Source organism: Tamandua tetradactyla, chromosome 21 (genome assembly GCF_023851605.1).
Source record: "Tamandua tetradactyla isolate mTamTet1 chromosome 21, mTamTet1.pri, whole genome shotgun sequence".
Lineage (NCBI taxonomy): Eukaryota > Metazoa > Chordata > Mammalia > Pilosa > Myrmecophagidae > Tamandua > Tamandua tetradactyla.
The window spans coordinates 47,763,119-47,907,297 of NC_135347.1; the positions used below are offsets into that span (position 1 = coordinate 47,763,119).

A 144,179-nucleotide genomic window follows, 5' to 3' on the forward strand; every position below is an offset into this window, starting at 1 on the left:
CTGTGTGCTTCTTGAGGACAGGTACTGGGCCAGCTTTGCTTATAACAGCGTCCTCACGTTCTAGCATAGCCCCTGACACATGGTTGGAGGCCGGTGTACATTACTGAGAGGACAGTGAGTTCAATCTGACTGATGGGCGTGGGTGAGGCGGATCTGACCCAGGGATTGGAGGAATTCAGAGGTCGCTCTACTCCATGTGATTCTCCCACCTAGACCTCTGTTAGGAATCACCACTGAATTGTTTTTAATGACAGCACACTTTCATAATTGTACTATTAACTATATGTTAAGCTAACCACCACCTACCCTCCCCCCCCACCATGAAATAACTGATCCTTAGTAAGCATTCCAGGAAAATTTCCCAACTCATGAATTCCAGGAGGCCCCTTTAGAAACCAAACTTGCCCCAGCCTACACTGAAGTGGAATGAGTGTCCTTGCATCCCCTCTGGCAGCTGCATTCCTGCTATAACTCCACTTATCCAACATCTGCCCTCTGGCAGCTGCAGCCCCCAGCAGCTACAATCTTGTGATAAGCTCCCCTTAGCCAACACCTGCCCTCCGGCAGATACAGCCCCAGCAGCTGCAAGCTTGGATGATAACTCCCCACTTAACCCACCCAACCCCACTTCTAAACTGACCAATGAACAGCTGCCAGTTTCCTGCACCCAGGCTAGAGGATGAAAATCCACCCTCCTCTCCCTGCTTTCCTGCCAATAAGCTGTACCCTTCCCCTGCTGCTGCCATCTCAAGCAACAGCCCGCCTGCACTCACAATGAAGCTCCCTTAATTGAGTTTTGGTCTTTTCTCCTCCCTCCTGGTAGAGAAACCTATCACTATAGTCAGTACATGGTTTAACTTAGGGCTCAGTGTGTTGTGCAGTTCCACAGATTTTTTCTTTTTTTTTTTTTTTTTATTCTTGTATCATTATAAAACCTAGTATTTACCCTTTTAATCACATTTTAACCACCGTTCAAATATATAACTTAGTGCTGCAGTCATCACTGAATTTGAAGTTCCTTTTCCTGATAGGCTCCTGCTGGGAAGTTATATCTTCTTTGCTTCTACACGTCATTTTTAAGATTCCTCTTAACTCATCCATTTCATACTTTAAGTTTTCATCTTTTAATAAATGACGATTTATTTATTTTTGGATAAATGATTATGTAGTTATTTTTAAATAAATGATTATTTAAAATCGTACTGCTTTATCCAATTTTCCCTGTAAAGAAAGTTTTCTCCACTTTTTTTCTTGTAAAACTAATAGCTTAGTCAGAGGTTTCAAAATAATCACCACCAAACTGATAGAACACATGGTCATATGTAAGGATAGATTATCCATTAAAAACCTGAAAGTACTTTAAGGACTGTGTATCTTAAATTAGTGGTCTCCCAATCAGGTTCAATTGCCCTGGGGCACCCCTTTACTCTCCTAGGGGTGCTTAAGCACACAATGGGAAGGAAATTCCAGAACTTTAACTTCCATATTTCCTCTTTCCTAAAACTAACACTGCCTAAGGTGTCTATGGTGGAAGTTGGTTTTACTCTCTCTTTTTTTTTTTATGCTGTATGGTGGAGTCACATTTCATTCTTTTTCCATATGGGTATCCCATTATTGCACACCATTTTGTTGAATTTCGTGTTGTTTTTGTTGATTTCTTTTGTTTGCTTTGTTTTGGGAAGTGCATGGGGCGGGAATCAAACCTGTGTTTCATGTGTTCCGTGGAGGTGAGAATTCTACCACTGAACCACCCTCACACCCCCTTTACATCTTCTCTATACCACTTCTCATAATCTTTAAAGTGCATCAGAATTATCTGAAGGGCATGTTAATATGATTGTTGGACCCACCCCACTTGCCAAATTTGCATTTCAGCATGATGAAGCCTGAGGATTTGCATTTCTTATGTGTTCCTAGATGATCTTAATATTGCTGGCCCAGAAACCAAAGTCTGCAAATCAAGGTTATAAACAATTGTCCTTTTTTCACTTCACAAAAACTACATCAAACACAGTTCTCATGCATCCTGAGTCTTTGGATGCATTGCCCTGGAATGTAAAACCTCTAAACAAACAAAAGACCAATTCAAAATGAATGATTCTAATGACAACATGACAAGTCCTTTCTCAAATTAAGAGCTTGCAAAAAAAATTTAGGGAGACTTCTTTGAGAGGCCATCTGAGAGATCATTGAAAATAACATTTTTTTTATAAATCACTGGGGAATTTCTGACATATAACTCATAAAGACCTCAACTAACTGAATAGCACTCCTATAATAAACTTTCACTTACATTTACTTTTATGTGAGCAAGTGAAGAGTGCTCAAATCTATAAAACAAACAAACAAAAGCCATAATTTAGTTTTAAATAATATTTACCCATGAAAACAGGAATTGGGAAAATAAGTCCTAATCGTCCCATTGAGATTATATTTACATAAGATTTTATAATTTATATAATGATTTTTCAAATTTTTTATCTTTATATTGTTTGATCTATTATATATCAATAAAGTGCAATGATAATCTACAAGATTTTTCACTTTTGTAACTTTATGTTCACAAGAAAACATTAACTTTCAATGTTTAAAAAAACTGATGTAAATGTTCTAGGAAATGATCATGGTGATGAAAATACAATGATCATGGTGATGAAAATACAATTATGTGATGATATTGTGAGCCACTGATTGTACAACATGTATGGAATGTTTGTATGTTAAGAATGTTTATGTTTGTTTGTTTTATATCAACAAAAACATCTGGAAAAAATTTGATGTGTACATGTTGATAGTGTAATCGATAAAAGACCTTTAAGCATATAAATACATGTCATTTGTATAAAATTCCATCAGGGTACCAAAATGAAAAAACAAGTCCACAGATAAGAAAGGAAAAATGTAAAATTTCTGACTCTAACGCTAATTTTCTTCAATTGTTTTCTAAAAGGATGATGGTGGGTATCAAACCACTGCGGTATTTGAATTCCTTTGAATATATTCAAAAGAGTGATGTAACATTTATTTTAGAATAACAATATTTAAAATATACCCCAAAGAACATCTTTTGCAATCGTTTATGATGAAAAATTCTAGTTGACAACTTAAAATGTGAAGGATACACAGTTTTTCAAATTTATTTTAGAGCAAACACTCTCAGAAATCATTTAAGACTACTGTTTTAAATCGTAAACTTTTAATCTTTGGAAGCGTTACCTGATGAACTCAGAACTCTGAATTAAATTACAGTGAAAACCCGGGTTTGGTTTACTCCATAAGTGAAAATCTTTATACCGGCATTTGCTTTTTTCTTGTCCAGTTGGGATACAAACATACGGAAATGAGTACTAATGAGAAAAGGTTATACAATCTTGAATTAATCATTCAAGGACCTTTATAACATTTCAGTTTAGACTTGTTTCAGAAAGTAATCATTTGGGTGAATTCTGGTTCATTTAGCAAATGCAAACCGCTGCACAGTGAAAAGAAGGATGAACAAACGTCTGTGCCAACACATCACTAACAGCCTTCTTCGAAAGCCATATAGCAGCACATGTAATTTTAGGGAACATAAAAAGAAACACATTAAAAATGTTGACTAATCATGGAGACTTTAGTCACTTCATAATAATATCTTTGGCTGTTAGAATCATTTTTCCTTTTGTAGATTATTTGGGACACAGCTATGTATAGGTGGTGCAAAAATCAACCCTAACTTTTTTCCAACCTATTTCTTTTGTTGTTGTGCTTGTTTCCAAACTCCTTAAGTTCACCGTACATGAAATGTGCTTTCTACACAAATAACTCATGGCTAATCAAATCCTACTCCCTGTCCTATATTGAAAATTCATTTAAGATCAGCAAAGTTCTCCTTACTATCAGATTCAAATGGCAAATCCCTCCCAACATAACCTCTCTTACCCCTTTTCCATTCCAGCCGCCCTAGACCACTGCTTCCACAGCCCTTTACGGGAGCGGCGCATCCCTTCCTCTGACAGGGCACATGGTTTGCACAAATGGATGAAAATCTGGCTCTCGCTGGCTTTGAGTAGTATGAGCCTCCTTAAGCTTTTCATTCTATTCCAGTGTTTTGGGTAATGAAACATCTAGATTTCATTATTAGAACCTAGCTCAGTAAATATTTATTTGATGGATTTATGAACATCTAATAAGGGTGCATATGGAGAAGCAATACAAATTCTTACTACCTTGGAGTCATTTTTGTTTAAAGTTCTGTATGAAGATAGGACAGACTGGACACTGAAAGGGAAAGCTCAGGAAGGGAAAGAACCTCTGGTTTTCTCTATCTATTCATGCCCAATTTCCAAAATATTTTTGACATTCCAAGAAAGAAACCCCAGAATAATTTTCAACTCATCTTTGTCTTTTAAGATATCTTCTATACCATTTAGACCATAGAATGGATTTGTTCTTCCAAACTTTCAACAAAGATACAGAATAGAATGGGCTTAAGATCAGTCCCAAGAATGAGCTGGGACTCAGCATCAAGGGGTTGAGAAAATCTTCTTGATCAAAAGGGGGACAAGAGAGGGTGGGCCGCGGTGGCTCAGCGGGCAAAGTGCTTGCCTGCCATGCCGGAGGACCTCGGTTCGATTCCCGGCCCCAGCCCATGTAAAAAACAAACAAACAAACAAAATACAATAAAACAAGAAAATGTTTAAAGATGTTTCCCTTTCTTCCTCCCATCCTTCCTTCCTTCTCTCTGTCTTTCCTCCCTCTCTCTTTAAAAAAAAAAAAAAAAAAAAGGGGGACGAGAGAAATGAGACAAAATGAAATGTCAGTGGCTGAGAGATTTCAAATAGAGTCGAGAGGTTATCCTGGAGGTTATTCTTATTCATTATCTAGATATCTCCTGTTTAGTTTAAAGTGTGTTAGAGAGGGTAGAGGGAAGTGCCTGAAACTGTAGAGCTGCAGAGCTTAAATGTTTCTTTAAGATGATTGTATAATGATACAGCTTTCGCAAAGTGACTGTGTGATTGTGAAAACCTCGTTCTGATGCTCCTTTTATCTATGGTATGGAAAGATGAGTAAAAAATATGGATTAAAAATAAATAAATAATCGGGGAACAAATGTTAAATATATTGGGTAGAGGGAAATACTAGTGGTCAATGAGAGGGAGGGGTAAAGGGTATGGTATGCATGAGTATTTTCTTTTTTCCTTTTATTTCTTTTTCTGGAGTGATACAAATGTTCTAAGGAATGATCATGATGATGAATATACAACTATGTTATGATATTGTGAGCCACTGACTGCACACCAACTAAGGAATGCTCATATGATAAGAATGCTCATGTTTGTATATGGTTTGGTTTTATGAATTTAAAAAATGCATAAAGATCAGTCCCATGAAATGCAGCCAGTATAAAAACTTTAGGTGGGGAGAGACCTGTCTGGCTCATTCACTGCCATATCCCAGGGTCTAGTGCCTGGCACATAGTAAGTACTTAATAAACAGTGAATTGGTGAAAATGAAGGAATGTATGGATATCTGGATGGATGGAGTTTTTTTTTAAACATAACAACATACAAACATGAACATTCTTAACATATGAGCATTCCATTCTTGGTATATAATAAAAAACTCACAATATCATCACCATGATCATTTCTTAGAATATTTGCATTAATCCAGAAAAAGAAATAAAAAGAAAAAAGGGAAAAAACTCAAACACACCATACCCCTTAGCCCTCCCTCTCATTGACTGCTAATATTTCCTGGATGGATGGAACTTGATGTTTTGATGTTTAATTTTCTGGTAAATATTTAGATATGATCTTCTAGCCAGTGATTCAACCTCCCAACTGCTTAACAGTCAAGAACATAATATTTTATATTTTTATTGAGCATATCAGGCAGGCTCTCGAGTCAGATTACCTGCATCAATCACACAGTAGCATGTGACCTCAGACAAATGACTTCAGTTCTCTACACCTGGTCCCTCACCTGCCAGATAGTGATAATATTTCTCTCACAAGCTTATTGTGAGATAATGCAGAATAAGCACCTGGCCTGGACACAGGAAGCTTCTGTATGTATCAGCTATCCCTTTGTCTATGCATGGTTCTTTTATATTTGAGATTAATGCGCAGATATGGAGACGAAAACATTATCGGAATTACTCTTCCAACGTAATTGGAACCACTAAATTTTCCACTCTACATTTGCAGATACAGTCACCTCTCTGCTATCCATGAAAGCATTTCACCCACGTCAGCAGCTTCTTCTCCAGGATGTAAAAATGTTGGTGTACATTAGAATTGAAAATTGTAAATAACCAGACCAGTCACAGTGTAGTAAAAGAAGGATTTTAGGTTTCTTTGGTGAAACAAAAGCAGATATAAAAGTTACAAAGATTTTAGGTTTTCATTCACACACACACACGAAAAAAAAACAGTCATTCACATTTTACACTATACAAGTTATATTATAAATACAGGAAAGTAGTATGTGCATTGTAATGGAAGAGAAAAAAATGAAAACCTAGTAGGTGGACACAGTGTGGTTCTGTGCTCTAGAACATTTAAGGGAGGATTACATTTAGTGCAGCAACCAAGAGAACGTATTTAAACACTTTATAGTTACTGCTACCATCATTCCTTACAAGTCAAAGAATTCTGAAAGAAGAAAATGCTGGGCTGGGCAGGCCACGGTGGCTTAGCAGGTAAGAATGCTTGCCTGCCATGCCCGAGGACCCGGGTTCGATTCCCGGTGCCTGCCCATGTGAAAAAAAATGCTGGGCCAACTCCTACCTGCCCTTTTTCATTTACATTTTGTTATTTACTCTTCTCAAGGTGGGTCTAATTTAAATTAGGGAAAGATTCCCAAATGCCTCTTTCCCTTACAGGTTTTGTAAGTGGATAATGATTCAAAGTCATTGTCAGTGGTCTCCTTATTCAAATAAAGGGGAGAAAACCGAGTGGAGGTAGGGAGAATGCTCAGCATGCACTCCACCTAACAGGAAGAAATGGTTGCACTATTTCTATATATATATCCTCCTCGCATAGATGGGCAAATACCGTTAGCTGAAAGCTAAACACTTTTCCATTCTTTTTATAATAAACACTTGATGCGTTCTATCCATCACATTATTTAATCAGGGACAAACTACCTATACTACATGGTTCCAAACCGTGGTAGGGCAGTATAAAGGCTAACACGGAAAACTAACTAGCATACTAGGTCAATTTTCAGATCTTGGGGAAAATAACATCCAATAAATTAAATCAGTATGGCTTACTTCATTTATTTATGTATGCTTCACAGCTGCAGCATTCATACATAAACATTCAAAAACTTTATAAAAGATTAAAATGGTTATATATACAAAATTTCTTTCTTGGCATGTATGTTGTTGCTGTTGGTTTAACAACCCCCCACCCTCCAGAGCCCAAGATCTGTATCCGTTTGAAATGCATTGATCTGTAACCTTGACAGTTAGTGTTGTGAAAGCCATTAAAAAATAGATCCGGTTGAGTTAATAATTAGCACTTTGACCCCTAAAAATATGCTCTTGGTCTTAGAAAAGTCCTCCATTCAGGCCTTTCTGGTAAGTGAAGAAAAAGGAACGCAGCAGAGAAGAGTTCCACATTGCAGCCTAGTTCTGCCATGCTTCAATATCACGTGGAAGCGACCTGCACCCATGGCTGAAATGGGTGCAGGGACCTACAAAACTGTGCTTGTTGTGTTTGTTAGTTGACCAGGAAAAGCCGCCCTCAGTCTTGCTGACATATGAAGGACAAGTAAAACCATTTCCAGCCTAAACAAACTACATAAAAGCAGCCAAACCAATGATTAAAGACCTTGCAGGCTCCATAATCATCATTAAATATGCCTGAACTCAGTGTGACTTTTTATTTTATATACAGGATTAAAATCAACATTAAATCATCTTATTTACATTGCCATTGGTACTGAAATTGAGTTTTTTAAATAGTACAGTAGGTTGGTGTACATTAGAAAATGTAGAAAATGGTCTGCACCAGAGACAAATAGAAAACCAAACAAATTAGGTAGGCTGGAAATGGTTATTTTCTGCCCTTATTTCCTTTCATTTTGCTTGCCTGCTTGTTGACAGTCAAAACTTTCATTTAAAATATTTTGGGAGCATGGCAACCCAAAAAAGATTGGATGGCGGTCCAAAAAGTTCAAACCAACTGATAATATTTCTTGAGGTGATAGGAAAGGCACAGGAAGTTAGGACTTTGGCTGAATGATGAAAACACATGTTCGCCATTTTAGGGATCAGCGCCTTGACTCCTGCCACCTCCGACTCCAACGATGATCGTGTTTTGACGGATTTATTGAATTGTCCTTTGCTGATGAGGAATTTTTAAAGTATTTCTTAGAATAAGTCCTTTGGTATGCAGATGCTACATGGAAGGAAAGAAAGAAAGAAGGAAAAAAAAACACAACAATATTACTTGCTCCATACCCTAAACTACCGATAACGATAGCCGTAAAATGAAGGTGTCTAGTGGTTGCTATAGCACGGTTGTCCATTCTTTCTAAAGTACCACTTACGGTTCATGCAGGTAATTTTAGGCATAGCCCATCTTCCATTTCCTAGGCAACGAATGGTTGGAAGGTGGCGTTGAATGAAACCATCTTTGCAGTGATATCTAATCAGGGAGTTGATTTCATAACGAGGTTTCATCTTTCCAAAGGTCTTGGCATTTTCTACAACAGGGGGCTGGCCACAAGCAACTAAAGAAAAGCAAATGGGTTATTTCCAAAAAATCTAATTATTTCAGTGTAGTATGAATCTTTCTCTTTATAGCACCAAACCAAGCGTCTTTGCTAAAGGCAATCATTCAGAACTAAGAAATAACATTTTTGAATTGAAAAACTCAATCTTGAGGCTTTGGGTTCAGGATCAACACCACTTTGCGTTATCTTAAGAAATCTTACTATTTTGAAATTCAAGATGTTGGGAAAACGGATTCAACTGAATTTGTGGTCACCTATAATTTTATTCAATATCTGTGTACTTAAGGGATGAATAAAACTTGTTTTAAAAATTAACTTTTATTAAGTTATTGACTTTTGCTACATATCTCTTATAAAAACTTAATTTAACTTGAATATAATTTCCCTAAATGGCATTTCTTAATCATACTTCGCTCTAAGAATTCCGGCACACCAGGTCACAAGACCATGCTATATTCTGTACAAAATAAAGCAACTCTTCAATGGGAGAATGATTAGCAGAAACCTGGGTATCAAAAAATTTGGATGCTAACATCCTAATATAAAAGTTTGTAATTATTTAGATTTGTTTTATTGTCAGAAGGTTGTTTACAGCTATAATCTTTTGTTGGGTTTAAACATTCAGTTCCTCTAATTTGATTCTGCTTGACAAAACACCTTGGAAGGTACTGGGCCCATTGCAGACAAAGCTGTCTTTAATGAAACCCAAACCACACATATCTTTTCATTCATATACGAAATTACCATCTAGATAGATATAACTTAAAACATAGACCCATAAAGTCATGCTATCTATAACTGAGAAGTTAGAAATACTTATGCATGTAAATGATCTTCACAAATCCTACAAGATAAACTGATTGCTACAGTAATATTTCAGCATCAACCATTAAGCTACTCAATGCATATAGTTCACTGATAACCCCAAACTGGACACCTGGCACAATCCTGTCATTTCATATTAAAAGACCACAGGCAAGATACTGATACCAGCCAGTATGAGAATGAGGTGATAGGAGGTTAAAAATCATCTATTAGATAATTCACTATACTTGGTTCTGTGCTACGCTGACCCAATTAGAAGCTGTTTTTGTAACTGTGAGGAAAGCAATGTATAGGTTTCTTTTAAAACTATTCAGTTACGAAGACTCATTCATTATAAAGCTGTAATAATTCAGTGAGTGTGGTATTGGCAGGGACAGGCAAATAGAGCAGAAATAGATTCACACATGCTTAGTACATGACATATGCTTGATACTTGACAGAAGCGACATGGCAGAGAGTGGGGGAAAACAGTCTTCTCACTTGGACAATTGGGTATTTCATACAGCAAAAAATACTTGGTTTCCTACCTCGAGAAAACATGGAAAGTCAATTTCAGATGATTTAAATATATATATGAAAGGTACAACTATAAAAGACTTAGAAATCAACATAGAATATCTTTATGACCTTAGGGTAGGTAAAGATTTCTTAAGAGACAGGAAAGTTTAAAACATAAAGGAAAATTCAATTACATCAAAATTAAGAATTCTGTTCACTGGAAAACACTATAGTGCAAATGTAGAGACAAGCTATGAACTGAAGATATTTGCAACACATGTCATCATCAAGGGATTAGTAAACAGAATATATAAAGATCTCCTACAAATCAATATGTAAAAGTTAAGCAACTAATTAAAAAAATAAACAAAAGACATGAAAAAGTTTTAGAAAAGAAGAACTATAAACGAGCTATAAGCCTATGAAAAGATATTCAGGGAAAAGCATACAAGCAAATGCAAATTAAATCATGAGATAACATTTTATACCCACCAGACTGGCAAAAATGTCAAAGTCCGATAATATCAAATGCTGCAGAAGATGTGGAGCAAGTGGACCTCTCACACATTGCTGGTGGAAGTGCAAATTAGTACAACTTTGGAAAACAATTTGGGATTTTCTAGTAAATCTGATGGTACATGCATCTTATGACTCGGCAACTTCACTCCTAGAAATATACCCTACAGAAATTCGTACAAATGTACCAGGAACAAGTGCAAGAAGGTTCACAGAAATGTTATTTGTAATACGAAAAACATTAGAAATAACCCAAATGTCCACTGACAGGAGAGCTGGTAAACAAAATGTTATAAAGGCATAAAACGAAATACTATACAGCAGCAAAAATATACCAACATGGATAAATATCACAAACACAAGGCTCAACAAAAAAAAAGCAAGGCACACAATACATACAATTCCACTTATATAATAAAGGTCAAAACATGCAAAACAAAACAATTCTAATAAAGACAAGCAGTTAATTAATATCTTCTTACACAAGACAGGGAAAACAGCAAATATTTGATTTGCCATTTTTACAAGTTCCATCGCAGAGGGTGCTGAAGTTATGCACGCAGTCAGGAAAGCTTCTCACAGAGAGATTTTCAGAATATGTTCTATTTCACATGGGGGAATGGCAGAGGAAAGTGAGTACTGATAGCAGCTGGCTTTCATCTGAGAATAGGCTTTGTGTATCAGTTTTTTCTTTCTTCTAGTATAATTTCTCATGGATGTTTAAGACTTTCTTAAAATATTTACAATGTGTGTGTAGTTTTTTTTTTTTCACTTACATATTCAAAGTCAAATAAATCAAATGTGTTTTATGCATTGTACTTGTGTTTTGAACTTTTCCTTGAAGTATGTAAAAATTCTGCACCTAAGGACTAAACATCATTCATGTCAGAACATTATTATCAATTGCAAGTAGGTTAAAAATTTTTTTTGTAGATTTCTTGCTATTTTAAGAAAGAAGGCTGTACAGTGTATCTCAGAGAAATGAAAGATTTTCACAATTCACTTTTAAAAATCAGCTTTCTTAATGTTATCTTTTAAAGGTCTACTAGGCAATTCTCATTGTGGAATTTACAGAAGAGTATTTTTCTTTTAGTATTTTGAAGGTATTCAACAAGAGATACAGGGATGGAATTTTTGATCAATGATTTATAAGCATAGAGGAAGCTTGTCAGGGAATGATTCAAACTTTCAAATGCCTACAAAATCAGGGGCTTAATAAAATCCAGGGAAGGACTGAATGAGGACCGCAGTCCCGCACCAGCAAGGGGTGTGGTTGGTGGCACCAAAACTTCAAATCACTGACAAATCTGACAAAGTAGGCCAGATGATGCAGGCCTTCATATTTCTCTCAAAGCGAAAAATCTAGATTATTTTATGATGTATCCCCATTTTTAAATGTTGGCAACTGGTTCAAATTTTTGATGCTCCCCTCAGCAAATTAAAAACAGCTACAGACCCTTGGGCTGGCTGTTATTCTGAAAAATACTGCCAGTAGTTTTGCTATATAATTTCCATGTTGTCATCTCAGCCCCTTGACTCTACGGTGAGACTGTTGCTGAGAACAAACCTTTCAACTGTATTGGAAGAGTGAGACATTCTTTCAAAGTAACAAGAGAAGATGTGACACACCCACTTTGCATCTCAAAGAATGAGGTATGTTCTTATTTCATTCTCTTCATAACTGAAATGCAGATTAATTTAAAGACACATTACTAATGAGGTGATCATTACCTGTTCCTTTCTTGCAGGTATAGGTGAGATGGTAATTGCAGGGAACATCATTCCATTGGCCATTCTCGTGCCAAATGATTACAACACAATCTTCTCCAGCAGAAAAGAAGCTGTCTGGCTGGTTGGGCCTCCAGTTCTCATATTGCTGTAAGAATGAAGGAGAAGGTAACTAATGACAGTTAAGGAGTAACCAATTCAATTAGAATAGACTCAGTTTCTGCTGGGCCACCTAGCAGACATGATTGCAGTGGTAGAGAGTTTTAACCCGTGAGTGGAACATGTATATAGGATTTTTCAAAGACTTTCTTCAACCAATGTCTATTTTTTCTCTTTGATAACGAGATATAGCTGAGAAATTTTGGTTTAGTTATCCCGGATTTCTAAAAGCATACTCAACTCCCAATTTAATAACCTCAATGTTATTTTTATTAAGTATAACACATTAAAGGAGCTAAAGAAGAAAACATAAGCTTACCATTCTAGTCCATTATGTTTCCTTTCAGCCCTTGTGTGTACATGTAAGTTTATATAGTTGTGGTCATGTTGCAATAGAATTTTAACCTTTCCTTTCTTATCTTTAATGCTATAGTGGGCCTTTCTTTGCCTTATTTAAGGTCAAGGAGATTTTTCTGGTAATAAAATTGAGATTTTCCCATATAATATTTTTTGTATTTACCTGGTATACCTATGCCCATCATTCTATATTCAATTTTTCTGAGTTATTTCGTTTCAGATGTGATTCTTATGTGTACTGTACAGCTGGAAATGGTTTTATTTTAGTATGTTTACTGATATAAAGGATATGGTTTTAAAAGTATATTTTGCCATAAATATATGGTTGCTTTTCTTTGTGTGATGTGTGTTCAGAGAAATGAAAAAGATTTTATTGGTTTGACGTTTTTCTACTGGTCACCTTTATACCTAAATCTTTTAGATGCTGTCCTATTGTTTCCCCACACTAAGTGATGATATGTAACCTGAACTATCTTTCGCCTTCAATTATAATAATACATATCATTTGTTTAGCACCAACAATGGACGACACCCTCTGCCAGGTACTTAATAGGCATTATCTCTTATAACAATCCAGGGTGGCTTGGAGTAATTTGGAATTTAGAGATTTTACACACCCAGGACTCTAGTTTAAGTCCATTTCTTTGTTACTTCAAAATGTTGTCTCCATGTCAACTGAAAATTACACGAAAAATGCACTCCTTATGCCTGTTCAAGAATAACAAACTTTGGAGAGATGAAAATAATATTGGACCATGAGTAACAGCCCAGTTCCTAAGCCTTGGGGTTGCCTGTAAAATAGAATATGATGTGGGAATTTGTTTGTTCAGTGACAAACTTCCTTAAAATGGCAGAAATACTGATTCAGATGTTCTGATGGTAGCTAATATAGCTATTTTTTTTTTTGCATCCATCAATACATCAGTCTTTCTTTGAATTAAAGTAAGTTTGTGGTTTAAAACAATGAGTTAAGGGATTTTAATTGGGAAAGATACAGCCAGGCAAGAAAGAACTATATAGGAGAGTTAAGTGAATTGTTCCCAGTTCAGAGGATGCAAAACAGTGGTCCTCCTATTTACTCCCAAAAGTTCCATTACTTTTTGGTCCTTAAAAAATGTATAAAATATATTAGAGAATGTCTGTATTTTAATTTTTTTTAATGTGGTAAAAACCTAGCTTTTCGATAAAATTTTGTGAGAAGATGACCTAAAGGTCGAAAACTTTGGGATTAACCAATCTTCTGCTTTTCCTTCAATCCCTTCTCTTAGCTGTACTTGAAAGCCCACCTAAATTACACCAAAGTTAAAACAGGCTACAAGAGATACCTGCTAAAAAAGAAGTCTCTTACAAGCAAAAAAGTTGCAAAGAATCAAGAGAAGTTTAATCAAGATGCTTTCTTTTCCAAAGCCTAGAAAGAAGGGCGTTTTTTTGTTTTGCATTATTTTTTCATTTTTCTGGTGGAAAAAACTTAATCCAAGAATGAAAAGGATTTAAAACAAACTCTAGCAGGCCGAGTGATAGCAAGGATGCTGGGAAGGGCATGTCTCCTTGCACTGGGACCATCCTAATTATTTCTATATTTTCCTTTTCTTTGTGAACTTCCCTCCCCTTCATGCTCTACCCACCAAGACATTTCTTTCTTTTTTGCTGCTCTCCTTTAGTAGATACTAGACAAGGAAATGGAGCAATAAAACACAGGTATAAAAGTCATATTCAGGGCGGGCCACCGTGGCTCAGCAGGCAGAGTTCTCACCTGCCATGCCAGAGGCCCGGGTTCGATTCCCAGTGCTTGCCCATGCAAAAAACACCCCCAAAATACCAATACCAACCAACCAAACAAAGGTCATATTCACCTTTTCCTGCTGCGTAACTTAAGTTGACTTTAACAGACAAATTTAAAGCAGGATAAAAATTAAAAGCAAAAGAGCAGGAATTCATTAAAACAAACAAAAACCTAAATTTAATACCTTCTACAGTCAAAAATTCCAGAGTTCCCCAAATATTTAATTTGAATTTTGGTGCTCATACTTTCTAACTTACTTTCTAAGTAACCATTTACAGTAAATGTCCTTAACAGTGGAAAATTTTTCAACACCCCAATAAGATGTGTAAACACATCTATAACTACACTATTCTCTCTTTTCTTGTCCCTGGCCACACTGCCTATCCCCTTTCCTTGCTTTATTTTTCTTCGTAATTGCTTATTCCTTTTCACATACTATAATTTAGTTACTTACTAATTATTATTGTACAATATTAATTCAGTACATTCTCCCTAGTAGAATGCAAGTCCAATGAGGACAAGATTATTTGTTTGTTTTGTTTACCACTGTATCCTCAGTTCCAGCAACTATGCCTGGCATACAGTAGCTATTGTTTAATAGTTTTTTGTTTAGAAATAATGAATCCTAGAGGGTATGACATTCTTCCCCATCCATACATATCTAATCAAAGATGTTACTTGTGGCTAGCAAATATCGGTGCAACAGGCAATCACAGATACAGTCTGTAGAAGGAGGTAACCTTTCTGGAAAACAGCTGCAATACATACCAAGAATATCACAAATTTCCTTCACTTGAACCCAGTAATTCCTATTCTCCTAAAACTTTATCCTTAGAAATAATCATAGATATGGGCAATGTTTTTTGTAATGTAATATTTACACTAACAGTATACACGGATATGTACTAACAGTACATACGTATGTACATATTTAGGACATATGTTAAACATATTGTGGTGTAGTCAAATAGAATAGTGTATAACGATAATGAAATATTTTATCTGTGAAGAATATTTAAGGAAATGGAAAATACTCAAAAGTGGTATAAAATTAAAATTAAAAATCAAGATAATAAAAATAAATAATGATCTAAACTTTAAACCTATTCTCAAATGCATCTGTGAATGTGTGTATATGTGTATATACCAAAAAGAAATGCAGCAAATGTTATAAAGTTTATTTCTGAGTAATATGTGACTACGAGACAATATATTTCTATATATTCTTAAATATTATCCAAATTTTCAAGAGTGAGCACAAATTGCCTTTTTTATTTTTTGCATGTGCAGGCTCCAGGAATTGAACCTGGGTCCCATGAATTGCTTTCATAATTAGCAAAAAATGAACCTTATAAAAAGTGTTCTGTGCAATTATCAGAAAGGTCCATAGATTTCTTAGCTAACCCCTTTTTAATTTAATCTCAATAAAGATCACTTCAAGTGACCTAAGTCAACTGCCTGCCAGGTATTTGCAGCCGACTTCTCCCCCTGACCTGAACACTGCAAGCAGCTCATTTTCACTCTGAAATGAGATGAGGATTCCAGGCCACTGAAGTGAAGGCCGCTTAAGCTGCCCAGACTCAGACCTCTGGTAAATGGTTTAATTGTCTTTGGTGGGAATTCCATTTGGCTTGCAGTGATGATTTAAAACGTGTGTTCTGTGTTATTGCTTGGCAGAGCTGTGGCTTGACGGTGCAAGAACCAAATTTTAGCTCTGTGGCTTTTACAAGGGTGTCTGATACCCACAGGCTTGTCACATTATCGAATCATATCTGATAGCTCCATTGTGCAGATTTATCTTGGCTAAGATGCTTTGATTTTGCTCCATGCTACTGCCAAACTGACTTAGCAAAGGAAACTCTAATTTTCTGAACAGCTTTCTTTGTTTCCTCCTGAATTCTTTATAGCCTTATTCAAAATCACTTACAGGGAGAAAGAGTATAAAAGATAAATCTTTGACTTTGGGTTTACTAATTTTTTTTTCAATAAAATTAAAGGTTAGGAAGAAATACCTCCTCTGGAAATCAATTCTGAGTTCTGAGAATGCAATAGATGCTCTCTCATATAGACAGTGTTTCATAAATACAGAAATGTAGATTTATGGAATGAGCAGAGAAAAATTCATCCTTTCTTATCTGGCTATTTTTTTGCTTTCCTGGGCTCATGAACAAACACCCTGGAGAGCCACCCTGCATTGACCCTCTTGGAGGGTTGGATGAGAAAACCAAGAATAATCCCCAAAACCACATGGCTTGGAGAGAAATCATTCTAATCTCTTTAATGCATGTTTGTCTGCATCACAGGGACACAAGTTTCCCACCCCAGGCCTTGAGCTCTGTAGCTTTCCCCAGTGACAAGAATTAGAAATAACTGCTACACCTGAAAAGATAACCCTAAAATCACATTGTGTTTTCATTCCCTTCTGATAGCAGAGAAAATTACGATCTAAAACGCAAAATATTGGGTGTAGAGGAAAGCAAGCTCGTATTTAAAATTTCTACATTATTGACAAAGTAACCAACAAATTTGCATTTTATTAAGAAATCATTATTTTTCAGCTAGCATGAAACTGCTTAATGTTATACATTATACGAGAGTTTCAATGAAATGACTAGCTCTCTATTTTTTTTCAAGGTGCCAAAAAAGACAACCATTTCAATTAAATTGGATTCAGTCACTTTTCAGTTATTGTTTTCTCTTTCTTTTTCCCCAACTGGAGTCAAGTAACTCAGCTGTCAAAATTATGAAATGACTCAAAAAACCCTGGCTGAAACCCAGGAGCTCATAAGTACAGTTCTCTTCACACACGAGAGAACTTGCTGCGAACCAATCCTAATACTGAGGGTTTTCTGAGCAGACTGAAGTTATTCATCAAAGTCTGTCAAATTTTATAAATGCTTGGAGTATTTTGTTTTAAATAATCTGGGCTTTGTTCTTTCTTTCATTCTTTTCTTTTCTTTCTTTCTTTTTTTTTTTCAAGTATTTCTTTCTCACATTAATTATCTTGCTGGTTTTGCAGCAAACATGACTTCCCTGCCTGCCAACATGGCCAAATCTCAGAGAGTGGCCTCAATTTCACAGGTCTAAGGGTGATTTGACTAATTTTATTTCTCAGTCGGGGGGCTGAAGAACTGTACCTTTTCTTCTTAGCTCTTTGCTAGTCTCCAACTTGATTCCATCAACACTGAAAAAAATGGTCTGTGCTTTTTTTTTTTTTTTTTTACAGGGGCAGGCACCGGGAATTGAACCCGGGTCCTCTGGCGTGGCAGGCGAGCATTCTTGCCTGCTGAGCCACCGTGGCCTGCCCATGGTCTGTGCTTTTGAAAGTAATCAGTAATGTATAACTTACAGACAAGGTTTGCATCCTATCAAGGTGAATATCTGATTCCATTGTGTCTAGCAGGTAACAGCTCTCATTCAAAGATACCAGAAGATCTTCAATCTTTAAAATACATACCACCATGGCCATGATCAATGGCTGGTCCCAAAAAACTCCAGCAGATAACCAGCACCACAAACAAGAACCAAACAAACTGCTGGTAAAAATGTCAGATAATTAACCTACCCTTTCCTGGTATAGAGATAGATCACTGCTTTTTTTTGCTATGGTTACAAAAGCATTCTTTCAGAAATATCTGAATCAGATGAGGAGTTTTTATTTCTTGTCTTTAAAAAAGGAGTTTGCTTGGGTTCAACTTTGAGGATTGCCTTCAGTTAAAGAAAAGGAAAAGCCCACCCGGTATTAATAAGTCAGTGACTGCTGTGATGAGCCCATCTCCACTGATCCTTCGCAAGGAATCAGATCTATGAGGAAATATGCATGCAGCCGAGTAGCAAAAATGACAGGCTGGAGCAAAGAAGGATCTTGAATCATTCATGCAACATTCCAAAATATGATTTGTTTTTCCATACCAAGATGTTTAAAGACGTCTCTAAAATTGAACATCACTCAAAGTTAGGCTTCAACCTCTTCTAGAGGGAGAATCCCCAGAGTTAAGTAGAGTTTTGTTTTTAAATCCCTTTCATCATCATCTTCTGACTAAGAAGTTTTCAGAGCAGCTGTTCTTATCAAAACAATTGATAACTAGCCCCTCTCTATAGTACTCTACCTCTTCAAATGTTTTTCATTGAGATATTACTAGTTCTTTAACTTGGTCAAATAACTACAAATAATTATCAGTAGGCACTGGTTCTCCTAAGGAGTCAGAAATGCTATTTGGAATCACTTGGTTCTTCCCCTTTCTACTAGTTTCTAAAACTATCATATCAATGAAGAGAAAACGGAATTTTCACAGACACTAGATGAAATTAATTAATGTTCATCTTCTCATGAGTCATAAATTTGAGACTTACCGCCATCTCCGTCTCTCTCCACTCCACACACACACACACACACACACACACACACACACACACACACACACACACACATACACACACACACACCCTTACATATACACTAGCTTTTGGCATTAGGGAAGGATATGTCTAAGACCTTGAGAATACCCTTATTTCCTTATTTGAACAAAGCTATATAGAAGATAAGCTCCCACCACATATGTAGTAGAGAAGAACCAAAACGGTTAGCAGGAAAAGAGATGGAAATCCTGAGCTGCCTAAGACTGACTCAAGACCTAACCAAGCAGTTCCCACACATTAGCAAGCCACTGGTACAGTTTTAATTTGCACCTGGGTAAAAAGTACAAATTATTTCATATCATGGATCCTCAGGGCCTCTTACAGATAGCTGAAACTGCAACTGCCAAGGATCCTACTCCCAGGTAGGATCTCCATCTACCTAACAACATACTTAGCTATGATTTTTCAGCTTAGAAACAGTCACTCTTTATTCTTTTCTATTTATTCACATAGTTTAGATAGTCTTGAATAGCCAATCAAGTACTCAGTGTTTGGAACTATTAAGAATTTTGCCAAGCACATTTAAACAAATTATCACACACATTCCATTGATAAACTCATTCTTCACATCCATCCAGAGAGGCTATTCTATGACACAATATATTATTATTACTGTTGGGATAATTTACTAAAGCTTCAAACTATAATTTGGATTTTCTTTTCATTTAACAGTCTAGTTACTGCGTTCCACCCACCTTCTCTCCCCGCAAACACTGCCAATTTAATTCACCAAAAAAATCTTTCATAAGAAAACCACCAAGGTCCTACAGATTTACCTAGCCAAGGAACCTAGCCAAGAAAAACTTTCTGCTGAATCCTATTACTGTGAATAAGGTGAAGACATAGGAAAGATTGGTCCTAAAATTTGTCTTAGTTGAAAGGGTTTTATTAAACATGTGACTCACGTGTTAACTTTACGTTGCATTTCAAAAATTTATTTCATTTCACACTCAAAATTAGAGGTTAACAATATGAAACATTTCATATTGGAATTTTCAAACTCAAAGCTACAGGAACTTAATTTGAAGAAAATATTATTCCTGCACAGACCTAGGTGGAATGATGAGACTGTGTCACTTTGAAACGTAAAATGTAACTTGACCACTAGGTGGTGATATCCACCCATCATTACAGTACTAACAAGTCGCTGTTAAAACAGAGCTTAGAATACCCAGAAAAGACGTTTATTAACAACATGTGACCAAAAAAAAAGATTAAAAGAGGATCTGTGATATATTTTGTGAAGGAAAACATGAAGAGAACATTGCCTACAAGACAGACCTCAGCTAAAACAGCATTTATCAATCTGACCGCTTTCGGTTCTGTGGCAGGCCATTAAGCTATCATCTAAAGTTTCTGACTACGATGGTTTACTTTGCTCCATTCCATCTTTTAAAGTTATCAGAACTTAATTTACATCAATGGCGAAACTGTTATCAGAAGCAAAGCCAAATCTATAATTCCTCAGAAGATCATAATTAAATACCTACGTACACAAACAAAATACCTGCAGTGTGTTTCACATTAGTCTGTTTTTTGGTAAAAACTTATCTGGAATAAGCTATAAAACATGGCACCTGAACTGAAAGTTAACTTCTCTCTGTGTGCAAACTTCCTTTATCACCTGGGATGGATTCTGCCACTGCCGTACTCCTAAAGCTAGAAATTAAACCCAAATAAAGTTGATGCCAAGGGTAGGCAGATAACCACCACAGAATAAAAGCAAACTCCACATAGGAAACTTTCCCAAGATGACAGTTTACCTGTTTGACATATACACTGATAAGAAAGCATCCTCTCACTAAATAAAGAATTCTAGACTACCTGCTCTGAGCTACTCCTGGACTTTCATAAGGCAGGTCAAACGGGTATCAGAAAGAAGGCTATGAGGGCTACTTACTACAGAAATCAAAATCTTTGGTAACTTTAAGAGGTGGGTTTCCTTCCCGCCCCCACCCCCTCCCACTATCCCCCCCCAAGGCTGTGGTACACAATAGTCATTTGTTTGTCCTCCACGCAGGGTACATTTCAGTTTATTTTAACTCATATGGGACATCTGACCATCCTGCGAGGTAGAGTCCTACCCTCTTCTGATCCTTGTACTTGCTTAACGTTCTCTGGTTTGGGTCTTTGTGTTTTAAGGGAAGTTATGGTTTTGCTGATGTCTTTTGGTTGAACAGGGTAATTCGCTGATCAATGACTCAAAGGAAAAGAGCAGCTTTGTTTTAAGGAGAAAGAGACGTTTGTTTTGGTGTCACTACCCTATGCTGGCAGCCTGGAGTCCAATCCTCAAAACATGAATATGCTGAAGGGAAGAAAAACTAACTTAGGGTCTCCTGACAGTTGTTAAATGGCAACGTGCCCATTATTTTCCTAGCTGGCAACCTCTGCATGGGAGAGATGATTTGGCCAGCTTTTGAGTGCAGCACTAATCTTCTGTAATAGAGTGAGCTCACTGCCCTACAAAGCAGTAATTATCAACAGCATTTTTGAAGGATGTAAGTTATTCCCCCTGTGGGCTGGGGGCCTCGGGCAGAGCTCCATGGAACTGCTTGCATCTGATCCATTACACCAATGTTGCCAGTGGGCTCTTTTGCCCCAAGCTTGTTTGCACAGGTCTTCAATCATAAAGTGATAACAGTCCAAATACAATGAGAAACTGCCAAAATCCATATATATATATATATATATATATATATATATATATGTATATTTTGCTTTCTCCATGGTTATGGATTGCCTTGCACTAATTAGCAATTAAATGTAAATGCTTCTACATGATTACAGTTTCATAGAGTGATGTTGGAAATCAGTCTGTGAGAAGAAACTATTGTATTGATGACAATTTTTTTTCAAACAATTTTATCGATTATAAAATTATTTTCAAGTGGTGGGTAAACCTTATCTTTACAGCTTCCTGACCTGCCGCTGGCTTTCTGCACTCAAGTGAAGGCAAGGCCAAGAAGTTTTGACACTTTTTGTATGTTTTAGAATTACTCTATGAGTTGTAATATTTTGCATGCAAAATCATAAGAACCTGTTCTTGATTATTAGTCAAATTAAACTATAGCTACAAATGAAAATTCTCATGAAGCGCTTACTGGTCTTTTGCAGAAAAGAATCTGAATATTCTTTCATTCACGTGTAATATATTAAAAGATGATGAAAAAGCATGTTCTTCCTTGGCTTTTAGGTTAATAAAACCTTGTGAGGTTTACCATAATTAAATTATTCTTCACATGCCACGTAAGTTGTTTGCAGAGAAGTGGCATCTAACTTGTAGCTAAAACCACATGCCAGCCGGACACACATCTGTCAGCAACTATTTTATGGAAAGGCGTCTAAGATTTTCAGGTAGAAAAGTTAAATAAATTTTTGGTTTGGGGCTTTGTGTTTTGCATTGTTTTCCGCCGAATCATGTACAATCTTTTCAAAAGAGCAGAAACCTACAAACAAGCTTAGAAAGCGCCAAGAATTAGTACTACTAATTCTCTTTTCAATGTCCAAGACATCTGGAAGAGGGAAGAGAAATAGGAAGCTTTGTTTTTATCAAAGGGGAATAATGATACATTCCTGTAGAAAAAAAATAGTGATTTATGGCCTGCGATTTGTTACTCCTTTTCTCAGCTCCCTTTAAGTGTCTATTCTTGGAGTTATGGGCTATTTCTCTATTGTTTCTACTTTCCTTGACAGACTGATGTGTTTATTTATGAAAGAAGATAAGTAGCCATTGGATTTAAAGTTAAACCCGCAAGGAATCTGGCCATTTTCATGCAAGACTCTTATCAACTGGGGTAGGAGGGTGAGTAGTTGTCCCAAATTCTAGGTGTGCCGGCTTGCCAATGTTGGACCACACTCATTCAAATGAAAAAAGAAAAAAGAAAAATTCAGTTATCTTCCAGAAACATATTTTTTAAAGAGGAAGCTTCATCAATTAGCCTTTTATAACCTATAACATAACTGTCAAGGAACAAAATGAGTTGGTCAGAGCTAGAAAATGAGACTTTTATTGACCTGCAACTTGTTTAGTTACCTGTTTGAGAACTTCCTGACTAGATTCAGGCAAGCACAGATGAGAGGAAGTCTGTCCGTTTCCTCCCAACATCAGACTAGAGATAAAAGGTGGCCATGACTACTTAGAAGGGAGCTGGGAAGCCAGTAGCCTTTCAGGGGCCCTCACTGAACTGAACATTAACAAAACAGAGGTGAGTGAAGCAAAACTGTGACAGGCCTGTCAAAAACGTTTTGTTTTTTTTTTTTAATCTGGAAGAATAAAGTTGGGGTTTTGTTTTTATTTTAACCAAACAAACCAAAAACCTCCCAAAAGCTCCTCAACATTTTAAAAAGAGAAGTGGACTGTCAATTCTATTCAATCTTCAGCCTCTGGACATTGCTACTTAAAGCAAGATTTCTTTTGAAGTAGCTGCATCCGAGGCACTGAAGCCTCTGATGCCCCCTGGTGAAGGATGAGCTTTGAGGGAAGAGAGAAAGGAGCAATAGGTCACAAAGAGAATTTCCCTTGGGAGAACCTATTCCTGGGGTTAGAGAGAAAAGGGAACAAGATGGTAACAGCCTTAAATCTCTGAGATCCAGGGGTTGATTTCAGTCCACTTGTTGGAAGGTGTGTTACACAAAGTAATGTGTGTAACAGGTGATCAAGACACCTGGCAGTTTTGAATATCTCCCTAATTGTGCTGTCTCATGGACAGTCTAGTCTTTAAAAGAAAGCTTTGAAAATGATTTTGCCAGAGAGTATAAACATAAAGTGAAATCAAGGGGTCTCATGGCGTCTTCCAAAATCTGAATCTCTGTGCTTGAAACAACAGATCCAGGCAGTAAATGGATAAATGAAGCCCTATTTAACTGCAGGCCACAAAATCATCCTTGGCCAAACAGTCTACTAAAAATTTAAAAAGCTGATGACATTCAGGAAGTATATTTCCTTTTGCTTATTTCACTATGTTTTGGGTAATAAGGTTTCTTATTCTGAAAGTAGACAGAATTGGGGCCTACCTTGAAAAACAAAATCCTCCTTCAAAGTTCTGAGTAAATTACTGGTTTCCTAGAGCTTCATGGAAAATCTGCCCGGTTATAGCTCAAACATGCAGGAGCAACAAAGGCTGAAAAGTTTGCTTTCCATTTATTCTTTCCAATAATTATTATAAAACTGTTCCTGGGACAACCATGGACAAGACTGTCATAATTTCCAGCAGAAATGCCTGTTTTCCTTTGGGTGTTTTCCTTAACTTTGGTAAGAGGCATTAATCGTCAGCTATATAATTCTGTTATTGAGGGACATATATTTTCTTTCCTTCTCACCATATTGGAAAATCCACCTATTTTTCAGTAATGTCAAGGACACACACACACACACACACACACACACACAAATATCTTTCATTTAATCAAACAAGGGACATCACAAACAGATTCAGCCACTAGACTTAATGTGATCATTTCAGGATTCAAAAGATAGAATGCATTGGCTGGGCAATATATGGTTACTGATTAACATCTGTTCATTCAACAAACATTTACTAAGTATCCATTTTATGTGAACTATTAGGGTAGGCATTAAAGAAGTAGAGATGAAAGTTAATCCCTATTTCAGAAAGCTTGGCTGTCAAGAAGTCAACCCCGCAGGGCTCAATGCTAGGATGGGAAGAAGGCACAAAGGGCTGTGGAAGGAAAAGGCAAGAGCTCTTGAATCATACTCAGCCAAGAAGGCTTCCTGGAGGAAGGAGACTCTTGGCTAAGCAAGTATTTGAACATTTGTTAATTGAATTTAGGACAAAAGGGGAGACCATTCTAAGCACTACTGCAAGTGCACACAAAGATCGAGATCATGGCTTATTCTAGGAACTGTGAGTATTCTAAGATGATATTGCTTAGGAAGTGGCAGGAGGTAGAGTTGGTGGGCAGGAACCAGCTCACACAGGGCTATGAATGTCATGCTATTAACTAGAAATTTATACTGAAGGCAATGCGAAGGCATTGAAACATTTAAGGAAGGGAGCAATGAGAGTTCATAGCAAGGGGAGGGGGAGGTCACTGGCACTTCAGACTAGTCATTCTTTTAACAATAGGTTAAAGAAAGAACTTTAAAAACAGCTAATTATATATAAGCTAGATAAGAAAAGTTTGCTTAAGTTTAGCAGCTTTAATGTGTGTTTAACTTGGATGGTTTTAACTTAGGGTCTTTGAAGACGCTCCTTGGGTGACAAGTAGAACAATTCCTTATTGAAGTTACTTGCTAGGGTTTCTAATAAAGCACTAGGTGTCTTTCACTGTTGGAGATCAATATAGTCAAGTTAAAGAATAACTAACTGGTTAGTAGAAAACCAAATGCCTAAGTGAAAACTGAAATGTGTTAAGAGAAAATAACCTTAACGTAAATCACAAGGGGAAGGCTACAGCCAATTTTATCCAAGAGCTTTTCCATGAAATTTACTGGGCGAATATGCCAAATAAGTAATGAAAAAAGTTAAATATAACAAAGATAAGAATTTGGCATTTTATTAATGATATCAACATCCTAAAACAGAGGCCAAGAAAATGGAATGAATCAATGAGAGTATGAAGCATAAGGTCAATTTAGAAACTTGGCCAAACAACATCAGTAATTGAATATATGTTTATATGATTGAATTAGCCTAGATATAAAGCATATTTATATTAAATATGATACAATTATACTGCAAGCTTATTGGAAACAAAGCTTAATTATTTCAATAAAGGAAATTATTGAAATTCAGTCCTACTATAAACGTGTTTGTTTTCATTGGGTTGTCAGGCTGAATCTCCCAAAAAAGTCTAAGGTAAATATCAAAGGCTCTTTTTGTTTTAATGCCATTTTACCTCCCAAGAAGGATAAGCTCTAATAAATCTTTCAAACAAAAGATGGGGTTGGGGAGTGGAGGAAGAGAGGAGAAATTACGCTAAAGAATAAACAATGTCCTTAATATCACACACTGTCCAGCGAGCTCCCTTTCCAAGTGTAAGCGAATCCTGCTATCGTGGGTGATGAGTTTACTATTAGGGATATTTTCAAAAGCACGAAACTTGGAGTAAACAGTGAAACAAAGGAGAACTATGTTATTCAAAGGCCAGCACACATATGGAACCTGTTAGGGGGATGGTGGTGGTAGAAAGAACTACAAAAGAGTTGAAGGGACACCTAGACTGTCTCAGAAAGGAATGAGATAGAGGAAAGGGTGGTTCCAAAAGCAGGAAAATGGGATGGAGATCAGTCAAGTGGGAGGGCGGACAGGCTGTTGGGCAGATGGCCTTTTCTGTTCCAAAATGTTCAAAGTTAAGGGACACTCCTTAGCATACTTTTATTTGACACAAAGAGTGAATTAAGAAGAAAGCAAGGGTCTGTCTGAGTTCTGTCTGGATTTAGTGGATGCTGCTCATTGCTTATGTATGTATTTCATATATGTTTCATTTTGCTGCCCTTCTTCAAACCCATGCCCTCATCTAGCAGTCACTTCATAATTGGTAGATTTTGATGAAAAATGAGAATTCATTAAGAGTAATGTTCTTGTTTATGTTGTATAGTTGGCTATGCTATATGTTAACTTTCCTTTGAAAATTTCACAGAAAGATTAGTATTTCTCTTTTGACCAAGTACAATGTTCACTTGTTTACCAAGTATAGGGCCAGTCTAGAGGATTGAGATGGTCATTAAATTATGTTCTTAACAGCATTTTTGTGTCTCTAATAAAAATTAATGGGCATAGACAAAAAAAAAATAGCTGAATTGGCATTGCTTCAGCATAGCACAATAATGACAATTGATGAGTCAAACTCACCTGTATGGTGAGGAAAGATAAATTCCCTAAGGTATTTTATAGATTTCATGTAGCTGCCAGATATGAGCCAATATTCAGCCTCCTTAACCAAGTTCACAGGGAATAGAAGGTTTTATCCTGGACACCGTGAGAAATAAAAGGCATGGGAAAAAACGAATTCTTTGAAAAGCTTAATGGATAATGGGGAAGCAGAATAAACATCTAGTAATGCACATAAACTCTAAGAAGGAAAACATACAAATCAATTTTCTATAACAGATTGGAAGCAGACCAGGACTTGGCCCAATCAGGTCACTATGTAGCAAATGGGAAACTTTTCATACACGCCACCTGGCCAAATGCAGCTGCTCTAGGTTCAGGGATGGAACGTACAGGAACCCAGCCTGTATGCATACTTTGAGAAAAACTGTGGTCCAAATCTGCAAGACACAGGTGAGTACCAACCTGAATTGGCCCCCTGAGTGCTGGGCATTCCTATTGCTTCCCTAATGTACTGTGGGTCTCCAAAGGATCTGTCCTTTTCACTGGACTATTTATGAAAGAAAGTTCATGGAATGGAGACTTAATAGTGGGCCTCTGGGCATCCTGGAAACCCGATTTATCCCACAGGAATGAATTATGCATCCAACAAGACAGAACTCATTAAATCCCTAGACTATATAATACACATTAACAAAAATATAAAACTATTTTTGACTATCTGTAATATACAGAAAAGTCTTTTTATGTTCACTTGAAAATTAAATTAAAAAACAAACAAAACTATCTATACTCAATTAAAATTAATAGATAAGGACCCATGCCCTACTAACCACTATTAATCTAATAACCAAAATGATCCCCCTTAGGTAAACAAACTGAAAACATACAGATGCAATGACTCCAGACACATCTTCCAGCCAGGACAATTCTCAGATGAGACTACCGATCCAGGGATTGTGGTTCATGGACCAGACTGAGAGCATATTTTAAGGGTCATTGACTTTCCCTATTTTTTTCTGTATCTTGCCAAAGAACTTACTCATGAACTTGAATGACAAACAGTGTTGATCAAACATAAAGAGTAATAACACAGAGAGTCAGGCTTTATTTTAGGTTGCTTAAAGCAAAATGCAATCAGGAGTACTGTTTTCAAATACAAGGAGTTACCGACCAGAAGAAACTGAGCTTTGGACACAGGCCTGAATTCAAGTATTGGCCTCACCATTCAGCAGCTTCATGACTTGGAATGTATGTGTTGCTATCTGTCTTCCTTCTTTCCCTATAAAACCAAACACCTAATCCTTCTCTTAAAGGTCCACCATGTGAAACAAAGACAAATGCTTAGTATAGTGACTGGCACATAGGCCCTCAACAAATATTTTCAACAAAATCGGCGCCACCAAAGAAGATCATCATGAGACCATGCAAATGGAGTGATACCAGTCACAAGAGCAGAGATGAGGTCCCCTGAACAGGCAAGAACTTCCAAAAGGGGGGATGACTTTAGCATCTATTCTAGCATGAAATTCATCTTTTGCCAGACTCATGAAATTCAAATGGATGGCAGGAAATGAACGAAATTTAAGCACCTAAGTAATTCACCCCCACACACAAAAAAGGACATAAAATGATTTTGAATTTTTACTCTCTTTTGTCTAATTAGAACTAAATTTACTCTTACTGTAGAGCCATGTGGATCCCAACATTTTCTGCATTTTAGATTCAGCTGAGGAATACTTAGAAAATAGAGCTGCCCGGGTCCCACCTCCCAGAGCTGTTGCTTTAGTGAATCTGGGCAGAAGCCCAGGCACTTGTGTTTAAATTAAGCTCCCCAGGTGATTCTATTGAACAGACAATTCCAAGAACCACTTAACCTGTTTCTAAAGAATTAGATTCATTTGCATGTAATATTAATGATTAAAAACAGATTCATGGCTCCTGACTTCAGGACCTTAATTCAGCCTACTGAAGGCTGTAGCCAGCATTATAAAGCACTACCTGGCCACTCTTTCTTTATGTAGAATATATATATATATATATTCTATATAGAAGTAGAATATATGCATATATATGCATATATTAGTCAGCATACATGGAAGGAAGGAGATTCACATCATAATCAGCAAAACAAATTTTTTAAAGATGAAAAATGAACATTTTTGCATAGATAAAAGAGAGATCATGCCTTACAGCAGATGTGGGGCATAATCATTTAAGAAAGAAGAAAGGTTAAAGCAAACCAAAAAAGAGCTTCCTACATTTATTCTTTTCCTTTTTTTGCTTTGAAGAACTAAAAAGCAAAGAAAACCATCTGAAAGCCAGACCTGGGCAATTCTGCTAATCATCTGGTTCTCCAATCCATTGGAACTGGGATACACTGTTTTTTTAAGAGATTAAAGGGACTAGAGCCCTGGAAGTTGTGTCAGTGAACCTGGGACTCTATTCCTAACTCTCCCCCATTTCATGTGGTGTCCCAAACGACATCCCTTGTCTCCAGTCTAAAGCACCCATCTGCAATGTGCCGTCAGCAACCAGTTCCAAGTTACAAGAATTGGTGCCGTTTCACCAGCATCTTACCAGCGTGCTGCCGTCAGTCCAGCGGAAATCGTGCTCAAACATTTTGTCATTGAGGCCGATCCACTGATAATCATGGCCCACACCTACAAGATGGGAAGCAACACAGATATTTTACTACTTTGTCCATACGTGGACGGAAATGTGTCGAAGAAAAGTATCTGCGGTGAATTATGCTTCCTTTTCTCTGACTGGATTTTGATGAAGTGGCTCATAAAAAGCTCTCATGGTCAGACTGTCTTTTGCTCTTCTCTACTAGGTGCTTTGAAGAAATTTTGCTAATTTGCAAGCATGTTACGAAACATTAAAATACCAAACACTTCCCTAGCGGTTGACTATAATTAAAGAAGCACTTTTTTTTTTTCCCATCTTAAATCGGGACAGAAATTTTCCATTTACTATTTAGTTGAGCTCTGCTATAGGCAGAAATTCAGCGACCCAATAGAATGTGCCAGATTTAAACGTGCTAGCCTGAGTCTGGAAGGCACAAATTTCATCTCAAAGCATTTTGACAGTGATCGCCTAGACCAGATAGCTGTGTAAAATTATCCTCAAAATATTTTCCTTTACAAGGAGATGAGACACTGGTGAGAATACCATGCAAGAATATTAAGTGAACCTCTATCCAGGTTACAAAATAACCATCAAATCTTAATAGATAAATCAATATATTTAAGAGAGCATCAAATAGTGCTTCCTGAGCTAAAATTTTTTACATATTTGCTATATAAACACGAGCTGTTTTCCTCTTTGTTAGAGTTTAGTTTACTGATTTCATCTTTTTCTTTTTCCCCTGGAGAATCTAAATCTGAAAGTTATGAAACAGTTCTGGTAGCACATTTCATTAGCTTTCAATTTCTATCTATTCACGTTCTTAACATGAAGCCCACTTTCTGTGGTTTAAAATAATTAGAAACTTGGATGAGAACCAATATTTGCAGAGGACAGGATTAGGGTGCTTTAAGAATTAAATTTTAATCAGTGGGATTAAAAGCACTCAAAGGTCGAGCCATATGAAATAGCCATTTCTGTAAGTTAAAAAGTGATCAAATAAAAGCAATTTCCTGTGACTCAACCTATTGGATGCCGTTTCACAGATGACTGCTGGCGGGACAAGCGAGGCCCTCTGATGTGACAGCTGAACGTTTCCCAAACCGTGAGGCTCCCATAACTGAGATGATTCTCATCTGTTCACAGATGAGGGATTTAATAATTCGGATCACAACTGAGAAAGCCATCTCCTTTCAGTTGGATACAGAAGAAACCTCAGAAGGTGGTGAGAACGGGTGAAGTTTCGGGAAACGTGTGTCTCTTTGGTACGTACGGTTCACAAACATTTGTTCTTCATGAGACAGGATGCTCGTGAGGTGGGCACCCTGCAGGCGGCACTCCCGCTCAGCCGCGTCCCACGTGCGCCGATGAGCAAAGTACTTATAGCACTGCCCTTGGAATTTGTGCCAGCCGTAGTCACATGTCTCCGTGTCTGGGAAGAAAACAAGGCAGGGGCTTATTCAGCACATTTAAAATTGGCTCATCAATCCAAGCGCCCATAGATTGGCTCACCAATCCAAGCACTCATCCAAGCCAACATCCATGCGATGTCCCTGAAGCAACTGATTATAAAAATATGGTCACACTCTACACAATGGCAAGGAGAAAAAATTATCGTAGAGGGAGCCCGACTGATTCCTGAGAAGGAAGTGACCACACTTCTTTGGGCTGAAAAGACAGTATCTTTCCAAAAGGCAATATCCTTCAATATCCTTAAAGCCAGTTTGCACAGCAGGAGAGAAAAGTTGAACAAGAACCAGCCAAAACCTGCTAGGCCCCGGCGTCTGCAGACTTACTTGCCAAGCAAGCAAAGGTAATTCTCTACCAACACAACTTTTCTAAATAGAGTCATTCAAGTGATAAGATAGGAATTCCAGGCTAGTAGGATTATGAATGTTCTATTTGCATAAGGACTTCAAAGGTTTCAGAAGCTGTCCTTTCCCACTTCCCAGAGAGGCACCTGGCGGAAGGGAAGACACACAGGCCTTTGTCAAGGAAGATTTACAAAGAGAAAAAGTCCTTCATGAGTAGGCAGCTTCTGGGATTTGGTTAGGGCTGCATGCCTTCTTGCAAAAAGAGATGGAAAATACATAACTTCCTGTGCAAATGCATCAGGATTTGAATAAAAGGAGGACTTGCTTTCTTTTAAGTTTATTAAGAATGAAATGACCTAAGTTAAAATATCACCCTTCCACCAAGCCATATACATACATGCGTATGTCTCTGGATCCATGTATGTAATTATTCTCCCTCTTTTGCAATAAGTGCACTATTGCCAGTGATTCGTGGGATGAAGGCATTTTTCAAATATATATGTTTCCTACCAGCAGTAAACTTCATCTATACTTTCTAGATTACCAATTTTAGGTATTTTCACAAAAAAGCAGCCTAGCTCAGAGCGCTATATTCTCACTGGCCACCTTTCCTCAGCCCCACCCACCACAGGTGGGGTTAAACGATATATATTCAATACAATCAGTAGGAAATTTTTGACTTGCACAAGGTCTGTTAGCATTCAATTTCTTTCTTCAGTAAACCTAAATCCACTGAATTAATTACATGTTAAAATGAACAAAACAGCAACCCTCATAGAGTGTTATAAAGAAAACCTTCCAGACTATCTAATAATCACCCTCACCCCCCAAATTTTATTGATCAATAAAGAAAATCAAACTCCACTAGATCATATAAATTCGTGCCTTCTACGTCAACTTGCTGGCCAAACTGAAACTAAGATGCTTTCCCAACCCTCCCTCCGTTCACTGCTCTTTCTATAATTGTGGGAAAGTATGAATTCTCAGGGATTTAATTTTTTCCTGGCTTCCATGATTTAGACCATAATCTTACAACAGATGCAGCTTATCTCTGAAGCAGTCTTTATTGCAGTTTAGTCTATCAGGCCTGTTGTTTAGTTCCTGCTGGCTGACTATTTGTTTTGAATAATGTGCACTGGAAGTTTTGAGTTTTATTAAAGTGATGTTGGGAGAGCACCAAATCTCCTAGGAAAGGATTCAAGACACAGCTAGATGGTTTGGTATAAGAGTAACACTAAGTGCTCAGGAATGAAACCAATTTTGGCTACTTGGATGTAGTAATTTTCCTTTTAGGGAGTTCACATGGAAGAATTTAGAGGTGAGGTGGCAGGGGTGGGGAGGAAATAGAGCTTCATATGTGAGAGGGTTAGTTAACAGGGAAGGAGAATTGGGAAAATTTTTAGAACACTCTTACTGCCAAAGACAATAATGTGATAACGCAATAACCTAGCTTCCCTTAACCTTGAGATTATCATTATTTTAAGACAGTTTACAATTCTAGAGGATCTCTAACTTATCAAATAATACATCAGAAAAAATTCTTCCGTGCACCTTTTCTTATCCTCAATTAACCCAAGTGGTTTTAGTCTGGTTCTTGTTCTTTATTTGTTGCCATAGAAATGGATTATGTCCTCTTACACAAACAATCCCAGTGGATCAGAAAATTTCAGTGCATGCCCACATCATTGCTACAATGCCATCCTCAGTTAGCAGGTGCATATGTTCCTATCAGAACACAGGTCCAAAAACTAGGAGAGAGTTTCTGTTAAAACTGAGCTGGGAAAGTTAATTTATTTATCTGTGCTATCTACATCATAGCTGCCCAATGATTATAAGTGTAAGTGCAAATATCACTTAACAGAGTGGCTTTTTATTCTTAAAAAAAAAAAAAGCCAAATATCCAGGCAGATTCGATTAATTTTAATTATCTATAAATCCAACAAATATAAATCAAAGGACTAAGTGTAAGTATAAAGCAGCATCTCCCAGGATATTATTCTGGTGAGAGATATCATGAACAGTCTCTTTGATTCCCAATCTTTCCTAAAAATAATTGGATACATATATCATTTGTTAAAATTCCACAATTCTGGACGAAATTTTCTTAAAAATCATTTGAAATGTGGAGATGCATTTCAGGTTTAAAAGAAATGTGGAGATGCGTTTCAGGTTTTAAACCCACATAGCACCTAGGTTACAAAAGAAAACCCCACAATTGGTTTTAGAAGTGAGAGGAGGTGTATGCATAGACACTCCTGTTCAGGACTGTTTAAGTTGAAATGATCAGTCTTTGAGAATTTCACCAGAAAAGTCTATTTTATTTATGCTATACAGGTAATGATTTCAACACCTGTGGTGGACAGCTGTCAAGCCTTAATTTGTCAATGCCTTGACACTTCTTGTTGGCAAGCTGTGTCATGGATATTGGCTGGAGACCATCTGTGAGTTCAGAATGGTCTTTCTTGACCCAAGATCCTTTTCTAGATTTTATATCTGTTTTCATTCTGCCAAAATGTGTCCCCTTTTCCCGGGTTTCTTGGGAGTTGGGAAGTTACTAATGCAGAGAACAGAAAAGGTCAGCTGAAGAAACAATGACACAGTCATCACCGAAATTTGGATAGAAAACTGTTTAGAAAACACTGCTGCTGTTAATGGAGAAAACATTTGTTCTTAGGCAACCTGAAAAGAGGAGGAAAAAGTCTTTCAGAATCTTGGCAGTAAATCACAGGAGCACAGCTGCATCTGGTAAACAGACTGCGATAGCTGCGCCTCAGCAAATAATGTGATGAAGGTTAAAGAGATAAATAGAATACAATCTACCTGAAGCTAGCTGGCACCAGAAATGAAAGAAAAAATTAAATTTTTTTCTTTTTAATATTCTTTTTTAAAGTGAGGGAAACTGTTACTGACCTCCAAAATCCCTTCCCAGAATCTGTTACCTCTCTCTTAATCTATCAGATATATATATATAAATAAAACGTTTATTTTTAAGAGTTCCTTTAAAAGTATGGAGATAGTGAGAAAACCTGGACTTTAGGTTTAGGTGGCTTTAGGTCCACTTTTCCCACTCTATAATTTACTAGTGGCATGATCTTGAACTTGTCACTTTCCATCTCTGAATCTCAATTTCTGGTCTACTTAACTCATAGAACCGCTATGTTAACCAAGTGAAATAACATATGCAGGAGTAGTTGGTTATCTACAAAATATCAAACAAATAGAACCCTTTTAATGTCTGTCAAGAATTTTGCTGGATCACCAAAATGCCAGTTCCATAAGAACAGGGATTTTTTTTGTCTGCTTTGTTCAGAGCTCTATCTTGCCTGGAAGACAGTGGGTGCTCCGCAAATGCTTGTTGGACAGATGATTTTATGGATCACTCCTTCTATTTCAAACCAAGGGAAGCCAGAATCATTTTTAATATTCAAATGTCTCATACACCTCCTCCTATGTTCCTCAACAAATGACATCTTCCTAACTGCTTTTCCGCTAAGAGGATCCAGTTTGGTCTACTTTCATGATTATCATCAAAAATTCTAGGACAAACAGACTGAACCTATGCAATTAAAAAATTATCCCAAGCCTAAAAACGCAGCAATTACACATCCACTTCAAAAGGCAATTCAATGCACACTCCTTTTAGTCTTGCTTTAATTTTGGTGACATTCAGATGAGCACTGCAAAGCAGAAACACCGGGCCAGACTAATGCGTCTGAGTGTCTAATAAATTTTCATTTTGTCTGGTGGGATGGAAGTTTGGCTCTGGGCATGTTTATCAAAGCCAAATCACTGTAGGATTTTAAATAGAGGAAGCCCTACATTCCGAAGCTGAGTATGCTGAGCATGCAATCTATTTCTAATTGATTGACTATGAAACGTTTCCATTAACTACCTCCCAAAAATGTTAGGTTGGTCATAAAATGCAAATAACAGAGATTATGAGAGGCATGCCATCATGAATATAAGACTTTCTTTCATTCAGAAAAAGTAGATGCTTCTTCAGTAGGAAAATATCCTGGTAAGCAGATTCACAGTATCTTTTACGTAGTGTTTGCCAGGTCAAGGCCAATATATTCTAACAACAGTATCAATTCATTCTCCAGAGATGTCTGCCTTTGAAAAATAAATCCATTAAGCCCCATGAGCTGAGGCAGAGAAAATAAAAGTAACTAACATCAAACTCAATACTCCCTGGCACACAAGCCACACATGTGGATGAAGATGGGTGCCTCGTTTGTTCCCAGGAAGAACAGCCTACAACGCTCCTTCTGTTGGCTACATGTCCTTAAATTCAGTTCGGTGTGTGTGCCTGCAATCCCTGTCCATCCGTAAAATGGTGAGCAACAACTCAACACTATTATTCGGTTGTTGAGACCTATGGACTCATAAGGGAATTTAATACGTTCAGGTAACCTGTGAGTTTCCTCTGCAGGAAAGAAAATGCAGTAAGGCCGAAATTGCTAACAATATCCAATTCATTATGAACAAATGCTGCTTAAAAGTAATGTTTGAAATGAACTATCAATAACGTTCATCTCACAAAAGTTGCAATAGCTCTTACCTTGTTCACAAAGTGCACCAACGTAGCTTGGAAGGCAGAGGCACCGGAACGTATTAAAACCGTCAACACATGTGGCTCCATTCCGGCATGGGTTAGAGTGACACTCATCAAAATCTGAAATAAAATCATAAAAGTACACAAAAATGCTTTCAGAAAGGGTCAAAAATTTTACTTAGTGCTGCTGCCAGATAAGATATAGGAAACCCAGGGAAATTTGAATTTCAAATAAAAAAATAATTGCTTAATAGAAGTATGTCCCAAGCAATATTTAGAGCATACTTATACTAAAAACATTACTCTTTCTTCACCTGAGATTCAAATTAATGGGCATCATGTATTTTTTATTTGCTAAATCTGCAACCCTAAGAAAATTTCAAAGATATTCCAAGTAGAGGCATTGTCTCCATTGTTATTACGTGAGTTATATGAGCCCTACAGCTTATAAAGAATCCTTCTAGCCTTCTCACCACCACTTCCAGCTCATACCTTGTTAACTTCACCTTTGGAAAACTGAAAATACCTAAGAGGCCTCTCTGCCTCCGGGCTCTTCTCTCCAAACTAGCCTTCGCTTCACTGACCATCATCTTCTTCAGTTACACTCATAATCGTTTTACTCTGTTGCTTCCAAACATTCCATGGCTCCCAATTGCCTAGGGCAGTGGTTCTCAGTGGAACAGCAGTCTCAGCACCATCCAAGAATGTTAGAAATGCACATTCTCAGGCTCCACCCCTGACCCACTGAATCAGAAACTCTGAGACTGGAGAAAACAATCTATGTCTTACCAAGCCTTCCAGGTGATTCTGCTACATGTTAAAGTCTAAGAATCGCAGGAGTTAATACAAAGCAGAACTCTTCAGCACGTTGGATTTAGGACCTCCTCAGACTTATCTAGACCCAACCTACTTTCTAGCATTCTCTCTCAATGTATTTCGCTCCTTCAAACCCATACATGGGCGTTCCAGAATACACATGCCCAAACGCATTCCGCAGTGTCTGGTCTCTGAGTTCTTACTTGCTGTGTCCATGTCTCCCTCCCCCATCTATTAAAATCCTCCTAACTTTAAGATCTTTCTTATATAGGTTCCCATGATCTCTCCTGATGAAATCAGTGACTGTTCCCATTGAACTTTGCAATTCCACTAAAAATTTAATTCATATTTTTATTGAATGAAAAGAATATTTTCAAAAATGAATGAACGTATGAAACAAGTTAAATTCCCAAGAGGTATATAATATATTCTCACCTAAAGAAATGGCCTTAGTGATGATGACTAAACCATTCTATGACTTGCTAGGGGCCAGACACTATTCAGGGAGCTTTGCATACATTAACTCATGAAGTTATTTTTAATTGATTAATAACATAAAACATAAAAGAGGACCAGACAGATGCTTTTATAGGTGTAAGTTTTATATTTAAGATATAATTATTTCTTAAATGTTATTGACTATGATCTCTAAATCCTCATTAATTAGCACATAAAAAAAGTACAATAACTGCCGTTTTTTTTTTTATGAGAAGAACACTTTTAATATGGATATTGGGGATTTTATCCCAACTTATAATCTCAAGTGCTCTCAGTGGGTCATCCTTACTCAATCAGTGTAAGCAAACCCTCATGGCACTTCTAAAAGAAGCACGTGGCTAATATATTCCATCATTTCTTTTCTCAGAGATAAGCTCTGTACTTAGCCAAATCAAAATCGGGGCTTCATTATTTTTTTTAAAGAGATGGAAGCCTAAATAAGAATATGGGAGTAAAAGAAACTGATTTGTTAAATAGTTAATTCCCTGGGAACCCAAAACAGAGGAGGGGGACAACAATCCCCAAACTCTCTGAGGTAGAGATGGGTGCAGCTGGTCACTGAGGAAAACCAGAGACACAATTTCCCCCCCATTCTGCCATTCTGCATCAGAGAAGTTATTCCAAACACGAGAACTAAATGTCCTAATTTGTATGTACAACATTCTGAAAGTTTTTATTTTAGTTGATTATTTATTGACATGCAAATGTTGTGGCTAGACTAAATGTTTGGGGTTAATATTTATGCATCTTTCCATCTGTAAAGCTCATCTGTGAAAACCACCAGGAAGAAATGGCTGAGCTCAGTAAGTCTCACTGAGTCTTGGGTCTATTAGAAGTCAGTAAGCATCTGTCCCCATTTCTTGGATCTTAAATGAAGTATTCTCAGATCTTAGGGTGCACGGACCATGCACCCAAAAAAAAAAAAAAAGTATTCTCAGATCTTAACATCATTTGTGAATAAATAATTCATCAACACATGAGTTTCTCTGAGATCCTCTGATTGATCTGCACAAATTAATGTAATCTGGAGAAGAACGATACCCTTTCGGCCACAAGTATCTTACCAAGTTCACACTGGTCCCCGCTGTAGCCAGGCACACAGGTGCACACGTAGGAAGTTTCAGTAGGATAGCAGGTGCCTCCATTAAGGCACGGGTTTGTTTTGCAACGATCAGGTCCTATGATGTTCAGGAAAGTAAGAAAAGCAATTTAGGCTCATCTCTATGGTTTCCATGTATTTTTGCATAAAATGTCACTGATTGCTACTATAATATATGCTTCACCATAGCTATTTAAAGATACTACACACAAAAATTAACAAAAACTTCACTTTCTGGAGTGTTTCTTGGCATTGGAACTAACAGTTACAAACAACATCTAATCATTTCTGGAATCCAATTATCAATTATTTTTAGCAGTATTTTGTACTGTATCTGGCAACTAATACATTCTACTGCAGATTTAGTTGGCATGATAATGGCAATTGAGTTTAGTCAATAATGATTACACATATGTGTACACAGAGAATGGAAAATGTGTTCTTTTTAAATGGGGTTAGTTCATGTGAAATGGCTGGATACACAGAACATGCATTCTTTTTAGCAGATTGGCTTGTTACCATCATTTGAATTATATTGCCTTTTACCACTTAATGCTCAGAAACTGTTTTTCTTCGAAAGTTTGCACTGAAGTCTCTTCTGCTATATTAACATGCTTTTTCCAAAAACACGTTCCAAATGTACTCCTTTAAACTACACTTGAAGAAAAGCAACACATGGATTAAACTCTACTATATAAAAACAAATCCAAATACAAAACCTCACCTAAAATGAAACCCAAATTTCTATTACAATTTTCTCATTAAAACACACACAAAATCAACAATTCTAACAGATCAATGTAAAAACTGAAGACCTACATTTAGGAGGAAAAACAGGCTAAAATATAGTTTCTAAAGGCAAAGTTTCATACTGATTGAAGCATATATTTTATTCTATAATATTGCTTGGATAGTTGTATTTATTTGAATAGTCTTATTTATTGTTTGACTTTTTCAGAATTGTTGAAATTTCAAAACAGTCAAGAATCCAAAGGAGAACTAAAAGTTTCACAAAAAACAATTGAAACAAAGTAGATCATATATGGGCTACAACCATATTTTCAAGAATTTCAAGTTCTGAAGCCATTACAGATGAAAGGAAGATGACTAACTAATGATGAAACATAATTAAAAATAATATTAAGACAAACAGGGTATTGCTGTAAAAGATAATAAAGACTTTTCTGCACAGAAAAAGTCAAACCCAAACTTTCTGAGTATTAAGTAAATTCTTAACTATTAGAAAGACTTGATGATGCACATCCACACATTTCGGGGTTTTCGTTAAAGTTAGGGCGCTTCAAATGCTTACAATTACTTCCCCCAAAACTACCCCACCTTTTCTAAGACTCTTCAATAGCTGCAAAAATATTTAAAATCTCCCTAGAGGTTTTATCTTTCTCTATCTGAAACTATACTCTAGATGGCAAGCTGCAGTCAACTGTATTTCCAAATCGCCTTTTTGCAAAATCAAGATGACACGTGTGGAAATGCTTCATAAAACTGTCATGTGTCACACAAATGTGAAGAACTGCCATTATCCACTGCTCCACCCCTCGAGAAGCTAAACAACATGCCAAGGCTATGTGACAAGGCAGAAAGTGGGTCTTTCTATGATTTTGAAGTCATTCCAATTAGGAGAAAATTCTATTCTTGCCTTAACAGTTTATATTAACCTCTGACTGGAGGGTACATCTGCAAAAGACAGTCTGGCAATCCAATATTGGCTGCTGTTTACTGAATTAATGCAAAGTGAGGTGCTTTTTTCCTTGTTTGTTTGCAATTAACACACAAGGTCAAATTCGTGGTAAACACTGTGCATGGTGGACTGAATAACTGGTGCACATTTCTTGCTCATTTACCAAACTGAATTCTCTATACATGTGTATATAGTTATTACCAATTATTTCTATTTTACAACTGATTGATATTTCAGTGAAATTACAGAATAGATATTGGCCAGAATACTAAATTATTATTTACAGATTAAATACAGAGCAACAAGAAAAACCCAGTGTGAACCACCTTCGATCAACTTTATTCACAAAATACCTCAAGACTATTATATAAACTGCATTTTACAATTATTTTCCTCTCTCTGAAGCACATCAAAATGAAACAGTGGCACAACAGATAATGTTGATATGATCAGAAGAATAATTCTAACTAGAGTCATGCCATAAAATACAATCATTCAAATAAAAGAGCATATTTTCAAACTCACTACCCTTCAATTACTGATTCTTCTCCTTTTTCTTTTCATCTTTTCTTGGTAGCAGGTAATAGTGATGTCTACTTGCTGATTCCACTGACCTTGGTATTTAAATAATAACATTCTTGGGAAACATGGGTAAAGCCAACTTCTCGATACTCTCAGTTTAGATTAAGAGGAAAATAAATTCTACCAAGTAAATGTCTCAGCAAATATCAATTGATTGTTTTCAGACTCTATCAGAAAGCAACAACATGCAGTGAAAAGAAAAACAAAACCCTGGACTTGGGTGCTGGGCTGATTGGATTAAAATGCCACTTTTTTTGCTGTACGGTCGATAAGTTTCTGAACCTCTGAATTTCAATGTCCTAGCTTTTTAAGTGGAGATAATAATATGTACCTGATAGATTTTTATGAAGAACAAAATGGAATAGTCTAGATGAAGCAGTTTCAAATTTGTGTTTTCTATAAATTCCGTAAATAAACAGAAATCCTCTCTCAGGGAGAACATGAACACATACTGAAAATGATACCCAATATTGCTAGATACTCTATTAGAAGCATGTTGTAGACCCTCTGAAGCAAGGAAACGAGATAAAAGTATAAACTGATAGCTGATGTTGCATAAATTATGTAGGATATTAATTACAGCTATTTACTACTCTCAAATTTTAAAGGCCAGACACATTTTGATATTGCCACAATAGCACCATCAATGGGAGATCAGAAAAGAAAAACACAGAATTTTTTGTGTGTTTTTAAAACTAAGATCATAATTACAGGACATATGACACAGAAATATCATAGTTGTAACTAAAAACAAATTGAATTTTTACAGCATTAACAATTTCACTTTTTCTTTGCTGCAATTATATCTTGTTCCCAAAACACAGAACATTATAAAGCATATTTTTAAGGCTCAGAAATAACCTATACTTACTGTCAGTGCATCTCATTATGGACTCGGTACTGTGGCCTGGCCAACTGTTATGTGAACAACATAAAAATCTACATTGATTTAACAACACAATAAAAAATATATGCATGTATATGTTAGGACCCAGTGGCTGTTTCCAGGTTCGGAAACAGATTTGTAAGTGTTCAGGCCTTACCTGGTAAATAGATAGCTGTGCCTTCCACTGACTCTTCTTCATGAATGCCAATCAGGAAATCGGTTTCATTAGAAGTTTCCAGAAGGGAAAATGGTGGCGTTGTAGGTTCAGTATTTAACTCCACGGTGCTTACTATGGCCTGATTATTGAAATCAAGAATTCTCGTTGCCGCTTGATATTCTGGTGCTGCTACTGTGGAATCCTCTTCTCTGATCAAAGGCGTCTGTGATTCAGGGTTTATTTCCAGATAAGAAGGAATGGTGGGTCCCTCAGAGGTCTGGGGGTCAGCCTGAGGCACCACACTGGCCTCAACCCCATGAGTCACAGAAGCAGAGGTAGAATGTGGCTGCTGTGAAGCACCTTTTAACTTATTTTCACCTGCAGCTGTGACAACCATTTCAGCTTCAGGTGTTCCAATATAGATAAACTCTTCGCTTGTTTCTCCAGAGAGTTGAACATTGGTTTTGTTTTGGGAATCTTGAGGGATCTCAGTCCCTTCCTCAGAAATGAATTCTGTGGCAGAAGATTCCATTTCTTCAAATATTTTAGGCTTACTTTCATCTTCTGAAAGCTCTAATTCCGCCTCAGGAGAGGTTGGAGGTACAGTTATGTGAAAGTATTCTTCACTTACTGATTTAAAAGTTGCTTCAATATTTGCATGAGTTGCCTTAAAAGAATCCTCTGGGGATCTGTGAGATATGTCCACATCTGTACCTGGCAGAACAACCGGTTCGAGGGCCTCTGTGGGTTCAGAGGCTCCACTGCCTGATTGGATAGTGACTGGAGATGATGGCATCTGTGAAGACAACTTCACAAATGCTGAAACTGCTGGTGTCATTTCAGTGTAAACTGGGGTGTTGGATCTTTCCATCACATTAGGTGCCTCTGTTAAACTCCGAGCCATAGGGTGAATTGTACCAATACTTACATAGGGTGTATGATCTATCAATGCCTCCTCAGTTCCTGAAGAGAATTCGGGCTGAAAAGAAGGACCTACAAATTTCTTTTCTTCATCCCCCTCCTGTGTCCTTCCCAAATAGCCCACTGTTGATATCATTTCACTCTGGTCTGCAATAGCTTGACCATCAGACAAAGTACTTGATTCAAAGATGTCATCCATGACTTTTGCATTAATTTTTGGCTCTTCAGTCTCTGGATTAACTGTGGCAGATTTACTAGGAATGGACAGGGATGCTGCTGTGGGAAGTGAAGTATCTAATTCTTTTTCTAAACTAGGGAAAGGGAGCCCAGGTGTGATTGTGATAAAGCCCATGTGATCTAATTGGCTTCCATCTTCAGAGATCATTGATTCATTGCGTGTTGCCTGAGTGTAGCTAGACAAAAGTGCATCACCAGAGCCTTCAAAATTTTCTTCAGTTAAAGAAAGGTTAACAGCTGCCTCATACTTCTCTTGAACTTGGGAGATTTCTTCATTACTACCATGGGGTTCTAATGGTGCTTCTAAGTCTGGGTCTGTTTGCATTCCAAGGATGTCTTCATACACAGGCTTAGTGTGATCAATATCTATGATAGTATTTTTATCTGTCAGCTCAGATAGAATTCCTAGGCTGGTACTCTCTGTAATTGTCAATATTAAGTCTTTGTCTTCTTTGTCCAGATCTATAATAATAGTTTCGGTGGCTTTTCTTCTGTCAGGTTTTAAGGTGGAATCCTCAATTCTCCTGAAACTATCTTGGAAACGACCTGGAGCACCCTCTTTGGACATCTCATATGACATTGTACTTGACACTGTATTGATTGGATAAGGGGAGCTCTCATTCTGCTCTGAGTGAAGAGGCAGCCCCATTGAAACTGTTGGGAATCCTTCAGCACTAATGGCTTTAGTACTCAGAGCCTCAGGAAGTTTTTCCAGGGATCTATCAGCAACAAATGTGGTGCTTCCTTGCCTGGTTGTCTGAGTAGTTCCAGAAGTATGGACTAAATCAACAATATCTAATTCCCCAGATCCTTCTCCAGAATGTTCATAATACAAATCAGATGGTTTTGGGGTTGATGTAACAAATCCTTTGGCCATTTCAAGACCATAAGTTCTAGCCAGAAAAACAGTAGGAGAGGTAGCTGTTTCTTTAGTTTCTGCTGTTGAAGAATTCTTGCGAGAGTCTTGTTCCATTATAGTTTGTGGTCTACTGGTCTGGATTTCTTCTGCCCAATTCAGAGTCTGCTTTTGAGGATATTCGTAGTTTGCAGAGAAAGTGAGAGGGACCATAGTTTGTGTTTCTGCTCCTGTGCCACTTAAAATTTTCATTAAGGTTGTGCTGGATGCTGTCTGGCTACCTTCAGAGATGCCAGCTGTTTTGGAAGTAAGTGGTCTAGCTTCATATGCTACATTTTCCATTCCCTTATAGTCTTCAGTTTTATGACTTAAGACCCTTGTTTCTAAACTTCCAGCTGGGGAAGTCTGGGGAAGTAACGTGCTAAGGATTTGCTCCATTTCAGTAAAATTCACTGTAACTGTCGGTAGAGTAGGCAAAACTTCTCCTGAACCCAGGCCGGAGAATAAGAGGTCAGCATCGGGTTCTGTAACTACTGGTCTCATACTTTTAAAGAAGGGTTTTACACTTTCTTCCTCTTTGATTGATGAACCTGTAACTACACTATCAAGTGGTATAGATTCAGTCACTGAGGGAGTGGCTAATAAAAAGTGTGGTATTTTAGTAGCTTCAGGGACAGTAGTATATGGCTCCAAACCCTTTGTATCCATATCTGGAGTTGATATGTTAACTAAGATAATGCCTTCCTCTTCCATATCCTTATCAGTATCATCAGTTTTCTTTGTTGTTAGTATAGGATAACCTGTTGTTAGGAGCTCAGTTTCAATAAATAATTGTGAATCTAAAGTTGTTTGTTCTGGTGCAATAGAACTTTGTGGGGATTCAGAAAACATTTGCTCTTTAATATTTTCTTCTGATGCTGTTTTAGTTTCCATCTCTTCTCTTACAAGGCTAAAGTCTTGCCTGGACCATAAGTTTGTTGGCTCCATAGTTTGGGGAAAGTCCACTGGAACTGTGCCATCAACCTTTACTTCCCCCTCTTCTATTGGCGCTTCTGTACCTTGAGCTTCTGACATTGGTAAAATGGTGGATCGCTTATCAGCTTCTTTGATGGTAACCACTTCCCCCAACCCTTGGTCAATAAAAGGGTTATCTATACCAGAAACTTTTCCCATTGCACTGGGAAGCACTTGGTCAACAGAGCTGCTGATTGATACCAGTTGTTCACCTGAGCCCTCAGCTGAGGCTGTGAAGTCTTCCCAAAGGAAGGCTGAAGTGCTGACCTGGGTGCTACTAGGTCCTTCTGAGTCAAGTGTAGGATTGATGTGATCTGATGTAGGAATTGCAGAGGTTGAAATCTGGGTATCCATAAATGTTGAGCCTCCAGAGCCTTCCATCATTACTATTTCATCTTTTCTTATGGGATGAGATACTGTTGAATAGTCTCCAAATTCACCACTGAAATCTTCCTCCACGGGAAAATCGGTAGAAAAGACCCTTATCTCTACCCCATGATTTGGCTTTCCTGGTACCTCTGAAACCAAATTTTCTTTGGACGTCTGACTTATTATTTCAGCAACCTGTCTATCCATTACAGTACTCAAAACTAATCCTGTGGGCTCAAAAGGGGATGAATTTTCCACATGGGAAGACAAAATATCAACTGGTTCCTTTTGGGTTTGAACTCCAGACTCCAAATTTAATGAAAATGAGGAAAGAGTGGTGGTTTCTGGGTCAGTAGAAGCTACACCAGAGCCTTGCTCCATAAAGGGAGAGAGAGAACTCCCTGGGGCAGGCATCAGTGCTTCCTGAACTCTAGGTTGACTGCTAGTGCTCTGCTCAGGGGTCTGCCCTCCAATATTGTCTAAAGCATTTGATTCTGTCAAGACAACAGAAGAACTAGTCATTTCTCTTTCAGACTGTGTGGATGTTGTTGAGGATGTAACACTTTTCCTAGTAGCATATACTAAATCACTAGATGAAGATTCGTTTAAACTTTCTAATTCGGAAAGTAAAATCAATTGATCTGATCTCTGCGTTGGTGAGTATCTCTCATCTGTAGCAGCAGTTCCTGTAGTTTTCTCCTCAACATCATTCCTTTTCTTTCCCTCAAGTAATGTACTGAAAACCCATTCAGAGGTGTCTGTTTCACTTACAAATGTGGTAGGGAATACTTTTGCAGAAGGTTGTTCAGAGACTGAATAAATGGTGGTTGCAGAAAAATCCGAAATGCTTTCTGTGGTCATTCTTTTGCTAGTGTCTAAAGAAACTAGTGTATCCATAGCATTCCTTTGTGATGAATCAGTTGCCACAGTGAACATATCATTTTTGTCTTCTTCTTCTCCAGAACCTTCTGGACTTGGAATTGAAGGACTCCCTATGGGCTCTTCAATTTGTCTAGGGGTTATTTCTACCCAGGTTTCTATGGTGGACAACTGATTATCAGGCTGTGGATTTCCTATCAGAGTAGTTGACCCTTCTTCGGAAATAGCTGCTGACCCAGAACTTGGGACTATGCTTGGAGCATCTGTAATAGAAGTACTTGTTTCCACTTCTTCATGAAATGTTACTTCTGTAACCCCTGAAAACACAGTTTTCTGAGATTCTTGGTCCATGGCAGCATCTCCTGAAGATTCTTCAGGAAACAGAGGTATAGCTTCAGTGTCTCTATGTCCCAGATTATCAAGCTCAGGACCTCTCTCAGTGCCTGATTCTGCTCCTTCTGTTGCTTCTTCCTCTAGAAGTTGGACTGTGGGGAGAACATCAGGCTCACCACTCGAAAAATGTTCTGGTGCCTCAGCGTAAGTCCCAGGCTTCCACGTAATTTCAAGTGATTCAGTTGTTTCTTTAGATTCATTTGGTTGCACTGCAGTAGACAATTCAGCTTCGGCTATTACAAAAGGGTGAGTATCGCTTTCACTGCTGTCTGAAAAATTCTGAGAAGGTGCAACACTTTCAAACTGGCCACGCCTGGCTTCTGCAGCTTCTGGGTCCTTGGGAACCGTGGTCACCAGATGCTTCCCATTTATGTACTGCACTGATGGCGTGGTCGTGACGTCGGTACCATTTGCACAATCCTCATCTTCCTCTTCCTCCTCTTCACTGTGGTATATACCTATTTCAATTAGCTCAGGCAATCCAGGTAAAATGTCAGCAATTAGATCGTGCTGTGCATCTGTCTCTTCACTACAAGGCTCGTCTTCTTTAGATTCTGAATCTATTGGATGACCAATTACACTGAAATCACTCATTCGACCTGAAAAAAACAAAGAGTTTTCACAATACTTAAATAGAGGATTTGGCAGTGTACCACAGAAGAAATTGCTAGCAAGGCTGTTCACACTCAGAAACACAAAGAAGGACTCAAATCTTTTCGCATTAAGTGCAGTCACCATTTTATACATGGCTCTCAGTCTTCAAATTTGCCGTTTTATACTGACAATAAGAAAAATAAAACCAATTTAAGGTTATGGAATCAGGTTATGGAAACTCTTCACCATGTTTAACAAAAGTGGCAAAGCCCTACAAAAGAACTGGGGAGTCACTTATACAGTGTAATCCTGACATGGGGGAGCTCGTCTTTATGGGAACTGGAAAAAAATTAAAAATGATGAGCATTTCACTGGATCATACAGGAAAAGTGACTGATCATTTTCTCTGAATGAAAGGGAAGGGTCAGATATTCTATAAGGAAATGAGAAGAAATTTCTCCTGACCTCCCGTTACATCTGTCCTAGATAAGATTGTTTTTAGAAAAGAAAAACTTGTAATAAGCAGGAGAGATTTCTTTGAAACCCTTTCACTGTGCAATGGCAAACCCCACCCTCCGCAGGGGCCACAGCTGCAGCCACATCCCCTACATAAGAGGAAGTCCCGGATGGAGTGGCTCTGGGTGGGGACAGATGACAAATGGACCAGGAGGGAAGTGCCATCCACACCTTCATGGGAGCTGACCTAGATTGGGTCAATAATAGTTCTTGTTATGAACATTTTCTCCAAAGGAAATTCAGGAGTCACATCTAAATATTTGAATTAGCATACTTCAATTATCATGTACTACCAGAACCTCCTCTAGACTGCAAACTGCCATTGGGCACAACCACTAAAGCCCATCGACTCTTCAGCCAGCAGAACTGCACCAGCAAAGTTTGTCTTGGACACGAGGAAGGAGGGAAAGCTGGTGTCTCTTGCTCATCCTAGAGGCAGTCAGCTGTCTTCGGAGGGGGTCCCGCCATGATAGCTGCCCCCCTCCCGCTGTCACAACAGTGCACAGTGGCACTCGTGGACAGACAGAGAAGCAGGGCGACTCACACAGTGTCTCCCCTCCCACAGTGTCTCCCCTCCCACACCCAGAATGTTGTGGCAGAATTCATTTGCCACCCGGCAAAGACCCACGTCACACCCACTCAGGCTGAACCCGATTCGCTTGTAGGATGAATTATGACGGAGCCACCCTCCCAATCTGTAGAGTGAAAAGCAGTTGTTTTCTCCAGGACTGTTCCTGTTGCAGGAAGCAGCTCCCTTCTATGAGGAAGAGATCAACACATGGCATTTACTGATAAATCAACAACCACAAAATAACCCTATTGATGAGGAGCCAGTATTGCTGGCAGTCTAGTCGATTATGCCTCAACCCACACACAGACGTATATAAGCCTTCCACGCACACTCTGTAGAAGCTTCTTCTATGTTTTCAACTTTAGAAACCAAAGACCACAAGACTTCTATGGTAAGAAAAAGACATAGACTCCATTCACATTTATCCTTTTCACTCTAGCGAAAACAAAACAAAGCGAAAAGATCCTCTGCTCTATATCCCAGCACATCACTGTTTTTATCATCTCCATGAAATCCTGTTTGCATAGGGAGAGTTACCTTTGCCCTCGTTATATGTCCTTTCTACTTAACTTTCTATATGTTACAGTTCATTTCCTCTATCTCCATCATCCCAAACCACGCATACACAGTCACGGTCAACCACGTAAACAAAAGCCTCTGGATATTCACGTGAACGAAAAGTAATTCTACCACTCAGAGAAGTGAGATCAACGCATATAGCACTAGTATATTAAAGATATAGAAAATGAATCCAGATCATTTCTGCCACAGATGTTGCAACTATTCCTAATCGCCAAATTCAGGAAAATGACTAAATGTTCAGTTTACACCACTCTCTTACTGTGATGCTATAGGGCCCCAAGGGGCAATCACTATAAACGTGGATGAAATGAAATCTTCAATTAAATCTTTTTTAATATGTGTTGGGTTGAAGTCTACCTTTGTACTATAAAAGAGAATGTGAAAAAAAAATGTTTAACCTATATCAGAGAATACATTTTAAATGTCTTGAGCATTAATGAATCTCTTGAAATATATCAATAATTTTATCTAATCACCAGATCGAGTAGTCTCTCACTACTAATATTATTAGAATATAGTTTAATTAAGCCAGACTCAGTCACACTATACTGTACAACTTCCTGAGACTTAAATGGGTATTTCAAAAAGGTGCATAAATTAAATTGTTTATATTATTTTATACACAATTCTTGTATTTCATTTTTTTTAGGTACAACTAAAACTAGAATTCACTATTGAGAGGCCTCACACACAGATACATGAAATTCACACCTATGTCTGTTTGAACACCTCTGTCTGTGTCACACCTCTGTCTGTTTAGTGTCATACACCTATGTTTATTTAAATGCAGAATGAATTATAAATAAGAAACATGGGCAGTGCTAAGCGTATACTGAATCCCCACCACATTTTGTGCCTCCTTTAAAATAATGGAAGTAAAACTAGACATTCAGCCAGGCTTCTCCAGTCAAACACAAAGATAAATAAGGAAATAACTGTTTGATATTGTATATTTATGAACTCTCATGCCAAAAATAGGATGAAAACACTCATTACTAGTATAGGTTTATCTGGCTTTCAAAATAAATTCTTTTCATTAAAAAAATGAAACTGATAAAAGATATGTCCCATGATCTTTTCAGTGAATAATTACACGTAAACTTCTGTCAAGTATCGTATTAGTGCATCCAAAAAGGTGGTACAGAAAAGGAGAGGGAGAAAAGATGCTAAGGTAGGGCCATGTGGCAAAGGAACTGATGGACGGTGAAGATGTGCACTTAAGTATTTTACAGGGTAATGAGTAATTTACAATAATTTTTCCTGGGAAAGAAAACAAAGGGATAACTCTGACTGTAAATCAACAATGTATTATGGCAATTTCGTTAACTTTATCTAATCTTATTGTGTCTAGTTAATACTTCTAATGAGAGACCCTGGCATCCACTTTATAGTATCTCCTTTTAGCTTCAATGAACAAAGTACAACATCCTTTTTTCCAGTTTCTACTTCTAAAATAAAGAACGTAAGCATTTCCTATTTACTCATGAATCTGTGAGGATTTTCTTACCATTTTAGACCATTATATACAAACATTTCACCAAAAAATTAAACTATTAGATACAGTATATTCCATTTTCTAACCTAAGTAAATATCACAATATTTCGATTACAGGAGGTGAACATGACAGAAATATGACCTTTACACGCATTTCCCCATACAGCTCTACTTCATCCTGGTTTTTGCTCGCCAAAAATTTACTTCCCAAGCCATGCATGCTACTCTAAACTTGCTATCTCTCCCACAGCCCACAGATTCCACAAAATTTACAGGGTACCTATTATGTTTCAAACCTATGGCAGACACTTCTTTACCAACTTTATAGAGACCCAAGGCTTTCAGATATCTCTACCATGTCTCCCTCTCCCTCTCTCTCTCTCTCTCCCCATCCCCGCCCCTCCGCTATCCCTACCTCTCTCAGAAACAAATGTTGTTGCCAACAGTTTAGAGAATTGGCCTTGTCAGACACTTTCCTTATTTTAAAGAAAAAAGTTCTGAGAGTACATATTACAAAGGTACCAATCATCACATTTTAGATTAGTGTCTTCTACCCACTTCTCAAGTATCTAATCTGACATGTCTTCAGAAGCCATTTTATCTTATGCTTCCCATTTGACTATGAAGCTGGCAATGACCAAGAACTATCGGCACATCATAATATACAGTGGTTGAAAAGAAAACATTTTTGAAAATGTGCTCATTTGATAAATATTACACAAAGTCTCTACCAAAAGGGAATTCTTAAATGAAACAAAGATACAAAACAAGAATTGAAATCATGTTGTTGCCCCTTTCTAAAGGAATATTCTGAGAATGAGGCAACTTATTCATTGTTTAAACAGGTTGTGTTAACTTCCAAATGATTTGACTGGATTAACATCAGTTGGGGTGGGGGGGGGGAAGGATGTAGAGCTTTGAAGTTAAATTTTTTCTACATATTACCATGACTGAGTTTGTCACCCAACTATAAGAATTACATGGGCGTGTGGGGGGTGGGGGGGTGGTATGAAGTTTCTCACTAAAGGTAGGTGAATTCTTCCCTGACACTCCTTTTCCTACCTCCTGTCTCGCTCATATTCCCACGTGCTCCTCTTTGTTTACACAGCCTCTGAAATTACCACCCCATTGCTCTTTCCAGTCACCACCGCCTCCCACCCCACTTGTAATATTAGAGACCTGCAACAGTTATAATTATCGCAAACCAGAAAAAGTTCCTCCGCGGAGTGTGCCGGGGCGACACGTGCGCTATTGTGAAAACAGAGATCTCATTCCAAAATTATGATCTGTTCTATATTGTAACGTGCAGGGAAACCATTAGCATTCCTGCACTTAGATGAACAAGTCCTTATAAAAGCCTTCTATTTTCGAATTTCATTCTTAGGGCAATATAACTTTCATTTGGATTTCAAGAGTCAACTCTACATCGTGTATGTATAATCTTTTCTGTGTTTATATGAATGTATTTTAACAGCTTGACTGAGTATACTGGTACCGTGGTTAATAGGTTTTTTTAATGGCATTTCACACAACACTTTATTGCTAGTTGACCTCAAATTATTCATCAAGTATTTTTAAGTACTTCATGGCAGAGTTTTGTAGACATAGCACAAATCTTCCAGTCATACTGTTAGCAGATGCAAAACATAGTTGCTAAGATGCATAGGCAGCTGGTTTAGGTTCATGTTCTCTTTAGGGAATTTTTACAATTTAAGTTTAAGGGTTTTTAATTAAATGTAAGTGTATACCAATCTACTCAGCTGAGATATATTAGGATCACGTTTTTTTGTTGCTGTTTTTTTTTTTTTACCAAAGTATATTTCACTTTAATGTGTAACAAAAGAAAGTTTTGTTTCCAATGTTAAAGATACAATACATTGCCCTTCTGAAATGTTTGAGAAATATGTGTTAAATTTAAATAGAGAAAGCATGAGGTTCTTGAAGAGTATAATTTTTTTTTAACACAGACATATAGATACAATAACCAGACAGAAACAAATGCTTCCATTTTGCTCACCTTAAAAATGTCTCTAATTAAAACAAACGCTAACTGGCACTCTCCGAGGCAAAGAAAACCACCTAAAATGAATTTCAATTTGATTTCTAAAATCCCCAACATTTTCAAAACTTGAGAAATTAAAAAGTGTCAAGTCTTTGATCATATGCAGTCAGTATGTTAAAAGAATATCCTGTCAGTAATCAAGATGCAAACACCCATTCCAAACCCTGTCAGATGTTTTTGTAGCCTTAATCAACTGAATGATTGAAAAACGTGATATTTTATATCAATACTCAAGCTGCCCAGAGATGAGAGAGACAGTAGGCCAAGGATCAATATTAGGACCCGAGACCCACATTTTCCTGTGTGCTGTGCTAGCCAAGGGGCAACTAGTGCAGCACTCAAGCGCGGTGTGTTACCCTGACCTTCTCATGTCAAGCAAGGAGTGCAGTGTCTCGCAACTCGTGAATTTTATACTCAGAAAGAGGAAGATACGTGTATAAACAATATAAACACTTCAGACAGACCTGTATTATCACTGGGACACATCCCTTTCCCCAACTTTAGATGATCCTCTAATAATGCTGTTGCTTCGAGTGTTAAGATAGAGTCATCAGGTGTTACTGCATGTAAGGAGACATCACTGGGGGCGGGGCTCTCCTATGGAAAATGTTCAGGGACATCATAATGTCCCATTTCAAGAGAAAGGGCCCTCCTAGAAAGCATAATTGAGGCATTTCAGGAACTTTGAGTCTATCTGAACAATAAGATAAAGGACTATATGAAAGAGGTCAGCCAGGTTGTTTAGTTTTCTAAATGTTTCCTTAAAAGATAAAAAGCTGAGCAAATCAACAAAAAGCAACCATGGGGCAGTACGTCTATTATCTTTTCCATTTTGATTCTCCAACATCATCAAGGTTTTTTTAAAAATGTAGATATGACCAGATAATTAACACTCAGAGAAATGCTTTGGACATTTGGGGGGGGTGGGCAGAATCAAGGGGATTTAACCAGAAGTGAAGGGGTGCACAGATGGTTCGGTGGTAGAATGCTCACTTTCCATGCAGGAGAGCCAGGTTCCATTCCTGGACCATGCGTATCCCCACCCCACCCCCCAAAAAAATGAAAACTTTGATTAAAGTAAAACAAATGCTCCTTATAAATAAGTATATATAGTTCTTTTCTATGCCCCTAAAACTATAGCTGCTCAGCTGAACTGTATCAAACATTGTTTTATTTTTATTTATTTAATTTTATTTTATTTAATCTTGCCACTTCTTTGTTTACTAGTTGGTAGTGACTTCCTGTCACCTTTGCAACCTGCCTTCATACATTTCCATTAACTGGCCCCACCTTCAATCCCTCCTTCAATTCTCTGTTGTTCTCTCTTCATCAGAACCCAGAAGCTCTATGTCCCTATCTCAGTATCTTCCTCATCCTTGCCTCATACTTTTGCTCAAGAAAAACCTCCCCTTTTCCCCCACCTTAAAATGTCTCACAATCCTCCTTTGATACACCTCCCACCCATTTATGAATGGCACAGCTGAAGACTTCAGCACTCCTACGCTTTTCTAAAACTCCTCACTCCAAATGGATCATATCTTTGGTTTGTATGCCACAGGGATTATGCCAGATCATTTCTTCTTTGTAAATTCTCTGTGGTTTTTGTATTTTTGCCTTATCTTCCTCACTAAATTTTAAGTTCCATAATAAAGTGAAGAGACCCTTAAAGCATATAATGCTTCTCATACACGGGACCCTTAGCCCCTGCTTGGGGGATTTACTTTAAAGAATGTCTACATAGTTATTTATTAAGAATGAAAAATGTTTACATTATACAGTATTGATACTTCCTTCCAAAGATTTGTATTTTGGACTGAAGAAATCACTGTTCATTGGCTGCAATTACAGCTCAAAGTCTGAGATACAATTAAAGAATCCTATATAACTCAAACACTAAAAGCTTTACTATTTTACAAAAAACCCCGACAATTTAAATGTGCAAACCTTGTCTGAATATTTTTTTATCATTCATTTTCTTTCCAAATCCAACAATCTATATAGGACCATATGAGGGTGGCAATCACTGCCTTTCTCAGATGTAAATGTATAATGAACAAATTCGCTTTGGCATAATAGCCAAAAGAATTCTGAAGCCATAAGCATATTTCCTTTTAATTTCGATGTTGACAGATGGAACATAGTATCAGCAAGCAAAGTGAAGAACACAGTTCTGGAAAATTTAAAGATGTATACACCATCCTCCAAGAGTATTTTTGTTTCACCCATACATAGTTACTCGTGAAATTTTTAATACATATTTCAATAATATTTAATGCCATTTTCTTCCTTCTCTGCATATACCAATGTTCACATACAACATTCGTGAAAAAAGCTTACTCCCAAAAATAAGATCAAAGACTACCATTTCACTCTGCATTGCTTAATGGCAGAGGCACAGCAGGGGAGCCTGAGTTAAACACATTCTTTTTTCCTCCTTGGAACTGGTAGAGTGCAGCCTCAACTGACAGAGGCTTTGAGTGCTCCCTCCCCAGGAGTCTCTGCATTTCAGCAGGATCCTCTGAAGTTTAGAAAGCCTTTAGCTCACCATTAGTGCTGAAAGCTCACTATGCATCAGAATCACATAAAAAATACAGATGCATAGTTAGACAAATAATAATAAAGCAAGTTTTAAAAAAAGACACCAGCAAACAAAAAATACAGATGCTTGAGCCCCATGACCCAGAAATTCAGATTCAAGTCATCGGGGTGGGCGATAGGGACGTGGATAGTTTTATTCGGAGACTGATGTGTAACCAGGGTTAAGAAGTGGAAGGAGCAATTTTAAGACACTGGGCGATTTCCTGGTGCTCCTCAAACTACCTCCTGGCCAGGCTGGCACCTGGCCATGCAGCTCTGGGCCTCCCAGGGTCGATGGGGTGGTTGCTCAGTGAGGTGATAAGGGGCCAGAGTTCCTCTGGGACTCACCTTGCTAAAGATGCTTTTTCTTATGCTAACTTCTTTCATATTAGCATCTATTTTTCCTTTTACTAATGCAAACAATTAGTTCTCCCTTGCTTACTAATTATTTCTAGTTGACAGTTTTCTCCCCCTCCCCACCCCTGCCCTACCCAGCTGCACAGTAGCTTGATTGAATGACTGCATTTCAAAAATACCCTAAAACATTTCCTGGGGGTGAGGGTGAGGACATAGACAAGGAATGTTTAATCTACAGATAGTAAGATGGGCGCCTTTATTTATAAAATAGAGTAAAACTATAATTATATTAGATTCCTTCATACCAGAAACATACATTAGCAGATGCCTTTTCCTTTTCTCTCTTACTCAGAAAAACCAAAACCTTTAGAAATCTACCATACACAGCATGCAACCAACAAATTAAAAAGCCTCCTTGTGATGTGCCAGGAATGCTGGGCCATAAACCAACCAGAAAGATGAAATCACTAGAACCCAGTCAAGGCGCACACGCAAACACACGTGTGGGAGCAAACTGGAATATACAGGGTGATGCCAATATTTCAAAGTAATTTTCATAGATGTGGATGCTGAAATACACTTACATTTTTCCTCCCACCCCAGAGATTCTTTGTTTTCAGTTCGAAATCTCTTATTTAGACATTAAATTACTTTTGGAGAAACATTTAACACATTAGTCCAATAATTCTCCCAAATATTTAGAGGGTCACCATAATTTATTTTCCTCCAAGGAGCCAAATCACTCTTTTAAGGATAATTGCATCATTCTTTTCGCCAAGAGATGGTTATTTCCCTTCTCATTTCACACTCAGAAACCCTAAATACTGGCCACTATCTCTATAAGGATCACGATTATTTAATTCAATAAAATCAATGCCCCAGGACAAAAGAATAGTTAACATTTTCTGTTGCTTCCATTATTATGATGTGGTTTAAAATTCAAAGTACTTTGATACAAATAAAAAAAAACATACTGCAGTTGCACTAAAGCACATCTTCTCTCCCTCCCACCTTCAACCAGGGCTCCGCTCTTGGAATGGTTCTATCAATGAAGCCACTTAATAAGCAACTCTTCCATTTGTACATCACAAACAACTAGTCTCTCTATGGCTTAATGCTATGAATTATCTAAACTGGCAAAAAGTAGACTACTAGTCCTCAAAAATATAAAATTTCACAACCTGATGCCATTAAAATGAAACTTCAGAGAGCATCTCTGTTCCCTTTTCTTTTACCTCCACTGCTCCCCTCACCATCCCCCCTCCCTCCCAAAAAGCTCTAAAGACTGTCTGGACCCATGAATACATTTTTTATTCATTGCACAAATGAATGATCTAAGAGCTATTAAGAGAGAAGAATGTAATCCCTGTGTAGAGAACTGGGGGGTTTCCTTGACAACAACAAAAAGACAACCCAGAATGCTCATGCATTCTATGAATATGCAAGAAGAGGCTAGGCACAGTGTTTGGGGTAAATTTATAAAAAAATTGTAAAAAAAAAAATCTTTTTTTTTTCAAAAAAAATTAAATCGGGAACTATCAAAATCATAAGCCCGCTGTTCACACACATCAGAAAGTAAAGAGTTTCACACTTAGGTCAATAGAAGCAACACCATATTTACATGTAAAACAAGGGCTGCAGCTGCTTCTGATTTGCACCCCAAAAGGCCTTACCCTGGGTAAACACAACCCACAGAGGATTCACACTTGAACAAGCTCTTGCATTCAAGCAAATGCTTCCATATAATTGTTTTGGCTCCCTATAGCATAGTTCATCTTGGATCTTAAGATAATTCAACTTTTGCTTATTGAGTACAAAACAATCTTAAGTTTCCTGCATTTAGAAGTTCAGCAGGAAATCATTCCTAAAGCAGACAGAGGACCCATCTGTACCAAGTGGTTACATGTACCAGACACCAGGCCTGCTGCTTTATAGACACTTAGGGAGTATGAAATATGTGACGTGCCACCTACTCCGGTCAGTGTCACATGGTAAGCACCCGAGGACATTCCCTTGTGCTTCCTTAAGCAATCTGGTGAGTTTGTAGCATTATTATAACTTTTTAATGTTATAACAACTGAGGCGTGTAGAGAAAAGGACTATAGCCAAGACCAAATATCATCTAAGGAACAATGTTGAGAAGGAATCTAGGCCTAATTCCAAAAGCTCTTGCCACCACCTTGTCTGCCCTCTGTGTATCTATGGGGTGAACTGATCGCCTTTCCATGATTATTCGAGAGATCACAGATGAGAAATGTACATCAAAAATCCAGTTCCACCGCGGAGCATGGAAATAATTTTACTGTTTATTGAATAAATGATTAACAATATATGTGAACATATGTGTACATATTTCACCAGATATCTCTGTGTGTGTATATGTATATGTGTGTGTGAAAATCTTCCTAGTTTTATCATCTCTACGATTAGGAGAAAGAGAATGGGTCAAACTTTAGAAATATTGTTCTTTCTCTATAATAATAGCCATCACATTCATTTTGCTGACACAAAATTCTGACAGGGAAATTAAGAAATTCCTGGGTCCACATTGCAGATAAGCAAAGGAAAGGATGGACTGCAGATTCCCCGATGTATAAAACCCGCTTCTGCAACCCTACTGATTCCATTTTCACATGAATTAAGATGTTGTAAATCTTCAAATCACCTTTTAGAATGTGCAGGTACTCTTTTAAAAATACTTGTATGCTATTTAACTCTACACGTTTGTCATTCTGAACCACGACACTTCATAGGTATACATACATATACATATATATATGTATGTTTATGTATGTATACCAAAAAAAAATATATATATATATATATATATATATATATATTTTTTTTTTTTTTTTTGCATGGGCAGGCTCCAGGAATTAAACCCGGGTCTCCCGCATGGCACTGAGCCACCATTGCCCACCTGGGAATATATTTTTAAAAGTTAAACATACCTAGCCTACAGAGGACAGAGGTGCTCTTTTTTGTCACAAAGTATGAATGACTGAAGCCCAGAAAAGTGTTGAAAACACTCTCTTGAGGAACTGGCTGAGTATCTCTGGCTTCCATGAGCCTGTGTAGGTTTCCGGGACTCAGCCTCTGAAGCTCGCCATACCCTCTCTGACTCCAGACCCAGTTAGAAAAATGGCTGCTTATATACTCAGGGGGCCTGAAGCCCACTGGTGAGCTTAGGTTGGAATACGCTAAAAACCGGTTTTTTTGGTAGTGGGTTTTCTTTCTTTTTTTTTGCATGGGCAGGCACAGGGAATCGAACCCGGGTCTCAGGCACAGCAGGCAAGAACTCTGGCGCTGAGCCACCGCTGCCTACCCTTCAGTAGTGGGTTTTTAATCTACTCCTCCAACAAGCACTAGCTCAGGAAACATTCTCTCACATTCGTGCTTCATTAATTCCTTCTTTTGCTGAGCTCATCTGTTATTCACAGTCAGAACCACATTACCTAGCACGTAACAATGTTTTTATGTGGCAACCACATTAGATTGTCCACAAAATACATTGAAAGTCTGTGGAACGAGGACCTATGGCTTATGCTTCTTTGTGTTCCCCTCCAGTATCTGTCAAAGGACTAGCATGCTATAGCTTTGCCTGAAGATAATTCTTAATCGGCTCTACTCTGCTGGAAGAAAGCATGTACGAGTCTCCTGAGGGGATTGCCAGTAGTTGTTAAGTGATATTCGTCACTGAATAATGCCTCTACGTCAGTAATAGATTTGATAATGGCAGGTTGCAATTGCAAGGGCCATTTTCAGAAAGAGAAGGCATTGGTTTGTTTTAGGAAGAAAAGAATGGTTTCTTTTAGCGATGTAAGGAATTTCTCTTTTATCATCAAATCTCAATCTTTGAAGAAAACAATCTAAAATTCGAAGTCTACACGTGTGGTGTGGTGTGTGTATGTATGTTACACGGTCAAAGCATTTCACTTAGCAGGACTTTTGAACAAAAAGTGACCCTTCGGCCTTCAGTGCAGTAACAAGCGTACTAATAATGTAGAGATACTTAGCTCAATTCCTTTCCTCCTACTATGAAAGTGAAGAGAGGATAGACTATTTCAGTGAAGAGCGGATAGACTCTCTTTTCCCTTTTCCTTATTTGACTAATAGAAGAGGAACTCAATCCTTTTCTAGACCTTGGGACACCAGTGAGGGATGGAAGCAGCCACCCTAATTCCCTGTAGAAAACTGTGCTTCCCTGGCAGAGAGCCACAGTTGGGGCACAGCAAAAGGAGTCACCCATGTGTGCAGGCACCGGTCCGACCCATTTTCTGGGATGACCTCCAAAATTCTGCAGGAAAGAAGAATCTGCCCAGAACGAGAGCTTTAGATTTCAGCATACTGGTCTACTGCCATGGCAGGTATCTGAGCAGTATTCACAGTCTCTCGTTTTTAGTAGGAAACCAAATCTAAGCTATCTACTCTTAACAGAACAATAGAACACCAGTGAGAAACCAGTTTTTCCAAAGTCTATACTTTTTCAGGAATTGATGGGCAGGGCAGACCCTGAACTATCAGAATCCCACTTTTCCTCTGAACTCAACAGGGGAGAGAATCACCTCCCTGCAAAAATGCTCCCAAGAGTACTAAAAGAGTGTTTGACTCAGTGTGCCTCCATTCTCCCATCTGCAGTAATTTCCCTAGCGGTAAAGGAAATAATCAATATAAGTAAAAAATGGTTGGAAAGTATTGAGCCATAAGTGTGAGGTGATGATGACTGAACTCTGCATATATATCTGATATTCTGAAATCTAACTGTACATTATCTTGATGTACGACACTGTGGACAACTATAAGATTGAAACATCTGCTTAATTTGCTTTATATGGTACCGTGAATAGAGTTACACAGTTATTCCAAGCTAAACTGTTAATAAATGTTTATCACTTCAGTGAGCAAAAGGTATTGATATCAGATCAAACTTTAAAATACTTAAAACAATCAATTCATTTGGGGATGATGGCTTTTGCTTTATTTTCAGTTATCTAGATGATTTCATTGTCTTCTTAGCTGTGTTCTGAGGTATATGATATTTTAGAAACCATCACAAGAGGTGAGAGAGAGGCCCTGACAAAGTGGAGCTCCTGCCTTCTCTCTTCATATATCAACCAATACATCTGCTCTCTCACTTGTTCAAAATATGGATAGCCTGGAAAAGGTTTTGTTTAAAGATAGAAATTTTATGTGGTAACAAAAAAATCTGAAAATAATTGTTCTACATAACTGAGAAATTTCATTGTCAGAAATTCTGTGAGATTTTTTGACAATGAAAAATGTGATTTTAAATTTTAAATTTTATGAGATTCTCTCATGTAAACATTGCCTTTTATAAGTGACTATACAATAAATCATATAAATACTGATATATACCCAGATACTTCCTGTTTTCAGAACTGATGCTCCTTATTCCTTACCCTCTTCTTAAAGCCATAATATCCAGAAAATAAACCTTTAGCTCTACGTACATTTATTTCTAGGATGAACAAATAAAAGTATAAAAGGTATTAATTACATGGAAGTTATTTCTGAATGATGTGAGCAATAAGGTGCAATAATTCTGAGTAAGGAATCCTAGCAAAATGTTCAACATGTAGGTTTTTTTTGAGCAAAATGCACTCTAATTTAGAGGTCAAAATTATCTTTCTTGAGCTGTCATTAATCTTTAATATCATTACACTGACAATTTTATCAGTATCTTAAACTTTAAATTATTTTAGTTTAATATTTGCTTTGTATCTGCCTTACACTTAGATTTAGGTAGGTATAAATTGTCAAGGCAACAAAAGAGAACACCTAATAAGGCAGTGAATTCATAGCAACTATTTGTATTTCAATAACTAAATCATCCACTCACCTATTCATGTATTTAACAAACATATATGGATTGCTTACTCTGTATCCGGCATTGTGCTAGGTGTTGGGAATTCAAAAATTAATAATTTCAACCCTCTTTAATAGCAATTTCATGACCTATTTTGGAAAATGGACATATATTATTAGTAGACCATTCATTCAAGATTGTTGAATAATAAATAATTCCAAACAATACGTTAAATGAAAATGCACAGATGATTTTAAAGAGCAGAGTAAACTGTCCAGCCTCCGTGTATTTTCAAGTCATCTAATAATTTTGACTGAACTGACAAATTACTACTCAGTATCTAATGACCAAATTATTAGACAGCAAATCAGTCTGGCGGCTCTCAGGGTAGTAAGTCATTCAACCAGAAAGATGCACACACCCCTTCCACTAGCCTTACAACCTCACAAATGCTATCATCCCCAATAAAAGTTGTTCCTCATACTAATGGAATTTGCAAAGGAAGTGCAAGAGAGAAGGGAGAATAGGAGAAAAATGAGAAGAGATCAGCTGTGTGGCTTCCCAGAAAGAGCCAGTCCTTGCCTTATTTAGTCTCAAGTGCATGGGTTTTGCGGTTGTTAGGAGTTATTTATTTTATTCCACTTTTTTTTTTCAATGGAGAAGACGGATACATATGTAATGGAGTCAGAGGGAAAAGACACTGGTCTCACGAATCACTTTGGGGATTAACCCAGTAACACCTCCCAGCCAGGCCACCTTCATATTCAAGAACATCATGAGAAGACTAGGGTTCAAATCCTGACTTTGAAAGAATGCTACTAAATCTAACATCCTCGAGACTAAGTATTCTCATCTGTAAAATAGGCGTGGTCATTACTGTGCTCCCTATTTACTTGAGGGATGGGGGTATAAAATAAGGAAAATGGCTAAACATCATACATCATAAGAAATGCTTAACGCTGACCAGCAATCGAGAGTAAGAGAGCCCATTCTTAGAATCCCCATTGGAAGGCAGCATGGCATCATAGATGGACTTGGACTCAGGAGCCGACTGCTGAGGCTTGGGTCTAGCTTTCCTACTCCTAGCCATGTGATCTTGTGGAAGTTTATCTTTATGTGCCTCAGTTTTCTTATTTGTAAAGCGAATATATCAAGTGTACCTGTCACAAAGGTTACTATGAAGATTAAACGAGTTAATGTTTATACATGTGCTTATGTAATAGGCTACCTTGTTTAAGGTTACAGCTTTGAACATTTGTGTAACAATGTTTGCATTTAATATCTATACATTTCCAAGTTCTTCTTTGATTTAAAGACATCAGTACAACAGTTTTTAAAAACATCCACAATTTCTGTTACACTCATTTCACGATTTAGAGGTGTACTACAACAAGAAAAAAATCCCGAAATGAAGTTTGTTTGTTTGTCTGTTTTCTGGCATGGGCAGGCACTGAGAATCGAACCTGGGTCCCTGGCATGGCAGGCGAGACCTCTGCCTGCTGGGTCACCGTGGCCCGCCCTCTCCCTATGCTTTTAAGCCCTGTAACGTTCATGCACGTTCACAAAGGAAACTTTTCAATAATTTTTCAAAATGCAGGTGTGCAAATTACTCCTGAAAGAGACAGTCATGTTTTCAGTAGTATCCCCTGAACCACTGTTAAACACACCCCGTAGCATTTTTTTCAGCTCATAAAAGTTTTATGAGCTGAAACGTTCCTTCAGATTTTTTTAACTAATATAACTATAGTTGCCCCCCAGCAACAATGCCCTGATCTTACTATTAAGATCTATTTGAGCAAATATAACATAAACGTATCCTGAGTAGCATGTTTTGTTTCACAGCAGTAAAAAATAGTCAAGATTTATATGATTTGCTGAGTGCAGCAAAAAAAATTATGAAAGTCTTGGTTTAGCGTAGCATGGGTGGTATTTTTGTTTATTTGGATACACAGTACATGTAATGGTCGATTTTATGCTCGTGAATAGATTTATACAAATTCATACTTGTACCAAGGATTCTTCACTCTGGAAAAATGTGCCGTGATACATAAAAATATTGATTTTCCAGACAAAGATGCATTTTTCCTTTTTAGTGTGTACACCTGCTTTAGAACTCATTAATTTAACATATGCTTTAGGGTTTTTCCCTTGCCAAAGTTCAAAATGCTTGAAAATTAAATTTGTCATAAAAGACAATTAAAATTAGTATAAATAAGCAGTTGGATCTAAATAAATCTCATTGTTTTCTCAAGACAGTAAACTCCACTTTTAGATTTAAGGAAAATGGCATATTTAAGCACCCAAAAAGATAAATGATATGATAGATGACAGAGAGAGAGAGAGAGAGAGAGAGAGAGAGAGAGAGAGATCCCCATCCCACTTCTCAACAGACTCACACACTGAAATCCTACCATAAGTTACACAGGTTACCTATTATACAGGTAACAAAGTACTCCCTTTCCATAGAGTTTTGGGATATATTTTTTAATGAATGCTGGAACAAAAATTAGTTTGAAGGCAGATCATGGTTCAAAGTGGAAGAAAGAAGAGGAAATGCCTATTTATTCACTGTCAAAGACAAATTAATTCCACGACTCAAATAGAAATTTGCAGGGTAACGTTTGCTCAGACACTCCATTTTCAGCAATCATTTCTAACTTAGATTTTTTTTTTTTCTGATGGCTACCAATTCTTCCAGGAAGACTGCGGTTCACTTTTTCCATTTTGTAATCTGATTATCCTACTTTAGCACATGGTTCCCCATTAAGAACAGTTATAAAATGCAGGACATTTTTACTATTTTTCTCTTATTTGCTTCAACTTAGTATCTACACCACGAAGAGATTGTGAAAAACTTCTGCGTGATCAGTTGTTCAAGTATTTAAAAAAAATTTCAAGTTAAATGCAGTAGTATTTTTCTTTTTGCCTCTTTTTATTTCTCTTCCTGCTTTTTCAAGGTTATTTCTGTCCTTTTTTCCATCCCTACTAATAGCAATTCTCATTACCCCTTGCATGGCGACTTTTCATCCTCCAACTCCAGTTCCAAGAGGCAGAAAAGGAAGGTAGGGGAGAGGAAATGGATTATAGATTCCAAGAAACAGCACCGTTACTAGGAAAGTAATGTCCAGATCCAGATTTCTTTAAATTGTATTTGGAAGTGGGGATCAGCACTAATACTCTGGGGAACTATATTACCTTCTCTACTAGTCACTGCCCTGTAAGAGCTTTTGCACAAAAAAATTCTGGTCAGTGGAAGCCTATAGAAGGCACAAAGTTTCCACCTACAGCACTGAAAGCCAGCTGTCTTGACAAAAGAGCTACCTGTTTATTTCCAACAGATCCACTTTTTTTTTTCTTTTTCTTTTGCATGGACAAGCACTGGGAATTGAACTCAGGTCTCTGGCATGGCAGGCGAGAACTCTGCCTGCTGAGCCACCGTGGCCTGCCCCCAACAGAAATCACTTTTGAGCAATCTAATAAGGAAGAGCATTACACTTAATAAAAATAACACACTGAAAGGAATATCACAGCCATAAGCCGAGAAACCCTGATAAAAAGACATTCTTCTAGGCCGGTATTTCAGAGCCAATGGAAAAAATTAATATTAATTCATTTAATTCTCATATTAAACTAGCATATAGCAACTTACTAAAATCAGTGAGTTTAACCTCTAAATAAAAAAAGACAAAATCTGAAACGATCTATTAAACAGTACGTGCTATGTATCACAACTTGGCTTGCCAAATTTAGAAGACGGTGTGGTCTCACCTTTGAGCAGGAAGAAGTCATGTTTGGTAATATAAAATGCAAGTATTAATAAAAAGAAACACATTTTAAGAATTTGGCCAGAGAGTTAATATTCCTAGAGATAAAACAATTAAATCAAAATAAACAATGTCACAGCCTGTTTTTTCGAAGCAAAGGTAAAGCAGTGATATCTACCTTCTGAAATGACATCTGACATCATGAAATAATAACCTTGCCTACAAATGGGCTAAACTGTACTTGTTCTAAATATATAAAGCTGCATTAAAAAACCCAAGGGCAACAGTTCCAGAAATACACTGAATTTGCAATAAAATAACAGTTAGATTACAGCATCTAGAACCCACCCCACAAGAGATTTAATAAACCTACCAAATCCTGGAAGAGAAAGCAAATGTTACTCTTTGTATCAAGCCTAGAGGTATGTAATGCCATTTTAGCTGTCCACATTGTAAGTGCTGAAGGTTAATAGTTAAAAGACCATGGAATGTTAACACAGTGTAGTGCTACACTTGAGTAGTAATGCATGGAAAGACACAAATTAAAACGCTTTTTTCTGCATGTTCTGAAGTGATGTAACAGTGATGATTTGGTTATATTAGATGACAAAGCAGGCCTTCTTATGACTTTTAAGATAAAAACTGTATCTAACATTCTTCCAAATTGTTTAACATATTCTTCCAATTCTTGTACAAATAAATGAAGCTAAAAATACAGAATTTTTTCACACTCCAGTTATCTTCTAATAGCAGCATTTGATATGTTGATTTTTTTTTTCCAAAAGTAACTTTCAAGATAAAATGCTGATTGCCTTGATTTGTATGTCTAGAAAGTCTAGGAAGACTTACCTGTCTTGTTTTCTCTGACCTCAATAATATAAACATTTATGTCAGGGTGGAATTTTGTTCTCCTTGGGGGTTCTGGAGTGGAAACTGTCTGAGGTCCTAAAGCCTCTTTGCCTTCCACAGTGGATGGTCTTGCTGGCTGTGTAGCAGGAGTACTTGAAGTTGTGAAATACTCTCTATCAATATCGGTTTCCGTTTCCTTAGCTACAATATCATCAAGGATAGTGAGAGGAACCCGAGATGTTGATTCTCCAATGATTACCATGTCACTGGTAACTTCCTCACCAGGTTTCCTGCCAATCAGAGGTGGTTTCTCAGTGGATGCCGAAGATGGCTTGGTTGCTGGAGTTGTGTGAAGTTTGTCTACTGAGCTGAAGACAGTAGAGCTATCACTTGGAACTGTGGCTTTAATGGTTGAAAATTCTGGGAGTTCTGTGACTTTGGGCTTTTCAAATAATCCTGAGCCTAAATCAATATAATCTACAGAAGTTTTCTCTCTTTTCTCAGTAGTGGTTTCTTCTGTTAGCAGAGATTCACGAGTGCTGAAGGGACTCAAAGGTGATACAAATTCCCTTGGACTGCCACCTTCTGTTTCAAATTCTTGTTCAGGCCCTGGACCTAAAGATACTTTTGGCCCCAGTGTTGTTGGGAGTGTCACCATTTCATCTGTTTTCACTTTGTGCTCAGTTACAGCATCAGGTGGATAAGACATACTTGGTTCAATTTTTCCAACTGGAGTTGTTTCCAAAATTGAAACTCTCTCAGAACCTGTCACCAAGCTCTCTTCAGAGAATGGATATGCTGATCCGTTACTTTCTTGTTCATCCAATAGTGTTGTTGCTTTCATGGGTATGCCATCTGTAGAACTGGGAGCAGGAACTGGTTCTTCCCAAGGGAATCCCTCCTTAGCTCTTCGCTGTGTGATATCGGTGGTTGTTATGGCTTTAGTAGAAATAGCTGCTTCAAGCTGAGTCTGATCAATGATACGTATGTCTTCAGATGGTTCACCTAGAACTTCACCTTCTGATGGAGCAGAAGGTATCCAAACTCCCCACTCTTTCTTAGGAATTAAAGAAAAAGGAACAGTATGGGAAGTTTCTACATAAGTAGTAGGCTCCTGGGCGCCACTATAATTAACAAATGCCAATCCTTCGACTTCTGAAGTGCGTGCAAATTGGGGGACAACAGATACTGACTTAGAGATGTCCACCTCTGGTCCTTCGCCTGAAGCACTTCCTTCCGTGGTTGCATAAACAACTTGGTCTTCAGTGCTTGTGACTGATAGAACTCTTTCTTCAGTTGTAGAATCTCTCAAAGTTGACTCTTCTGCAATACCAGTTGATGTAGTTGGTTGATATCCAACTGTGAATTCCCCATGGCCTGTTAAGTAATACTCAGTAAATTCTTCAAATGGCTTTTGAGTACTATCTAGGACGAGAGTATATTCATCTTTTCCAGGTTCAGTGAAGCTGGGGCTTTCTTCATCCTTCCCATTCACTTCTACAGTGGTGAGTAAGGCAGGAGGCAATTCTAGAGAGCCTTCATGTTCTGTGGACCCTAAAGGCACCGACGTTATCTTATCTTTATCCCATGACCATTCTGATACAGTGACTACCTCCCCACTTAAAGTACTGTGGGTCAAATGCACCGGTGTAATACCCTCCTCATATTTTGTAGTCTCTTGATAGCCATCTGTAATGTCTTCCTCCACATCTCCTGCTTCTGTTGGCTCCACACTTAGCTCAGTTGTTGTCAGTGCTGGGGAATCCAAAGATTTGGTCGTTTCCAAAGAGGGTTCTACAGAATGAATTTGCTCTGAGGAAGCTGTAGAGAGCTTCGTTCCAGAAAAGGCTTCTTCCTCTGGTTTACCTATGAACAGACCTTTGGTTATCTTTACCTGTACTTCATCATCGGTAAAGGGGTCTGTTCTTACCTCTGGCCTTAGTGTTTCTATTCTCTCTCTTTCTTGTGGCATTTCTGTGAGTGGAGAGGGATAAATAACTGTAGATATTCTCTCTGTTAATCTTTCATCATCAGAATAATGAACAATTTCTACTTCAGTATGGCGCTGTGATGGAAAAGGTGTGGTGAATACATACTGGCCAAAAATATCCTCAGTTATCCTCCCATTAGTTTGTTTCTCTTCCCATCTGTCCCTGGATAATCCATCATTGTCAGGCATAGTTACCGATGACACAACTGTGGATTCTGAAACTGCTAGCCGGGTGTGGGTGGTGTCTTCTGCCGTTTTTGACACTGTAATGACCTCTGGTATTTGGCTAAAGACCAAGCTGCTCTGATCAGGTCTACCTGTAAGTGTTCTGTCTCCACTATCTTCTCCTGAGGTGAATCTGTAGTGGCTTGTGGTCACTGATTCAGAAATAGAGCTTACTGTTTTCTTTTCAGTTTTGGATTCCATGGTCATTCTTGTGACTACAAATGGTGTCTTGGTTACACTGAATTCCTTGTAAGGAGTGTGCTTTGCAATTTCCATAGAGGTTACCAAGGGACCTACTTCTATTTGTTCACTTTGTGTAACTGATTCTGGTGTTTGCGTATCTTCCAAGACACCATGCCATGAATCAGTAGCATGGGAGGAGATGACAGCTGTACTTGGGGGCACTTCTTCCTTAATTTCAGAGAAGCCTGGCTCCCCAAGTGGTTCTAAAGCAGAAGGCAGGTAGTCCATATCCCAAGGCTTCTTGCTGCTGCGGGAAGGTGCGGGGGATGCAGTGACTAATCTGTCTGGGACATCCTGAGGCTGAACTGTGGCTTTCTGTTCAAAATCGACTATGTTTGCCACGGGAGGGAATTTTGTCGTAATGACAGGGAATTCTGTGATTAAGGAGATTATTGGAGAAGTTCCATCAGGCAACATTGGTGGTTCCTTGGATAAACTGGGTGCTGCAGTTCCTGTGAGGATATTCAATTCGATGGTTGTAGCCTCTGATATATTCTGTTTAGCTAGAAAAATAATTTCAAAGAGTTGATTAGACAAGGCACTTACAGAAAGTTGCACGTCCGGTGTTTGTAAACTGCTGCTGTGGATTTTGGGCATGTCTCCAAAGTATTTTGTGGTGGAGAGAGTCTAAAAACTGTATTTAAATTAATCCCAAGATTAGTTTAAATTAATCCCTTAATAGTGAAAAATTAGCCCGTTGTTTTATATTGTAAGGGCTATACTTTTACCCACAGGAATGAATGGCTGTTCACAGTTAAGGAGCATAAATAGTATGTAATTTTAAGATAAGTCTAAAAAATATAAATGCAGGCTTTGGATACAGCAGATAGGTTTGCTTATCAAAAACCACAGCAGCAACTTGATACCTACTAGGAGAACTTAATACTAGTATTTGGGGGTTCCTGCACCCTGCCTCTAGCTTGCTCCATGCACTTCTTCCTTTTCAAGCTGCAATGTGTCTCGAGGGAAAAGGAGTGTCCCAGATTGCAAAACAACAACAACAAAAAAAGCCACATCAAACGTAACAGAGCTGCATATACACCACGGCATTGTACATAATGTGGAGACTTTCATAAAAACAGGATATTAAACTTTTAATACCGTTCTTCATTTGCTTCCAGGTGTTTGGACTTCTGTCTTCATCTTCCTTTCAACTCTGCAGTGTGGTCTCCTTTCTAATACATTAGAAAATGTTTCTGGCCGAGGTGGCTTGGCACTTTGTAGTTCTACATTTTGTTCTATGTTTTACACACTATGTTTGTGACTCTTAAGGACTCAGTTCCAGGCTTTCTTTAGTATGAAACACAAACATAGGATAGGAAGTCAAGTACCCACATGATATATTTTAGGCCTGTAATTACAAATCACTGGAAACAACCCTGAGCATCAGAATGAATGGGCTCAGGCAATATAAAGTAACATGTCATCATAAAATGCTACGTTATATTGCATCCAGATTTTCAGGGCATGGCCTGATCTGTTTACAGAAATTTAAATTATGAGTAAATGTGACAGTGACAAGTATATGAGATTCCTTCTTAATATGGGAAAAGCAACAGCCTAGCACATAAAACTCATTTTAAAAAAATGAGTATTTGCAAAAATAAAAAACTAGTTACCACTAAATTGAAGATGAACTATTCTGAGGAAACATATGGTTGTGTTGCTACATCCTATAAGATTTAAAGCTTGTTACATTGCATGATGCCAGTTTTCCCTGATGAGAGTCATAATATCTGGAGTATTGATAATATCTTGTCTTACTTTTAATAATCCCCAGACTAGAGTTCTAGGAAAACAGGACTGGGTACCGTTTAGCTTCATCTGCTCTTTCAAAACTTAATGATCAAATGATGTGATTTTTGCTGTAAATCAGACTAAGGCTGTAATGAGTTCCTTATCTCTTTTGTCTAGCATGATCCGTTATTAACTGCGGTCAAACCTCCAGACCACTTTAAGCAGCAGATGCCTCATTTTTATGATGAAATCTTGGTGGTCATATACACTAGGATAACTATTCTGGAAGCTTGCCACTTCCTGCCCCTTTATATTGCAACAGAACTAAACAAACAAACCAAAAGCTTGGGGCTCTCAAACACTTGAATGAATAATAACCTCTCTTTCCTGAGAAAAACTTTTTACATTCGTCTTCGGGAAGGAGCTTTCCGTCTACTTTGACTGACATGAGCAACTTAAGGACCCAAAGCATGATTGACAATTTTTCTCTTAATTCAATTCTCTAGCCTCAGAAATTTCTTAACTGTTACCATGTTTAACTGCCAATTTTCATGTTTGTCTTTTGGGGGGAGATAATAAAATACACGTACAGAGAAAGTTCTCATGGAAACATAACATAAACATTTATAGAAAAGTTAATCATATCATTATTATTAATATAAAAAGAAATTCAATTTTACTCTTTCTTCTGAGTATTGCCATGGCTGATGAAATTAACTTAAAAGGTGGTGCTATTGCAATAAGGCCAAACAGAGTCTGTGAATCAGGTCCTCCAATATTCTAACCGAAGTTCTTGGTATCAACTCTCTCCGGTGCTATAAAAAACATTCTTAACGGTGTTTTCAAAGGGTTCATCTTTTAAAAACTAAATAATAATATGTACAGTTTGGTGTTGCCTTCCTTTAGTCCTGTAGCATAGTAAAGTGACAGCAGTATGTTTCAGCAAATCTCCTTGACAAAGTCAGGATTTATGCAGATTTATTTTAAAAAAAACAGGGGTTCTCAATAATTTTAGGGGCCTATTAAAAAGTCTGCTTTGGATTGGGAAACCTTAGATTTCCTTTTGGGTTTGGGTGGCTTTTTCATCAACTTAACGGCTGATTTCCATCATAACTCAGAAAATCTGATCATCCGTGCCATTCACTTCAGCCATTCCAAAGAGGAAATAACTTCAAAAAAAATGCACAAATACCCACGAAGCAATATCTTTAAGAGGAATACCATCACATTAATGATGACAATTACAGAGATGGAAACACAACTCCCAAAAGTGACACCCCAAAAGGTGCATTCACGTGAAGTTTTTACCTTGGAAAACTACCAGTGTTTCTTCAACTTCCTTACTGGGAAAGCCAACAAAAATCAGCTTGCTTCATTCCCCACAAAAGCCCCTTTCCAAACCTTTGCAGCTGTCTGCCGCACAGATGTTTCACATCACTGGACTTAGGGAATTTTATGCTCTATGGACTATCTTCTTTGTGCTTTTGTTGTGAGACATGAGACAGATTTTCTCATAAAATATAGAAACCCGGTTAGCAGAATGATAGCGGACTTAGCTCACACTCATTCTGGCTACATTAAGGACAAATAACTAATTTTAAATGGATTCTTTTGTGTTAAATTTTCTACAAGTAAATAGGTTTGGGAAGTCCTAAATTGAGTGGGTATTCAAGAGGTTGAGTCTCAGCTGCTCACATCTGAGGAAAGGGTGAAGGCTGGAACAATGGGACCAAAATTCACACTATCTTTTTTTTCCCCCATGGGGCAGGCACCGGGAATCAACCGGGGTCTCCCTCATGGCAGGCAAGAACTCTGCCTGCTGAGCCACTGTGCCCCACTCCACACTATCTTTTAAAAGTTTTATGACTGATTGACTGCTAACAGATTCTAATTCAGTGAAAAAACATTTTGAGGTGTCTAGTTAGGGAAGGACTCATTTTGGCACCTCCAAAACGATTATGAACTAGGGAACAAAAAAGGTAATAACCTGACCATAAATTAAAAGGGCAGACTGTTTTTAAAAGTGAACAAGTACATAAATAAGATAGCATATGCAGTAGTGCGCACTAATTTAATCTTCCCTAGAACACTATTTCTAGTTCCAAACTTATTGAAACAGTGGGTACAAAATATATATATATAGCAAGGGTCCAAAGCAAGATCACAGGAGGACTAAAGGCTTAGAAATTGAATATTCAAAACAAGGGAATCATTTTAGTTAAAGACACTGAGGGATAACTGAACAATTGTGTTCAATAATAGAAATGACTGTTATCTAGATTTTGGTCTCCAACTTAAAAGATGAAAACTAGGTCACACTCCAATGCAATGAACTTAAATAATTAGGAAAACTCTCTGACAGTAATTGCCATAGAATATTAGAATGGATTGCCCAGGAAACATGCCCTATCTTCTTTTATGGCGATCACAAATAACAATGAGAAATGAGCATGAACTTTGAATGGTTTTGATTCACCTAAATTTGGGGGATTACCTGATCACCTTTCTTCTTCTCTCTCTCTCTTTTTTTTTTGCATGGGCAGGTACCCGGAATCGAACCCAGGTCTTGGACATGGCAGGAGAGAACTCTGCCACTGAGCCACGGTGGCCCACCGCAATGATCTTTCCAAGCCCATTTCCCATAACTTGCTTAACTTTGAGGTCAAAGAAAAACATGTGCACAATTTAGTTTAATTTTGAAGGGAACCTAACACAGGTAAACTTTATTTTATAAAAATACTAATTTACTAATTTAAATAAAATTGTTTTTTCAAATCTATTTCATCATGCTAGGAAAGAATAAACTTTCACTGTATCTATTATCAGTCATTTTTAATGTTCTATTCAATGATTTTGTACGGAAAAGGCAATTATGGAAAAATGAGATTTGGCACTGTTCGATTACCAATGAGTGGTATAAAAATCACTTTCTACATTTGGTAAAAGTAAACAAGAAAGATACGGTTATATTTCTAAATTCCTTTACTCAACTAGCCAGCGGTAAATTTCTGAAATCACTTTTGGAACTGTAACTAAAGCCACAATACTCAAATATTTGATTCTACAGACTCCGGTCACTCTTTGAACATGCGGAACAGTCGAGAACGGTCAACTGATTTTGAGAATAGCTTTAAAGTTTCGTAGAAAATATACTTTCAAAATCTTTAAAAAAAAATGAATTAGAAATTGGGGTGAAGCTATTGGCATCATACGTGGTTTAAGGAAGGTATTTATGCTATGGCCAAATTTCCTTAACCTTTTATATGTAGAGTAAATCTCTAATATTATAGGATCTTAGGTAAGAAGAACCTAACTTCCAAAATACGAAGCCATTATATTTCCAAGATTCAAATGAATTACGGAAAAGTTGGACCTAAACTACCAAACTTTTTTGGGGATTTTACGGTAGATTTTTAGTTGACAATAATACTGTTTGAACCTAAGCACCTCGTGGTTTTATACATGCATGTGATTTCCTCATTTAAATTAAAATGCATCAGATTGAATTTTTTTAACAGTACTTTTCTTGCAGCTATATACAGGCTTTGATTTAAATCTTAACCTCAGGGAGAAAAAAGTACTGTTTACAAGTTGTTTTAAGCTGGTTTAATAAAACACAAAAGAATATACTCTAACAGGGTAGAGTCAGGCTGGATAATTCTACCGCTTCCCTAATTTAACCATTCCAACCCTTTCCTCCCACATACCAATTTAATTTTGTTCTTTAATCACATCAGTCATTAATGTAAAACTACTTTTAGAGTCTTAACTACTTGGCCTAAAGGAATATATGTTTCTCTACTTTGAGGGGTAAGGTTTTTGTTATGGTTGTTCTTTGTGTGTTTTCCTGGAAATGATTAAAGAAGACTCCTTTTGGTGATTCAGGGACTAGGGAAAAAAAGTTAATTTTCTCAGTGGCCTCCTATGGATCAGCCAGCTTGTATCAACCTAAATACACAACATGTGGCTTTAACAATCAGAACAGCGAGTCTAAGGGAGGAGATCCAAGCAGAGGCATCTTAGCTGGAAGACAGCAGCACATGAGATCACCTCTTTTTGTGGCCCTAACATCTATTCTGCTAACTACTCACACATCACAGCTCGGTGTCTTGTTCGATGATGAAATATGCCTGTGTACTTCACATTAGAACCAATTACATAATACGGTGTTATGTTACATGTTTTAGTTCCTACAACAAGATCTGTTGGAAACTTACTCAAAATATTTTACTCTACTTCAATATAACACGGCTCCATCTCGGACATACCCAAAGTCCCTGAAACGTCTGGGAGATTTTTGTTAGCATAATACAGATCTGATGGTAAATATTACAGTGAGTCTCTAGATTATTCACTTGTTCAATCAAGCATTCTGCACTCATGATACCATATCATGAGACTACTATTATCAAAAGATTTAGGGGCATCTGAAAAATTAAAATAGAAAGTTATGCTGAGAAGTTGAAACCAATGTTAAATTATAAGTCTTACTAAAGATATTTATATAAGACCTTGCAAAGAACATATATCATACTTGCATATGACTAATCATCAGAAGGCATATACTTTCATTTCCTGAAATAAAATGAAAATGGAGATTTTTATTCATAATACGGTGCGTTGTTATCTCTGAGTTGAACACACCATGATTCTCTGTCAGCTCCAAGTACTCACCTGTAATTACTGATACTTGATTTCTCCGCCATTTCAGGGAAAGAATGGGATACCAAACAAGGACAAGAAAAACAGAATTCAAGGATTTAACTCAGCCCCCATCGACCTCAGCCTTACAGCACCACCATTAACGCAGCTGAGGGCTGCAGTTAATATGAAATAACTCCCCCGGAGCAGGCACTGTGATTCTAGGCACAACAGGGCACAGTGAAGACCTTAACCTGACAATTCCTCATCCCCTCTTGAAACCCCCTTGTCAAACTTCCCGTTGGCTGAACCCCAGGGCTGCCGCTCAGCTTGCTTGCTTCAGAAAGTCACCCAACTGTTTCCACTCCAAGCACACACACCGCAAGACGCGGGATCCGTTCCACGGTCAGATGAGCATCAATGCACGCCCTCGGGGCATTTAAAAAAAAATCTGTAATTTTTAGAAAGGTATCAAACACTTACGTTTAAAGCAGTAGGCATCAAATCTGCTATCGGGGGTAGGGAAGCCTGTCTGGTTCTCAAAACGATACAGGGTTCTCACCCCAAGCAAACCACCTCCACACTGGGCCCTGGCCACAGTCACGGGGTGGCGCACGCTGGCATCGGCCAGCCAGCCGTAGTCGCACTGGTCGTAGCCCGTCCTCCACGCCGCGTGCAGCTCTCCCACCGTGGCCAGGCGGCCAGCCGTGGCCGCGCACGCTTCCTCCGCCTCCTCGAAGGTGAGCTTATTGGGAGCAGTGACGTGGAACACGATACCTGGAGTAAGGGGAGCAAACGCAGAAACAGTCCTAAGTCTGCACTCCTCGTTCCTCTCCTATTCTGATAAACATAAAGGGGGCAGGGGGTGGGCGACGCTGCTTTCACCGCAAGGAAGCAGCGTCTGATACTTGAAAGCAGAAAACTTAACGATTACGTTATTTTGTGTATTAAAACTTAATTGTTGCTATTGATTTATTTATAATTAATATTATGAAGTATATGTTTATAAATAATTAATAAATATAAATATTAACAAAATTAATATTTTATTATTAATGTGTAAGAAATCACACATACTGCAAACATTTCGTTCACTAATATATATATTCCCATAGGCCATGGAAGCAGGCATTTGAGAATAACGTGACGATAACTTCTTTCAAATGCAAAAACTATGCCAAGCCATCCCCTGGATCACTGTCTAGGAAGCGGATTTTCTCGGTAACGAAAGGGCCTGTAATGCCTGATCAACACGGCATGCCCAAGGGGAAAGCTGGATTGCACAGCCATAAAGGTTACCTTGCTTTGCTTATTTTAAAACCAAATAATTATTCCTTAATACCCCTTCTTGTATTAATTTAATACCTAAATTAATCAACATCCATGAAATCGGCTACAATGCAAAACAGTAAAACATCCAGGGGCTGGGAGGGGTGGAAGCAGCATGGAATACCATCGCCCACCTCCCACTGCCGCAGGGGCTCAGGCGGCCAGGAGGGGCGTGCAGGCCGTGCCCTCTGCAGGAGCTGGGGGCTCCCGGCTGGGTGGGGACAGCAGCAGCTCCTGCTCAGCCAGCCAAAGGGATCAAGTCAGCTTCTTCCCTACCTTTTGGAATCCATCTGCCCAGAGGGGCCGGCCACCTTTTGTAATTCCCACAGAGACACCCTATGTCCTGGCAGGGGCTCTAACTAGGGACTTGCATATTGGAGGATTAATCAGGAGGCTGGGCATTTACTTTGTTGGTCACTAGAACCAATTAGCAGAGAGCATATCCATTAACACTTAACATGTCACAATAAATATTCCGGAAATTCCATACAGTTTGTTATATTGGAATTTCACTTGTGTAGCCAAAAAAGAATTCAAATTAAATAATGCTTTTCACATATGCATGTAAGTGGCCAAAAGACAGAGACAGAATTAGAGAACACCTAAGTGAATATAGCAGGCAGGAGGGAGTATAAAGTGAGATCGAAAGGAAGCAAAAATATTGACAGCCCATTATATAGCAGCTGCAGGTCTCGTTTCCATCTCACTGAAGCTGTTCTCTAATTCCATGATATGTTACACAGCCTGGACGTGAAGAGCTCCTATAATTTGCATCTTCACCTGAGTAAATCCAGCCGTAGCAAGCAATTGTTTAAAATGAATAGAGCCATTACTCTCTCTCTGAGTGTATGAGACCTTCACAAAACAAGAAAAATTAGTACGGGAAAGTCAGCAAAAGCACACATAGTTTTTCTCACTATGTATTTAAAATTGCTACTGAGGAAACTAGTCAAATTTCAATAAGAATCCTTTGAAGGGGAGAAAGAAAAATGACTTTTACCTGAATAAAAAAAGTAAGGTACGGAAAACAGTAAGTTTTTGGTCTTTATCTAGTCTGGCAAAGGACAATAAGCTCAAATCCAAAAATATACCATAAGAACAAGTTCTTCACTCATGCAATGTCTCCATGCTAAGAAAACTATAATCATTTTTAAAAGCATAAGGGCCACAGTGCCAGTTTTATAGTATGTATTCAACAATATTTGTTGAATGAGTGACATTTCAAGTTCTCATTAAGAAATGAGGTGCTCTATTTCTTCCATCCTTCCCAAGCAGCGCACTAAAGAGAACGCTCTGCAGGGGTTTGGGTGGCCACATCTAGGACAGCATGTCCGTGGGTGACTGTCTCACCAACAGGTTTGACTTGCAGCAACATGGCCCAAGGCAAGCATGTGACGGTTAGGTTCATGGGGCAACTTGGCCAGGTAACGGTGCCCAGTAGTCTGGTCAAGTAAGCACTGGCCTGTTACTTCGGGGACATTTCATGGACTTAAATCATCAGTAAGTGGATTGCATTTATGGCTGATTACATCTACAATTAACTGAGGAGTTTCTTCAGCAATGAGAGATGTTTCATCTCTCAGTTGAAGGCTTGAAAAGAAGTGATGACTTCAACAGTCAGAAGAGAGAATTCGCATCTCTACTTCAGCCAGCCAGCTTCTCTTGGAGAATTCACTGAATACCTTCGTCAGCATTGCCAGCTTGCAGACTGCCCTGTGAAATTTGGACTGATGCATCCCCACAGTTGCGTGAGACACTTTTATAAAATCTCACAGTATTTACAGATATCACCTGTTGTTTCTGTTTCCCTAGAAAACCCTGACTAATGCACTGTATCATCCCGAGCAGCCTTATTCACCTCAGTATTACACTTGCATTAGACATGAAAGGAATGCAAGTGTGAATGAGGGCAACTTACCAGTGCTTTTCCTTCCAAGGTTGAACACTTGGACTTGTTATTATACTGGAACACCAATTTTTTCTGCCTTAGTTTCCTTCACTGTGAGGTATTTCTACTTGGATGCAAAACTACTGTTCTTAAGTAACAAGAGTGATCAGCCAAACAGAGAGCAAAGAAATCTAATTGAGTAAAACCTGGCTTCTCCAAACAGCACTGCTAGTCTATATGCCGAGAGGAAATCAATGTCTTCAACTATAGCCAGACCAAACGGTTAATGAAGAAAAATGACTGCATGATTTCATGGGTCCTGGCTTCCCAGTTTTAAACAGCAAATATGTTTGGGATGTTAAAGAAAAAAAGGTTTCAGGAGGTACTGCCGGGTTAAAAAGGAATTTGCTTATTAGTATTAAATGGATATAGATCTACTTATGGGAATTTTCACATAAAACCTTATTAGATATGACAATATCAAAATATCAATTACTTAATTCACTCATTTGGAGGATATAATTTCTATTTATCTATTCAATACCCATATAATAATGATTCAAATTATTTGATTCAATTTCATTTTCCCCAAGGTCATCTATTCTCCTTTCCACTTATATGTAGGAACTTTTTAAGCATTGCAAATAAAATGGAGGGGGAGGGGACACATTGAAAAAGACATCACCACTGGGTTTCATGGAGTTCAAATGGAATAAGGAGGACTCAACCAGTAACAACTGAGTTTACTTTAAGGTTACGATGGAAAGAATTTATCTCTAAAGTTAATGTATGGCCAGTCGTCATGTATGATATCATTGTTGTATTTCAAAATAATAAGAAAAATAATTCAATTTAACTCTACTCCAAAAAATCAATGGCTAAGCCTTCCTAAATCAGTGATTGTTTAAAACAAACATGACCTTGCAAAACTCACAAAAACTAATTATACAATGAAGCATCTGCATTACTGAATTATCTTGCTAGCTATATTTTTAAGTTCTTATAATTAACACTCAATCTATACCAAAAGGAATAAGTTAAATGTCCAAACTTCTCCCCTCCCTTTGTATTCACCTACAAAACATTAAGTCCAGAATATCTTATAATTTTCTAGTTTATGCCAGAATATCCTGGCATTAGTTTCATACTAAAACCCAAACTAGAAACAAAGGTAATAGGTAATGGCATTAATCAGATTAGTTCACAATACTGTGTGTCCTTGATTTCTAAGACATTATTTTTACATTTTATTGACAAAACTAAAGCAATCTTAAGCCTCTTTGGGGGTCATTAGATGCCGAGTTTTTAATGAGATAATCTTTCCACACTATATATTTTTATCCAATATAATGAACATGTTGATGATCTGATGTTCAAATCTGAATTAACCTACTAAAAGTTTATTGTTAAACAGTGAAATGTACAAGGTACAATTTTTAAAATGTTTTTGCATGAGGAAGAACAAAGGAATGTCATTATTGCAGGGTACTGAAAATAGATGGTAATTAATAGTTTAAAATGTCACTTCTGTGTGAGACTAAAGCAAAAAATGTTTATCTGTTACAAAATTAATATTTTGACTAGTGCATTTCCTAATATAACTTATGTAGATAGTTTGATTGAACACCATAAGTACTTGGAATCTCAGGTAGGACATGAGATTTTGTTGGTTTGTCCAGAGTGATGCCCTGATGAATCCCAGAGTGATTCGATCAGTGAGTGGAAAAGTATCTGCAAAGCCCCCTTTGGGGAGTGGTGAGAACGGGGAGAAATTCAACTTCCCCAAGTTGAATTCTTGATATTCTCACAAATAGTGTGGACAACCAAAGCTATAGGCAGAGCCCCCAGTCTTGGGGTTTGTTCATATGAAACTTAATCCCGCAAAGGATAGGTCAAGTCTACTTAAAATTTAGGCCTAAGAGTCACCCCCAAGAGAGCCTCTTTTGTTGCTCAGATGTGGCCCCTCTCTCCAGCCAACACATTGAGCAGTCTCACCACCCTACCCCTCTCTACGTGGGACATGACTCCCAGGGGTGTGGACCTTCCTGGCAATATGGGACAGAGATCTTGGAATGAGCGGAGACTCAGCATCAAGGGATTGAGAAAACCTTCTCGACCAAAAGGGGGAAGAGGGAAATGAGACAAAGTGTCAATGGCTGAGAGATTCCAAACAGAGTCGAGAGGTTATCCTGGAGGTTATTCTTATGCATCAAGTAGATATCATCTTGTTATTCAAGATGTAGTGGAGAGGCTGGAGGGAACTGCCTGAAAATGTAGAGCTGTGTTCCAGTAGCCATGTTTCTTGATGATGATTATATAATGATATAGCTTTCACAATGTGACTGTGTGATTGTGAAAACCTTGTGTCTGATGCTCCTTTAATCTACCTTGTCAACAGATGAGTAGAATATATGGAATAAAAATAAATAATAGGGGGAACAAATGTTAAAATAGATTTAGTTTGAAATGCTAGTGATCAATGAAAGCAAGGGGTAAGGGGTATGGTATGTAAAATTTTTTTTCCTGTTTTTGTTTTATTTTTCGATTGTCTTTTTATGTCTTTTTCTGAATTGATGCAAATGTGTGGGAAATGATCATGATGATGAATATGCAACTATGTGATGATATTGTGAATTGCTGAGCGTATGTGTTAGGAATGTTTGTGCTTCTTGTAATTTTTTTTTAATTAATAAAAAATTTAAAAAAAAGTTTATTGTTAAAGATGTGAGGGAAGATTGCTAATTCATGATCTGTAGTGGTTTGAAGTTGTGTGTACCCCATAAATTCAATCCATTCCTGTGGGTGTGAACCCATTGTGAGTAGGCCCTTTGGATGAGATGACTTCAGTTAAGGTGTGGCCCAACTCATTCAGGATGGATCTTAATCCTATTCCTGGGGTCCTTTATGAAAGCATGAAATTCAGACAGAGGGAGAGAAAGCCATGAAAGCACGAAGCCAAAATCAATGAAACCTGGAAGAGAAGGAAGAGATCAGCAGATGTTGCCATGAACCTTGACATGTGACAAAAGAGCCAAGGACCTGTGGGAGCCAGTCTTCAGGCAGAAAGCCTCACCCTGATGATGCTTGGATTTGGACATTTTCCCAGCCTCAAAACCATGAGCGAGAGTTAGAGCTCTAAAGCTATGAAAGTCAGCAGTCCCCCACACAGGCACTCTTTAAAAAGTTGAAAAAGTGACCAGACTTTGACTAGAGATATGAGTGAAGCTGATCTGGATAGGAGTAAGGTTCATCAGAGTACAGGGTAAAGGATGACATCATCCATATTTAAAAACTTCAACTTCTGTGTGAGGTCAAAGGGAAAAACATTTACTTGTTGCCAAATTTATATTTTGGGTAGTACATTACCTAACTTAACTCATATGGTCAGTTTAGCTGAACACCATAAGTAGATGTAATCTTGAATAGGGTGTGAGATTTTGTTGGTTTGTCCAAGTTAGTATGATTTTTGGATATAGCTCAGAGTAATCTGGGCAAGGAATAAAGAAGTATTTGTAAAGTCCCCTTGGGGGAATGCAGAGAAAGGAGGAAATATTCAACTTCCCCATTTGGAGAATTTCTGATATTCTCATAAGCAGTGGGGACAACCAAATCAATAGGTTGATCTTGGGGTTCATCCCCATGAAACTTATTTTTGCAAAGGATATCTAAGCTTACTTATAATTATGCCTAAGAGTCACCCCCAGAAAACCTCTTTTGTTGCTCAGATGTGGCCTCTCTCTCTCTCTCTAAACCAACTCAGCAGCTGAACTCACTCCCCTCCCTCCTACAAGGGACATGACTCCCACGGGTGAAAATCTCCCTGTCACCCTGGCACAGAACTTCGGGATGAGGCAGGACCTGGTAGCAAAATATTGAGAAACCCTTCTTGACAAAAAGGGGGAAGAGAGAAATGAGACAAAATAAAGCTTCAGTGGCTGAGAGATTTCAAACAAAGTTGACAGGTTATCCTAGAGGTAATTATGCATTATACAGATATCCCTTTTAAGTTCATGGTGTATTGGAGTGGCTGGAGGGAAGTACCTGAAACTGTTGCACTGTATTCCAATAGCCTTGATTCTTGAAGACAATTGTACAAAGATATAACTTTTACAATGTGACTGTGTGATTGTGAAAACCTTGTATCTGATGTTCCTTTTATACAGGGTATGTACAGATGAATTTAAAAAATAGATAAAAAATAAATAAATAATAGAGGAAACAAAGGGTAAAATAAATTGGGCAGATGGAAATACTAATGGTCAATGAGAGGGAGGGGTATGGGGTTTGGTATATATATGAGTTTTTTTCTTTACTCTTTTTATTTCTTTTCCTGGAGTGATGCAAGTGTTCTAAAAAAATGATCATATTGATAAACATACAACTATGTGATGATACTGTGAGCCATTGATTGCACACCATGTATGGAATGCATGTGCGTGAAGATTTGTCAATAAAATATTAAAAACAGAACAAAACATGAGTGAATAAATTTCCATTGTTTAACCCAACCCATTTTATCATATTTGCTTTGAGTAGCCTAGGAAACTAAAACATGTCCAAGTTCTAAGGACATAATTTCCAAAATGGTCTTCTACAGAAAACTGGTGATCCTGGAGCTATGAATAGGTATTACAAAGAATAGTGGTTCCATGGATAAATGCATTTTGAAAACAAATACTGGTCGTTAAACCCAATCTTACAGCTTTCCTTTCGACAAAACTTCTCAGTGTCTTTAATACTATAATATACATTGTGAGTATTCACAAGGAAATTATGGTTTACTAAATCATTTGCCCAGAAAACTCCCCCTTTCTCACAGAACACTAATTAATAGTTCATGGATCTGCTTCTTGGAATAGTTTGGAAAACACTGCTCTAGAAAAACGTGTATTTCAATTAAGTTCTGAAAGTAGCCTCATTAAAGCAGCTTCATTTACAGGACAAGAAGCAGGATGAATCTTGGTTTGTTTGTAAGAAACGCAACTGAGTAGTAAGTTTATGGTAGCCTGTGTGTCAGCCTGCTCAAGTGAAAAGCAGAGAGAGTGGACAAAGTCACCAGACAGAATCAAAGCAGGACCTCCAGACTGAAGAGAGTACAAAGCAAAGTGAGTTTGAAGCCAATTCACTCCCAGGTTGTGTCAAAGATTGCAGGTGGGGCAGGGGCAGGGTCAGGCTGGGTAGAAAGGGGGAGGGAGGCTGGGAAGGTGGAGCACCCTGATGAAGTGTCTAAGAAAGCAATTTAAGCAGAACATAGAAGAAGCTCCTATTTCCTAAAAGAAGTTCATTCCTTAAAAACGTAAACCAAGGTACTGCAGATAAAAGCAGCACAGCAGGCTTTTTCCTCAATTAAAAAAAAAAAACAAAAAGAAAATTTGTAGGTGCAAGTCTTTCAATCTATATCCCATAGAAGCAGGTAGATTTTAGGCTAAACACTGATCACTTTTACACTGAGAAAGGATGTTAAGATTTTCCAAGGTTCTATTGATATACATTCAGCCTTCAAATTCAGCCAAGGCTTATTCACAGGTCAAATGATATGTTCTGAGCCACAACCCAGTGGAGTGAAATTGGGCAGAAATTAAATCTGGGGCAGTAAAAGTAATGTAATGCCAGGCTTGGTCCAAAAATGAATGGTCAAGGATGCACCTTGAGGCAAAGCCAAATCAGGAACTAAAATTTAAAAAAAGAGAGTGAGCAAACAAGAAAGCCATTGAGCATAGGGAAAGTAGGAAACGAAGCAAGGCAGCTCAGTGCACTTGCTCAGCTGTTCTCTCTTAACATGATTTAATCGGCCCAGCTGTGTAAGCTCCTACCCTGAAGGTTTCTTAAAGGCATCTTTTTGCCTCTGATGTGAGTAAAAAAGTTCCTTCCTAGTTTTTATCACAGTACTACCTTTGGAGTTAGATAGGGGGAAGCAAGGACTTCATGAGAAAAAAATGCTCATTTCATTAGTACAGGTCAAGGTTGTGTTCTAACTCCGTTACTGTCTATTTGAACCTGAACAATTTACTATCTTTTTGGATTTACTGGATAGTTGCCGTACTGCAAGACAAACCTTCTATATGTAAGGTTGATAAGTTTACTGTTAAGTTCTGGAAGTAGCCTCATTAAAACAGCTCCATTTATAGGACAATTACTAAAAAATTGGTAACTAGAACATAAATCTGGAACATGTTTCTAATGTTATTTACTATGAAATGTTTCATTTCTGTCTAAAGAGAGTAAAATAAAATATCAGAAAAGAACTATGCAGACTATAATTTACAACCATAAAATCATAACTTAAGATAAAGTATACAGTTAATTCAAGTGATAAAAGCAAGAATTCATGAAAAGGAAAACAATTCATGGAGGTGTATATAGATACACATTCCCATTAGTGTGCACAAACACACAAAATGTAGTGCAGAAAAAAGGATTTTATGCACATCATAATTTCCATATTTCTGTGGAGCCCATATATTCATTCCTTAAGTCGTATTTACTGAAATTACAAAGAAAATACTTGTGGCTTTGAATTATTCCTATGATTCTGACTTTCCAGGAAAATACTAGAAGAAACTGGCATACATTTCTGGTGAGACTTTAATATTTGGGATCATCCCAAAACTTAACTCATCCTAATTATGGGGATTAACATCATCAGGAATATTAAGAAAAAAAATACTTTGACAGCTAGCTGCTGTGGATCCCTGGAAAGTGGACCATGTATGTCCTTTTTCCACTTTTCAGATTGCTAACTGGAAAAGATGCTTCTTGGCAAATCCAAAAATGATATATCCTGAAATGGCAAGGAATGATAAAAGCAAATCTAAACACTAAAAATGATCCACAGCGTTCAAAAGCTGGAGTTTATACCCAGGAGTAACTCAGCAAAATTATTAAGAGCCTGGTTCTAGAGGAAAGCTAAGAAAGGTTCATTCTCTCCCAGACAATTCCCTGCAATCATCAGAGTGAAAAGAATTGGCATGAGCAGCTCACAGATGATTATGCAATTCTTTCCAAGACTTCTTTCAAAGCTGAGCTCTCGCCACAGTTTTCTAGCTGGGCATATTTTCTGGGTGGCGTGATAAGTAGTTAATGTTTCTTCTGTTCATTTCTGCTCATAATCCTATTATCCCGAATAGTCTGGTCTGAAAACTAGGTCTCGTAAACTAATTATGACCCCCCTTTCCACTTGGGAATAGAACTCCCTGGTTTTTCTGACTATGAAGAAATTCAAGATTTTTTTTTTATTATTAATTAAAAAAAATTAACTAACACAACATTTAGAAATCATTCCATTCTACATATGCAATCAGTAATTCTTAATATCAGCACATAGATGTATGATCGTCATTTCTTAGTACATTTGCATAGATTTAGAAAAAGAAATCGCAAGACAACAGAAAAAGAAATAAAATGATAATATAGAGAAAAAAATAAAAATAAAAAATACAAAAAATATATTAAAAAACACAAAAACTATAGCTCAGATGCAGCTTCATTCAGTGTTTTAACATAATTGCAATACAATTAGGTCGTATTGTGCTGTCCATTTTTGAGTTTTTGTAAGATTTGTGTTTTTATATTTCCTTGCTATTTTGGTCAAAATGGTAAATAAGTAATAAGTGTGTGCAAATGTAAATGTGTGTGCGACCTTGAAGTACTCCATGAAATGAGCTTCTAAATACCCATACCATGAATTTCCTAGGGTATACTGCATATGTTAAGGTGATAAACATTATTAGCTTCAAAAGTTTGGGACCTTTAAGTTTTTTCAAAGGTATTCTTTTTGCTTCCTTTTTTTTCCCTTTGTTTCTTTCTTTTGTTCTTTTTGCCTGTATGTACCCAGGATCAAACCAGTGAAGACTTATGCTCATTATATTTGGACCACAGAATCCATGAGCTATACATGTTCAATTAACTATATAACCTTTTAAGGGTCAATGTTTGCTGATAACTCAAGAGCATGTCAATTCCCCTACGATTTGATCCTTTGACCTGTGCAGCAGGCAACCTTCTATTAACAGTGACAGAGGAACACTAGTGTTGCCAAGGTAACCCGACTGTTTCAGAACTCAAAGCTAAGATTAAGCTGGTGATGTTTCCAATTCAGAGTGTAATGAGATTGCAGAGTCAGTCTCCACCTTTCCAATTTCTCACCTTTCTTTGGCTGAAGTAGAAGCATGATGTGACTTATAACTTAGACTTTAGGTTTTGAAAACATTAACCTCTATTTATTAGAGTAGTATCATCAGCCTACTGTGACAGTCAATTAACACTCACTAAGTCAGATGACATTCATGGGCAAAGGAATCTGCATAGTTTAGAATATGTTATTCAAAGCTTCTGCATATGCCAATTCAAAGGGTTCAAAACCTGAGGAAGCCCTCACTAAAAGTTAAATATACTTAAATGGTTTTCTGAATATCTTGACTTTCTTTTCCATAGACAGAGCAGTAAGATTTCAGTTAGAGTGAGGAGAGATTCTAAAACATTTCTGAGTCTTCAAAATAAATAAGAGATTGAATGTGATATTTGGTTTGTTAAGCATAGTTTGGCATCAGATAAACTGAAGGTAGACTACAGACGTTCAGCGTAGTTTTTTTTTTTTTTTTCTGTTTGTTTTTTGACTTTTCACAGCTAAGAGGCAAATGATCACTTATTTCCAAAGAAGCTCTTTGGATTTAGAACTCCAGGAGACCTTGACATTGAAACCTTAAAGCAAATGACTGTCACATGCTTCAAAGGGTTTATACCAAGACATTTCTACTTATCTAAGGTAAGATTATATAATGAAAGAGATCACATATAGAAAATCCTAGTGGATCCACTGAAAAACTGTCACAAGCAATAAACGAGTTCAGGAAGGTTGCAGGATACAAGATGGGTGTACAACAATCAACTACATTCCTATATACTTGCAATGAACAATCAGAGATTAAGAAAATTCCATTTACAGTAGCATCAAAAAGAATAAAATACTTTGGAGTAAGTTTAATGAAAGAAGTACAAAACTTATATTCTGAAAACTGCAAAATTTTGTTGAATGAAACTAAATATCTAAATAAATGGAAAGATCTTATGTTCATGGATCAGAATATTTAATATTGTTAAAATGGCAACTGTCTCTGAATCGATCTAGAGTGTCAATATAATTCCCATCAGAATCCAATCTGGCTTCCTTGTAGAAATCAACAAGTCAGTCCTAAACTTCATGTTGTAACTCAATGCACCTAAATTAGCCAAAACAATCTTGAAAAAGAACAAAGTTGGAAGACACACACTTCCTGATATCAAAACTTACTGCAAAGCAACAGTAATCAAGAAGGTGTGGTACTGGCATAAGTAAAACATAAGATCAATGGAATAGAATTGAAAGTCCAGAAATAAACCTTTATATCTATGGTCAATTGATTGTTGACAAGGGCCCAGACCATTCATTGGGGTCTTTTCAACAAAGGTGCTGGGACAACAGAACATTTACATGCAGAAGAATGGATTTACACCTCTACCTCACACCATATATAGAAATTAACTCAATAATGAAAATGTTCTAAAATTGATTATGGTGATGAAAACACAGCTATATGATGGCATTCTGAGCCACTGATTATATACTTTAGATGAAAGCACAGCTATATGATGGCATTCTGAGCTACTGATTATATACTTTAGATGATTAAATGGTACATGTATCTATCTGAATACAATTACATAAAAAATTAACTCAAAATGGATCAAAGACCTAGATATGAGCTAAAACTACAAAACCCTTAGAAGAAAACATACAGATAAATCTTTATGATCTGTGTTTTGGCAATGTTTTCTTAAATATGACACCAAAATGCACAAACAACCAGAGAAAAATTAGATAAACCGGACTTCATCACAATCAAAAATTTGCAATTGGGGGAGGTAAGAGGTAGGAGGTGTAGAAGAGATCCATGCCCTTACCTCTATCAGGAGCTTAGGATAGTTTTGCAGAAATAAAACTAACACACGACACTTTGTATTTGATGAATATAAAGCATCTAAATAAAATGAAACACCAAAACGTGTGGAACTAACTCTAAGAAAAGTTCAGAGCCAAGAAATAACCAAAGATGGGAGCTAGAATAACCAAAGATGAGCTCCTGTAAGCCGTAAGTTTTCAGGCACAGAAAAAATAAAAATGATGAGAAAATGAAGGGTGTGTGTTTTATGTGACAGCTAAAACAAATTTGCAAACAGACACAAGAGCAGGGTCTGGACAGAGGCAGGTGTATGTGTACCTGCTGGAGAGCGGGGGAAATGCGGTTAACATTTACCCCAGAGCCAGATTTTAGAGGCTCTGGAGACCAGGCAGAGTTTGTTCTTGAGGCAGAAGGCAACAGAAAAAATACTGCACAAGATTGACAGAGCGATGGCATTTAAGTGCTTTGATGGTCATAAAATAGGTCCTGTGAAGAACGGTGAAATGCATGGGGATTATTTGTGAGCATCAAATCAGAAAAAATAAAAGCCTATAATTTAAAAAAATAACGAAATGTAAAGAATGCTACCTCCTTTGTCAGGAAGGTGTATTTCTTATCGTGAATAATAAAATAAGAGTCACAGAAGTGAAAAAGAACAGAGAAGAGACACAAAAATGATTCACAGTCTAGAAATATGGGTATGGAGTTCAGAAGACAGTTTAGTGCTAGAGAGACAAACCATAAAATTAACTTTGTTTCTCATCATTTGTTCTTGTGGTGTCCTTCTGGGCCCTACTGCTTCCACAGAGCATATGATAGGACAACAGTTAGGTGCAAGAGGACAAAAGTGACATGTAAAAAACTAACAAGGTATTTGGAGCAAAGTAAAATACGGACGCAAGTAGAATACTGACGAGCCCTTGAGAGATGCACATCCACGAGGCAAATGCAAAGAAGGTGGACTGGCAACCTAACATCTGTACACGACGGAAAGTGGAATAATGTGAAGAAACTAATTTCCCAGTGTAAACCCCGGCAATTGTGTAAGGAGAAAACAGGTGTTTTGTGTGTTAAAAAAAACCCGGCATTTTCAAAACAGCTTTTGTCTATATATAAATTATGCTGCTATTACATATTTAACATTTTCTGTAAAAATCTGCATTTTCTGCCTGTTCTGAACTTCTTAATCGCTATTTATTCTTGAGTGTATTTACTTTATGTTTTTTATAAAGTTTTCCTTAAAACTGAAGATATTTACAAATGAACATGATTAACCTTTCTAAATAAAAAAAAATATGCTTCCTTATGGTAAAAAAAAAAAAAGGACAGTGGATAAAGTGATAAGGACTGGCTGGTGGACCTTTCTAATTTGGTGGTTAATTCATTAATTCAATAGTAGTTCTTCTTTGGTTATTCTAGCTCCCATTGGTGTTTCTTGGTTCTGAACTTTTCTTCGAGTTAGTTCCACACATTTTGGTGTTTCATTTTATTTAGATGCTTTGTATTCATCAAATACAAAGTGTCATGTGTTAGTTTTATTTCTGCAAGACTATTCTAAGCTCCTGATAGAGGGAAGGGCATGGATCTCTTCTATACCTCCTACCTCTTACCTCCCCCAATTGAAAATTTTTAATTGTGATGAAGTCCAGTTTATCTAACTGATTCACCTCCATTTATGGGGCACCTACTAGGAGCTGGGGGTCTATTAGGGATATACAGGCAAATTCACATGCTTCCATCTCTCCCAAAACCTATGGTCTAGTAGAGGAGGGGAGGTGTAAGCAAGCAATTTCAGGGGGGAATGATTAACATCATAAATTCAAGGTTCAGAAATGGTAAAGATAAAAGGTTAACTAGGTCTTAGGGATGGGATATGATATTTAAAAAGCCCAAATACAGACACTTTACAGTGCTCGGAAGCTTGTATGAAAGCCAGGGAATTGGAGTTGTAGGGTTATAGCTCAGCAAGCAAAAGACAGAAGGTAGGGCTACACTTGGAAAAAATAGGCTGTAGGAGGATAGAATATAGGTCCCCAAGGGTGTCCATGTCAGAGGGGCGAGGAGCCCTTGGATTGATCATTTCATAGGTCTGCAGACAGGTCTGGGAGTGCTGACTCAGTGGCAAAAGAACCAAGTGGGTCAACCATGTAAGTAGTAGTCTCACTTCCTTTTCCACCCACTGCTTTGCCTACAGGGAGGATTAACTCCTTTAAAGAGGTAACTGCTTTGTTACAAGCATTTGCTGTCATAAAGAAGCCACACAATCAGTAGTAAATCTATTAATTTCACTAAAATAACTCCAAGTTCTTTAAAAGTTTGAGGGTTTTTTAAAAAGTTGGAACATTTGCCTTCTTTCCAGAGCTCTTGTATTTATTTTATCTAGGGATTATTATTTGGTATAGATATAACTGGACTCACTTCCTACTGAACTGCCAGTTTTCAGTACAACAAAACACTTTTAGAAGTGTTTAAATCCTCCAATGACAAAGGGGGCCCATTTGTGCACCCATGATCTTCAGCTGGATGTGGGATTATTCCTGAACATTGTGATTCAAGAAGATATACTGTTCTAATCAGAATATAAGCTCGTTTCAAGCAATTTAGAAGGAATGATCTAGGAATCCTTATTTTGCCACAATGTTCTTTTTAATTGTTCGATAATGTTTATGAGGTAAATATTTGAAGTGCCTTGACATAGAAGAATTCACCCCTCTTCATAGAGCAGCTCATTTTGTTATTCTCTGAATCCTTCAAGGGCATGACTGAAGAAGGCTTTGATCCAGCATTGCGCTTATAACAGCTCAGATTAAGTCTAACTTGAAGAGACCTCCAGAGAAGAAATTTTACAGACTTTGGGTTCTTTCAACATTTAACAACATTCACAGTTATAAAAGTCTTCATTATATTGAATCTAATTCACAGTGTTGGAATTTTAACTCATTAATACTTACTATGAGTTCAATGGGAAAAAAGAAGCTTCCATTTTCCCATAAACTATAATAACAGCTGTTACTTATTGAACACTTACTTTGTGTCATGCACAGTACTAAATGCTTTACATCTTATCTCACTGAATCTTCATGCTACGATTAGAAAGGAAATATAGTTATCGCTTCCAATTTACAGAGGCCGACACTGAAGCTTAGAGAGGTAAAGCCTTGCCCAGGATCTCACAACCAGTAAGTGGCAGAGCTGGGACCCAAAAGATGCCATTCCTGTCTTAACTAGGAGGAATCTAACTGCTTCCCAAGAATCCTCTCTCAGCATTGTCTTTACCACTTCTAAGTAATCCCAACCCCTCTATCAAGTTTTTTGAACTGTGTAATCACCTCAATTATATTTAGAAATCTTTCAAAGCTTTCCAAATCTACCTTACCAAGAAATGCATATTAGACTTCCTAGTACAGATCATTTTATGGCTCCTTACTTCTGGATTCCCCCTTTAGATTCCCAGTTCTATTACTGCCTTAATAACAGTGACCCATTACTGGATCAGGGCTAATAAGCCACAATAACTTCTAGATCATTCCTAGAACACAGGCTAAATTGAAATGCTTGCTAGTAGCTGATGTAATTGCTCTTTTACATGGATTATGGTTTTTTTTAAAAAATAGAGTTGAACATTAGGTTCATAAGCACGATGTGTTATAATCGCCATCTTAGAAAAAGAAATCAGATTAGTTTTTTCCCCTCAAAGTAGCTGGATTTAATGTAGTGCAATTATTTGAATTTTGAGGAGAAATACATGTGTCAGGATGGACATGCCATTATAAAACAAGAAAAGAGAAAAAAATAAACCGGAAAGTTGACATTCTGTCAACTAAATATCTTTCACAATTAATTACTAAATCAAAGCAGAAAATTAACTGTATCTTTGAACTATGTTTCATTTTCCTCTTAATTGAATTTCTCACAAGACCATCTGGAATAATATGGTTTCTGATCTAAAGTAACTGCACCTTGGTGGCTAACTGGAGGTATAAATGTTCCATCAGGTGCATTCTGAGTACATTAACATCTCTGATGTCTACTTCCCTTGTCTCTCGCTCATAAACACGCACGCACACACACACACACACAGCTCCCACAAATACCATAAAATACGTGGGTATTATTGAATCCATGTATAAGATGATACATTTTTTTGAGGAATTTTGGCTTACCTTCAAAGTAATTTTTTATGGATGTAGCAATTGAAATACTAACTGTAATTTTATATAGTCAATTTTCCACAAGCGTTTTTCCAATACAGTTTGCAAATGGTCTTTATTTCAAAGAGAGGGCACACATTTCAGAATATGGAATGAAAGGTACCTTATAAGTGTGATTTTATGACCTTGCTTTTGCACTATCAGTCTCAGAAGGTCTCTACAACCCCCGGCACTCTTCAAATTCATATCAAAAGAGAAAAGACCAGTTTCCAAATATTTCTTAGATTCCCAGGGTCAACAAACAAAGGCTGAAAATTGTCCAGAGTAATGTCCTCTAGAGTTGTCTATAGAACAAATAAAGACCTTGTCATTCTATTGACACAAATTTCAGTCAATGCTTGAAATGATTTTTTATCTTCCTCCTCCATCACTTACATGCTAAACCAAAAGGGTTTGAATCCTGTCGATTTGGTATAAATACTCAAACTAAAGCTATGCTGTATTCCACATTACCAGTTCTCATACAACAAATATGTGAAACATATATTCTAAGTAACTATATAAAGTGCGTGTGGGTTATTCTAGGGGAGACTGGTGTTAGAAGTTGCCTTAGAAGTGTTTTAGAGGTTTATGGAGGAGGGGAAGGGTTTCCATAAGACTAGTACATCTTTCCCAATTGCGGACAACATGTACATCTTCAGATCTACTCTTCTGAAAGAGCCCAGTTCTCCGGACACTGGCAGTGATAAGTAGATTGCATGGGGCAAGTGCTCAATAGCTGGGGGTGGGGGGTGGGGGAGGGGGAGGGGTTGCGTGTGGCTGGGAGATACCTGCATGACTAGACCTCTGAATAAAAGTATTTTAAACAGTACTTGCAGAGGCCATGGAGTTTCTGACATTTCTGCAGAAACTGAGAGCCCAGAGAATCCTTCTCCCTCTGTCAGAGTTGGGAAACCTGTGGCTCACGACTCCTACAGCTCCATCAGGATAAGACTGACGGACAGACAGGTTGAAGGGCCACCGATGCTCTCCCGCTGGGGGCATCCTAAGCCTGTCTTTACATCAAGGAGGCTGTCTTGGGGTGCTTATTTCTTTGGGTCACACCATGCACCTGAAAGCCACCATTGCTACTGTTTTTTGTAAGGAACTTTAGGCAATGAGATTTTATGTATGATTTCTCAAAAAACACCTCTGGTTTAGTTTCAGTTTTAGCAGCATCCCAGAACTGTTTCTGTCACCATTGGATATTATTCTAAATTAAAACAATAATGATAGATCCAAGTTTCCACCTTTACTGAAATAGCAGTAGCCGAAATTTTCCCTGGAACCAGATTCTTCTATAAACCATCTCCTATTCTATTAAAAAAAATCATTTAAACTTAGTGCACACACACACACACACACCATAGCTTAGATTTTACATAGGTTTTCCCTTTGACCCTCTACAAAGGATTAAAATTGCCAGCATCTCAAGTTTTGGTTAAAAAAATGCACTAACTAGTTCTCAATGAGAAGTGATGAGAATGTTAAGATACTTCCTATTCAAATTTACTCAGAGCTTATTTTCTTGCTCTCAGACTCTAAAGTTGTTTCATTCCATTCAAAGAATCATAGAACCACAGAATTTTAACATTGGAAAAAATCACAGAAATTATCTAGCCTAACCTCCTCATTTTATATGTAAGAAAACTGAGGTCACTTTTTTTAATGCATACCCAACCAAAATTAAAAGCATGTCAACACAGAACTTCTACTTTTATATTGAGGCTTCTAAGATATCTGTTAATACAAATGAAACCTCATTTCAAAAGTCACAGAAATGTGTACTACATGCAACTTTTTAATAAAAACTTATCATGCTCTTTAGATAATGTTGGCACTACTGAAGTTAAACCCCTGACTTTTAGAATCCATAACTCATGCTGAATGAAAAATGACAGTTCCAAAAATCAATTCTATTGTAAGTATCTTTAAAACAATGGCTATGATATCTTACATGGCTTCTTATCCCTAGCAACTAGCACTGTACCTATCACATAGTAAATATTTTTTTTAGTGTGTTGATTGGTTGAGGGAATGTGTGATCACTCTGAATATTAGTGTAACAAAGTAAATGCAAGGAGAAGTGAATCATGAAAATTTCTCCTGGGCTTGTTTACAGGATGTTTTAGTTGAGTTTTGGAGAGTTTAATTTTTTACTGCAGATATCAGTACTTGGCTTCGCAGTGGTCTGTCATCACGATTTTTACCTGAAGTTCTCACCAGAATAGATACCACCTTCCCAGTTTTCTATTCTTAACGCTGTAAATGTGTACTGGAAATAGTCCAACAGCAGCATGACTGTAAGGAAACCTGCCATTAACTAAAGACATTTCTAACCTGCATAACCATTTTCACACTCTTCCTTCTTTTCCTGCTTTAATTTAAGCCTGTTTCACCACAAAACCATATGGTCATTTAGACAAAGTGCTGTTGCTTAGAATCCAAGCAAACATGAAGACTCTCTTCATTCCAAGATGTTCCTAGTCTTTCCTCAAGTTTCCCAGTTTGAATGACGTTATATAAATGTGAACATCTTACCATCCAGAAAGTCCACGTAACAGTACACATCATAAGTCTCAAGAGGAGAACGCAATCCATAGGTCCTGACTCCTTCCTTCCCCATCATATCTCCGTAACAACCCACTCGGGGTGTCCGGATCGGGTATCTGAGGAAATAAAAGGATAAAGGGTAGTAAGTGACATTTTCCTCTCACTTCCAGTGGATGAAATAAAGCCCATGGCCCCCCGATTTCTCACCGAACAGTCTGATCAGACAGCCAGCCTGCATCACACTGCTCAAATCCATCTTCATAGGCGGCAAAGAGCTGCTCTGGGCTGGCTATGACAGCACCATTGTCCAAACAAGTCTTTTGTGCAGTCTCAAAATTCAGAGTGTACCTGCTGGTCGCAGCTCTATAGTGAAACACAACCCCTGGAAAACAGCAGTAGGCAATTAGGGCCACATTCAAATCTCTCACCGTATTGTGCCCAACCTCTCATCTGTAGCAATGTACCAAATTAATTGGTAACACAGCCATAACATCATGACAATTCTTCGTTTACTTTATGTAGCCCTTATTTAGTCAACAAAGCCAGCACTATGCAAAATTACCCTCATGGGGATTGGAGGAGCCCCAAACTGCCTCTCACCCTGATGTCCCACTGCACACAGTTACAAAGCTTCCTGGTCAGGATTCTCTGTTAACATGTAAAGAATCCAAGAAGGGTATTGAAGTCACTAAAGAGTTATTAGCGATAGTGGTCCTAAATACAGGAGATACTTTTCATGGGAGCACTGGGTGCCAAGAAAGAGTTGGCGCTGCAGGAGATACAAAGAGTTAAGGAGGCTAAAAATCAACTTCTTGTACTTCACAATTTTGCCCAGGGCCAGCTCAGCAGAAACACATAATATATTCACCTGTCCCATGAAAACATTCATTAACACCACTTCCTCTAAACAGAAAACCTTGAGATATTTATTTCCATGGACAAGTGGAAAAGACACTGGACTGTTTATGAGTCAGAAGGCTTGCTCAACCCCTACTTTGCTTCTTAATTATATACAATCTCTCTGAGCCTTAATTTCCTACCTTACAAAGTGTAACTAATATTGCTTATGTTATTTGATTGACATAAAGGTCAAATTGGAAGATGCAACAAATGTTGGGTAGGCTGTTATATACTACCCAAATGTTCATCATATTCACTACTAGAGCAGCATAATTTAGGGTCTTTGCTATGACAGATAAAATGTATGATATTTTCTCCCAAGAAGGCCTGAAATAAAGTTCTTCAGTGTCCCCAGTGCTCAAGCCAGACCTCCCAGGTAGTTGCTTCAACAAAAATCATTGTGCTATATTCTAGGGGCTGCCTAAGCCGGTCATTCTCGAACTGTGCTCTAGTCTCCATGACTTGTCAAGGCGGTGAGGGAAATGAAACAGGATGTGGAACGTCCAGTCCTCTCCTCCTGTTTCAGCAGAGGCTTCTCCCTTTTTAGCTGGAATGAAAATGGTGACTCATTTCCGCAAAACTGCAAACTCAGCCCAGCAAATGTGCCTGGGAAGTCTAGGCACACTGGGCCAACTAGTTTTACAAATGAAATTTTATTAATATCATTTATTTAAAACTAATTTTTTGCTGTTTGGAATGAATTATGGTTTCCAAAATATCTTCCTCTCTCCTCTTATTCCTAGTAATTTCCTGGGGCTGACAACAATCCATCACCCCCGCAGTTGGGCATCTAGCTACAAGATTGTCTCTTGCCATGTCTTTGTTTGATTGTCTCTTTCTTTCTTTTAAGAAAGGTGTGCACCAGCAAAGTAGCTATGGGGGACTACCCATGTCACGGACAAGCAACTCTGATCAGTATCAACAGAAAAAGACCAGCTCAGGCAACAAGTAGATGCAGAGACTACTAACATTCATTTTCCCATTTCTGATCTTAGATGCCTTGCAAAAAAATGCATCAAAACTCTCAGAAAATGTTTACATTTAGAGAATCTTTCTAAAATTGTCAGAAAGTGAATATGCTGCCATCTGGTAAGCATGAGAGAGACGATAGTGATCTTTAAGACCTAAGCAAGAATTTGGATGATTCTAAATTAGCCTTATGTTGAACAAACCTTCAAACAGTCTTCCTGGTAATTACAATTGTCCATGTGCACAGATGACTATCGATAGGCAGTTCCCAAAGGTGTCTCCCTGGTCAGGGCAGGGAACATCAGCAGGTACAAGTATCTGCAATTGCTGGAATCATTTAAATACCCCATGGGGCTAAGGAGATTAACTAGGGAATTTTCATTGTTTCAGAGGGGTGAGGGCAAACTCATTGCTCACTCTTTAATGGTGAAAAATTGTAAGTTGCTAAGCTCCTCTCTGGGATTTTTAAAAAAGTGATAGAGAAAGAGATTACAGGAGAACAATGCTTACCTAACTAGAATAAATGACAAAATGATTAGAAGAGCCCAGGTTATTTTGTGGATGCCTCCATAACTTAGAAAAAGATTTATAGAAGACAGCAATAGATTATTAATATATAATGACGTTCAGAAAGTTAATTTGTTGCATCGGAAGTTCAAAGTATTTCCTTTTGGCTACACAAAAAGAGTTTTAATAAATCATTTTGTATATATTTCTGAAAGGTAAATATTTTATAGGAAAATGGAGAGTCAGAAGGAGATCTGTCCCATCATGTCTGGGTATTTGAATTTTGCTTAATAACTTGCCAAAACATTATGCTTCCAAGAGCTAAGGCATTATGTGTGTGCCCAATTAGAGCAATTTTGCTTTGCTTTGTTTCTGACCTTCAATTCAAATGACATAAGCACCACTGAGAAAGGGCTAAAACTACAATGTCTCATAGCAAGACCTAATGAATAACAACTAGCACAACAGTGTTTAAAAACATTTCCCTCGGTTCTTATTTTGATCTAATTCAAGTACTTATTGAATACTGCCTTTTTGTAGGCAATGTGCTATGCACCACAGTACTTATTTCTTTAATAGAAGTTCAGAGAGAATTTACATGTCTCCAAAGCAAACTCAAAGATTTTAATAATATTAAGAGAATAAAGGGAAAAAAGAAGTTTGTGTGTGTGTGTGTGTGTGTGTGTATAAAGACTGAAACAAAATGTAGATCTGTCTTTAAAATCTTTATAATAATACTGATATGTTTCAACACTTAAGTAATGATTATTGAACTGTTGACCCTCTCTCCCAGGATTCATTATTTCCAGTAAACTTTACCCTTTACTATATTTAATCAATGAAATTCCTGCACACAAAGTCAACTGCCTTGACCCCCAGAACGATTAAGAGTTCATTTTTGGTGAAAGATATGGATGGTTGGATTGATTGATGGTTTTTTCCCACTTATCCAAACCCTGGATAACCAAGTGCTCGTGAGTGCCCTTTCTTCTCCATCAGGTGTCATGTTCCACTGCCGCGGTACCGCTCCCAAAGCCTTACCATCCACAGCCAGCGACACGCTCTTCTGTGTGTCCTCAATTCCGTACATGACGTCGCAGCGGTAGAGGCCCGCGTCACTGGCCCGCAGCTGGACCACTGAGAGTGAGGCGTCACCCACCGCCTCGGGGTGTGTGGGCACCGACACCCGCCCGTTGTAGCCCTGCCCAATCTTGGTACTCCCGTTATGGGCCACTAGAACAATCGTCTCTTTCAAATCTTTTCCATTTTTGTCCACTTCAATCTTGGACCATTTGATTCGGGGCAATTCACTGGTGGCGTTGTAACTGGGTGGTAGCGTAGGCATGGTCGAAAAATGACAAGGTAAGTGGACTTTTCCAGAGAGCGAACCCTTCACAGGAGGGCTTTTCTCCACTTTGACTAGAGGAAAGAGAAAGGACCACATTAACCATCATGAAAAAACCAAACGGAGGTCATTAAGTACGTGAATGGGCAAGAAGCTTCTAGAGTGATTGGGTTGATGGTTTCAACATGCGAAATGATTCGAACGATTTTAGATACAGAGACTAAAATTACCATCTCAGTGTGCTTGTATAACAGAGATGGGGATCAATAACGCTCGTTTTTATACATTGGATTTGAAGTATTTGTGACTTAGGGCTTAACACGAACACAATAAATGCTAAAATAAAGCAGATAGAAGAAGGCAATCGGGGCCAAAGGAGGAGGGCAGACTGAGATCCACAGGGCAGGTTTAAAAGCCTGAACCAACGTGAGGACAGGCTTTTGAGAGTTGAAAATTATGTGTACCTGTCACAAGATGGAAACCGTTTAAGATAATTGCCACAGTTACTTCACAGTTAATGGAAATGAAATTCAAAGAAGGAAGTGAGAATTAAAAAAAAGAAGAAAGAAAAAAGAAAGAAATTACTCCAGTAGATGGGGGCAGGGGAAGTCTACAACTCTAATGACTCTCGCTAGCCCTGTGTTTGAACCACAGTCTTACATCATATTGACCAGTCCAGCCTCAATCACGTTGCTGTGAAACACTGCCACTCAATTATCTCCTAAGGGGAAAGTTGGCTCCTGTTTTTAAAATATTTATCTGCAGAACGTCCTTCTGTTTAAGCCCTTGCACTTTTAGTGATCAGGAATACATTCAACACAATTCAACACCAAGACCTGCGAAAGAAAATGTTCTTTCACTCTGTAGTAATCAATTCCCCTTCCCTTTGGGATCTACTAATTCAGATAGAAAATGTGTTCACAATAAAAACAGAAGTTGTGGTCAGGGCACAAGCAAATCCATTTCAGGAAAAAATGGTCAACAAGTCAACAGTAGCCTTTAGGTGGGGGAGAAATAATGATTTTTAATGTATTGAATTATATGTATTTAACACAATGAGGTCTGCAGGTCAAAAGCATTGGAAACATGCATCTCAGCATGGACAGACATAAAAAATGATACAGCTTTCAATGTAGCCCCATGACTCCAGTTGCGAATAAGTCTTTTGAAAATTGTGGGAAGAGATACTGGAGATGGTAAGCTCTTCAAGAAAAATAAATACCCTCTGTTGCTAAACATTGAAATTTAACTTCAGAAAAAAAAAAGATCATCTTATAAAATCCTTCATATGATGCAAATAAATCTAAAGTAAATCAATACAGTATTCTATTTAGCATTTTTATGATAAATCACTAATTTATTTTAAAATTTATAATGGTCATAGCTGCCATGCATTTTAAAAAAACATTTTATTAATCTGTATATAGCTTGCCCAAAAGAATATTTGTAGCACTTAGCAAGAGTAAATAATAATAAAGTTGTGTCCTATTAGCTGTACTAAGTTATCTTTAAAACTTTACTGAGATTATTATCATTCTGGAATAAGGGGAATAATTCAGTTTTTAAAAATAATTTTAATTGTGGTGAATTATACCTAATTTATATATTTATACATAAAATATAATTTTACATAACTTACAATATCATTTTAACTATTTTAAGTGGACAATTGTTCGACACTAAGCACACTGACTAGACTGTGTAATTTTCACCACTATCTATTTCCAGGCTATTCTCATCCCAGACCAAAATTCATATTCATTTCCTCTAACTGCCCCACCCCATAAACACTATTCTGCTTTCTGTCTCTCTGAATTTGTTTATTCTAATATTTTCATATAAGATAAATCATACAATATTTGTCCTTTTGTGTGTGGCTTATTTCACTCAACATGCTATCTTCAAAGGCCCGTCCACACTGTAGCATCTCCTAGCCCTTCACTTCTTTCCATGGCTGAGTAACAGTCCAGTGTATGGATATATCGCATTTTGTTTATCCACTCATCAGTTGATGGGCACTTGGATCGCATCCACGTTTTGATCACTGTGAATAATGCTGCGATGAATACTGGTGTACAAATACCTGTCTGAGTTCTTGTTTTCGATTCCTTTGGCTATGCACTTAAGAGTGGATTTGCTGGACCATATCACAATTCTATGTTTTCCTTTCTGAGGAAATGTCAAACTATTTTCCACAGAGGCTGCACCATTGTATATTCCAACCAACAATGTACAAGGTTTTGTATTTCTCTATATCCTCTCCAACACTTATTTTCAGTGTCTAAAATAGTCATTCTAGTGGGCATGAAGTGGTATCTCATTGTAGTTTAAATTTGCATTTCTCTAATGGTTAATGATTTTGAGCATATTTTCATATACTTGTTAGCTATTTGAATATTTTCTTTGGAGAAACATCTATTCAAATCTTTGGCCCATTTTTTATTTGGGTTATTTATTTTTTTGGTGTTGAGTTGTAGGAGTTCTTTAAGTATTCTGGATATGAAACTATTATCAGATATATATTGCCAAATATTTTCTCACATTCCATCTTTTTACTTTCTCGATAATATCCTTTAATGCACAAAGTTTTTTATTTTGATAAAGTCCATTTTATCTACTTTTTCTTTTGTTCCTTGTGCTTTTGGCGTAAAATTTAAAAATCCATTACCTACTACATGTTTCTGAAGATACTTCCTTAAGTCTTCTTGTAAGGGTTTAATAGTATTAGCTTTTATATTTAGGTCATTGATTTTTTTGGAATTAATTTTCATAGAAGGTGAGAGGTAAGAGTTCACATTCATTTTTTTGCAAGTAGATTTCCAGTTATCCCAGCACCATTTGTTGAAGAGACTGTCCTTTCCCCATTGGATGGGCCTAGCACCCTTGTTGAATTTCAACTGGCTATAGTTATGTGGATTTGGAGTCTCAATTCTATTTCATTGGTTCTTTTTTTTTTTTTTTTAGTCTTATTCTTGTTTTAATGATGAACTTTTTTTAAAGCAAACAAATACAGTTTTGTTCAGGTATGTAATGTACACAAAATGTACTTTATTAAAGGGAAGTGTGGGGTTTTATCCTCGGGAATGCATAGGACAAAGCCTGGGTGAATATGGGAAGTTGTAGAAGGTTTGATTTCATGTGTCCAAATCAATAGAGTTGAAATAGGAGGTAGGTGCATTCTTAAAATTCCTCTTAAAAAGTAGTCTAACTAGAAGGGTTGCATTAACAGAGCGGTGTACCTGGGAATGATTCTATTTACATAAAATATAGTAAGAATGAAGATATGATGATGCTTCAGATATATCCTATTTAAGGAGTCAATTGAGTGTACTAAGAAATAAAAATGAGATTTTGTAACCTCAGTTACATGGATTTCAAAGAATCTGGCTTCTCAATTACTTTTACATTGGTTAGTCCAGTCTGAGTCATTGGTTCTTATATCATTGGTTCTTGTATCTATCCTTATGCCAGTACCACACTGTTTTAATTACTGTGGCTTTGTAATAACTCCATTTTTAATGGCATCTTTGGTTTACAAAATAAATTTTCTTACTGAGGCTCAACCTTAGAGTGAAACTGCTCCATTTTTTAATGAGGAAGCTCCACTGAGAGGAGCTGACATGCAAGCTCACAGCTGGCCGGGGACAGAACTAAGGCCAGAACACATGTCCCCTTAAATTTAATTGAGATATCTCTTAGCTTTGGTGTTTACTGACTTCTTTCTCTACTCATAAATTGTCTCATAAGAAGTCTTAGTTTCAAAACAAAAAGAAGTCTTAGTCCTGGTTTCCTTTAAGAGTCTATAGCCTCCTTATTTCTATATTTCTTTAATTACTATCTGAAATGAAACCTTTGAATAATTTCCTAATCTTTTAACTAAATCCATAAAGTACACAGGTGAGTCCCTGAAAGTAGCTCCTACTTGTTTTATATCCCTTTAATTTTGACCCAGCTAAGTAAATGACGACAGCATGAAGATACCTTGATCCTTTTCCTAAGAATACGCGTTCTGGAAAGGAGAGGGGTGAGAATTCTGTGATCTAAAAATCTCCTAATTTACATTCCTGATATGTTCTATGAATCTCTCCATCATCCTCCCTGAAGAATTATTTAGATGATTTTCTTTACCACAAATAAAATTTTCGCTGTGGAGAAAAAACAGCTTTATCGTATACTTCAATCATGGTAGAAAGTAAGAGATCATCTCTCCTTAAAAAATGTGTTAAAAATAAATGACTTCAAATTCCTTAATATGTAATACTAGATCATAGTACTTCTACAATTTTAGATGTATAGGGGCAAACATGAGGTTCTGCCCAATTTAGTCAACAGGGAGATTTCTGAAACTGAGGGCCTTGCTAAGTAACTGTGCTGTAATGAAAAACATACAACAGAATAAAATGCTGTCAAAAAAGCAAATTTCCCAGGGGCTATTTATTATTCTAGATGTTTATAGATATACGAACATTAAAAGCTTTGGTTGTATATAAATGTACACTCATGTAGAATCCAGCCTTAACGATGAGATTAACAAAAAGCTGTGTGGCCAAGTCTTTTGTATATTAAATCTTGGGTCTTAATGCACTGGGGTCACAAGAATTAAGTCCACTAAATCTAAATATTTTAAGAAAGAAATTTAGTAGTTCATAGTATAATGTTTATAAACTATGTATGTTTTAAAAAACCTTCTACCTGTAAGAACTTGTTTGAAACTCTCACAGTACAAGTAATAAAAATGAATCCTAACACAGAGCTCACTGTTTCCACCAAATGGTTGTGAACTACATGAGTGCATAAAGGAGGAAAAGCTAAATAATGAGTGATCAATTATCCTTCATGCTCTATCTGTAAATTCTGCTCAATAAGGATGGTGTAAATTCCATCTGTACCAAGCACAAACACAGACGCTAGCTACATAAATGTCAGACTGAGAATATGGAAATTCCTCTCTCTCTCCAGCAGTGCTGACCACCCCCTTATTAACTGATTTACTCATCACAGCACATCGTTCCGGTTCTTACAAATAACTATGCCAATTTAGATCATTGGTGAAGCTCATCGTAAACCAATATAAGGGGTGCTGTTAAAGACAGAGATTCCTGGTGAATCTTTTATCTCTAGACATCCAGAATAATGCCCAGAGCATAGAAGTTACCCCCAAAATGTCATCAACAGGTGGACAAAGCATGACTGGGTGGATGAATAGATGGAGGGCTGGATGGGTGCTTGGATGGAACGATACTTGAACTTAAGTCTTGAAGAATGACTTGGAGTTAGAATTGTAGAAAAAAGAAAAGGGAGTTGTCATGCAGAGGAAATTACATGTGAAAACCTAGAGAATGAGCATCTGTGTGTGGAACTGCAAATTATTTCAGAGAGGCTGAAGCCTGCGGGGAGTGCGAGGATGAGGTGGAAGCGGAGTTTAGAGGGTAAAGAAGACAGAAGCAAGATCCCTGAAAGTCAGCTGTCATATCTTTCTTCAAGTTCTTTGACATAGCTCCTTGAATATATTAAATATAATCCCCATTAGATGAACCTAAAACTTAAAGCTACAGAAAATAGTACATGTATATCTGTCTGGTTACTTTAAAAAAAGAAACTAAAAAGGGAGGTGGAGGCAAACTCTCAGCTTTCTCTTTATTTTCTTGGCTCTTTTCAAATTCTATCCTGAGTGTTTAATAATCTTCCTTTTTGTAGGGAAGTTTTTGAGAAATAGAATGGGAGAACATGGACTTTGAAAATGTTCACACTATCACACATGAGCTTTTGCCCATGGTCTATAAGTAATCTGGGAAGTTACTGAAATCCCACTTGCTTCTTTTGCATCCTGTTCATTATTTTGGTTTATTTATTTAAACCCACTGTTTTCAGCCTCATCGTATTTTTAGCTGAAATATTCTCAAGGATTGATTATATGTCGCCGTTCCATCCCCTAGTACTCAAATTTTGATTCCAAGTAACCCAAGGAAATTGTAACCAAACTCACCTTTATTTAGCGCATGGGTTGCTATTAAGGTAGAGCACATCCATAAGATGCCTTTTATATTTATGAACATCTTGTCCTAGAACCAAAAAGATGCAAAGTAAATCATAAGCATTCAGGTGTCTGGTTAAGACCATGAATCACATGCTTTGTTTGCATTGTAAATATTACAAGTAAAAACAGCAGCTCTTCTTGTAAAAAAACAGGAGGGAATTTATAATAGAAGTTGTCTCAGCACTTTAATTATTAGTTTAAATATCACCCAATGCAATATTTCCAGAACTCAATTTGCGGATCTATGACGGGAGGGATGTGTGGGACAACCCCAGCTGAGTGGGCCTAGGAAGAACAAAGCAGACCAGAGCTGAAGTAACTAGTAGCTGGGAGCTACAGCAGAGAGGGGGCGATGGCCACACAGTCCATTTGGAAACAGGAAGCTGGTCATGGATGAAGCAAGAGAATGTGAGGAAACAATAAAGAGTAACGCTGAAAGGAAAGAAATTGAGTCAGATGTGAGCTGCGAAGGAACCTATTCATGGGTCATGTACATGGCATAAAAACAGAGAATAAGGACCTCTTAAAACACAGACTCGATTTAGCTTCTAAGTGGCTGGACAAACAAAATAATTATGTATAAGGAGCTGCTAATTACAAAAGTGGTCAGTGCTTGCCATGAGTTTTTAAAGCAATTCCAACAGTTCTAACGTCTCAAGGGTAATGAATGAAAGAAAACACCCCGTACTGAGAGTCAAAGAACAGTGCTCTGGCCTTGCGGTTAATTTATTGTGTGACTTTGGCCAAAGCATTTAACAGTCTAGGTCTCAGAATAGTCCCTCCTAGCTTGAATTTCCATGCAGCTATGATTATGAGGAGGATAAATACCTGTGTCTAGAACGCAAAGATCCACCCTCAGAAAAACGGCAGAAGATTATTTGGTCTTCACTGTTGTGCCTTCTCAGTTACATTTAGTCTGTTCTGTAACAGCCATTGTTGGTTGGCTACTCAGGAACCATTTCTCTTTCTCCAGCCTAACTAAACTCTGATTCTGTTTTAGTGTCTGCCTTCCTTCACACACTCACATGCCTTAAAGGAACCTAGATGCAACACCTGCTCAAGGTGGATGATTCTGATTGTCCGAAGTCAATTGCAATGGCCCCATCTGGTGTTTCAGATTGAGCTTGTGATGCCATGTTGGCAAACGAGATGTGAGGGATCTCTGTTGGGATAGGAGAAAGGTTCCTGGGAAAGGTCCATCAATATTAAGAAGGCAAAAAAAAAAAAAAAAGGGAAGAGATGGTTGCTTTTCTTCACTGGGCATTGTCATTATTGAGTATTTCTCTGGAAACTGTTGTAGCCATACTGCTTCCATTAGCACCTAAGATAGTCTGTGGATGAAGCTGAGAGAGAATCAGGAGAATTAGGGCTTAAATACTAAAGCATTAGACCTACAGTGGGCCCTACCTTTGGATTTCTTTTCTTTATGAGATAATAAATCTTTTTCCTGTTGTTGTTTAAACGCAATTAAGTCAGGACTTTTTGTTACTTGCAGCTGAAAACATCCTGACACACGTTATAGTTGGTGCTGTGAATGCATTCATCACACCTTCCTTATATCTAACTTCTATATCATACACGAAACCTATATTGAAAAGGAGAAATGCTATAGGAATCCAAGCAATTGTAGTTCATGACAGCTATTCCTTTTTCTTTAATATTCTTCTGCATTTCATTTTTTCATTTTATATATTTAGAAATAAGATGTTGCAATCTCTCTAAAATAAAATTATGAAATTATTTAATTCTGGATATTTCCTGAAAGGCATTTTTTTAAACTAGTCCATTATATATGACACTTTTCATCTATAGACCATTCAACAACTCACAATGAAAAGCATATAGTTGATAAATGTAAATTAACCTTGATAATTGTTTATTACCTATAAAATAGTTATTAGGATATTATAATAGACTGTGTTACATACTAACTGGAAAATGTCAAACCTTTCTATGTCTCTGGGTCTCTATAAGATACCACAGCAGGCAGAGGTATACATTTATATCTCAATGCAATTAAAATATTCCAGGGGAAAATAAAGATATCAATTTCACAGACTCTCTAGTTTAAAGTTTCCAAAGTTTAGGTTGTTTCATAAAATGCTATTTAAAGGTAGATGGTCATTCATATTTTAAAACTTCAATATCTGTGTGAGACTAAAGCAAAGAATGTTTATTTGGTACAAAGTTTATATTTTGACTAGTGCATTTCCTAATATAACTTATGTGGACAGGTCTATTGAACACCATAAGTGCATGGAACCTTGAATAGGGCATGAGATTTTGTAGGTTTTTCCAGTGTGATGACCTGATAAATCCCAGAGTGATTTGAACAGTGAATAAAGAAGTATTTGTAAAGTCCCCGTGGGCGAATGGTGAGAAAGGGGGTCTGCCCGCCCAGACCGCGAGGAACTTGTTTCCCAGGGGAGGGAATATTTGAAACCATGTAAACAGTGGGATTCCTAGGCCCAAGTCAGGACTCTGCACAGAAAGTATCAGGGAGGCCCCTACACTCTGGTTTGGAACTATTCTCTAAACTTACTGTATGGATAAGATCTGAAGGAGAACATGCGTGCATAGTTCAATCTGTAAAGCCTTCCTCCACCTCCTCCTACTCCTCTTCTTTTTCTTCTTCTACTACTATTACTACTACTACTACTACTGCTACTACTGCTGCTGCTGCTGCTACTACTACTATTACTACTACTATTACTACTACTACTATTACTACTACTACTACTACTACTACTACTACTACTACTACTACTTCTACATCTTTTTTGTTAGCCTGTTAGCCCCTGGAATTTAGGAAAGCTCTGGCATAACACTAGCTGGATATAAACTTAAGGAACACATGCCTCAGAGTCTAAATTCCAACGATAACACATTAAAATATCAAAATGTCCAGGTTTCTACAAAACATGCAAAGAAACAGGGGGCAATGTTTTCAAAGCATACAAACAAATAGGAAGCAATGTCCCATCAAAGGATAAAATATAAAGCATTAGAATCCATCAAGTAGGAAGATGAGACCTGGAACCTATCAATCAAGGTTTTTTTAAAAAATGGTCCTAAAATGCTCAAAGAGATAGGGGAAAGCACACACAGAAGCTAAGGGAAATCAGGAAAATGGCAGATGGGCACAATGAGACTATCAATAGATACATGGAAATTTTGAAAAGAAACCAAACAGAGCTGAAAACCATAGTAACTGATATTTTTAAAATTCCCTAGAGGGGTTCAACAGCAGTTTGGAGCTGGCAGAAGAAAGAACCAGAGGACTTGAAGATAAAATAGTTGAAATCATTCACTCTGAGGAACACAGAGAAGAAAAAATGAAGAAAAGTGAATAAAGCCTGGGTAACTTGTGGGACATCATCAAGCATTTGAATATATGCATTGTGGGACTCCCAAAAGGAGAAGAGAGAATATTGAAATAAGTAACAGCTGAAAACTTTGCAAAATTTAATAAGGACATGAGTTACACACATTCAAAATGATTAACAAATTTCAAACGGATTAAACCCAAACAGACATATGCCACAGCATATTCTAATCAAGCTGTCAAATGCCAAAGATAAAGAGAGTATTCTGAAAGTTGCAAGAGAGAAGCAACATGTCACATACAAGCGATCCTCAGTAAGATTTCTCAACAGAAACCACAGAGGCAAGAAGGTGTTGGAAGGTGCCAACCAAGAATTCTACCTCTGGCAACAGTCTTTCAAAAATGAGGGAAAGATGAAGATATTCTCGGATCAACAAAAGCTGAGAGAATTCGTTATAACTAGACCAGCCCTAGAAGAGATGTTAAAAGAGAATTCCAAAGGAAAGTACAAGACAACAAAAGGAAGCCACAGCAAGAAATAAAAATGTCTGGTGAGGGTAATGACATGGATAAATATTAATGCCAGTACTATTGTATTTTTGGTTTGAACTTCACTTTTTAAAAAATTTTTTATTATTATTTATTTAAAACATAACAACATACAAACACAAACATTCTTACCATATGATCATTCCATTCTGGGCATATAATAAAAAACTCACAATATCATCACCATAATCATTTCTTAGAACATTTGCATTAATTCAGAAAAAAGAAATAAGAAAAAAACTCATACATAGCATACCCCTTACCCCTCCCTCTCAGTGACTGCTAATGTTTCCATCTATCCAATATATTTTAGCCTTCGTTACCCTATTTTTTTTCTATACCCCTCACCACTCCCTTTCATTGATCACTAGCATTTCAAACTACTAAATTTATTTTAACATTTGTTTCCCCATTATTTATTTATTTTTAATCCATATGTTTTACTCATCTGTCTATACCGTAGATAAAAGGAGCATCAGACACAAGATTTTCACAAACACACAGTCACATTGCAAAAGCTATATCATTATCCAATCATGTTCAGGAAACATGGTTACTGGAACAGAGCTCTACATTTCCAGGCACTTCCCTCCAGCCTCTCCAATATACCTTAACTAAAAAAGGTGTTATCTATATAATACATTAGAATAACCTCCAGGATAACCTCTCTACTCTGTTTGAAACCACTCAGCCATTGACACTTTATTTCATCTCATTTCTCTCTTCTTCCTTTTGGTTGAGATTTTCTCAATCCCTTGATGCTGAGTCCCAGCTCATTCTAGGATTTCTGTCCCACGTTGCCAGGGAGGTTTACATCCCTGGAAGTCATGTCCCATGGAGAGAGGGGGAGGGCAGTGAGTTTGCTTGCCATGTTGGCTGAGAGAGAGAGAGAGAGAGAGAGAGAGAGGCCACATCTGAGCAACAAAAGAGGTTCTCTGGGGGTGACTTTTAGGCCTAATTTTAAATAGGTTTAACCTAGCCTTTGTGGGGATAAGTTTCATAGGAACAAAGCTCAAGATTGAGGGATTGGCTTATTGCTTTGGTTGTCCCCACAGCTTGTGAGAATATCAGGAATTCTCCATATGAAGAAGTTGAATTTTCCCCTTTTCTCACCATTCCCCCAAGGGGACTTTGCAAATACTTTTCATTCACTGTTCAAATCACTTTGGGATTTATTGGGCCATCACTCTAGACAAACGTACAAAATTTCATGCCCTACTCAAGGGTCCATGTACGTATGGTGTTCATTAAGCTGTTCACCTAAGTTACATTAGGAAATGCACTAGTCAAAATATAAATTTTGTACCAAATAAACGTTTTTTGCTTTAGTCTCACACATAAAGTTTAAAAATATGAATTACCATCTATTTTCAACACCCAGCAATACTGACATTCCTTTGTTCTTCCTCATGCAAAAACATTTTTTAATTTGCACATTTGGTCACTCTCATTGTACACTGTAGGCATTCCTAGATTATACCATCTCAGTCTTTATCGTCTCTCTTTTCTTCTGATCTCATTTGTGCCCCCAGCCCTCCTCCCTCCATCATTCTCACATTCAGCTTCATTCAGTGTACTAACATTTTTGTATTGCAGTTGAGTAGTATTGTGCTATCCATTTCTGCATTTTTACAATTGTGAATTCTACTTTTTACTTCCTACAGGACCTAAAAAACAAATGCATAAAATGCAATGGTAAAACAGTGGTTTGGGGACTCAATGTATAAATATGCAATTTTTGATAGAACTACGTATAGGTGGGGGGACAGAGGAGTATATAAACCTAGTTTGTGTACTATTAAGGCTAAGTTAAGCAAACAAGATTGTTATACATTTTGGATGTTAAATTTAAGCCCCATGGAAACTGCACAAAAATTATCAGAGAATATACAAGCTCATAAAGGTAGAAAATAGAGCACCAGTTTCCAACGATGAGGGGCAGAGGGAATGGGGAGTTAATACATGATGGGTTTAGGGTTTCTGCTGGGGAAGATGGGAAAGGTTTAGTAACAGAAGGTGGTGAGAGGGTACTGCCATGTGGTGAGTGTGATTAATCCCACTGAATGGTGCGCTTGGGAGTGGCTGAGATGGGAAAGTTTGTTGTATATATGGTCCCACAATTGGAAAAAAAGAAAGAGTAACTAAAGAGATGATGATAATTAAATGCAATAGCTGATCCTGGATGGGGTCTAGCAAGTGAGGAAAAAAAGGCTTTAAGGAACATTATTGGGACATATGAAAAAAATTGAAATATAGGCTGTAAGCTTTACATCAATGTTAAATTTCTTAAATTTGATAACTACTTCAGATGGCTACATAAATGATTATCTTTGTTCTTAGAAAACGTGCATGGCAGTATTAAATGTACAAGGAGTTTGATATATACAACCTACATTCAACTATTCAGGAAATGGATAGGTAGGTAGGTAGGTAGGTAGGTAGGTAGGTGGATTGATAGATAGAGAGATAGACAGACATACAGACAGAATGTTATGGCTAATATGGCAAAATGTTAAAATTGTTGGATCTCGTATTGGGGAGGGCAGGGTAAGGGTATGTCGGAGTTCTCTATATGGGGTTTCTGTTTTTTAACTGCCCTATAAGTTTGAAAGTAATTCAAAATAAAAATTAAAAAAAAATACAAAGGAGGAATCAGTTGTGTTTTAAATACATTGGAGTAAATTGTATACATATGCTTGAATAAATTGCCAACATTTAAAAATTGGAAGAGTTCACACTAAATCCCAGACTTCTGACATCTCTTGAAGAATTAGATCTTGCAACACTGGACCCATCTCCCAGCTGGTCAGTCATCAGCACTGATTAAGCAGCATCCTTTCCCTTTGGCCCTGTTGGGCTCTAGGCCATCACTGCCCCCAGTTGGTCTCCCATGCCTGGTTCCTATAGGGACCTGAGTTTGCAGCCCTTGAGTTAAATGATGTTAATGTCTCTTTTTAGTACATATCTAAGGGTGCGTTTAGTGACCCCAGTTACCTCAGAATTCCAGTTGCATCACCTACTCCCCAGACTTCATGGGCACTCATTCTGCTTCTTTACTTTTCTTAAGGCTATGTGCATGCCCTGGGTTGTCAGGGCGTGTTATTTTGCCTCCAGCATTTGATCTTACTATATGGGAAATTTTCTAAAGCCCCCTTCTTTGGTGTTAGCACTACTCCCTCACTCCACCCCCATTTCTGTCCTGCTCTTCTGAGTCTGTCTTGTAAGCACAATCTGTTGGTGATAACAAGTCTGGCTCCACGGAAGGACCTGGGTGATAGGAGAGCCAGTGCCTATATTTAGCCCTCTACTCCAGTGTGGTCAATAAGAAAAGGGGAAAACCATTGAACAATCAAGGTACAGCTGTCTGAGACGGTTTAATTGTCTGGGAGACACAAGAGACAAGGTCAATAGAGTGCTGAGCTGCAAAATGACTGCAGAGAGGATAAGGGCCATGCAGGGAAGGGCTGCCTCAGAGAAAGAGAGAGCCAAGGTTCTATTAAACAGATATTTAGTATTCTTCCCTTGATCTTGGGGATGCCCAGCTAAGCGAGGGGTCACTTAAGGACACAGACACAGTGGTTTTGTTTTCCATTCCGCTAATTAGTTAGCCTAGACTAGGATACCTCAGCCACAAATTGGATGTAATGAACACTGCTTATATTTCTTCTGGATTCTTTCTCACAAGGAGTAACTGCTGGGATGGAGAGGGAAATCTCATGTTTAGACATGAAATATCATGAATTTACTTCACATGAGTAATGGCCCCAAATGAAGTTATCACTAATTGGCAATTGGATCCTTGAAGTTGGCCTGGGCTAAGCTTTTTCACATCACTGCACCTTAGCACTGCTCTGTCCTGTCTGCAGAACTCCCACTCATCCTTACTCAGTCCCCTATTTTAAAAAACACACTGTACTCTCCATTCCCTTTACCATGCTCTATTTTCTATCATATCACGTACCACATATATGTGTGTGCGTGTCTTTGTGTATGTATTTAGGAATTGCCTTTCTCCACCCATCAGAATATAAACTCCAGGAGAGAGCAGAGTCTTTGACATTTTGTTCACAGTTGTATCCATAATGCTCAGGGACTCAATAAATTTTTGTTGAATGAATGAATATATAGGACACATGGCTTCATGCATGAATTTAAAAAAAAAACATAGACGGCTATTTTTTATATAATTTGATGAATATTATGTACACTCTTTGGTTTAACACTTTTTCTCACTTAAGATACAATATATCTTGGAGAATGTTCCAAATCAGCAAATACAGTTTTTTGAGGGTGTTATTTTTAACAAGCTTCATATTTTCCCATTATATGAATGTACCATCCTTTTATTAACCACTGCCTGACTCATGAGCCTTTAAGTTATTTCTTAACTTTTCCTGTTATGGACAATGCACAAAGGATATTCTTGTCTGTTTGTCTTGGGTGATATCTGTATCAATAGCTATATGACAAATTCCTAAAAGAAGAGTTTCTGGGTCAAAGTGTATATGCATTTCTTTTTTCAACTTTGATAGCTATTGCAAAATTATGTTCTAGAGACAATGAACCTATTTACATTCCCATAGCAAATGAGAGATCCAGTTTTCTCAAAACCTGATCAATACAAATTTTACCCAACTTTTTATCTTTATGAGTCTGGTTGATGAAAAAATGGTATAGCATATTATTCGTTTTTAATTACCATTTTAAAATTACGAATGAGTCCGAACAACTTTTCATATGATTAAAAAGCACTTTTACTTATATTTCTTTGAATTGCCTATATGCGATCTTTGTCCATTTTTCTGATAAAATGTCGTTTTTACTTATTTGTATAAGTTTTTGGTATGTAGTGTTAGAGTTAGTGTTTTGTTTCTCATATGTTGCAGATATTTTCCAACTGTGTTATTTGTTTTTGTATAGATAATTTCACTATTACTTAGAGTTCACAACTTTTCCAATATGGCTTCAGCATTTTGTGTTTTGTTTAGAACAAGTTTCTCTATCCCTAGCTCATTTTTCTAAAAAATCACCTGATTTATTTTAGTCATTTAAAAAATTTTTTCATTTTCTACATTTAATATTTGATCCATCTTAAACTTATTTTAGGGTGAAAAATGAGATAGAGATGACTCATTCTGAGATGACCTATCAGACGTTCTCAAATTGTTTATTGAATAATCCTTCTTTTCCACTGACTTCCCATGTCCACTTGAGTTTCCTTCTGGACTTCGTCTTCTATTTGATGAAACGAGACAATTCTTCAACAGCATGCACTAATTGACATTTAATAGATTTAACAGGAAATATATGGTTTGGTAATGCTGTTATTGCTAACATTATAGAATTAGATTAATATGAGTTCCACAGACATAATATATTAGTCATTTGTTTTCCAGTGGTCAAAGTCCCTTCACAGGTATTCACCCTTCTATCTTTATAACCATATATCCACTTAACGAATTAGTAAACTAAAGGTACAAAAGCTGTATCTTATATTGATCTTCTCAGTTGGTGAGCGCAACTCAAACTTTCTGATTGCAAGTCTAGTGCTTAATCCACTATGCCACAGTTAATATCTAATTCAGTAATTTAATAATTAAAAGATTTTAATTTCCATATTATCTGTACTTAATATAAACAATGTAATCTTTGTTTTTAAACACATAACCATTCTTAAAATCCTTAGAAGAATAAAATAGGATGTTTTTAGATACAAAAAATAGGTGTAAATTTAAATATAAATATGCATTTATACTCTTCTATTGATGGCAAATCTAACAGAGAAATTTCAGGAAACATAACTAACATAACTGATAAACACATTAAACGAAGATTCCTTGCACTGTGAAATGCAATGACCCTGGCACACTCAGTGATAGCAGTTTGGTAGTGTCTAAAAGCACTAGACACATATGATATGATTGATAGATTTAAAATAATATACATCATAAATAAAAAAATAAACATATATATATATAATTTATCAAGTCTAGACCCCAAGAGGAAACTGGCAAAAAATCACTAACTGACGTGGAGCTTAGCCAATGTACTTATTTCTGATTCCAAACAGAATCAGAAAACAGGCCTTGTGTTTTCTGCTAAGATACAAACCTAGGTGACAATCAGCATATTTTCTCAGATCAGAGCAAGTAACCCCCAACAATGAGTGTCTGTCAGTTCTAACTGGTTTCTCTAGGTGGGTGGTTAAATAATAGCCTACAAGGGTCATTCATTCTTCTCTTTAAAAGAACCATGTGTTTTAAGAAGTTCTGCTCTGTCACAGGGCAATATCTCATTTTAGATATAGTATCTAGTGATGTTTGTTCATGAATAAGATCAACAGAAATGTTTAAACCCCACTAGGAAAGGCAAGTTTAATCATAAGACTATGGCAGACAGTATTGGTTAATCTTTCTGCTCTGAAAGGCTCTGATGCTCAATTAGTAACCAATCATTAACTCACAGAACGTGGTATAACAATGTGAGAAAAGAGAATAATGAATATTATCTATACTGTTAATCATGTCAGCCTTGAATTAGCTTTAGGTCCTTTCCAAATACAATTAGTTTGTTTACAAGTATGCAAATACAGGTATATTGGAATATAAGGTATTCTCCTTCAGTTATAAGCATAGAGAGAAAAATTAAAATAAATTCATATATATATATGAAGATATATATATATGGGAAGATTCTTTGCAAACTTCTTTTTTGAAAAGCAGGATATACAACTTTGGGAGAACTTTTATTTAGACCATTTTTGCTTAGCTACCAAGAAATAAAAGTTTTAACTTTTCAATAAATCCTAAGCAACTGTCTTAAATCCCATCCCTCTTCCCAGCACCCACAAGATTAAGAACTGTGGACTTCCTGCTGGAGGAAGTAATTGCTCAATCACTTTGGAATCCTTTGCAAGGCAAGCATATGCAATTGTAAAATCTTCCTTTCTTTACTTAGAGCTCAGAACTTTAGAAGTCAAATTCTTAGAACGTTTAGTCCTTTATCTACAACTTATACATTTCCAAACTACATACTCCCCAAATAGGAATAAATTTGATCTCAGAAAGTAATTGTTGCTTCCATTGGTGACTTAATATTTTTATATTAAATTCACATTCTATTTTAGGACTTCATATGAATATTCTAATGATGGGTTTGATACCATTGCTAAAATGTACTAGAAAATAATTTAGGCAATAGCGTTTAGAAGGAATATAAAAGGGAAAATGGATCAATGAGATACCAGAATTTGAAGAGATCAAAGAGAAGTTTAAAACCCTGTTCTTCAAAAATAAAGTGAAGAACTAAGGGAGTGAGTGCTGAGCTCCCACTATGGGCCAGTTTTGAGCTCAGCCTCCCGGTGCGCTGGGACCTGTGAGTTACACCCACAACCCCTTAATTTTTGCACGGAATTCTATCGGTTCTGCCCAGTGGCAATGGTTTGCCAACTCTAGACCAACTCTTCTGACAGCCTGGAACGTGCTAAATCTTGTATTTGACTAAAAAGGTCTTTGGGTCGACTCGAATGTATTTTAAAGGCAATAAAAAAGAGTTTGCTTGGAGTAAATCTTTACCTCCCCCTACTGCAAGACAAAATCCCTACACGCCTCCCCTCGCCAAGCAGCAAGAAAAAGAAACCTTAAACACCCTTTTCCTAAGAGCGCTGGAGCGCCGTCTGGATAATTTTGGGTGTGCACCAGCTGCAGCCAGCCGCTGGAGCTTACCGTCAGCGGCCGCGGAGCTCCGACACTAAGTGAAGGCGCCGGCTCGCCCACCCCCGCCCCTGCCCGTCCGCGGGCCGCAGCGAGGCGCCGCCCCCCACGGGCCCGGAGGCGGAGACCCAGGAGGGGCCCGGGAAGTCCACGCCCGTCCCCCGCGGCGAGCTGAAGCCCCGGCCCACGTGGTGGCGGCGGCTGAACCCCCGCGCTCCGGGGCGCCGTGCCACCCCCCGCGCGGGGACCCGGCCGATGAGGAAGCGACCCAGCCCGCGTCCTCTGGGCACGGCTGGGCCACCTCGCTCGGGTCTCCTTCCTCACCCTTCCTTGCCGGCACGCAGCGGCGGTCGATTTATCACAGCTGCTGGGATTAAAATACAGTCTTAAAAAGGGCAACGAAATTCAGACGCAACCTCGACCATCCGGTCCGCTCTCGCCTTTTAGTGCATCTGCCCCATCTCTGCGCCTTTCATCTTCACCATCCCTCCACTGTCCCTTCCTTCTGCCTCCCTTCCCTCCTTTCTTTTCCTTCCCGGCGCCCGCCTTCTTCCCAATATCTGCACGTCCTACGTTGGCCCTGAAATTGAGGAAGTTTAGGGTGTGGATTGGGAGCCACTCGTTTGCAGACTCCCGGGGCGGAGCTGTAGCTCTGGGTTCGCATGGTTATGGGCCCTCGTCAGATTTGCAAAAGTAAGGCATTTTGTTCTGTCTTTCTTAAGGAAGACTCTCAAGATTGTATACGCCGCAAGCCGTACCAAACCTGCATGGGTCCCTGGCCCTGTGTGGTCGCTGCGGAGCGCCCCGCGGACGCCGGAGAAGGCCTGTCTGCACTTGGCATAGATAGGGTCCCCTTCTTTTCGTGCCCTCCAAATCTAGATTTAAGTCGCAGATTCGCGACTCAAAAGGAAACTGGGGACCTTCATCCGAGATCCTCAGGTTGTGAAAGGGTTTGGAGGGCTAGTGTTTTCCTCCACCTGTCCTGCATTTCTCCATCAGGGGGCGCCCGCCCCCGTCCCAGAGCTCCCTGTTCCTAGACATCAGGCTCTGCAAGCCCGGAGCGCGGAAAGGGGCAGATCCTCCGGAGCCAACCGCCCGCCTCCCTTCTCCCCTCCCTGCGAGGCTCGCGATGGGGAAGGCAGGGATTTCACACCAGCCATTCATTTGTCAGCAGTGGGGGGAGGGGACGCCGGAGCGAGAGAGTCGGAGCGAAGCTGGGCGAGGGGGAGAGAGGCAGAGAAGATGGAGACAGAGGGAGACAAAGATGAGGAAAGCGAGGCTGCCTTCCCGGCCGCGGGCGTGTGCGCGGCCGGCAGCTCTCCAGCAGCCGCGTGGCTTTCTCCCCCGGCCCGCAGCATCTTCCAGGTTCCTGCCGTACTTGCCCCGGCGCAGCTGGATCCCAAAGCAGATAGTTTGGGCTGTGACACTATTTTTCCCCCCTCTCTCCGCTACCTAACACACCGCTGTCCCCACGCCCGGCGACGGGGGACAACCCAGATGCCCCCGGTCCGCACGCCCCGGGACTCTCGCCCCGCGGCGCCTTTGCCTCCGCAGGGCGGGGGACGCGCCAGCCCAGGGCGTCCCCCGGGGCCCCTGGCACACGCTCCAGGAGGCCGTTCCACCCCCTAGCAAAGTTGCTCAACTAAGGACGAGAGCTGGGAGGGGTGGAGAAGGGGAAGGAAACGGGACTGCTGCGACTGGGGAGAGAGGGCTTGTCCCGGACACCCCCCGACCTGGATCCCCGCGCCACCTTTGTCTGCAGAGCGTTTTGGGAGCTGGTTTGCTCGTATCAACGGGAGCGACAATCCCATTTCGCTGTCCGGGGTGAGAAAAAATTCCTGCACATCACTGCTGGTCCGGGGCAGGAAAGCTTTTCCCGCCGAGGCGCCTCCCAGACCTCCGCGGAGCTCCGACAACCCCACCCCCATCCCCAACTCCTTCCTTGCGGGCCGCTGCGCACCGCGCGCAGGACAAAAGAACCCAGGGCACCGGGCGAGAGCCGTGACACACCCCAGCTCTCCAAAGAGACGCGGGCCGGGGACCGTGCCCGGCCCTCGGCCGCACCTTCCCCCAGCTTGCCTGCCGACTGAGGGGGCCCCGTCCGCTCCGGTCCCGGACCGCTGAGGCTCGGGATCTTACTGTCAGGGGCTGCCCGGGACGGCTTTCCAGGAATGCCGGACACTGACCACACACCAGGGGCCAGGAAACCAGGTGGCCTGCACCAAGACGGCTTCTGAGACTCGTTTGTGCGCCAATCTCGGGAGTCCCCATTCAAACTTTTGCCCCGAGCAGGTTAACAAAAACAGTCAAGGTGCCGGGGGTCCCTCACCTCCTCCAGCTCAAGATACCAGGACTTTTCTAGGGTTTCTCTATAATTCTTTTCCCACCCTCCTCCCGCCGCCCCCCACCCCGGTTCCGTTAGTCCTTCTGCCCCCACCCCACCCCGGGCTTCTTTTGTCTGAATCTTTCAGCACCGTGGTCCCACCGCATTCTCTCCAAATGGCCTTTTGAAAGTTACCTGCATTTTTTAAACGCGGATTTTCTTAACTTAGCCATACAGTTAGTTCTCTTCGCATTAGATAAAGCCTTCTATCAATTACAATGTACTTCTTTTTTTCCAAGCTCGCATTTTTTTTCTAGGAGTTTTTTTTTTTTTTTTTTTTTTAAGGGGGAACAAAAGAAACGTGATTACCTTGAAAGGCGACTTATTGCAGAGTTTGGGGGGAAAAAATCACTGCAGCGCTGCGCGAATGGGCTCGGCGTGGCCGGGGCGGGTCACATAGGAAGCGCGGTGGCCTGGGGAAAGGTGCGGAGGGCGCGGGACGGTGCGAGAGGATGCGGCGCTGGCCGCAGATCCAGGTCTCCGCGCGTGTCCACGGCACCTAAAGTTCGCGACTGTTGCGCCGGTCTGCCCGGAGTTCTTCCCCAGAAAGGCTCGGGACAGCTCGCCTGCAAGTTCAAATGCGGGTTGTGACACCCATCATCATTATATCACTGTACCGTCAGCGCCGAGGAGGAGACTCGGCAAGGAGGAGGAGGAGGAAGAGGAGGAGGGTTCGTTCACAGGCTCCAGAAGCGCTCCGCAGCCTCAGCCACTCTTAAGAGCCTAGCTTGGAGAGCAGGCGGAGGGGCGGAAAGGCAGCTCCCCGCGCCTGCGGTAGGGACCGCCTGCCTCCCTCCCCAGGCACTCCCACCTCGCCGAGTTTCTTCCTGACAAGAAGTACCAATCGGCTTGGGGACAGCGGCGCTCCCCATTCAGCGACTCAGTAACATCGCGCTGTGCGCAAGGAAACCTCTGCCCTCCCACACCTCCCCACCCCCACTTCCCCGCCCCCCGCGCTGCCAGTTCTGGGTGAGGGGAAGGAGCCCCGGGGCTCTTCGGGGGCAGGCACTTAGACTGTTGAGTGCGGTCAGTTCTTGAGAGTAAACCGAAACTCTGTAAAATCAGCAAAGAACTTGGTTACAGCATGTTTACGCGGCCACTGAGCTTGCTTGTCCCATCGACGGGAAGTGCCAGGCTCACGACTGCTGCCAATCTGAAAGGAACACCGGGAAACCGAGATCCTTCGGAGAAGATAGGGAGAGAGGGTAGGAATGCCCTGCTGCCTTCCCCGGGAACTGCCCGATGGGGAGCCCAGCTTCGTCTGCTATCTACAAAGACGCTGGTGATAAAGGACTGGGCAGGAAATCCCCCCAGGCATAGCTCTTGTCAGATTCAAAGAAGATCCTTCTCTGCAGCAGACCTCTGTCTATCCACTTTAGTCTAGATTCTGCTCTCTTTCTTCTTCAAAATGTTCTTCATGGAAGAATACTTAATACATTTACCGAATAACAGAGACTTCTTGGATTTATCCATCTCCTCTGTGTTTTCAGAAAATGGGACCATAATCTTTCAAGCCTTTATGTGATTTTTGTTGTTGTTCAACCAGGCTTACCCCACTATATCAACAACAACAACACAGGGAAGACTCCCCTGCATTGTGTTACAAAGATTTCCCAATAGGACCTTACAAAGCAAAGGCTCAACCAGTTGACACAAAGGATTTCTGCCCCTTAGAACAGAGGGACTTTGAATTTTCCTTTTCTTTGAAGTCAAGTATGAGTTTGTACAATGGGAACAAACTAAATCCAAGGTTCCTGTCTAAATAGCACTGAGGATACTGGAATGGACAACAAACTTCTTTCTACAAAAAAGATAGTCTCCTCTCTCAAGATTCTACTTAGATAATTTTAACAAATACAGTGCCTCAGCACAGTGATGATTAAAGGAGAAAATCAGTTCCCACCCTGAATTTCTTTATGTTGAGTTCAGCTCATACTTTTAAACATCTAATAACCTAGGCTCTTATGCATGTGCGTTTATAATATCTTTCTCTTGCGGGTTTCTTTTAAAGTTGTGTTTTTCTGATCATAAACTTCAAATGATAAACAAGTGGAATGGTTTGTCAGGAAAACTTCAAATCTCAAAATGTGTATCCTTAATTTGTGCTTTTCTCACTGCGGTGAATGACGTAACTTAATTATAGGATGTGGAAACCTATTCGTCTTATTTATGTATATTGCCAGTGATTTATTTATTCATGCTACAACTATTATACTATCACCCTTAACATTGAAATTCTGTGCCTTAAATGTCTAGAATAACAGAGTCAGAATAGAAAGGGACCTCAGTCTTCATATTTCATAGATAAATAAACTAGTCCCAGAAAGTGACTTTCCTAAGGTCACACATTTAATAGCAGATCTATGAGCAGATCATAACTCTTGACTTCTGGTCCTGTGGTCTTTTCAGTGTTCCTCATAGCAATTTTATAGTTAGGATGACTTCGTTCTATGAAATAAAATTAACCTTTACTGAATTTTATACTACAGGCATTAATAGTCCCTTTCTGTGAAACACTTAAGTGTTATTATTCTCATTCTTGAACTTCAGTAAACCTAATTGAGATCCAAAGAGTATAAGTGACTTGCCCAAGGCCACTTTGTAACTGGCAGATCTGCCAGTCTGAAAAGGCTATTATCTCTCCATTACCCCGTTTGCCTTTCATAATATAATTAAGTAAAACATTTCTACAAAAGAGAACCAGAGGAGAAACAGCAGCTGAATAACAGATCTTTTTAATAATGGATAAATTTCCAATGTGTAATTAATATACATTTTCAAGGAAATACTGATAGTTAACATTCACTGTAAATAATGTCATCTGTACATCATGGAACATGATGGAAAGTTATGGGTCAGATTCTCTTTCATCCAAGATGTTTTTCCTTTCTCTTGCCAAATGTGGTTCTTTAGCGCCCTAATACTTATAACTCCTTATAATGTCTATAGACATTACAACTCTTGACCAAGTAGTTCTATGGGGCAAGGCACTTTCTCAGGCAGATTTAACTAGTCAGAACATGGGTAATGCTGAAAAACTAAACCGCATGCCTTCTCTTTGACTCTTAACATTATTATTCAGAAAATTAAACACTTCTCCAAGGCTGTCAAATTAAGATGAAATGACACCCCTGAACATCTGCTTTCTTTCTCCCAGGAAGGTTTTTCTCCTCTAGCTATCTATGATAAAGAAGGAAGAAAAAGGAGAAGATGCTAGGTAGATTCAGAATAGCCAATGGCTATACTACTATATGACTCTCCTTGAAGAATCTCTCCCTTCCCCTTCTCCCTGCCCCACCTGCCCCAGCTCCTTTTTTTTCTCTATGTTTTCTTTCTTTTATCAAGAGAAAGAGAATGAGTGCAATTATTTCTATTTCTTTCAATCTGACAAAACTACTGGAAGTTTCTATATTACTGAAGCAAACAGTAATCAAAAACCTCCTACCGTGAGTTCCCTTTTAAATCAAGTCTTTGTACTGGGACATTCTTCCTGTAAACCCCAAATCCCAGGTGTAGATAGAGCAAGATCTTCATTCACAGAGCTGATGTCCACGACAAGCCCAAAGCTATGTGCCTAGCCTCCTTGTCTTAATCTTGTCTTTAGGAACAGGAGCTCAGGAGCGGGCAGCCAGCCAATGACTTGGAGAAAAAGGAGTAAATGGTAGATGGGTCTCCAGTGAGTTTCATTATCTTCATTACACATCCTTCTGAGGTCCTTTGGGATCACACTTCAGTCTTCTTTTTATTGTGAAGATGAAGTGTTCTTAGAACATGCCATTATCTCTGGCAGCACCAAGGATGACAGGATTCTAGTCCCACCTTAATTGAGACACAAAGAGTTCACATTTCAGGTCCCTGATCTGGTTGACCCTAGGTACAACCAAGCAAAGTGTCCTTTCTGGATGGTGAAAGAATGCGACGGATTGAAAATACACTCAATAAATTTCAAAGACCCTAGAAGAAGGAGGCCAGCCCTGTAAGATGACTTCACAAAATAAGTCTACAAAGTAGGAACAGACATTCTAGCCACTTTCAATTCCCTTTCGTTTTCTAGGAATGCAGAAGTAATGTAAAGTCTTTGCTGCCTTCTTTAGACAATAAAAGGAACGTTGTAAAAGGCAGAGTGATGGCAAAACACGTTGCACTTTGGCCTGAAGTATTATTTAGAGAAATTAAACACAGGTAAATATCCGTAGAAAGCATTGAAGTATTCGATCTTTTCCAGACATCAGGCAACTGAGCCTTTGCTTCCTGCTCACCACCCCTCCCGTAAATGTTACAGTAAAATATTTCCTTCAGTAAAATAGATGTCCTGTTCGGGGCTCTTTAGGTTGGGAAGATTTCTCCAGAATTTAACTGGAAGACCATCTACATCACGTCAGAACTATGCAAGCCATAGCCAAGTTCCAGCATGGAGTCATGGGAAAGGCTGGGCTGCTGAGAGGAGATGACTTCATTAAGTAGACAGGCTCTCTGAGTTGGTCCACACGGCAGCCAAACAGCTCAGCACATCTGCAGCTCACCCGGAGAGGCTGCCCAGAGCAGACTATCAAAAACGCCACCGTTTTTATACGGGAAAAGATCAAGGCATGAAGAAGACAGTCCAACTAAACGGAATCAAAGATTGTATCAGTCTTCCTCCACTCCTTAGCCTCCTTCTCAGACTCTTCTCCTCCTCTTTCCGCTGTCTGAAGAATAGAGGTCATTTTCTGTAAGGCATTTGTTCCTGGCTGAAACCAGACTAACTGAAGAGTCTGGTTTCTGAACACAAGGAAGCGGTAGAGATCTTACAATCTACCAGGCAGGGCACAGAATAATGCGGAGATTTTCTTAAGAGGCAAAACTGTTGCTGTTGCTATTTATTTTCAGTGACTCCAGCAGTCCACCATTTATTCAATTAGAGTACAGTGAGAGCCAGAGGCAGGAAGCTTGATGAACGCTGCGACACTGATGGAACAAAAAGAAATGGTGGCATTTTAAGGGCACCTGCGGTGAGCAAAGGTGAGAGGCAAGACCCAAAACAAGTAATTTATCCAGTGTGAGAGTAATGCTTGAAGAACTCCACTACACGTATCACAACAGGGTGCAGAAGTAATAAGCAGGCATTCCATTTTTATTCTATCAGTAAAAAGAATTACTGGACTAGTTAAATGCCAGGATTTTAGATTTTTGTCACAAAATATGATATCACATTTTTAACATTGCTATTCAAAAGAGATCAAACATTTACACTAACTATTCAAGAAAAAGGAAATAATAGAGGAATAGCATAAGACTTAGTAAATACTTTTCACAAATTGCTCTCAATTTCTTTTTGATTCTCTTTGTTCAATTGCCCAAACATGTATTAAGTACCTTCTATTTGCATTGTTTTAGTCATTACTCAAAAGGTAAATAAGAATTGCTTCTCATTCTTAAGTCATTTATCATCTCTGGAGAAAAATCAATTAATTCATTAGAGTAGCCAAGGTTATAATCTACCTACCTATGGCTAATAAATTTAGAGGGAAAAGGTATATATATTTTTTGTTTCCAGTGATCAAGTCAACTATCTTTTCAAAGCCTTCCATAGATCACAGATAGGTCAGGGGAGAACGATAGCTCAACAAATCGATCTCCTGTACTCGAAAATCTCTTCCAAGCATCTACTGATGCTGAATTCCAGGTGTCAATTTTGTTGCTTCTGAAGAAATCATATTTCTTATTTTCCCATAATACAAGTAGTTGCATAGATGATACATATTCAGGGTTCATCTTAAATTGCAAAAGTTTTCCAGGATTGATAATTTAACCATTCTTGCTATGTGGGAAAAAAAATGCGGATTGTGAAAGGAAAGCATTCAATGTCATCCTCATAAGCAAAGAAGGTCAAGGAAATTGATCACTCCAAGGACACTAGGGCCTCTGGTCTACCTGGTATAGGGTGCTAAAAGTAGGCACTAGAATCAGAGAAAAGAATGATGTCTAAAAAGTCTTCATTTTCGTAGTATATTGTTACAAACCTAGGTGGTTTGACTTCAAATATAATGTCCAATTTACAAGCTTCCCTCAAGATTACAGTTGAGAATGTGTAATGGCTGTGCCCATCCCCCGCTTCCACAACTCCTTTGGGGGATTTTTCTCTTTTTCTCTCTAGTGAGAGCTGCCTGTCACGCCTCCTTTTTTCCCATATCATCTCATAATATATGTCTTAGATGGGGTTCCTCCAAGGGAAACTCTGAGACAAAGATTTAAGTGCAAGTAGTTTATTTGGAAGGCAAATCCAAAAGACACCTGTAAGTGGAGAGTGAGACAGGGAAGGAAAGGTTACTAGTGAAGGGTGTTTCTCCAATCAAGCTGCCACTATAGCTAACAGGAGCTTATTCCTTCTGGAGAATGCTGAGAACATGTGCCTCAGATTTATCCCTTTTGAGGGCTGAGAGAGATGACATATACACCAGTCATTGGTTGAAGGTTTCTCCAAGGGAGTTTTAATCCCCTGCCACTTCTACCATGTACACAGGCAGATTGGACTCTGGAGCCTAGAGAAAGCTCTTAGACAAAGTCATGCCGGGGCTGCAAGCAGAAGTTAGACCACCATGCAGGGAAATGATAAAGGTGAGGAGACATTGGTGGGATAGATAGCATCTGCTATAATTCCCAATATTCTAATCACCACCAAGACCAGCCTAGAGTTGCATGATTGACAACAGATTTTGTGCCTGGGTTTGGGCAAAATGAGTTGGCAAGTCATAGGTTATCCGGGAGGAGTATGAATCCTTCCACAGTACTTCTCTCACGGCCCCTTCCCCTCACAAACACACCAGGATCACCGGACCATTCCCACTGCTAGCACCCAGTGCTGCCTCATCAGCAGAATCCCCAGACTGAGTCTCAGTACCTCTTCTCCCTCTCAGAGACATAGTTAAGCTTCCTCTCATCTTAACTATTGGGAAGAACCATGCAGAGGAAGCCAGAAAACTGTCGTCCTGGAATCATATGTGAATCTTAGATTCATGGTAGTTAAGGTCCAGAACATCTATAAATTCTCCTAGTCCCAAATCCTCTTACTTCTGGCATGCAATCACTGGACTGAAAGTGCTGGGAGAGCAGGCTCTATGAATGTTGGGTTCATATTATACGTATGGTTCCTGAGCATAATGCCTGTGACATAGTAGGGATTTAAATATACACCTTGAAAGGATGTGGAAGGACTAAGTCTTTCGAGGGCATTCTGTGTTCTGAGAACTACTATCAGCATGTAGGGATGAATATTGGACTAAAGCATCCTCTCTGCCTCAAGGAATGTTGCAAATTTAAATACCATACCAAGACAGCAAGGAAAAGAATGAAGGAGGCAGAGGAGTAAACAATAAATAACAGAGAATGATGTGGGATGGGTAAACCCCTCTTTGCTACTTAGTTCTCATCATTGTAATGCGGGGCTGCTAGTACAACACTCCCAGTTCTTAAAACAGCAAACAGGTCAAAGAAAACTAGTCTGTGGTCTGATTCCCACCTAAGGGTTGCCAGGTTGTAACCTTAAGTCTAAATGACCAAAGGGAAGGGGGTTGGGAAGGGAGAAGATGTCATGTTCCCTTTATCCATTCTACTTTTTTTCTTCTATCAGTAAAGACGCTTATGAATCTCTCCAAGAGGTCAATCCGTCCTACTGAGATTTATGAAGGGAAGAAGCAATGACAAGGAAAACTCGAGGAAGGAAGACCGACACACAAGTCTTTCTGAAGGAGCAGGAAATACTGAAATGAAATTGCAGAAGGCAGGCAAGATGGCCTCTGCCCTACCCAGCAGCTTTCCCTTGGGTCCCCTGTCATCACCATGTGCAACAGCATCCCTGGCTTCACTTGAGCTCCTGTCCAGGAACCAGGGAAGTTCCTTTCCCTTTTGCAGTTGAGGGAGCCAAATCTCTAGCAACCCAAGTGGCAACAGTGACTGCGTTTCCCTAAGGGGGTCTTAAACAATAAAACTTTTTATTCTGGACCGATAGATGTCTTTGAGACAATGTATTCTGAGCTCTAAAAGAACAATATTCCCCTATTCATATAGACTGGCACATTAGTAAGTAAAATAAAAAGAGTATTTACACGCTATGGGAAAGAGACCTGGATATTTGGTGTGGGGAGAAGTGGAGAAACAGGTTATAAGAATGCATAAACTAGAGGAATAAGTCAGAAACTTTATTGTAATTGGGAATCATTTCCCAAGATGACCTCCAAATGCCTAATCAAGACTCAGTGTAGGTATAGAAAACTGAAGACCCTGAGAGAGGATGGTGTGTTAACCTGGGAGCAGATGAATATCTGGTGTTTGGAAAATGGTGTGGAGCAGGAGTAATAAAGAGCAGAGGTGGATAAAGCATTAGGTTGTTTGAAGTCAGGCTACATCTTGAACTCTATGAGATTAAAAAAATAGAAACCTGGAAATTAATTTTTTTTTTCACTCCAATCACTGCCCAAACAATGTCAAATGACCCCCTTCCCTCTGAAAATCAGGGTCCTCAATCTTGGGCAGATTCCATAATTTCTTGTATACTTTTACTTTAACAAGCACATATCTTCCCCAGGGTTGAAATGCTAACCTCACAAACTCTTAATACTCTTTGAGGCTTCTTCCCACCGACACTTCTATGCTTGTGAGTCAAGGGAAATGAACTGGAAGGGGGAGAATAGTCTGTTCTGTTTGTTTATTTTATTTCTCTTCTTCCACCTTAGAGTGACTCTGGGGCCTGGGCAGACTGCCTCTGGGACCTCAACTCTTGCTCTGTTCCAGGCTTCAGCTTCTCTGTTGGGAAGCAGCAGAAGTAAAGGTAAAGGAAAGGGACTGGACTCTCTTGCTCAAGTGGCTGATGTGTAGGCCTTCTGGTGGACTGCTTCTCTTATTAGCAGACAATGCCACTGATGTCCCAGTGATGGCCATCTAGGGAACACATGTGTGCATCATTAGAAGTCTTTGGGGAACAGCCTCCCCCATGCCCCTGCCCTGAGTAATACTACCCTAAGGAGACGTGACTGTGCTTCTTCTTCCACCCTCCTCAACTCCCACTCCAGTTGATAATGCCCCGGAAGCCCTACTACTAGAGACTCCTAATTTGACAGGCCATCCATTTTTGGCACACCAACAAGGCTGCTTTAGAAAAAGCACCTTCTGCTCTGTCACTTGGCTAATGGAAAACTCCACATCTTCAGCCTTGCCGGAGCCAACAGTGGGAGAACAGGGTACCCCTGCCTCTCCTCTTCCCAGTCACTTTTTCCCGAATACCTTTATTCCTGCTCAGATAGGAGAAAAGATGACCAAAACACTCACTTTCTGAGTAGATCTGCTGAGCTCCACTTTTGCAAACACCCTCAATTTCTATGAATATTCTCTTGGAGACCCCTCTCACTTCTCCAATGAGAAAAAGAGGGAAAAGAGACATCATTTTCCACAAAAAAAACCCCCACAAAATATAATATATGTGGAAGGTAGTTGGACTGATTTGAACTGCTATGTACCCCAGAAAATCCGTATTATTTTAGTCTTCTTCCAATCTTGTGGGGGCAGACCCAAGATTGTTGTTTCTATGGAGTTGTGAACCACCCAATCGTGGGTGGGACCTTCTGATTAGGTGGTTTCCATGGAGATGAGTCTCCGCCTATTCAAGGTGAGTCTTAATCAACTTACTGGAGTCCTTTACAAGGGAATCATTTTAGAAAAAGCTCAGAGCCAACATAGGCAGAGACGTTTGGAAATGCAGAAAGAAAATGCCCCCAAGGAAGTTGTTTGAAACCCAAAGCCAAAGGACCAGTGGAGGGTGGGCCACGGTGGCTCAGCAGGTAAGAGTGCTTGCCTGCCATGCCCGAGGACCCGGGTTCGATTCCCGGTGCCTGCCCATGTAAAAAAAAAAAAAAAAAAAGGACCAGTGGATGCCAGTCACATGTCTTCCCAGCTGACAGAGGTGTTCTGGATGCCATCGGCCTTTCTTCAGTCAAAGTATCCTCTGGATGCCTTAGTTTGAACATTTTTATGACCTTAGAATTGTAAACTTGAAAACTTAATAAATCCTTTTTATAAAAGCCAACTCAGGGCAGTGCAACAGTGGCTCAGTGGCAGAATTCTCGCCTGCCATACAAGAGACCTAGGTTCGATTCCTGGAGCCTGCCCATGCCAAAAAAAAAGGAAAAAGCCAACCCACTTCTTGTATATTGTGTTGCAGCAGCATCAGTGAATTAAAACACTAGTGTAGCAGATATTGATAAGGAAAAAGAAACACAAATCATCAGCTGGTCCAAAAATGCTGCATATATATTTATATATATATATATCCGGCAAAAAAAAAGATCCGCCTACCTAGAAAAGAATTATAAAAATCTTTCTTCGTCTCCTTTGCCATAACCCCTCAGATTCCTATCTGTACCTTTGTGCATTTGCATGCATGTGTATTCTCCTGTCCTAGAGTTTTATATCATGTTTGAATAATTTTGAGGAAGCCCCATTTAAATATTTCTTCTTTCATTGCTTGTATTTTGACTGTTAAGTCTAAGAAAACATTGCCTAACATAAGATCTTGAAGATGACTCCTTATATTTTCTTCTAGGATTATTTTGGGGGGGAGGGGTGGGGGTGGTGGTGCATGGTCTGAGAATCGAACCTGTTCTCCGGCATGGAAGGTAAGCATTCTACCACTGAACCACCTGTGCACCTCTTCTAGGAGTTTTATGTCCTGGTTTTATATCTAGGTCTTTGATCCATTTTGAGTCCATTTTTGTATCAGGTGTAAGACAGGGGACCTCTTTTGCATGTGGATACAGTTTGCTCAGCACCATTTATTGAAAAGACTGTGCTGTCCCCATTGAGTAGAGCTGGCAATCTTGTTGAATATCAGTTGTCCATAGATGTGAGCATCTATTTATGAACTCTCCATTCAGTTTCATTGGTGAATATATATAGTCATGCCTGTACCATACTGTTTTGACCACTGTAGATTTGTAATATGCTTTAAAGTCAGGTAGTGTGACTCCTCCAACTTCATTTTTCTTTTTCAAGATGTTTTGGCTATTCAAGGCTTCTTATCCTTCCAAATAAGTTTGATAATTGACTTTTCCATTTTTGCAAATTAGGCTGTTAAAATTTTGATTGGGAGTGTTTTGAATCTGTAAATCAATTCGGGTAGAATTGACATCTTAATGATATTTAGTCTTCCAGTCCATGAACATGGACTATCCTTCTACTTATTTAGTTCTTCTTTGATTTCTTTTAGCAATGTTTTGTAGTTTTCTATATATTCTCTATCTTTTACATCCTTGGTTAAATTTATTCCTAGATATTTGATTATTTAGTTGCTACTGTAAATGGATTTTTTTTCTTTATTTCATCCTCAGATTGCTCATTGCTAGGGCATAGAAATACCACTATGCATGTTGATATTGTATCCTGCCATTTTGCTGAACTAATTTATTAGCTCTATTAACTTTGTTGTAGATTTGGGGGGACTTTATATAGGATCATGTCATCTGAAAACAGTGAAAATTTTTCTTCTTCCTTTCCAATTTGGGTCCTTTTTATTTCTTTTTCTTACAAAATGCTCTAGCTAGAACTTCTAGCCCAGTTTTGAATAATAGAGGTGAGAGTGGACATCCTTGTCTTGTTCCCAATCTTAAAAGGAAAGCTTTCAGTCTCTTGCCATTGAGTATGATGCTAGCTGTGGGTTTTTCATAAATGCCCTTTATTATGTTGAGGAAGTTTCCTTGTATTCCTATTTTCCAAAGTGTTTTTTATCAAGAAAGGATGCTGGGTTTTGTCAAATGCCTTTTCTGCATCTATTGAGAGGATAATGTGGTTTTTCCCTCTTAATTTTTTAATGTGGTGTACTACATTAATTGATTTTGTTGTTGTTTTAGTTTACTAAAGCGGCCAGAATGCAACACACCAGAGATGGATTGGCTTTTAATAAGGGGCTTTATTTAGCTAAACACTGTAGTTCCTCAGAGAAAAGGCAGCTAGCTTTCATCTGGGTTTCTCTGTCACATGGGAAGCCACAAGGTAACATCTGCTGGCCTTCTCTCCTGCCTTCTCAGTTCCAGTAGTTTTCCCTGGGGCAATTCCTTTCTGCATCTCCAAATGTCTGGACTGAGCTGTGAGGGCTGAGATGAGGTATGCTAAGCTGCTGAGCTCTCTTCGGATTTCTCACTTTTAAGCCTCCAGCTAATTATATTAAACCTCACTCGATGTGGAAGGCACTTCCTTTAACCTTCGGCAAACGTAATCAGCTGTGGGTGAATTTCACACACTGATGAATTAAGTCCACAGTAACAGAACAATGGGGCATCATCACCTGGCTAAACTGACACCTGAACTTAACTGTCACACTTGTGTTGAATCACTCTTGCATACCTGGGATAAAACCCACTTGATCATGGTGTGTTAATGTGCTGTTGGATTTGAGTTGTAAGTGTTTAGTTGAGGATTTTGTACCTGTATGCATTAGGGAAATTGGTGTAATTTTCTTTTCTTGTATCTTTGCTTGGCTTTGTTAAAAGGGTGATGTTGGCTTCACAGAATGGGTTAGGTAGTGTTTCCTCCTCTTCAATTTTTTGAAAGAGTTTGAGTAGGATTGGTATGAATACTTTTTGGACTGATGGGTAGAATTCACCCGTGAAACCATCTGGTCCTGAGTTTTTCTTTTTTAGAAGGTTTTTGATGAGTTATTCAATCGCTTTACTTGTAATTGTTCTTTATTTCTTCTAGAGTCATGGTAGATTGTGCGTTTCTAGGAAGTTGTCCATTTCATCTAAGTTGTCTAATTTATTGGCAAACAATTGCTCATAGAATCCTTTTATGATACTTTTATTTTTGTGGGGTCACTGCTAATGTCCCTCCTTTCATTTCTGATTCTGTTTATTTGCATCTTCTCTCTTTTTTTTCTTTGTCAATCTAACTAAGGGTTTATCAATTTTATTGATCCTTTCAAATAATCAACTTTTGGTTTTGTTAATTCTCTCTATTGCTTTTTAGTTCTCAATTTAATTTATTTCTGCCCTAATCTTTGTTATTTCTTTCCTTTTATTTCCTTTGGGATTAGTTTGCTGTTCTTTTTCTAGTTTCTCCATGTGTGACATTAAGTCTTTGATTTTAGCTCTTTCTTCGTTTTTAATGTAGGCATTAGGGATATAAATTTCCCTTGCAGCCCTGCTTCCTCTGCAACACACAAGTTTTGATATGTTGTGTTCTCATTTTCATTCATCTCAATATATTTACCAATTTCTCTTGCAATTTCTTCTTTGAGCAATGATTAAGTGTATTGTTTAACCTCCACGTATTTGTGAGTTTTCCAGTTCTAAGCTTGTTATTGATTTCCAACTTCATTCCATTATAGTCAGAGAAAGTATTTTGTACAATTTCAATACTTTAAGTTTCACTGAACCTTGTTTTTGATCCAACATGTGGTCTATCCTGGAATATAATCCATGAGCACTGCTTAGCAGAGGGTAGTCTTCAGTAAATTGCACACACACACTCCCCACCCTGACCCCCCACAGCCTACATAGGCCCTCCTTCTTTGACTCTGCCCTGCCTTCTCTCTTGTTGGGAGCAGGGTTGAAGCAATGGCACTATGGTTCCTGTCTGAAGTGGGCTGAAAGAGTTGGGACCCAGCAATCTAAACTGGCCCTAGAGCGGTGATAAGAACCCCTCACCACCACCTCCTGTCTTGGGCAAGAAGTCTTCCACATCCCTCTTCGTCTCCAGGAGCCAGCTAGGCACCAGACCCCATGTGGCTAGCCTCCAGAGTGGGGGAATGGGCACCAGCAGTCACCACTGAGTGACTTAATCACAGTATTTTACTACAATGTCTCAGCCTGTTCGTCCACTCTTTCCTGTATACTGTGCACTGCTCCCCTGAGCTCTGTAGCCCAGAACAGTTTTTTCAGGCAGTTTCTACTCATCTACTAGCTGTTTTTGGAGGAGGAGTGAACACTGCAGCCCCCTACACTACCATCTACCTGAAAGTTCTCTCTCATTGGACATTTTAATTTTCTTTCTTTCTTTTTTTTTTTTTTCTTTTTGTATGGGCAGGCTCTGGGAATCCAACCTGGGTCTCCAGCATGGCAGGTGAAAATTCTGCCACTGAGCCACCATCACACCGCCCTCTCATTGGGTTTGATTTGCATTTCTGTAATGCTTAATGATACTGAGCACAGTTTCATACGCTTATTGGCTATTTGAATAGCTTCTGCAGAGAAATAGCTATTTAAGTCTTCTGCCCACTTTTTAATGTTTTTGTTTTTCTTTTGCCTTTTTGTTATTGTGTTTATAGGATTTCTTTATACATTCTGGATATTAAACTCTTTTGGAAATGTTGTTTCCAAATATCTACTCCTGTTGTGTAAGCAGTCTTTTATCTTTCTTGATGAAATCCTTTGATGTACAAAAGCTTTAAATTTTTTATTTTATTTTATTTTTTTGTATGTCAGGTTCACATCCCTATCTCATTAAAAGTCCATACCCACAACTGGGTGTGCCACATCTTTGTGGAAGTAATGTAATCGAAAGGTCATACCCACAATTGAGTGTGTCGTATCTCCATGGAAACAGTGTAATCAAGAGGTCTCACCCTACAATATTGAATCAGGATTAAAGAAACATGGCTTTTCTAGGGTACATAATATTTTCAAACCAGCACACTGATTCAATCTCTTTCTTACTTATGGGTTTGTTGAGAATTCTAATTTTCTTGAGTCACTATAGGAAGTCTGTGTGTATCTGAGAATTTGTCCATTTCATCTAGGTTAATTTGTTGGCATACAGTTGCTCATAGCATCCTATTATAATCCTCTTTATTTCTGTAGGATTGTTAATAAATACCACCTCCTTCATTTGAGATTTTAGTTAGTTTCACCTGCTTTTCTTTTTATTTTGTTACCCAAGCTAACAAAACTATTTTGTAATTTGCCTATTTTTACTGATCTTTTAAAAGAACTAACTTTTGTTTTCATTGATTCTTTCTACTGATTTCATATTCTCTATTTCATTTACTCCATTCTAATCTTTGTTATTTCCTTCCTTCTGCTTGCTTTGAATTTTCTTTGCTCCTCTTTTTCCAGATCCTCAATTTCTGAGGTTGAGTCTCTGATTTGAGATCTTTCCTCCTTTTTAATGTTGGCTATAAAAATCTCCTCTGAGCACTGTGTTTGTTGCATTCTGTAATGTTAATTTTTTGTTTTCATTTGTTGCCACTAGGCATTTCCTAACTTTCCTTGTGATTTCTTCATTGATGCATTGGTTGTTTAAGAGTGTATCATTTAATTTTCACATATTTGTGGATTTTTCTAGTTGTCCCTCTGTGGTGATTTCTAGCTTCAACCCATTATGGTCTAGAAGATACAGTACATGATTTCAATATTTTTAAATTATTTGAGCCTTGTTTTGTGACCTAATATATGGTCTATACTCCACGTGCACTAGAGAAGACTATCTATTCTGCAGCTGTTGAGTGAAGTGTTCTATACATGTCTCTTAGCTCTAGTTGATTTTGAGTATCATTCAGGTTTTCACTGTGCTCACTGATCTACTGAATAGATGTTCTAGCATTATTGAGTGATGTATTGAAGTCTCCTATTAATGTAGAACTGTCTAGTTCTCCCTTGAAAACTTGTCAGTATTTACTTCATACGTGGTTGGGCCTTGCCATGAGATGCATATATATTTTTAATTGCTATGTCTTCTTGTTGAATTGATTGTTTTACCGGTACATAGTAATCTCCTTTATTCCTTGAAACAGGTTTTGATTTAAAGTCTATTTTATCTGATACAATTATAGTACCCCAGCTCTCATTTTGTTACTATTAGTGTAGGATATAATTTTTCCAATCCTTTTGATTTTAACCTATTCATGTCTTTGAATTTAAGATGAATCCCTTGTAAACAGCATATAGTTGGGTCATGCTTATTATCAATTTCTGCCAGTCTATGACTTTTGACTGTAGAGTTTGACTCTTTTGCACTTAAAGTAACTAGTAATGAAATAGGACACTCTTCAGCCATTTTGCTATTTTATCTTTGTAAGTCTTATACCTTTTTGACCCTCAATTCTTCCATTAATACCTGCTTTCATATTTATTTGATTTTGGTTTTTTTAGATTGTAGTATTTTGAGTGCCTTCTTCCTTTTAGTATATATTTTCATATATTTTCTTTGTGTTTTACTTTGAGGATTAATTTAACATCCTAAATCTATTATAATCTTATCTTCTTTGAAACCAAGTTATTCCAATGGCATACACGTGCATTGTTTCTATATTCTTCTGTCCCCCATCTTTTTGTTGTACTTGTCACAAATCATATCTGTATGCATTGTATGTTCATAATTGTGAGTTTATTGCTACTTTTTATGCCTCTGCATTTCCAAAATTATAAGAAGTAAAAAATGGAGTTACATACCAAATAAAACAGTACAAAAGTACCAGCACTTATTACCCATATCACTACCTTTATTGGAGGTCTTTATTTACTTATGCCACTTCAATTTTCAACTTGCTGTCTAAAGTCCTTCCCTTTCAGTTTGACTCATTGCTTGTAGGACAGGTCTAGTGGAGATGAACTTCCTCAGCTTTTGTTTATCTGGGAATATCATAATCTTGCCCTCATTTGAAAGGCAGTCTCACTGCATATAGAATTCTTATTTTCTTTCAGCACTTCAATTATTTCATCCTGTTGCCTTCTGACCTTCATGGTTTCCCATAAGAAATCAGGACTTTCTTAGGCTGGGACTCCTTTTCTCTTGCAGCTTTCAGAACTCTCTCCTTGTCTTTGTCATTCACCAGTCTTATTCCTGTATGTCTAGTCATTGTATTATTCAAAGTTATCTTGGCTGTGGTTCATTGGCTTTCTTGAATGTCATATTCATATCTTTTGTTAAATTTGGGAAGGTTTCTGTCATTATTTCTTTAGATATTCCCTCTGCCCCTTTCTCTCTTCTCATCCTGAGACTCCTAAATGAATGTGTGGGTATGTATGATGTTGTCCCACTGGTCTCATATGCTCAGTTCGGGCTTTTCTATTTTTTTTTTCTTTCTGATCCTCAGTCTGAATCATTTCAATTGTTTTATCTTCACGTTCACTGCTTTTCTCTTCCACCAGCTCCAATCTGTTCTTCAAACCATTGGGAAATTTTTCACTTCAGTTATTGTCGTCCTCAACTCTAGTATTTCTATTTGGTTGCTTTTAAAATTTCTATCTCATTATTGAGAATCTCATATTGTTGATTCTTGTTTTCCTTATATCCTTTCATTCTTTCTCTGTGTTTTCCTTTATCTCCTTGAGGGTGATTTTTTAAAATCTTTGTCTGGTATGTCCAAAGTCTGGTCTTCATCTGATGGTTTCTGGATTTTTATCTTGTTCATTGGATGGATCATCGTTTCCTATTTCTTTGTTTACTGTAATCTTTTGTTATACACTACATTTTATATTTTAAAGTTTTAACTCCGGGATTTAGTCTCTGAGCTGTTTGTGCCTTAAATTTTTATTCAGAAAGTGATATGACAGAGATTTCCTTGCGTTCTAGGAGCAAAAACAAACCAGGGCAAAAAAAAAAAAGAAAAAAAACAGCTTTCAAGATCTTTGCAAACTGTGTTTGCTTTGGCTGGTGCTCCTCCTCAGAGTTCAGACAATTATCAAGATCAGCCCAAAGTGAATGTAAAATGCAGGGTCCTTTCTGTTTTTTTTCTGAGACTTGTCTTGTTCCGGGCTTGTGTTTGCTCTTGTCCTTAGGAATGTCCTCATTTATAAGAATTTGAATGCTTCCTCTTCTCCCTATGAAATAGACTACCCCACCCCTCCAATCTACTCAGTTTGACCCAAAGCATGCCTCAGAACAATTTGACTTGTTCATATCTTACACTGTTTTAGCTGTCAGCAACTTCCTCTGCCTGCAGGCCAAATTCTTGCAGAGTGAATTTGAGAAAAGTTTTATGGTTCTATCTTTTAGGCTGCCACCTAAAGATTGGCCCCAACATGGAGGAACTGCAGTATTCACATAGAGGATACTCTGCTCTCTCCAAAACAGGTCCAGGGCACATAATGGGATCATAGGCTGGTGCTTCACTTCACCAGTGAGGAAAACAAGGAAGGGTCAGAAAGGGTGCCATGAGATTTTACTTTCTTTATTTCTTTTTTTTTTTTTTGTATGGGCAGGTACCAGGAATCAAACCTGGGTCTCTGGCATGGCAGGTGAGAACTCTGCTTGCTAAGCAACTGTGGCCCACCCTCTACTTCCATTTTAAAGTTGTGTTTTCTTGATTCAGCACTCACCCAGTTATTGTAAAACTGTAAATGTTGTTTTTGGTTCTGAGGATGATAGCTCTGACAATTTTCATTAGCTGTTCAGAGATTCCGGGTGTCGATGGCACCCAGGAGTTTCTTAGGCCATCTTGGCTAACTAGAACCAGCAGTGTCTTTTCCTTTTTTTTTTTTAACATCGGAGTCTTTTTATTGTGGAATAGTTTTAGCTAATCTTCTTACAGAGGATAGCTCTCGATAATTCCACAAGAGCAAAAATTCTGTGACTGCAAAAAAAATTTTAAATATAAAGACTTGAATTTTATGGCTGTGGCTGCTCTCAAGCAATGAAAGAAAATATGAATAAATTGGATTTCAGCAAAATTCAAACTTTTTGTGCCTTCAAGGATACCATTAAGAAAGTGAAGGGATAAGACAATCCACATATGGGAGAATATATTTGCAAATCATATATCTGATAAGGGACTTGTATCTAAAATATACTAACAGCCATTGAAACTCAAAATAAAAAGACAATCCAATTAAAATTGGGCAAATAAACACATTAAAAGATGCTCAACATCATCAGCCATCAGGGAAATGCAATTCAACACCACAATGAGGTACTATTTCATACCACCACAGAATTGGTGTAATAAAAAGACAGATAATAACAGGTGTTAATGAGGATGTAGAGAAATTGGGATTTCATACAGTGCTGGTGAGAATGTAAAATAGTACAGTCACATTGAAAACAGTCTGATTGCTTCTCAAAAGTTTAAATTTAGTTACCATATGACCCAACATTTTTACTTTAAGATATATACCTAAGAAAAATGGAAACATATGTCCATACAAAAACTTGTCTATGAATGTTTATAGTAGCATTATTTATAATAACCAAAAAGTAGAAACAGCCTAAATGTCCTTCAGTGGATGAATAGATAAACAAAATGTGGTATCTCCATACAATGGAATATTATTCTGCAATAGAAAGGAATGAAGTGCTGAAACTTGCTGCCACATTAATGAATCTTGAAAACATTATGCTAAGGAAAGATATCAGTTACAAAACACTGCATATTGCATGATTTCACTTACATGAAATTTCCGGAATAGGCATAGATATAGCTAGATATAGATACAGAGGAAGTACAAGAGTGATTGCCTAATTTCTACCCCTATGCCTCCATTAGGGTTGGGGGATGAGAGGACAGGGGATGATGGCTAAAAAGAGTGATGTTTCTTTTTGGAGTGATGAAAATATTCTGGAATGTGAAAGTGTGATGGATACACAATCCTACGGATATACTAAAAACTGCTTCAATGTACAGTTTAAATTGGTAAATCGTATAGTATATGAATTATTTATTCATAAATTGTGGTTAATAAAAAATAAATCTATATTTTTAAAAAGTGACTTGTGATGTTTGATCAAATGCAAGTACCTCTAGGACATCATCAACATGGTGACATAAACAGTTACTGAAAACCTCTCTCCAGAGATTTAAGAAAAAAAGAAAGACAATTCTGACATGATCAGAACTCTGGCGGAAGGTATAGATGGGAGAAGGATCCTACAAATGCTGAACTGAAGAAAGAGAAAAATATTAGGTAGGAAAATTCCATCCCAGATTGGATGGTCCTCCCCCCTCTCCCCACTCAGCCTCACACAGCATGAGAAGGGCACCGAAACAGCAGCCAGGATTTCTCTCACCTGCCCCAGGGACACAGACTATAAAATCCCTCACGTTAGGGAGACATAACCCACTGTTTGGATACCTGGGGGACAGGGCAGGACATTTTAAGGACCGGGTTAGTAAAGGATGAAGTGTCTGAGAAAATCTGGACAGAGACTGTGTTTCCAGTCATAGATCTGAAAGCCATCCTCCACCCTTGAGGGAAGCAGCAACAGTCAGTCTGATCCTTGCCTAGGGGGTGGCTGAAAACTGGGGCAGCTGGCAGAGTCCTGCACCATCCCAATAAAGTGGGGAATACAGCCCAACATTGGGTCAGTGAGGACAGAGGAGCCCAGCAGTTTCAGCCCCACCTTGTCAGACACAGCCTGGGCACAAGAAGCTAAACACCTGAGGTTGATTAAGTTCTGAACAGCGCTATCTTCTGGGCAAACTAGAAAGTGTAATGGAATATTACTGGGCTTTTCAGAGCCACCCCAGACTCTATCCTAGACCCATTAGAACTGGTTTCTACCCTTTGCATGGGAAAATAGCCCTATTTTTAGCCAAGAAATATGGAAAACCAAACTGTCAAAAGCAGGGTCCTAAAACAAGCCCGGATGTTGCTGGCCAGCACAAACAGAGCACTACTGTGAGCCGGCAGACTTGTTCTACTCACACACAGAGATCTTGTGTTGTCCCAGTGCCTGTCCCCCATTCCTGAGACAGGGCTCTGCAGGTGCCTGTTTTTTGGGAGTGACTGAAGGCACAGCCAATCTGACAACTGGCCAGCAAGAGAGACGAAGAACAGATACAGAGCAAAGTCAACCAATAAGAAAACCCTATGCAAAAGAGAGAAAACTACCACCAGAGTCAACTAATCAAGAAAATCAGCCACCAGCAACAGATCACAAGCCATACTAAGAAGCACAGAGATATGGTCCCGTCAAAGGAACAAACTAATGCTTCAACTGAGATACAGGAGCTGAAACAACAAACTAAGGATTTTAAAACAAATCTAATAAATCAAATCAATGAGTTGAAGAAAAATGTGGCAAAAAGAGATGAAAGATGTAAAGAAAACAATGGTCACCATACAGAAAAAAAATTGAAAACTTGAAAAAAAAACAGTAGAAGTTATGGGAATGAAAACCACAATGGAAGTGATGAAAAATATTATGGAGACATACAATAGAAGAAAGGATTAGTGAACTAGAAGACAGAACATCTGAAACCCTACACTCAAAAGAACAGATAAAGAAAAGAGTGGAAAAATATGAACTGGGTCTCATGAACTGAATGACAACATGAAGTCCATGAACATATGTGCTATAGCTGTCCCAGAATGAGAAGAGAAGGGAAAGGAGGAAGAAAGAATAATGGAGGAAATTATCACTGAAAATATCCTGTTATGAAAGACATAAAATTACAGGTCCAATAATTGCAGTGTACTCCAAACAGAATAGATCCAAATAGACCTACCCTGAGACACTTACTAATCAGATTGTCACATGTCAAAGACAAAGAGAGAATTTTGAAACCAGTGAGAAAAAGTGATCCATCACATGGGAAGTGATCCATTACATGGGATACAAGGGAAGCTCGATAAGACTAAGTACAGCTCTCTCAGCAGAAACCATAGAGTCAAGAAGGCCAGGTATGATATATTAAACATACTGGAAGAGAAAAACTGCCAACCATGAATTCTTTACCTGGGAAAACTGTCCTTCAAAAATGAGGGAGAGTTTAAAATATATACAGATAAACAGACACTGAGAGAGTTTGTGAACAAGAGACGTGCTCTATAAGAAACATTAAAGGGATAGGAAAACTCAGGAGAGAGTGGTTTAGAGAAGAGTGAAGAAATGAATATCACCAGCAAGAGTCACTAATGGGGTAAAAAGAGAAGAAAAAAAAGATATGACCCATAAAATCCAAAGGACAAAATGGTTGAAGAAAATACTTCCTTTAGAGTAATAACATTAAATATTAATGTTATATAACATTTAATAACATTAAATGTTAAACTCACCAATCAAAAGACATAGATTGGTAGAATGGATAAAAAACAGGATCCATCTATATACTATCTACAAGAGACTTTCTTTGGACTTATGGATAAAAATAGATTTTAAGTGAATGCTTGGGAAGAGATATTTCATGCAAACAACAACCAGAAAAGAGTAAGGGTATCTATACTAATATCAGACAAATTCAACTTCAAATGCAAAACAATTAAAATAGACAAAGAAGGAGAGTCTGTACTAATAAAAGGGACAATCCATCAAGAAAACATAACAATCATAAATATTTATGCACCAAGTCAGACTGTCACAAAATATATGAGGCAAACACTGACAACATTAAAGGGAGGAGACACATCTACAATAATGGTTGGAGACTTCAATACACCACCACTGTCATTGATAGAACAACTAGACAGAGGATAAAAAAAGAAATAGAGATTTTGAATAATAGGATAAATGAACTAGACTTAGACATTCACAGAACATTGCACCCCACCACAGCAGGATATAAATTTTTCTCAAGTGATTATGGATTATTCTCCAGGCTAGACCATATGTTGGGGCAAAAAGCAAGTCTTAATAAGTTTTAAAGGATCAAAATTATACAAAATACTTTTTTGGATCTTAATCAAATGAAGTTGGAAATCAGTAATAGGTGGGGAGGGGAGGAAAATTCACCAACATGTGGAGGATAGAGAACATGGAAGGAAGGAAGAAATTACCAGAGAAATCAGTAAATATATCTTGAAGCAAATGAAAATGAGAACACACTACATCAAAATGTATGGGATGTAGCAAAGGCAGTGCTGAGAGAGAAGTTTATTGCCTTATATGCCCATATTTAAGAAAAAGAAAGAGCAACAATCAAAGAATTAGCTGCTCACCTGGAGGAACCACAGAAAGAACAGCAAATTAACCCTAAAACAAACAGAAGCAAAGAAATAACAAAGATTAGAGTAGAAATAAATGAAAATTCAGAACATGAAAATAGCAAAGAGAATCAACAAAACCAGAAGTTGGTTCACTGAGAAAATCAATAAAATTGATGAACACTTAGCTAGGCTGACCAAAAAAAAAAGAAGCAAATAAATAAAATTAAAAATGGAAAGAGATATAACTGATGACCCTGCAGAAATAAAGGCGATAATGAGAGGATACTATGAACAACTACATGCTAATAAACTGAACAACTTAGATGAAATGAACAACTTCCTAGAAAAGCATGAACAGCCAACATTGACTTGAGAAGAGATAGAAGACCTCAACAAACCAAATACAAGTAAAGGAATTGAATAAGTCATCAGAAAACTCCCCAGAAAGAAAAGTTCAGGACTAGATGGCTTTGCATGTGAATTCTTCCAAACATTCAAAAAAGTTATTACCAATCCCACTCAAACTCTTCAAAAAAAAATGAAGGGTGGGAAAGCTACCTAACTCATTCTATGAAGCCAACATCACCCCAATATCAAAGTCAGGCAAAGATACTACAAAAAAAGAATATTGCAGACCAGTTTCTCTAATACATATAGATAAAAAATCCTCAACAAAATACTTGCAAATTGAATTCAGCAGCCCCCTAAAAGAACTAAACTCCATAACCAAGTGGGTTTTATTCCAGTTATGCAAGAGTGGTTCAACACAAGAAAATAAATAAATGTAATACACCACATCATTAAACCAAAGGGGGGAACAACATAATCATCTTAATTGATGCAGAAAAGGCATTTGACAAAATTCAGCAGCCTTTTTTTTATTGTGGAATTTAATGTGTATTTTCTCCTCCATTTTCTTAAACTTTTTTTTTAATTGTATAATATAACATATGCACAAAGCAAATAAAGAAAAAAACAATAGTTTTCAAAACACTCTTCAACAAGTAGTTATAGGACAGATCCCAGAGTTTGTATGGGCTACCATACCATCATCTCAAATTCTTCCTTCTAGCTGCTCCAGAACATTGGAGGCTAGAAGGTATAAATATTTTTTTATCATCACAATGGACTTTGTTGTGAAAAATACATATACACAAAAAAGCAATACATTTCAAAGTACAGCACAACAATTAGTTGTAAAACAGATCTCAGAGTTTGGTGTGGGTTGTAATTCCACAATTTTAGACCTTTACTTCTACCTGCTCTAAGATACTGGAGACTAAAAGAAGTATCAGTATAATGATTCAGCACTCATACTCTTTTGTTAACCCTACCTTCTCTGTATAACTACGCCATCACCTTCGATCTTTCTCCAATACCTTAGCACTGTCTCCAGTACTTTCTCCAGTACCTCTGCACTACCTTTGCCATATTCCATAATTTCTGATATATTGTATTCTCATTTTAATTCATTTCCAGATATTTACCAATTTCTCTTATAATTTTTTCTTTGATCCACTGATTGTTTAACAGGGTGTTATTTAATCTCCATGTATTTGTGAAAATTAATTGGTGGTTATTGACTTCCTGCTTCATTCTGTTGTGGGTAGAGAAAGTGCTGTGAATAATTTCAATCTTTTAAAATTCATTTAAACCTGTTTTGTGACCCAGCATATGCTCTATCCTGGAGAATGTGTCATGAGCATTAGAGAAGAATGTATATCCTGGGGTTTTGGAGTATAACAATCTATATATGTCTGTTAGGTCTGATTCAGTAGTATATTTAAGCCTCCCTATATTATTGTTGAAATGACTACTGCACCCTTCAGTTTTGCCAATGTTTGCCTCATGTACTTTGGAGCTCCTTCATTGGCAGCATGAACATTTATGGTTGTTATTTCTTCTTGGTGAATTGTCCCTTTTATTGTTATGTAATGTCCTTCCTTGTCTCTTAAGACATCTTCACATTTAAAGTCTATGATGTCTGATGTTAGTATAGTTACCCCTGCTTTCTTCGAGTTATAGCTTACATAAAGCATCTTTTTCCATCCTTTCACTTTCAATCTATTTGTATCTTTGTGTCTAAGATGAGTCTTTTGTAAGCAGCATACAGATGGATCATATTGTTAATCCAGTCTGCCAAATTGTATGTGCTAGTTTGAAAGGATTTATTTACCCTAGAGAAGCCATGATTTAATCCTAAGAAATCTCAGTGGAGCAACTGTTTCTCTTAATCCCTATTCAGTACTATAGGTTGGAAACTTGGTTGGGTTATCTCCACAGAGATGTGACTCAATCAATGTGGGTATTAAACTTGATTAGATGCAGACATGTCTCCACCTATGTGGGTCTTTATTAGTTTACTGGAGTCTTATAAAAGAGGAAATATTTTTGGAGAAAGCTGGAGATTCTGAAATAGCAGAGAACGACATAACCATGAGAAGCAAAGAGCCCACCAGTCAGCAATCATTGGAGATGAAGAAGGAAAATGCTTTCAGGGGAGGTTCGTGGAGCAGGAGGCTTGGAGAGGAAGCTAGCAGATGACACCAAGTTCACCATATGCCTTCCCACTGAGAGAGAAACCCTGAACCTCGTCGACCTTCTTGAATCAAGGTATCTTTCCCTGGATGCCTGAGATTGGACATTTTTATAGACTTGTTTTAATTGGGACATTTTCACGGCCTTACAACTGTAAACTTGTATCTTAGTAAATTCCCCTTTTTGAAAGCCATTTCATTTCTGATATATTGCATTTCAGCAGCTAGCAAACTAGAACACTGTATCTTTTAATTGGTGAGTGAATTCTGCTAACATTCAAAGTTATTACTGTAAAGGCAGTTCTTGATTCTACCATCTTTTCCTTTGGTTTTTATTTGTTAGTTCTATATATTACTTTCCTTATCTCTCTCTCTTTATCATTTACATTGCCCTTACTGATACTTTTCATTTCTGTGCCATTCCCCACACCTCCCTGTCCTATCTTTTTTTTTCAACTGACAGGATTCCCTTTAGTATTTCCTATTGGCCAGATCTCATGTTAAAAAATTTCCTCAACATTTGTTTGTCTGTGAAGATTTTAATCTCTCCATTACTTTTTTTGTTTTGAAAATGAAGATGTAAAACTGCTTTTATTCATAGATGATATGATCTTATATAGAGAAAATTCTAAGGAAACCACCTCCCCCAAACTAGGAAAACTAATAAACAAGTTTAAGAAGGTCACAGGATACAAAAGCAATGTACAAAATCAATTGTATTTCTATACACTAACCCATAATCCAAAAATAAAATTAAAAAATAAAATAAAATAATATCCACTCTCAATAACATCAAAAAGAATAAAATGCTTAGGAATAATTTAACAAGAAAAGTGCAAGACATAGTCTGAAAACTACAGAACATTATTGCAAGAAATTATAGAAGATTTAAATAAATGGAAAGACATCCCATGTTCATACACTGGGAGACCAGGTATCGTTGATGGCACTGC

General features: G+C 38.2%; 1 protein-coding gene across 3 annotated transcripts; it reads right to left on the minus strand.

Moving 5' to 3' along the window:
• Window positions 1-7,251: 7,251 nt before the first annotated feature.
• VCAN (versican) lies at window positions 7,252-118,663 on the minus strand. Of its 3 annotated transcripts, XR_013167118.1 has the most exons (16): window positions 118,176-118,663; window positions 103,847-103,922; window positions 97,557-97,934; window positions 94,347-94,521; window positions 94,128-94,255; window positions 74,725-75,018; window positions 65,406-68,366; window positions 41,543-46,810; window positions 38,184-38,297; window positions 35,812-35,925; window positions 30,710-30,868; window positions 29,389-29,471; window positions 12,301-12,445; window positions 8,545-8,727; window positions 7,687-8,393; window positions 7,252-7,655 (listed from the first exon to the last, which is right to left on the minus strand). XR_013167118.1 is itself a non-coding variant. In XM_077139206.1 (15 exons), exons 2-15 carry the CDS (start codon window positions 103,914-103,916, stop codon window positions 8,266-8,268), a joined length of 10,200 nt encoding a protein of 3,399 aa, XP_076995321.1. In that variant the 5' UTR covers window positions 103,917-103,922; window positions 118,176-118,663; the 3' UTR covers window positions 7,252-8,265. The 3 variants fall into 3 exon arrangements, 2 of the variants coding, with proteins under 2 accessions (XP_076995321.1, XP_076995322.1); XM_077139206.1 differs by having other exon boundaries at window positions 7,252-8,393; XM_077139207.1 differs by lacking the exon at window positions 65,406-68,366 and having other exon boundaries at window positions 7,252-8,393; window positions 118,176-118,655.
• Window positions 118,664-144,179: the final 25,516 nt, after the last annotated feature.

Coding starts and splice junctions, on each gene's coding strand:
- VCAN (XM_077139206.1), bottom strand. CDS start 103,916: ATGTTCATAAATATAAAAGGCATCTTATGGATGTGCTCTACCTTAATA. Junction 8,728..12,300: donor TACCTGCAAGAAAGGAACAG/GTAATGATCACC, acceptor GCTTTTCTTTAG/TTGCTTGTGGCCAGCCCCCT. Junction 8,394..8,544: donor TAAAATTACCTGCATGAACC/GTAAGTGGTACT, acceptor CCTTCCATGTAG/CATCTGCATACCAAAGGACT.